At 41.0% G+C, this 144,179-nt stretch overlaps 3 protein-coding genes across 3 annotated transcripts; 1 reads left to right on the plus strand and 2 right to left on the minus strand.

The window, feature by feature from the left end:
- Positions 1 to 14,081: 14,081 nt before the first annotated feature.
- LOC114283597 (GLABRA2 expression modulator) lies at positions 14,082 to 34,904 on the minus strand. The gene is made up of 4 exons (XM_028226455.2): positions 34,189 to 34,904; positions 33,695 to 33,796; positions 30,755 to 31,026; positions 14,082 to 14,727 (listed from the first exon to the last, which is right to left on the minus strand). The coding sequence occupies exons 1-4, from the start codon at positions 34,640 to 34,642 to the stop codon at positions 14,542 to 14,544; spliced, it is 1,014 nt and encodes a 337-aa protein (XP_028082256.1). The 5' UTR covers positions 34,643 to 34,904; the 3' UTR covers positions 14,082 to 14,541.
- Positions 34,905 to 40,066: 5,162 nt separating this feature from the next.
- Positions 40,067 to 61,974, minus strand: LOC145820627 (uncharacterized). The gene is made up of 6 exons (XM_082916919.1): positions 61,534 to 61,974; positions 61,245 to 61,406; positions 60,558 to 61,151; positions 60,377 to 60,475; positions 59,961 to 60,167; positions 40,067 to 40,333 (listed from the first exon to the last, which is right to left on the minus strand). Exons 1-6 carry the CDS (start codon positions 61,972 to 61,974, stop codon positions 40,067 to 40,069), a joined length of 1,770 nt encoding a protein of 589 aa, XP_082773045.1.
- A 16,290-nt stretch (positions 61,975 to 78,264) lies between these two features.
- Positions 78,265 to 78,687, plus strand: LOC145820629 (uncharacterized). Its single transcript, XM_082916932.1, has one exon. The coding sequence runs from the start codon at positions 78,265 to 78,267 to the stop codon at positions 78,685 to 78,687; it is 423 nt and encodes a 140-aa protein (XP_082773058.1).
- The last annotated feature ends 65,492 nt before the right edge of the window (positions 78,688 to 144,179 follow it).

Genomic DNA, 144,179 nt, shown 5'->3' on the forward strand with positions numbered 1-144,179 from the left:
TGAAGTTGAAAGCAAAAAATAAAGCATATGACCCTTTATATAAATCTAAACATAAATGAACATGCATACCTAAACAAAATGATACTAACCTCGAGACGAAATTATCTGCTCGTTCTTATTAATGTCTGACTTTGAAAAATTATGTAAAAAAACAGAGCACAATGAACAACACTAATGCAGTCTTGATTCGTCGTCTTCCTCCAACACCAACACAACCCTATCACAACGAATCAACACCACAACGAGAGTAAAACTGAATCACAATCACAAGCGTGAGTCCTGGTAACTACCAAAACAGAAGGATAGACAAAAAAGAAAAGTGTATATCATTTTTCTCTTTAATATATATCAACAATAACATAAGGATATAATAGTCCAACATATAATATAAATTAGAAAAAAAAAAAAAAAAAAGATCTCATAGAATAAAAATATAAATACATGGGACTAATTAGGTTATAAATTTCTTTCATGAACTTATTGGGTTATAACACCTCTAAATGAGATTTATCAATAAAAATCCCTACTTTGGATTTTAACAATTTGTGACAAAGTATTTGAAAAATTGATTTCTAAGAAGCCAAGGTAGTTTTTTATTTATTTATTTTTACTTCTACTTTGTGATGATCAACCTTTAGTTTAAATAAAAAATAAAAAATAAAAAGTTTTGAATTCTCTCAAATTCAGCGTCTAACTGGAAAGAGTGGTTGGGCTTAATAGGCCCGTTTTGGGGTCGACCTCGATGATTAGAACCATTCACTTGTTAAGACTTATTGAGTATAATATTTATGTAAAAAATCAAGATAATCAAATATCGATAGCTATATATTTAAATTATATTTGTCTTAAAAAAATAGACGACAAATATAATTTTAAGAATAGCTATTCATTTTTTGAAATACAATTTCAAATATATAGCTCTCGATGTCTAATCATTTAAATTTTTTACATAATTGTTTTACTCAACGAATTTTAAAAAAAAAAATAAACGATTCAAATTATTAAAATCAGCCCCAAAATAAATCCACCAAACTCAAACTAAAAGTTATACCAAAGAGGCCAAAGTTGGAAAAATTATTGGTTGATCCAAGAGCACTATGTGACCATATTCCTTACCAATCACAATTCACTATGTCCCTTTATATTTTCTAATCACCTAACACAAATTTATGAGTCCATTCCTTCTAGTAATCACAATATTATTGGGATCATATGGTGCCCAACGCCAACCAATACCTTCTCCCAAAGTTGTTGCGTCTATGTATTTATATCGCTGTCTATTAAATGCCTAGCCAGTATTGTGTTTGGTCTAATGTCACTCATGCACTCCTTTGGTAGGCAACAAGCCATTTTGGTAGAGAGAGAGATAACCATGAGATGAAACGAATTGAAAAAAAAAAAAACCCATGATATGAAGAAAAAAAAAAAAAAAGGGTCACCAATTCAATTAAAAAGAATGGTGTGGGGACTAACACCATAACCTATTTTTGCAGTACATTGGATAGAAACAACTCTGGAGGTCCAGAGTCACGAGCAGACCCTCTGCAAAATTGACAATGGCATATTCAATGACACACACACACACACACAACAGAATGCAGAATCTGAATAGTTCAAAAATAAATAAATAAATAAAACTGCAGAATCTGAACAGTGATGACCCACGGAGCGTGCTACTAATTTCAATTGGGTTAATTACACTTGACAACTTGTAATTTTATTAAAATATCAATTTAGTTTTTTCACTTTCAAGTGTGAGAGTCCGTTCATTTGTTTTGATATAAAATATTTTGTCAAAAATGTTTTATTCATTTTTTATTGTTTGGTTAAACAAAAAACAAGTAAAACATTTTTGAAGAAAAATATTTTTGTATCATTTTTTCAAAAATGATTTATCTTTAAAAATTTCGTAAGTTAATTTTTATAAAGTTGACTCGCACTGACTACTTTTTTAATATATTTAGTCTTTTCAAATAAATATTTTAACTCACTAAAAAGTTATAAATGATACTTTATTGAATCAAAAATTTTCTTTTAGGCAATAAATTATCTTTGTTTCAAGTGTCAACCATGCTGAAAAATAAAATCAATTTTTTTTTTTGTGTAAAATCAATTTATAAAAAAAAAAAAAAAAACAAAACAAAAAATTGTGTAAAATATTTTATGTAAAAACCAACCAGAGCCATCAATGTTAAGAAATTCGGAGTGCATTAATTTGCTCACGAATGCGCAACAACAATAATGGCTCAATCTACTAGGAAGAAACTCTAGAGTCTGCATGTGTAATATTAGCATCCAGCGTACATTGTTTGTAACTCATACTCGTTTAAAAGTTTAAGCCTACAAATGAATAGTTCATCTAATATATATTAAGACACAATTGTGAGACTTTAACAATCAATCTCTTATATTTTAAGTCAAATTTCAATATCATCCTTCTGTTTATTTACCATTAATGAGGCTGACAGAAATTAAAGATGAAAAGACTAAAATTAGATTTTGAAGATTGTGCAAAAAGAATGATTTTAATAAAAGTGTAGGAGTATTAATAATACAAGAAAAATGTCACCTACTACTCACATAGCAAGTTCTATCAGTTTTATTAACGCCAAACTAATCGAAGATCAGATTGCAACCTAATCAAAAGTGTAAGGAATTAATTATTATAATTGAAAAAAGAGGAATCACAATAAAATTTGATGTAAAATCCACTATACGAAGTGTAATTTACCCAACCCAGTTTATTTTTTTACTGTAGAGCTGTTTATGCCCTAAATAGATTCGTGGATGTTGGTTGGGGACCATTGGGGTATCCATGGATGGTGTCTTTTTGTTTTTGTTTCGATTTTCATTTTCTCTTAAAAATATAGAAGATTTTTAGAAAAATAAAAATAAAAATAAGAATCCTTATTTTTGGAAAAGCAAAAAGGCTATTTTAAATTTTTTGAAAACTGTTAAAAAAATGATATGTTTTCAATCTTTTTACTATTTTTTTGTTGCCAAAAAAAATGGGGGAAAACTGTTGCGACTCTTTATACGATTGTTCTAAAAATAGGCTTGCAAATGCGATGTTGAATGACATACAAGCGAAACCCTCTTTAATGCCAATTGGTTTTAGGAGAGATAGTAAAACTCAATCTAACAAGTAGTGTTAGAGTCAAGTTATAATAATTTGAGCAGCAAAAGTTTCATCATGAAGAAAAAATTGTTGGACATGAGGTCGATAAAAGACAAAAGTGAAACCAAATGTAATTATTGAAAGAGTCACTTTGGTAATTAATAGGTGAATAGCAATAATGAAGCTGTAGACTAGGCTGTGAATTATGTTGAGAAAATTAAATCAATGAAATCATGCTTGGAGTACAAGGTGTAAACAGTAACTTGTGTGCTGATACAGTGGAAAATTGACTCTCATGAAGAAATACTTCACAAACAAACATGTTACTGGAATGAATGAAGAAGTTCATAAGGTCCCAGTGTAACTTTATCAAAGGTTAAACCAAAATTCAGGCTGTGCGGCACTGTAGCTTAGTATCAATAAAACCTGATCCATTATGCATGTTTACTATTGTCACAATAACGAAACACTGTTTTCTCTTTCTTTTTATTTTTATTTTTATTTTTATTTTTTCGCTACTTTTCCGAGCCGAATTGTAAACTGTTTGGGCTCATCTTGTTGAAAGCTATTCAAGTTTGAGTTTGAGTTTGAGTAAAGCTTACAGAATCAAACTTGAAACCTAACTTCACTATGTGTTTTAAGAGTTTGAACTCAAATTTGAACTTGAAAACAAAAGGCCTAAATTAAAACACTTATGTTATTAGTAAGTTTTATTAATCATACTTGTAAATTTGCACAAATAAAAACATTTAAAAAGAAATCAAAATTAATTAATAAAACATTTGCTATGTTAATAAAAAAAATAACTTGATGTATGAGTTGAGTAAGCATCTAACTGAGTCCATCTCATTATTAAACAAGTCTTAAAATTTGATTTGAACTTGTTCATTTATGATTTATTTTATATATCTATATATATATTTTGAAATTGGTGACAACTTTTATATTATTTTTCATTTTCTTGAATGTGAAATTAACTCTAAAGGTCTTTGTGATTGGTTTTGACTAATTTTTCTCTGATATATATATATATATATATATATATATATATATATATTGATGTGAGCTTTTTATTTTGACCAATAAATATATACACATAAGGATTTTTGTTTTCACCAAAAAAGGATATACAATGATGAGGGCCTCTTGTTTATCTAATGATAAATACATTTTTTCCTGTATTTAATAATTGATTTTATGAGAGTATTTATTAATTTACCATTTTTTGTTTTGATAAAAAGATAGCCTAGTATATTGATATTTGATGAGAGGTATGGTAATGATAGGATAATTAGTTTAAATATGCATAAAGTACAATTAAATGAGGAGTGTTGTTAATAGTATTTCAATAATTACTTTGGAACTCCCACTTCTTTATTTTATTATAATTTTTAAAGGAGTTTTGCAATCAAATCTCTTTCATCCTCAATGAATCTGAAGTACATACATCACTTATACTTACATACAATATAACGACTCTAACAAACTAACAACCACTACAACTAACTCCTTACTAATTCTACAAAATATCTTTTCAAAATATCTAAGCTAATAGCTGAGGTTGAAGCTGTGGTAGGAGCTATAGCTTGGAGCTGCGACTGCTACCTGAGCTAGCAGCCAAGCTAGCTGGTAGTATATCTTCAACATTCCCCTGCAAGCTAATGGAGGGAGAAACTGACATGAGCTTGTCTTTAAGATAGGAAAATCTGGAGACAGATAAATGTTTAGTAAAGATATCTGCCAGCTGATCAATGGTAGGAATGTAGTGCAATACAAGCTGTTTAGCAAGCACTCGATCTCGAACAAAATGGCAATCAACATCTATATGCTTAGATTTGGAACGGAATATAGGGTTAGAAGCCAGAGCAATAGTAGACACATTGTCACACTAGAGAAGAGGAACTGTAAAAAGGACAATGGAAAAATCCTGAAGCAACATACCAAGCCAAGCAAGCTCTGCTGCTGTATGAGCTAAAGATTTGTACTCTACTTCAGTAGAGGATCAAAAGAGGGTGGCTTGCTTTTTAGATGACCAAGAAATGAGGTTGGATCCTAAGAATACACAATACCCTGAGGTAGACTATCTGTCAACAGAATCTCCAGCCCAATTGGAATCGGAATAAGCATGAAGATCAAATGAGCTGGGGATATAGGTAAGACCATGAGAAATGGTGCCTTTAATGAACCTGAGCAACCTCTTTACACCAACATAGTGACCAACAGTGGGATTATGCATATGTTGACACAACTGATTCACAGCAAATGAGATATCAGGTCTGGTAATTGTCAAATGTTGTAAGGCTCCAACTATGCTTCTATAGACAAATGGATTGGCAAAGGGCTCATCTGAATGTGCAGGCAAACCAAGCTTGACAAAGATAGGAGATGAGCAAGCTTTGCAATCTAGCATACCAGCTTTAAGAAGAATATCTTGAGCATACTTCTTTTGAGATAGAACAGTGGTGGAACCAGAGGTATCAACTCAGATGCCAAGAAAATAAGAAACAGAACCAAGCTCCTTCATAGAAAAAACTTGATGCATCTGAGTAATAAGAGCTTGAATATGTGTATCATCATTACCAGTGATCAATATATCATCAACATAAACAAGTAAGGCAAGAAAGACAGAACCAGCCTTCTTAATAAATAAAGAAGAGTCACATTTACTGTTCTTGAATCCTTGAGACAGGAAAAAAGAGAAGAATGTGGAATACCAAGATCGTGGGGCTTGTTTAAGACCATACTAGGCCTTATGGAGTTTGCAAACAATCTAAGAAATAGAAGACAGATTAGGAGACTGATCTTCAAACCCTGGTGGTTGCAGCATGTAAACCTCCTCTTCTAAGATCCCATGAAGAAAAGCATTAGAAATATTTAATTGCTTTATAGGCTAATTGTGATGAAGAGCAAGACATAACAGAGCACGAATTGTTGGTAATTTAGCAACTGGGCTAAAAGTTTCCTAAAAATCAACCCCCTCCTGTTGGAGATAACCTTTAGCAACTAATCTGGCTTTATGCATAGCCACTGTCCCATCTGAATTGTGTTTGATTTTGAACACCCACTTGTAACCTATGGCAGTCTTGCTTTGAGAAAGAGAGACCAAAGACCAGGTGTGTTGGTTTTGCGAAGCTTGGAGCTCCTCAAGCATAGCTTGTTTCCAAATAGGGGTAAGTAAGGCTTCCTTATGAGTAGGAGGCTCAATATCAGTATATGAAGAAGATGCAGGTGTCTTAACAGTAGACAAGGCAGCTTTGGATCTAGTAACCATATGATGGTAGTTAGAAAGAGAAAGAACAGAAGAAATGAAAGAAAATGGAGCAGGTATAGGTAATTGAATAGAAATAGAGTTAATAGGAATAGAAGGCTGAGGAAGAGAAGTAAGAAAAGGTAAAGAAGACTGGGACGGAGTTGAAGAAGACTGGGACTAAGATGAAGAAGGACTAAGAGTAGCAGCAGAAGAATTAGGAGTGCTGAAAGAAGAAGAATGATGTTTAATAGAAGAAGAAGATGGAGAAGGAGAAGGAAAGGCCCAGAAAAAGGACTAAAAGAAGGTAATTGAGAGGAAGAAGGAAAAGAAGAAGAAGATAAGTGAGCAAAAGGAAAAACTTGTTCATTGAACAACACATGTCTAAAAAGGTAAATGGTGCCAATTTTGGGATCAAGGCACCTGTAACCTTTAGCAAAAGGATGATAGCCTAAGAAAACACACTCGATAGATTTATGCTGCAATTTGGTAGAAATGTAAGCTTTAAGCTAAGGGAAACACTGACAACCAAACACCTTAAGAATAGAAAAATCTGGGGTGCTTTGAAAGAGAGTTTCAAAAGGAGTTTTGTATGCCAATTTGGAAGAAGGCAGCCTATTTATAAAATAAGTGGCACAAGCAATGGCATAAAACCAGTAATGGAAAGGAACAAGGGAGTGATAAAGTAAAGCAATTGCAACTTCAGTGAGGTGTCTGTGTTTCCTTTCAGCCACACCACTCTGAGATGGTGTATAAGGACATTAGTGTTGATGAACAATACCTTGAGACACAGTAAATTGCTTCATTTTATTATTAAAAAACTCTATGCCACCATCAGTTCTAAGAATCTAAAGAGATGTAGAAAATTGTTTTTCTACATATACTTCCCTCTTGTAAGCTAATGGATACAACCATGTGAATCAACTAAAATCATCCACAAAGAGAACATAGTATTTGTAACCAGAAGTGGGAGAAAATGGACCCCAAACATCACTATGTATTAAAGCAAGAGGTTTATTAACAGTGGAAATAGACAATGAAAAAGGTAATTTGTGACTCTTGGCAACACAACAATCAACACAGTCATAAACCTGAATAGAAGCAGAATTTTTAAGATGCAAATGAGGCCTAAGATGTTTGAATTTCAAACTACTAGGATAGCCTAACCTATTATGTCATATAGTACTAACAGCAGAAGAACTAGAATGCACTTGAGATGTGAAATTGGTGTGTGTTGCTGCAGAATGAGGAGTGAGAGTAGGTAAACTGGTGTGTGTGGCTGCAAAATGAAGAATGAGAGCAGGTGAGGCAACAGTGGAAAAGAAATAGTACAAGCCATGCAGATTAGAGCCTTTGTGAAGAATTCTCTTCGTAACCTTGTCCAGTATGTTGTATAAGAATAAAGTTACCATCTCCTAAAGTAATCTGATCTGATTCTTGATAGGGCTGATAACAATTGAGTTGGCTAAGATCATTGGTCATATGATCTGTAGTTGCAGAATCCAAGAACCATGGACTTGGAGCAGATGATGAGGATGGAGACATAGAAGCATTGGAAGCAGTAACAAAAGCTCTTGATGGCGACTGTGATGGTGACTGTGAACTGAAGTTGCTTGTTTGTGAAGACTATGACTGAAATGAAGAGTATTGTGGATCCATATGATGCCAGTTGTCGAAGACAGAATGACTAGAACCTCCATAAATCTGACAGAATTGATTAGAAACTCTTGATCCTTGGCCTGGAAATCTACCACCACCAGAATCTCTGTAAGATCCTCCATATTCTCTATATCCATATCCTCTATAGGATCCTTGAGTACGACTACCTCTTTCTCTTCTAGAATAAGATCGACCACGAGTGTGATGAAAAGACTGAGCTCGTGAATTGTCAGATCCCTTAACTGTAGAAAAAGCTACAGTTGATTCTACAGATTGTTTATTCTTTGAATCTAAATGAAAAGCCTCAGAAGATAGCAAGGATGAGAGATTATCCATAGTAATAACCTCTGGTCAAGCGCGCATTGTGGTGGAAAAAACATCATACTCTAAAAGAAGACCATTCAGAGTAATGAGGACCAGATCCTCATCATCAATGATAACAAAGGCCAAAGCTAACTGACTAACTATGACCTTGATTTTGGACAGATATTCTTCCATTGTATCTGATTTCTTAGCAACACTATTCAGTTTATTTTTTAATTGATGAACACGTGAACGAAATAAAGTCGTAAATCGCTTTCGTAGAGATGCCCATATCTCTGAACAGTGATGAAATTACAGAACAGATGCACAGATCGATGGTGTAAGAGTTACAGTGATGCAACTTAACAGATGTGCATCAATCATAGTCCATTGAAGAAATTCGGGATTAGGCACTGAACTCCCTGTTGAATTAATGATTGTAGATGAAGGATATGTGATTGAGCCATCAACATAACCAAGAAGATTGGTGGCTCGAAGAACATTGGAGAGCTGAGATTGCCAGATGATGAAATTTGTTCCATCAAGCTTGACTGTAACCAAGGATGACAGATTAGAGATCAGTAAAGTCAGATTCGAAGGAAGAGAAGAAGAGAGTGATGATGTCATGGATCAGTTGCTCGATAGAGCTTCAATGGCTTTGATACCATAAAGAAGTTTTGTAATCAAATCTCTTTCATTCTCAATGAATATAAAATATATACATCACTTATACTTATATACAATATAACAACTCTAACAAGCTAACAACCACTACAACTAACTCCTAATTAATTCTACAAAATATCTTTTCAAAATATCTAAGCTGATAGCTAAGGTTGAAGCTGTGGTAAGAGCTGTAGCTTGGAGCTGCGATTGGCACATGAGCTAGCTGAGCTAGAGCCAAAGCTAGCTGGTAATGTATCTTCAACAATTTTGTCCTAATATCAAATTACAGATTTATCATCTCTACTCTCTCAAATCCTAACCCTAACTCACCCTACTCTCATTCTGACTGGCAACCTTTGCTATTATCCTTCAACTCCTATCGCCATTGCCACTACCCATACTCACCAGCCGCCAACGCTCCACTACCCACGCCACTTTTGGACTATTCTCCACCACCTCTAAGCTTTGGTGATCCTTCTAAATCCATCTCCATCCACCACTACGACTTTCATCGCCATCTCCACCCACCTCGCTTTCTCTCCCTCTCTCTTGCAAGCAAGATCTCAATCGCAACCATAGAAGGTCAGTGATGGTAGTGACACTACAAGAAAAAACACTTTTGGCGACCACCTATTTTTTTTGGTCACAAATAGTCCACTTTCTGCGACTAAAATTTAACTTTTGGCGACCACAATTTTTTGGTCGCGGAAAATCACCTTTTGGCGACCAAAAAAAAAAGTTGGTCGCGGAAAGTATACTATTGGCGACCAAAGGCATTTTTGATCGCGGAAGATCACCTTTTGGCGACCAAAAAAGAAGTTGGTCACAGAAAGTATACCCTTTGGCGACCAAAAAAAAAAGTTGGTCGCGGAAAGTATACTATTGGCGACCAAAGGCTTTTTTGGTCGTGGAAGATTATCCTTTGGCGACCAAAAAAAAAAGTTGGTCGCGGAAAGTATGCTATTGGCAACCAAAGGCTTTTTTGGTCGCGGAAGATCACTTTTTGGCGACAAAAAAAAAAAGTTGGTCGCGAAAAGTCTATTGTTGGCGACCAGAGGCTTTTTTTTGTCGCGGAAGATTACCCTTTGGCGACCAAAAAAAAAAGTTGGTCGCGGAAAGTTATGACGGGATAAATTTTTAAAAAACATGATATTACAGTAATTACATGCTATTTTTCTATTTAGGCATTAAAAGTTTTATAAAATAATATATAACCCAATTTTTATGGGTTATATATTTGTTTTGTCAAATATGAACAAGAAGTATGTTATTGGCAGAGTGGCAGAGTGGATTGGGTGCATAGTGACTCCTTGGTCAGGAGTTCAAGTCCCAGGGAGCACAAAAGAATTATTTTTTTTGGGTCAAGGCGCTGACTTTTGGCGACCAACTTATCTTTGGTCGCTAAAAGTTTATTTTTGGCTAATGTGAATTGGACTTTTCGTGACCAAAAAAGTTGGTCGCGAATGGTCACTTTTAGCGACCAAAGGCTTTTTTGGTCGCAGAAAACTATCTGTGACGAGGCTTTAGCAACCAACTCGCGACCAACATATTTTGGTCGCGAAAAGGTTTTAGCGACCAAATATGGTACTTTTCGCGACTAAACATGTTCGTCACGAAAAGTGTTTTTTCTAGTAGTGTGACCTATTTCAAATGAAGAGAAATCGAACATGAGCATGGTGGAGAAGGGCTCTAGGGTAGTCGTGTGGGTAGTGGCAACAACCAATGGCTAAGATTGGTGGAATGAGAGATTTTGGGTGAAAAAAATGAGGTAGGGAGGGTTGTTTGTTTGTTGGGGGAGGGTCTAAAATAATTATTGGGTGCTATTAGTAACACTCTTTAATGAGGTTTTTTTTTTATTCTTTCAAATTTTGTTTTTACCATTGATTGTACTTTTATGCAATATATATGTTGTATGAGGCCGTCTTTTGTGCAGGGCCTCGCCACCTCCACCCACCAATCGACTGAACTTCGACCATCCTTCCATGGCCTCTAGTGACATCTAAGCCTCTAGCCAGCGTTTAGTGACTTCTGGTATCTTCTAGTCAGTAATTTTTAGTGATTTGTTGGCACTTCGGCCATCACCCCTGATTGCCACCACTAGCCACACTTCATTGCCAATCACCTTGGACCAAAAACACTATGTTATCAAATCATCCCTAAGTAAATGAACCAAGTTTAAATGAGTACTCCGGTTGTTAATAAAATGTAGGGTGTGGCCATTGTCCAAGTTGGACTTTCACTACTTAAATATGGGAATTTGTGCATGCTCAAGCCTATAGCAAAACCCACGTCGAGTCCTAAAGAAAATGTAAGTTCCATGCCCACAAATGGGCCTCCAAATATGTAAGCAATATCGAAGCTAGTTTCTAAAAAAGACGTTAAAAATGATACAATTTAACATTTTGACATCCATTAAAAATATTGCACTAATTAAACAAAAATCCCGTCAGCCTATTATAACACTCGAGTAATTAAAATATTACAGTACTTAAGTTTTTGAAATCAAACAAAATAAAACTAAATCATCCGTGGTTCATTACTTTTTTGAATTTCTTCAACCAAGCAGTGGGCAATTGGCCATCTCTCTCAAAAAAAAAAAAAAAAATTTGTTGTTGCTAAAATAACCTATTTCATTCACCCCTCCCCCAAAAAAAAAATTGGCCATCTCAATTTTTCCAGCGTGCCGGTGGACACTCACAAATCACAAACAACTTATATACTAAATAAATTACTGGAAATTTTATTTTCAGCTCTCTTTCATCATTAGTTTTTAATAGTTTAAGGACATAAGAAAAGAAAAAAAAATTAGTTCAAGTCCTCTAAGACTTACAACATCATTTTTGAACCAAAGTACTCCAGCACTAATAGTTTGTTAGGGATCTTTGGAATGATTTTAAAATTTTAAAATTCAATAACTTTTTATTTACATATCCGTTTTTCATAAAATTTATATTTTTATAATTCTCTCATTAAGATCTATCAAATAAGATTCATAATGAATATGAAATTAAAAAAAAATAAATAAATAAATAAAATTTAACTGATCCAAGTTAGAGAAATTTCACTAAAATTTGTAATTAACTTTAAGTTTCACTGACAAAATGCTTATTTTTTCTCAAGGAAATTTTAGAATTGCTCAGAGAAATTTCTAAATTATTTATTTTCTCTCAGAGAAATTTCAAAAATTAAACAATTGAGAAGTCAGTGAAATTTCTTTGATTTTTAGTCAAAAACTCAGTAAATTTTTATTTTATTTTTTTCAAAATTTCATATTCATCATGAATCTTATTTGATAGATATCGACAAGATGATTCCAAAAAAATAAATTTTACAAGGGTAAATTACATTTTGCACCCCTATACTTGGAATCAAAATTTCACTTTGGTCCCTACACATAAAATCGTGACAGTTAAGCCCCTGTACTTTTGGTTAAATCCCACTTTGGTCCCTATGTATAAAATCGTGACAATCAACTCCTTGCACTTCTAGTCAAGTGTCAACTTGCCTCTTCTATTAATCCATTGTTTAAGTTTTTAACAAAATAAGGACAATAGAGAAAAATTATTCTTATTTCCCACCAGTATACACATTACTGTACGTGATAAACATGTGAGAGTTATATAATATATATGTGTGTGTGGGGGTGTGTGTGTTCATATGCTAAAAATTAGAACAAAGAGGTAATAAAATAGAGCTTTTGAAATAATAATAATAATAAAAAAGCAACAGAGAAATCAAAGATTTTGTTGCTGTGGAAAATAGAGTTTTATTATTTTAATTTTTGCAAAATTCTAGTTCATCTCTTTAATTGTTTACAATTTACATTTTGTTTTAGTTTAATACAATCAAGACTTGTATGATGGAGTAACAAAAGGGAGAAGTTGACACTTGACTAGAAGTGCAAGAAGTTGATTGTCACGATCTCATAAATGCATGGAGTTAACTGTCACGATTTCATATATAAGGAACAAAGTGAGATTTGACAAAAAATGTAAATGGTTGACTTTGACTGTCCCAATTTCATATGTAGAGACCAAAGTAAGATTTGGTGAAAAATGCAAGAGTGCAAAGTGTAATTTACCCATTTTACAAATATGGAGTTTCATATCAAAAGTTATTAAATTTTAAAGTTTTCAAACACATTCCAAAATAAACTTGTAAACAGTGAAGAGAGAAAGCATTATAATTTCATGATACCAATTGTTAAAAGAGCATTCTTGACATTTATGTTAAAATTTATACTTATCTTTATGAAAATTCAAATCGTAGAGACTTTGACTACCAAACAAATTGTAATTGTCCTTAAATTCTTACCAAAATATGTAAAGAGATCCCTCTCTAATTTTTCCTAAAGTATTTAGATATTTTCTAATGTATTACGTAAATAAATAATAATAAAATAAAGGTCCAGTAGGACCAGACCGGACTACAATTTCAAATTCCAGACCCAACCTATTAATGTAACTTGCTTAGAATATTAGCCAAGCCCAGCCATTTCAGATTAAGATCCCGTTTCCAACCCTTGAAAAAGTATAATTGAGCAAAGTGGCCCAATGCCCACCCGTCATAAAATGAAACACAATCTGAACACCAATTTAAATAGTATTTGGTGTACTCAAATATAATAGAAAGGAATAATCATTTCGTCAAAATGTTCATTTTTACATTTGAATAATTAAAGAAATAATAAAAAATACGTTATAAATGAAATCAATATTATTCAGCATTATTCAATCTCATTCAAGTAAACCAAATAAAGATAATTCTCTCATTGACTTCACCTACCAAACGTGGACTGGATGTATGGACAAGAGGCCTACTTCACAAGTACTTCCTAACATGCATTTTTTGATCTTCACAACAAAGAAAAAGACTTAATGACACCTCAATTCAGAAAAAACCTACCCCAGATTTAGATTTCCAAATACCAAATTGAACCATACTAATCCTCATATATCACATAAACATGCATTAAATGAGGACAGTAGCTCCATCAATCAATGTACATATACATAGCATTTATTTGTGAGCCATTCTAGCACAGCCGCGCATAGCCATCCGAAACATAAGATAAAATGACAACAATCCTTGTCAAACAATATTTCTTAGCTGCCGCAAAATCATACCCAGTTCCCAATAACACACAAGTAAAGTAGTTAAGTCACATGCAATTAGAACCATATCAAAACCTCAAACCTCAACAACTTCTACGGAAGAATAGATAGACTTGCAAATTTCAAGGGATTATAAAGGTGGGGAAAAAAGTAGTAGCCAAATGAGTTTGTAGTATGCAAAATTACAACCATGTGCTGAACGCAACTAAGATGATCTGTCATCACAAAATGTCCAAGCAATGAACTCTATCAACCACCTGTCGTTCAACCTCTATCATACTGGAAAAATTCCTCATAGAAGATATCCACTGTCCTCTAATCTTAAAGTCAGATGCTTCAAGAGAAGTACAAAATGGGTGTATAGCATATATGAGCCCTTTGTTATCAAGAAGCACATTCTTAATGTGATGAGGCTTGAAAGAGAGACACCAATATCACACAGATGCATTGCCAGCTTGCAGAAGTTCCTGTAAGCAAGTCACTGCACTGTCGTAGTTTAGGAAGCCCATATACCAAAATTCGTGGTTATCGACGGATATAACCTGGATGTATTTTTCAGCATGATTAGCTCTGCTTGATGAAGGATTAACTGCTTTAAGCTGATGTAATGGGATGACAACCTATTTCAATTAAAGAAGTAAGCAGATATAGTGTCAGTACATACAGCAGTATATCAAAAAATTTAAGTTCATTTAATAAAGAAGAGACAATGAACAGATACTAACATCTATGAAAATATCTATGCAAACACATCAATTTATGGGGATAATAATGGAAATTTTCTGTTAAATTTCATAATGGTGGTGGAAAGAATAGCAAAGAAAACTTTATTCGAAAGCATTAACTTGGAATCACGTTACTATAATGACTAATAGAATGATGAACCAAAATGTCACTGGGACCTATCATTAAGAAATGAATTGGAATTCTCATTAGCAATTGACCGACCTGGCAACCCACAATCACATGCTTCAACCTGCACTGCATTGGGGGCCAGGTTACACTTGGGTTTAAGGTGGCAATTACTCATTGTGGTTGGGGTCAAACAGTAGAAAATTGTCTTGAGAATCGATATGCTTAGTTATAAGCATTTACATAACTACTTTCAATACGAAAAATTTTAATTTAAAGAGTAGGGCTCCATTTGTTTCTATGTAAACTGTTTTACATCGAAACATAATTTTTTTATGTAAAATGATTTTGCACAATATTTTTTTTTGTAGTTATTTTCAAAATTTCGGTGTTTGGTTAACCTTGAATATGTTTTTCATAACAAAATGCTTTTGAAGCATACTGCTCTATATTTGCCAAAGAGAGAGAAAACTCTCCCAATGTCAAAAAACAAACCCAAAATCCAATGATGGTCTGCGCACAAACCATGGTTGGTACTCTTTAGAGAACTAAAAAATAAAGGGAACTACAAAAATCAAATTAGGCATGAAAGAACCAAACTCAAATCAATTGAGTATCAAAGAAAAAAATCAGATCTATGGAGAAATGCACCGTGTTTGAACAATTGATCTGAAAATCAGTTTAAAGGATCTCATGATTTGTTGTTTGATACTTCGAACAGAATACGAGTGAAATAGAGTACAACTGATCTGAAAATCAGTTTAAAGGATCTCATGATTCGTTGTTTGACACTTCAAACAAAATATGAGTGAAATAGAGTACAAACCCTGGAGTAATAGAGTTCCATTGCTCTACCCTAGCACACACCATTGGAATCTGAAAATTGCCGCTAGGTACTGATGTGCTGATGTCCTCCTTCATACAATGATGTCAGCGTGACATAGCGTTAGTACCAGACGCTATGATCAGGCAAATACATCATCTGATTCGTCTTGCCCTCCGAATAATACAGTAATATTTGTGGAATTTTTTTGAAGTCTAACAACGCGAGTTTCCATTTTCAGTATTTTGTCACTCCCCCCCTTCAATCTTCTTGTTGGGGCCTTCTTTTGTGTTTGCAATTGTTGGGTTCTATTACATGGGTGGTGCCGAATATAGGTCTCCCATTATTTGTTGATTTTTTTTTTTTTTTTTATTTTGGTTGTTGATTTTGAAGTGTCCCTATGCTTTTTTTTTTTCTTTTTTTTTTTTGCACTGTTGGCAATTAGGGCTCTTCGTCAATGTTCACAAAAGTTTGTATTTCCTTCTATCTGCTGTTGTTTGATGCTGCTTAGTTGTTTGTCCAATAGTTTATTTGTTGATGTTGTTTGATTCTGGTTGTTGATTTCGAAGTGTCCCTACGCCTTTTTTTGCACTGTCGGCAATTAGGGCTCTTTGTCTAAGTTCAAGAAAGTTTTTTATTTCCTTCTACTTGCTGTTGTTTGATGCTTCTTAGTCGTTTGTCCAAGCTACATAGTTTTTCCTTTGTTTTTGTTCTACCTTTATTGTTTTGCTATGATTGAGGTAAATCCCTCCTTACTCAAAGATGTTCATTTGCCTAAATTGATTAGCACAAAGAAATCAAATGGTTTGAATTACTTGGCTGGGGCACATGTATTTAACGTAGGAAAAAGAAACTAAAATTTATTACAGAGCTTCCTCCATAAAAACTTCTACTTGTGACGATTGGTTGAGTAAGGATTCAATTGTAATGGGATGGCTCTAGCATAGTTTGGAACCCTATATTGCGACTACCATTGAGTTTTGGGAGCCTTCTAAGCATATTTGGGATTTTCTTGCTGAATCATTTTCACATCAAAGTAACGTTTCTCAATTGTATAAGTTGTATGAGAAGATTTTTACCACTACAGTCTGGACGACCATTGTCTATTATAGTAGTAAAACAACGCCAATTAGTACACAATAATGCTCTAAAAAAATTATGAGATCAATTATTGCAGCATAGGACCTTTACTAATAATTTGGACCAACATAAATGACATTGGGAGGAGTTTATGATTGCATATTTCTTTCTAGGTTAAATTCAGACTTGTGAGGTTAAAAAGATCAAATTCTTGCTAGTGAGACTTTACCCACAGCTACTAATGCCTGTTCTTGTTTATTGTGTTCCTCATTAGAACAGAGCTCCACTATGAGTGGCTTCTCTACCTCTTCAGTAGCCTTTTCTGCTTTAGTATCCCATGGTGATTTTTGTGGTGGATACGGTAATCATGGCTCTCATAGTCATTCTCGTGGAGATGGTTCTCGTTGTAGTGGGTTTTCGTAGAGGTAGTTCTCAAGGTGGTGGTTCAGGTGCATGTGATAATAGGAAGTGTGATCATTGTGGTTCCACTAGTCATACTGATCATAGTGTTGGCTAAAGTATGGGAAGCCAGATTATGTGCATCAGGTTATCAATGAAAAGGCAATAAAGAACAAGTACATTTAAAAAATGAATGTAATTGAATTAAGAATATTGAGATAGATGAGTGGTTTTACAAGAAAAGAAAAAATAATAAATGAATGTAAAAGGAAAAGATTAGAAGTGGCATCAATTGAGCATAAAATTAATGAAAATCATCTAAGATGGTATAGACATATAAATTATACAACAGTTAATGCACTTATAAAAAGGTATAATTTGATCCACATAAAGAGTGGTAATATAAATATAGGAAGGCCAAACAGAACATGTGTGAAGTGATACTGGTTAACTTAAACATAACTTCGGATAAGACTTCTGACAATATAAATGATGTTTGAAAATAATCAAAACCCTGAAACTTCATTGTGGAAATTGGAGGGTTGAGCAAAACAACGTATTAACTAGAGGAAATGATCCATGTAGCCATGCCACACAATTGAGATAATGAATCAACAACATAGTAGCTTAAATAAACTATAAAAAAAAAATAAACAAATAAAAAATACAAGATTTGAATTGATTCAAAATGTCTTTATGTAAGTTCTCAAGTGGGTGAATGTTAAAATGGGCCAATTTTCAACATTTGTCACTTCTTCAACTTATTTTTCCTTAAGCTTCTTATCCCTGCATCACAAACTCGGATAGAACAATGGGTGACCCTTCATTCCCTTCCTGTGACACTTCCACATAGGCTGAAATTGGCAATCTTGTATTTTACATATAACTAGAACAAACAGTTTTTAAGAGGAATCACCAAATTTAGGAGTCTTTAGCCTGTGTAAAGACAAAGCTTCTAATACCCACCAAACTCCTCCCCTGGTAAGATTTTCTTATTAAGCTCGCAAATATGTTAAATTTATGGATGGTAGCTGAGACTAAGCATATGAAGTGTGATCAGGATTAGACAAAACACACAACATGCTAGGAAAGAAATAAAAAAAAAGGAAACAAATACCAGAATAGTCACTTTCTGATTCGTGGAGCACACCCTCACAACAGCCCAGCCACGAATTACTACCAAGTTCGAGTTTCACTCTACAACAACCATACTAAATGTTTTCCCCAACGCATAACAATGGAGAAACACTTGCACAACTTTGGTACACTGAGAGAATGGTATCAAGAACATTTCTATTATCAAGAAAACACCAATTAACTTGTCTTCAATTAACAAGAGTCCCAATATAAGTCGGAATTAGGTCAAAATAACATACACATGTCAAAACAGAACAAAATTGAAATGGATGCGAGGTTCAATATTGTGCTGGAACATGTAAACTGGTGAATCATGAGCGTAGCCCAAGATTACATCTGTCAAGATTGTATTTTATTTAGCTTTATTTAGTTTGAGGGTAGTTTAGTCATTATTAATATATTAGGTTTCATTATTTGTTAGACTTCTTTGTAATATTTTCATTAATTTTGATACTACAATAATTTTTTTTTTTTTTTTCCCTCCCAAAACTTTGTTAACCAAAGAAAAATCCCTAGTCGTCAGAATCGCCTTTGTTGTCTTCAGAACAATTGACTTTGTCAGGCCTCATCAAATCTCATTGGCTTCTTTCTCTATTTTGGTTAAACACTCTAGTTTGGTTAAACAACATAGAAACAGCAATCGTCATCTTCGAACTTTATCAGTCGTCGCATTCTCTCTCCATCTTCAAATCTCTCAGTATTCGCCACTTAGACCCACAACCACTTAAAATCGTTACACACCCACAATCGTTGTATTAGACCAATCTCTCTCTCTCTCTCCTCATTGCTCTGCCCTGAATTTGTTCTCTCTGGTTATTGCATTTTCCGCACATCACATCTTTGTTCATAAGTTTGTCAAAGTACTTTCTCTCTTCCATTGCTCTATTCTGAGTCTGTTCTCTCTGGTTATTGTTCTCTCTTCCATCACATCATATCCAAGAAAGGGTTTGAACCGACCAAGAATTATTGACCCAATCCACTTTCCTTTCACTGTGTTGCAACACTATTTTTTTTTTTTTTTTGTTTCTTTTATGTGCATCATTTCTGCTTGTTTGAGGTAGACTAGACCCACTTTGTTTAAGATATCTGTCTTGTGCATCATTATGCACCATTATTTGTTTGAGGTATCACTCAAGGCTAGTGGAACATGAGATTCTCTTCAAGCAATTAGTGTGAAGTTGGTAGGTGACAACTACACTTATTGTGCATATGTGATGAAAAAAAAAAAAAAATTCACAGTAAAAAGGTACGCTATTATGTTTCCAGTGATGCTCCAATACCCAACTGAAAAAAGGTTGACAATTTCAAAAACTTAATTTCTACTTGGCAAATCACTAATGTGAAGATTATCACTTGGATAAATAATTCTTTAGATCAGTTTATTGGTGTTCATTTTTCTACGTTCAGCACAATGAAGCAAATTTGGGATTGTCTGTCTTGTTTATATGTTAAATAGTATATTTCCAAGAGATATCAGTTGAGAACATGAGAATCAAGCTATTTCCCAAGGGGATAGGACCACACAAGATTTGTATTCTGTTATGACTGATTTGTGGGATCAGTTGGCTTTTACGGAGCCTAAGCCACTGAGTATAAATGAAAAAGTGATACACCTGCAGGGGAGCAGAGATTGGTAGTTTCTGATGACTCTTAGAGTGACTCTGAGGGACTTTCTAGCACTATAGTTCACTAAAATTCACTTCCTTCAGTTGATTCAGTCGTGAATGAATCATTGGCAGAAGAAATTCATCTAAAGTTTTTTTTGGGTAAGTCTCCATTTAAGGGTTGCACGAGGAAAAGCGTTACTTCCTTTAACTAGTCAAACAGGTTTGGTAGTGCCTTCCTAGTCATTAGACTAGTACACAGGGCAAACAGCCCAACCCAATCACACACCTATGGATGAGTGAAACTCTTTTCATCAAAAAGGTCAGTGGAAGGCTCATCATCCTAAACTTTGGCTCATCAGAACTCTGGGCCATAGCAGTCTTGGAAGTAGAGTGGAGATAGGTACACTGGAGAAGAGTAGTTTCAGAAGAAGGGTTGGGATAGACATGCTGCAACTGCTGCATCATCTGTGGAAGATTAGTACCGATTAGTTCCCTCGTTGACTCTTATGAGCAGTTACATCCAATGCAGAAAATTATTTCTGTCAATCCGCTTAGGCTCTATTTAATTAGCAGGATTAATAGTGATTGGATTAACAATCCATGGGATTAACGAGGATTGGTTATCCAGCTAGATTAGTGAGATAAATAGTTTCCTCTTGTCCACGTTTGTTTTGTATTATTAGGGGAGATTTGATCAAAAACCCCTCATAATAAAACTTTAATGTATTAAGGACAAGCACAAAAAGTTTTCCTTGAAAAGTCCAACGCATACCACTATTACCAAAATAACTTTAAAATAATATATAACTTTTGATCTAAAAAAAAAAATTATTACCGTCGAAATTAATGTAAACAATAACATGGAACTCTGACAATATTGTCCACAAATATATATATATATATATATATATATTTCACTTTGTCCTTATTCAATTATACACCTCCTCCTTAGGGCGTTTATGAAGCAAAATAAATTGAGCTGTCATTTTCACCAAACAAGGGTTCAATAGAGGGGTTTTGGCTAAATTTCTCTATTATTAGTTGTAGAACTAAAAAATTTGCTAATTTTGTCAGATGAAATGTTCATCTGAATCTAATTTGAATAATAATAATTGCAACCAAACAACGGAATGCAAATCCCATGGATTAGTAATCCCAATCCTACACTATAATCCGCCCAATCAAACATGCCCTTGGTGCCTTATCTATCTTTTCACCTACAAGCTTGTCTTCATCAACTCTTTCAAGTACATCTAGTTCCACTTAGTATTTGATTTTGACGCTACCCACTATATTCTACTTGTTCTCTGCCTTCCTCCGCTACTCTTATGGCTACCAATGGCGTCTCTATACCTTTGGCAAGTATTGGCTCAATTTTGAATGATTCTCCCTTTTTTATGTTTATTGTATTCCACAGTTGTCTTTGAATTTAATTTCAGTTAGTCAACATTATGATGTTGGTCATCATGTTTACTTCTTTTCCTCTAGTTGTATTGTGCAGGATCCTCTTTGCTAGAAGCTAATAGGGACAGGCCATAAGATGAGAAGGTTATATGTACTTGAGAACCTACATGTTCCGACTATGTCTCAATCTTTTGTTGATTTGTCTTCTTTTCATTTGAGCCCCAAGTCATCTGAGTTTTATTTATGGTATTCTCATCTTGGTCATATTTTTAGTTCTCGTTTCTATAGGTGTTTTAGATAGCTTAAGTAATCATAATATGTCATATAATGGATGAAAACTTACCAAGTTTACGACTTTGACTTTTAATAAAAGTTCCACTATTTTTTCTTCACCTTTTGATGTTATGCATTCTGATGATGTGTGGAGTCCTCCTCCCATTCCTTCTAAAGAAGGATCCTAGTATTGTGTTTCTTTTGATGATGACTATACTCGACACTATTTTATTTATATAATGAAAAAAAAATATGAATTTTTATGTATTTGTTGATTTTCATGCCATGATACATTTATCAATTATTAAATGCTTTCGTTGCGACTTTGGTGGGGGGGGGGGGGGGGGGGGGGAAGTCATTAATTTTCTCTATTTGTTAAAATCTGATGGTGCTTTTCAACCGTCTTCTTATGCAGAAACTCAATGGTGTGGCTGAGCGCCAGTAGAAACACATCATACATATTACATGCTACTTGCTGATTTTTGCATCTATTCTTAATTCTTTATTGGGTGAAGTGATTCTTACTATTCCAAACCAAGCCAAACCAAACCAAGCCTTAAGTCCCATCAAATGGGGTCTGCTACATGAACCTTTTTTCTCCATGCGGTCCTATCAAAGATCATTTCGTTAGTCAAATTAAGTAGATCTATATCTTTATTTACAACGCTAGCCAACGTTAATCTAAGCCTACCCCGTCCCCTAACACTCTCATCTACCGTTACAGCATTGCATCTCTTCACTACTGCCTCTGTTGGTCTCCACTTACACCATCCCGCCTTAATCCTATAGGCCACATCCGCATCAATCTCCCCTACTGTTGTGATAATTGACCCTAAATAACGAAAATGTTCACTCTTAGGCATTCTTACTATTGCTCTACTTACTAACCAAATACCGTCTAAGTTGGCTTACGGTATTTCTCCTTTTGAACGATTATGTGGCAAATCTCTTATTATTTCTCGTTGTTGCCATTTGATTATACTTGCTTTGTTCTTACCACTAGAGTAGAACGTACCAAGTTGTCTGCTCGTTCTGCTATATGTGAGTTTATTAGTTATGTTGAGGTTCAAAAGGACTACATGTTTTAAGGATCAGGTCTTCAAATGTCTCCATCTCCAGCCATATATTTTTTTCGATTATATCCCTTTCTTTTTTATCCGTTCAACTTCTAAATCTGATCTCATTTATCTTGACCCTCTTTTTTTGATGATTCATCTTGTGATTCGTATGTTTGTGACTTGTCATCTTTAGATATTCCTTCCCTGTCTCACTCTACTTCCTCTAGTATTCGTTTTGGTGCAACTCCTCCCATTATTCACACTTATTTTTGCATGAAAACAAGTGACTTGGGGTTCTGCTCCAATGACCATAGTTTGTTTGTTGAGGTAAAATCAAAACCTTAGTGAATGAATATCAATTCATTCACTTTTATATTAATTAACCTAACTTACAAGGAGAGCCCTAAGGCATGAAATCAAGAAACAGATAATTACAAATATATAAGATAATTACATATATATAAATGAATATTCTAACACTCCCCCTCAAGCTGGTGCGAAGATATCTCTCATCCCCAGCTTGTGAAGAATATCATGAAACGGGATATTCCCAACCCCCTTTGTAAGGATATCAGCAAATTGTTCACCAGACTGCAAATATGGAGTGCATATTGTGCCGCTAGTGAGTTTCTCCTTGATGAAGTGACGATCAATCTCAACATGCTTTGTCCTGTCATGTTGAACTGGATTGTGAGCTATGTTGATGGCAGCTTTATTATCACAAAATAGTCGCATGGAATCCGTTTGATCTATCCCCAGATCACTCAACAACAACTTGATCCACAAGAGCTCACACACACCTTGTGCCATGGCTCTAAACTCTGCCTCCGCACTAGATCGGGCAACCACATTCTGTTTCTTACTTCTCCAAGTAACCAGATTCCCTCCAACAAAGGTACAATACCCCGAAGTGGACCTCCTATCAGGTACTGATCCTGCCCAATCTGCATCCGTATAGGCTTCCACACTAAGATGATCGTGTTTGGAAAAATAAAGGCCCTTTCCAGGAGAAGATTTTAAGTATCTCAGAATCCTCATAACTGCCTCCAAGTGTATTGCATGAGGAGCATGCATGAACTGGCTAACTATACTAACTGCAATAGCGATATCAGGACGAGAATGGGATAAGTAAATGAGCTTACCCACTAACCACTGATAACTCCCCCTATCAACAGCTACTCCTCCAATATCATCACTCAGTTTCTGGTTAGGCTCTAGAGGAGTGTCACAGGCTTTGCTTCTAAGCATCCATGTTTCTTTCAACAGGTCAAGGACATTTTCTCTGACAGATGAAAATCCCCTCCTTGGATCTGACAACTTCAATACCCAAAAAATGCTTTAGATTTCACAAGTCTTTGATCTCAAACTCACTTGCCAAATACTTCTTTAGCAGAGGAATTTCCTCAACATCATCCCCTGTAAGCACTATGTCATCCACATACACAATGAGAGCCATCGTCTTACCGTGGGAGGAATGTTTAACAAACAGAGTATGATCAACCTGACTTTGTTTGAAACCATACGTCACCATCGCTTGAGTAAATCTCTCAAACCAAGCCATTGGAGACTGTTTGAGACCATATAGTGACTTTCGAAGTCGACATACCTTCCCCTTTGTCTGAAGATCTTCAAAACCAGGGGGAATGTCCATATACACCTCTTCTTCTAGGTCACCATAGAGAAAAGCATTCTTCACATCAAACTGGTGAAGTGACCAATCCAAATTAGCTGCAAGAGAAAGGAGTACCCTGACAGAATTCATCTTCGTAACTGGAGCAAATGTCTCTTGATAGTCCACCCCATATGTCTGAGTAAAACCCTTTGCTACAAGTCGAGCCTTATGATGCTCAACTGAACCATCTGCCTTGTGGTTTACTGTATACACGCATTTACATCCCAAAGTTCGCTTGCCCCTAGGTAACTCAGTCAATTCCCAAGTGCCATTCTTACGAAGTGCTTTCATTTCCTCAATCATAGCAAGTTTCCACTCAGAGGTAGTGAGAGCATCCTGAAAATGATTAGGTATACTCACAGAAGAAATATTGGACACAAAGGCTCTATATGAGGACAACAAATGAGAGTATGATACAAAATTAGAGATAGGATGTTGAGTGCAAGATCTCACACCCTTTCTCTTGGCAATAGGAATATCAAGATCAGTAGTATCAGGAATAGCAATATCAGTAGATTCAAGAGAAACAACAGGGTCAAAGTTACATGGACTCTTATCAGAAGTAGGAGATGGCAGTGGGTGAGCAGAAGTGGTCTCTTGTATCCAAGTAACTTTCTGTCTGTCTTTGTCTCTGATATAAACTTGCCCTTCCCTGTCCTTGGTGGCATTAAAGTCTATAGTCTCAGCAATAGGTGGTGGAGGAACAAATGATTCCACCATAGGAGTAACAGGGACAACAGGAATCTCTTCACACCAAGGCTCCCCCTGAAGGGATGACTGGGGCACCGGAGAAAACAAGAAGTAAGACTGCGACTCAAAGAATGTGACATCCATGGACACAAACCACTTACGAGAAGGAGGATGATAACACTTATATCCCTTTTGAGTAGGGGAGTAGCCGAGGAAAACACACTTGAGAGAGCGAGGGTCCAACTTATCACGAGTAGGGAAATGATTGTGAACAAAATAGACACACCCAAAGATTTTTGGAGAAATGGAAAACAGAGACGCGGACCCTAAGAGAACCTGTAGAGGAGCCTTTTTATGCAATACTAGAGTAGGAAGACGATTAATGAGATAGGCAGCGGTGAGAACGGCCTCACCCCGAGACACACCCATAGGAAAACACATGTACCGAGCCATGTCAAGAAGATGACGATTCTTGCACTCCGCCACCCCATTTTGTTGCGGGGTATTAGTGCAAGAAGTCTGATGGATAATGCCATGAGTGGAAAAATATCTCTCTAACCTCGAATCAATGTATTCACCCCCATTATCAGAATGTAAGATTTTGACAACAGGCCTAAATTGAGTACAAAGCATTTTATAAAAATTTTGAAACACAGAGAAAACCTCACTCATTTCTTTCATGAGATACACCCAAGTAGCACAGGAAAAATCATCGATAAACGTGACAAACCATCTATGGCCTTTCAATGACACAACACGAGATGGACCCCAAACATCAAAATGTATTAAAGAAAAAGGAACTACGCTTTTATTAATATGAGGAGCAAAAGAAGCTCGTGTTTGTTTGCCAAGTTGACAAGACTCGCATTAAAAGTTAGAAACATTATTTTTGGTAAAAACAGAAGGAAATAAATGTTGAAGCAGATAAAAAAAGGGATGACCAAGACGTCGATGCCACAGCCATAAATCATCCTTGGTGGTTGGAGACTGGATAGAATGATGTGCAACCTTGTCAGCCTAATCCAAGATATAGAGACCATGGTCTGCTTTACCACTGTCAATCGTCCTTCCCGTGATAAGGTCCTGAAAAAGACAATGATCAGGGAAAAAAGTCACACTATAATTCAAATCCTGCGTAATACGACTCAAGGATAAAAGATTAACAGAGAAATTCGGAACATGTAAAACTGAAGAGAGAGGAAGGGTAGGAGTGGCACGAATTAAACCTTTCCCAGAGACAGAAGAAATAGTACCCTCTGCAATGCGAACTTTGTCGTGTCCTGAAGAGGGCTTATAGTCGGAGAAAAGATCAGAAGATCCAGACATATGATCTGAGGCACCAGAATCAATAATCCATGGGACAGACTTATGGGATAGGAAAGCACTGGAAAGAGAGGCTAAGTTATCTGATCGGGCAAATGAAGAAGAGGATGCATCCGGAGGAGTGGTAGAAGATCGGCGGTCCAACAAGTGACGCAAAACATCCTCAAACTCAGAAGAAGACAGGCCAGATACCCCATCAGAGGACAAGCCAACTGGGGCTAGAGTGGAATCAAGTATGCCAACTGCACTGGACTGATGGGCTCATGGATTAAAGCCACGTCCTCTAGACTGGCTAGACCTGCCTCCGCGAGAACCAGACCGATCACCTCGACCGCCGAATAGAGCCCCATGAAGCTTCCAACAGGTCTCACGAGTATGTCATGGCTTGTGGCAGTAATCACAAAACAAAGGGTCCTTTGCAGAAGGATTAGGAGAAGCACGGGGCAGAGTGGTCCCATCCCGAGGAGGAATAGGAAGTAAGGCAGAGCGTTCTGGAGAAGCAGTTGGCATCATAGCAGAACAACGACTCTCCTCATTCTGAACGTAAGCAAAGGCTTCCTGAAGAGAAGGAAGAGTATCCATGCCAAGGACACAACTCCCAACTGGATCAAATTCCAGATTAAGACCTTCCAGAAACTTGAAGACCCTCTCCTGTGCAATAAACTTCATGTAGCCAACAGAATCAGTAGTGCAAACTGGTTTATAGTCCTGCAAGTGATCAAGACGTTTCCAGCCATTGTTAAGAAATGTGAAGTACTGAAGAACAGTCTGCTCCCCCTGTACGGAGCGCTAGATGGAACGACGCAACTCAAAGGTCTGCGAAAAATTGCCCTTGCGAGAATAGGTGGTAGCCACAGCTTCCCAAACATCCCGGGCAGTTTCCATGGACAAGTAGCTTTCACCAATATCCGGAACCATAGAATGAATAAGCCACCCCATAATCAAGGAGTTAGTAATCTCCCATTGGTCATAACCAGTATCATTGGTCCCTGGTGGTTGAACCCTTCCATCAACATAACACATCTTCCCCCTGCTCTTCAAAAAAAAGAGTTAGACTCTGCGACCAGACTAGATAATTCTGACCATTAAACAGCGATGTGGTAATTTTGAGGCTAGGATTGTAGTTTTCGGATTAAGTAGGCATAATGAGGCTCTCCACTTGAGGTGGCGGGATACGAGTGGTGGATTCACTAGTAATTTCGGCCATCTGAGTATGCTACTTATTTAAACCACAACCAGCAGAATCACAAATATGGAAGGAAGAGAACAACCAAATAATGACAATCACAGACCACTATGGGAGGATGAAAATCAAATTATTTGGGCCATCTATTGACCCAAAAATAAATTAAAAAATAATACTGAAATTAGAACATCAATCAAAACAAAAATTATTATTATTATTATTTTTTTTTAATAAGGTATCACGATCAGTATCTCAGTAGCAAACCTCACAGAGACATGCGACAAGCCACAGAGGAACGCCTGGTCCTGGGTGAAGTCCGACGGAAGGCGTCTGGTCCTGGGTGACCTCCGACTAGCTTCGTCCTAGCTTGGATAGCCTCCGACGGCTGTCGGCTGAGCCTGGAAGGCCTGCTGCTGTGTGCACAAGCCCTAGCAGAAGTCGTCTGGTCCTGGGTTACCTCCAAATGGTGTCGTCCTGGCCTCTATGGCCTCCGACGGCTGTCGGCTGAGCCTGGAAGGCCTACTGCAGCGTGCGCAAGCCCCAGATAGCTAAATGAGAGGCCGAAAAATGGTGATGGTGGATTGGCTGGAGATGGGTTTTTTCAGAGTGGTAATGGAAGGTGGCAGAAGAAGCTGGGTTTAGGGTTTGGGCTCTGATACCATGTTTGTTGAGGTAAAATCAAAACCTTAGTGAATGAATATCAATTCATTCACTTTTATATTAATTAACCTAACTTACAAGGAGAGCCCTAAGGCATGAAATCAGGAAACAGATAATTACAAATATATAAATGAATATTCTAACATAGTTCTGGTCTATTCATTTGCTCTACTTTTGTTAGACAAATTATTCTTTTGGTATATATAAATGACATGATGATGACTAGTAGGAATGATTCTGAAGATATTTCAATAACTGCAACATCAATTTGAAATGAAGGTATCTTCTCTCTAGGTCCAAATGCGTGCTTGACATTATTTAATGGGCTATGTTGACAGATACTTGGACATTCGACACTCCTCTTGAGCTCCATGTGCATTACTCATCTACTAATGGTGTTCCTTTGTTGGATCCTACTTTATATATGGTTCTTGTTACCCTACACAATATTGCCTATATGGTACATGTTGTGAGCCAGTTTGTATTGAGATGCTATTGTGTGTTTTTGTGCCATCTTCGGGCTCCTTACATCTAAGTTTGTTGTTTTCTTCCACTTTGTCTTTGGAACTTCTTGCCTTCTTTGATGCTAACTGGGCAAGAGATGCCACAAATTGTAAATCTAATACTAGTTTTTGTGTTTAGCTCTCTTATTTTTGAGAAAGTAAAAAGCAGACTATAGTTGTTCACCGAGGCTGAATATCATGTTATAGCTAATATTGTGGCAGTAATTGTTTGGTTCCACTAGCTACTTGTTGATCTTAGAGTTTCCTCTTTTGTTTCTACTCCTATACATTGTGATAATGAGAGCGCCATTCAATTTGCTCACTACTCCATCTTCCATGAGCGCACCATACATATTGAGATAATTGCCATTTTGTGTGTCAACACCTTGAGCATGGGACTTTGTTTTTGCCTTTTTCCTTCCCAACTATGCAGTTGGCTGGTTTCTTTTCTTCATGAAGTCGGGTATCATGCTACGCTTCAGCTTTCTTCCTAACAAACTCTCGCTTATTCTTAGCTTGAGGGTACTTTAGTCATTATTGCTTTATTAGGATTTCAATATTTACTATTCTTGTAATATTTTCAATAACTTTAATAATACAACATTTTTTCTCCCGACACTTTGTTAACAATATCATAGTAAAGAAACCATAAATTTATACTCTCCTATATAAAACTCAAACCCCATGAAAAATTTACACTTCTTCATCTTATCACGTTACACTCCTCATAATTCCAAACATAGACTCACCAATAAGCTTTTCATCACTTTACAACCCCACACTTTTGCTAACACACCCACCTCAACCATCACCTTCGATCATCATAGCCATTGCTTCCGACCATAGCAACCACCACTTCCTAGCCCTCCCCCACCCCCCACAACAACCTTTCCCACCCTAGAGACTACCAACCCATAGCCCCCCACCCCCTGCAGCCCTTCCCAAACCCAGTGACAGCAATCATCTCCACCCTAGTGACCACCACCACACAACCTTCCCTACCTTAGCGACCATCACCGCATGTAAGGGTAGGGTCAAAGAAGAGGGATTGGGTCATTTGCAGAGCTAAGGGGAGTAGCTGTGGTGGTTCGTGGGGTAGGGAGGGGTTGTGGTGGTTCGAGAGGAAGAGAGATAGTGGCGAGTGGGGAATGGTGTGGCGTATATTTAGGGCTAAGAGTTTAATAGGCCAAAGGTCCATTTCTGAAACTCTTGGGACCTATTGGCCAAAGCTTAAATCTTTTTGGGCCAAAATGACATTATTTGTCCAAAAAGACACCTATATGTTCAAAGCTTACTTATCTGTCTATTTATTTAAATGTCATTTGTCTATTTAAATGCGCCACTATTTGTACATGTGTCACCTATATACGCAACTATTTGTTCAAAAGTCCAACTATCTGTTCAAATATCTTACTATCTGTACATGTGTCACTTATCTATGAAACTATCTGTTCAATATCCTCTATCGGTCCACCTCGCAGCCACCGCTGACCACCGGCGTCGGCTTTCTGACGACTTTTCTGACAATGGAGACTTTTCAATGCGTGTTAGTCTCACCAAATAAGATTAATCCTTGGCCCTAATGCCTAACGCACCCCTCAACTTGGATTTACTGGCAATTTTTTCTAATAATAATAATAAAGAAACGTAGGATGTAAGAAGTTAATTATGTGGTGTAAACACAAGCTCCACATCAATTACGCTATAGATGAACAATTCCTTTCTATTTTCTTACATGAATCCTGATTTGAAGTCTCAAATATGCGATAGGGTATTTTATATGGCTATCCAAATCAAGTTGCATGTAAAGAACAAGGTACTGGTAGTTTACAGCAAATATATTATATCACAATTAAACATCAATCTTATCCATTGAAATTATATATAGACTCTCCCCACTACCACCATTTCATTTTCTATGTGCAACTTTCAGCATTAGGTAAGTTGTTCTGAATGCTAGTGAGGCTCATCCAGACATACCTTATAGTAGCTCCATTCGGTCCTGCCATCAGCTTTATAAGACAAAGGATTGTCACTGCAAAATGCAAGCTTTGCTGTTGATACATATAAAACTCCCATTACTGGTCCAGCTGACGTGGAAAGGTAGCATGCATATGAATTTTGAAGTTGCTCCTCAGGAACTGTCTCAAATGTTTGTCTAAAAATCTTCTCATAACCACCTTCGGCTAGAACCTTTGTTCCTTGTGCAATTCTTCCTAAGGCAGCATCAGCAAAACTAGGGGCTGTTTTTACTAAATTTAACACACAAAAAAAGGAAGAGATAACTTATCAGAAATAACTCCTTAGGAGCAAATAGTAACAGAAAACATCCACCAAAACAAATTGAAGAATCATCATGAGATCCCAATGTAATCATCAGACTAAAAAGAAAAATGCATAACAGAATAATCAAAACACAGCCAGAGAAGAAACATAAGAATTCTAGCAAAGTACACCCAGTTTAGTCTCCATCACAGCAGGAAACAACAGCACATTGACACATTCCTTCCAAATGGTTAAGTTCTGTAAATGTATCATACATCATGGAGGAATTAACAAGGTCTCAACCAAGGTTTCGAAAAGTGGTTGCGGTCGCTGTGACAGTTGCGGTGGCACGGTTGCGGTTGCGGTTGCGGGGTATAAAGGCCATAGCATAACGGTGGCGGTAACCAAAACCGTAATTTTTTTTATTTTTCGCACAATTTGAAGAAAACCTACCGATACGCATAATTTTTTTTTCTAGAATCACATTTATTAGGGTTTAAAATAGATTTTGATCAATTTTTGTTAATTTTTAAACCCTAATAAATGCGATTCTAGAAAAAAAATTATGCGTATCGGACAAATAACTAGCAGCTATGTTATTTGTCTGGATCCTGGCAAGTATATGTAAAGCATAACTAAATCTTAGATGACCTGACACAAATTTATAGCTAGCAGCTATGTTATATGGACTCCGGACAAATATGGGGTGTGGGTGTATGTCCAAACATCAAATCTCTCTAAACGAAAATCTTAGTATATAAGGATATGTATCCAAAACTTGGGTATGGGTACGTGGACAAGTCTTGAACCTTAAAAAATATAGTATATTGTATAACATTCCAACAAAAGATAATACTGTTTAAGAATGTACTTCAAATTAAATGGTTTTGAGGAAAAAAAAGCCCCATCCATGTGAGGCTAGAAAATTGACTTCACTATCAAATAAAAACTTCTTCTTCAACTATCATAAAAAATAGAGGATCCAAGTATCTAATTTGGATAAGGGAGTTGAACATGTCTCTCATACCTTTACCCTTGTCCAACTAAAATAAAACTGAAGCAGTCAAGTTAAGTATATAACTATGCATAATATTCTCATTTTGTACATAAAATGCTCTATGTTTGTGTGTAAACACCATTTTGCGCTACAAAAATAAAAGAGGTATTTAACATGAATCCTAGCTGTGTCGTGGTGACCTTGACCATGAAAATTAGACAAATTTGACACTTTGACACATACTTGCACCCAAGTCCATGTAACAGACCACAGTGCATTCTTGTAGATCACCCAAACTATGGATAACAACCTCAATTTGTAGACCAGTCTACGGATGAAAATATGAAGTATATTTCTAATTAATCATAAACAATTTTCAAAGTGCCTTCCCAAAATCCCAAATATAAATCCAAATTATGCATAGACTCTCTACTACTGCTTCCTTTGACTAAAATGTGTAGTTCTCCTCGTCCTTGATTCCTACTTATAGTTAAAATGGAAAACACTCAATTCAGCAAAGCCTTGATTTCAGAGAGCATGGGGGTTGACTAATTCGTTTGAAAACTAGGCTGATTTAATTCTCTTACTAGTTTTAACTAAATTAATACCATTAGCACTTAGAAAGAATGTTGGATGTGTTTTCAACTCTTTTTTTTTTTGCCAGCTTCTTTTAGGACATTAGCACCCATATTATCTTACTAGAACTTATCCCTGAACCACAATCAGTTCACATGGATCACTAAAATTAAATTTATTTTTTGCTCTATTCAGCAAGCAAAAACTTAAATTCCCATAAATAATTAATCAGCAAACTCCAACTAGAAATCATACCATGCAACAATGAGGAAGCATATACCAATGCTCTAATACACACTAAGTGGGTGTTTGGGAAGTTGCTATTTTAGTAGGCTATTTTAGTTTTTGACTATTTCAGTAAGCTAAAATTTGTGTTTGGGAAGATGATTGGATTTTTTTATAGTTGGATGTGATGTTTGTGAGAGAAAAAGTGAAATGATTATGAGTTTGATGTGACATTTTGTCTTATTAATTATTTTTGTCTTTTTGTGAATTTTAACCTAAACCAGACTAAAATTTTTCTTTGCCAAACACCCCCTAAATATGACCAGGATTGTGACAATTTCTCTGAGTAATCCTAAACCTCTTTCTTTTATGTTTTCATTTTATTTCCTATTCTCTTTAGAAAAAAGATTGGGAGCTCTAATAGCTCTAATTAGTGTGTGCATCCATGTGACGTGACGTTTTGGCCTTGGTTTTTATTTATTTATTTATTTTATTTTCCACATCATTAGTGCTCTTTTGGAGCTCCCAAATTAGAGTGATGTATCAATTCTGTTCTCTTTATTTTGACAAGTGAGTAATACCCAAACCTCTAATTGACAATTCTGCAATGTATTGCTGCAAGATACCTCTAAAACAGCATAAGCAACAATGGAGTCAGGACACTTCCAAATATATGAATTTCATCTCCAGCAATTGGAATCAATACAAAATGATATAAGTAACTAGACATCCGACATACAAAATCCATCTAGTTTCTGATATTTGCACCAAAATTCAATAGAAACCATCTTCAAGTACAACGGATTCACAAACAATAAAATAAATTAAAGGGACCAGAAAAAAATGGAAAGACTTACAGTGTTGCCAAGTGTTTCCGGCCAGATCCTCAGCCTTCTTTGTGGCTTCTCCAACCTTCTTTCCCCATCTCCCTAACACATCTCGAACCGTACTCACCGAATCTAGCACAAATTAAATAAATCAAGAAAAAAAAAAAAAAAAACCACAATTTCTCAACACCTTATTGCATTAACGATCCTCAACAGCCCACCAAGAAACGAAACAGAGAGATCCACAAAGAAAGGAGAAGAAGAGGTGTTTGAATCTCAATTCAATATTTGTGGAAACTAATAAAAAATTATTTCACAGTGAAATCTCTAATGCAAAGAAAATTGGATATAAGGTCTAAAAAACCTTAATTCAATATGAAAGTTTATAGGAAAATTGAACCTCAACTCCAATGCCCAGGATGAAATTCAAGCGATCATCGAGGGTAATTGTAGATCTCTGAGTGAGAATTCAGGTGCTATAAATACAAAAAACACAGAGAGAAAAAGAGAGAGAGAGTACTGACTCTTGAAGGAGGTTGAGTAGGAGAGCTCAGGAGAAGAGGCAGGGTAGGGATACGATCCGCCGCCGTGAGCCGCCGTGGGACCACCGGAAGGCATCGACGGAGGAGAAGGAGACTCCATCACCAATTCCTGACTCCAACGCACAGATTTCTTCGACCGAGTAGTGTGCAACGTTGCTTTACTATGATCATCATCCCCATTTTCATTACCATTTTTATTATCATTATTATCAATATTAATATTATTATAATAATTATTATTATTATTATGATCCGGCTGTTGCTGCGTATTGGCCTCTACTTTCCCGGCCTCCTCCTTCCCATTTTCTCGACCAGCAACTGCACCTGCGCCGCCCTCTCCATTCGGATCAGGTTTCGGGTCCCCAACCTGACCCGAGCTTTTACCCTCCTCCGTCTTCTTCGCCTCCGCTTTATGGTCGCCGCTGGGCTGATCCATGATCTTCACCGCTACCCGGATCTCGACTTCGGTCAGGCGGAGCGTGGGGTGGCGCGTGGGGCTTGGGCTTCCGCGTTTTTTATTTTTTATTTTTGGATTTTTGATTTTTACTGAGTGGTTGATGAATATTTTCTTTGTTTGGCTTTTGGTTTCGCTTTTGGAAATTATTACACCGTTAAAAAAGACACAAAGATCACGGCTGATGTTCCATGCGGCTTTAGGGGCCCCGTTCGCAAGAATAATGGACGCCTTGTTTGACCGGTTTGTGGCTTCCCTCCTCCCACTAAAATTTGGATAAATTACACCAATTTCCTCTACAGTTCGCCAAAAATACAATAAAATTTATAAATTACACCTTCATTTCAATTAACTATAGATAAATGAAGGAAAAATTCTACTTGCATCATAATTTTATATTTTTATATCTATTTTTTTATAAAAAATTTATCTATAAATCACATTTTGAGAAATAATAAATTATTTAGTTCTAATGATTTTTTTATAGATCAATTAGTCTATTGATTTTGAAAAAATAAATTTAATATATTATTTGAAAATTTGATTTACAATTATACCTTTATTTTTATTATGTTACCTTCTTTTTTTCTAGAAATGTAAGGTATATAATCTATGAAAATCAAATTCGAGATGAATTTTTGTATGAGAATCTTTTTTACTTGAAAAACATTTAAAATGAATACAAAAACAACTTGAAATATTAAAATTTTCAAACATTTCAAAAGGATGTGGGATTCTTCAAACATTTCAAAAGAAGAACAAAAGCTTCTTAGTAAGTTTTGTACAAATGTATAATTTTAAACTATAACACTCCAATATAACATTCAAAAAAAATTCTTAGTGTATTTTTCTCAAACATAACATTCCAATATAACACTTAAAAAAAACTCCTTAGTGTAACAATCTAATATAATGTACAAAAAAAAATTTAATGTATTTTTTCCAAATATAACACTCTAATATAATACTTTTAAAAAAAAATCCTTAGTATATTTCTTTTCAAACTTAACACTCTCAAACAGGATGTGAGATTCTTCAAACCATTCTAAAATGAGTACAAAAATTTCTTAGTAAGTTTTAGGCAAATTTATAATTTCAAATTTTAAATATTACGTTTTGAAAAGACACACTAAGGAGTTTGTAGTGCTTTTATGTGTGTTACATTAGTGTGTGTTACTTTGCAGTGTTACGTTTGGGATTACATTGATTGGAGTATTACGTTTGAGAAAAATACATTAAGGAGTTTTGTTACGTCCCAAAATTTGGACAATTAAATAATGAATAATGTTTTGTAGCTCGAAACTTTTCTCCCCGAATCCCCCGAATGCCCAAAACGACGTCGTTTTGGGCATTTTCCTTTTTTTTTTTAATTTTTTTTCTTCCATTTTGGAGTCTGAAACGCAGAGAGGAAGAGGGAGAGAAAGAGAGAAAGAGAAGAGAGGAAGAGAGAAAGAGAAGAGAGGTTCACCGATCGTCGCCCAGCCCGGTCGTCGTCGCAGCCCAGCTCCGTCGCAGCCCAGCCCGGTTTTCATCATCGCAGCCCAGCCCCACCGTCGCCTCTACCCCCTGCCTCCACCTCCGCCCCCCGCCCCCGCCTCCGCCTCCGCCTCCGCCTCCGCCCCCTCCTCTGCCTAAGCCCCCCTCTAGTTGATGTTGGCCCCTCCTTTCCTTCTTCTTTATTCTTTTTCTTTTCAAATTTGGGGGATTCGGGGGAGGACTTTTTCGAGCTACCAATCAAGATTCTTAAATAATATATTAGGACTAAATCCCAATCAATATTCTATCATCTAAATCTTAAGGATAAAACAAAATCTAAATGTTTTCGTCTTAATTTGGTTTAAGTAAAATTTCAATACTTAAAAAAAAAAATTAAAAAGGATAAAAAAAATAATAATTTAACAAAACGCCAACCAAACTATCCATCGTAAATTTATAACTATCCAATACCTCCAACATTAAAGTAGCAACAAATAGTCAAAACAACTTAAATAATGTAAAGTTAAAAAAATAAATAAACCCCCACAATGCCAAATTATCAAAATACTAAAGTCATAAAAAAATAAACAAATAAATAAACTAATATCAACCATAAACTCAAGAAAACAAAACCAATCCGAGAGACATGTCCTACAATCATAGTTATTTCTCGTCACAATCAAAGTCCCAACTAATCTTGCAAAGGAAGCTCGGTTACGCTCAAACAGAATGCACCCGAGATGCCAAAAGACAGAACGGATTAGTATACAAGTATACTGGTATAAATACAAGATTTGACACTCACGTGTCCACCAGACACAAATAAAAGTACATTTAATTCTTGTTATGGGACAAGACAAGTAGTTCCACTAGCACGAAGACGAAGGGGTAGTTTCCCGATATACAGTGGCATTTAGTTTTTTGCCCGTACACGGTTAAATATAAATTGAGTATAAAAAAAAATATGGTGGATCAGGCATGCATAAAAAGTTAGTAAGACCTACCATTCTGTAAAAAAATAAACTTAGTAAATTTAATCATAAGTAAACTACTGAACAAGTATAAAATTACACTGCTTCATACTTAAATCATTCGAATTGACCAAAAGTCAAAGAATAAAAGTTGTACAAAATCCAATTCCTAAAGGGTCACATAGAAGGATTTAGTAGAAACTGAACATGTTGAGAGAAAAACTTGATAGAAAAACCTAGACGGAAATTGATCAAAAAACTTGAAACTGAAAACGAAAAGAAACCACCCTCAGATGATTTGTTTAGGAAAAATTGAAAATACGAAAAGTGTTCAGAATAAAGTTTTTCTTCAGTTTGCGAGAAATTAATGAAAATGAGCTCGTTTTGTAAGTTAAAACAGCATCTAAAATCTGCATTACTAAAATGAATAAAAACTATTGTAACCAAGATCATCTGATTACAAGTTGGTCTTTTTAGTAAAAAGTTAAAATCCAAAAGTTGTCTAAAATTACGTATATATGCCTTTGCCCAAATTTCAGAATTTATCGAGGTCGTTTACTATTTTTCGAGATGTACAAATCAATACAATTCAAACTATACCAATAAACTCATATTTAATTGTTTGTACCTTAACTCCACCACTTCAGTCCTTTACTTCCGGCCTCTACATACATCACATGTGCCTCCTGTATACCTAGCATCACTCTGAAGCCAAACTTGCAAAATATCGTCCCAAGTTTGACCCACACTCCTAGACAGTTAACATATACGTATGCGCGTAAATCAAAACACTCGTCTACTCCTGAGAATGAGACAACAATATATATATATACAACCCCTCATCTACTCATGAGAACAAATATAACAATGTCGAGCCTAAGACATTCAAATAAATCAAATAATCCTCACTTTTTTAAAAAAATTATTATTATTTTTTTTTTACACTTTTTCTCACCAACACTCAAATAAAACAACAATTCATAGAGTTGTGGTGGAGTATATGGAATTTATCTATGGGTTCCTAATTTATTTTAATTTCATGTATCCATGAATGTGAAAATAAATATATATAAAAACTTTAAACCTTAAACCTTGTATACACAACTAACTAAAATAATTGAAATCAATTCATCATCTACATGCATGTACAATATCAAACCAATATCAAATAAATATAAATAAACAAATAAAAATAAAAAAATAAACATAAATTAAGGAATGTGAGTTTTGCACTCATAATTATTATTATTATTATTTTTGAAGATCAAAGAAATATTTTGAGAATTAATAAAGCCATCAAAATAAAACCCTAACCCTTTTATTTTTCTCTCTATCTCTCCTATCTCTCCCCAGATCTCTATTTCTCAGAACTTCCCCCATGCACAGAGCCCTCTTTCTTCTTCTTTTTTTCTTCTCTTCCTAATGACAACACCTTTAACCTAATTTACTATTATATTATATTTTATTATATAAATACAACATATATAATATGCTGTATAAGATCAATATATATATAACACCTTTATCTATATAAATATTTAGATTAATTATATATATTTAAATATCACATTAAATTATCATGTATCCGCACAATTAATAAAGTAATAATAATAATAAATAATGACTTAAGAAAAATTAAGGTCGCTATAATATACATACCTCAAAAGAATCTTGTCCTGAGATTCAATAGGAGAGAGTACTAAGCAAAAAGCTCTAGGTGCATACGTTGAACTTTCTCTTCTAATTCCCAAGTGATATCGTTTTCATCCTCGCTCTGTTGTACTTTCACCAACTTCACTTTTTTGCGCCAAAATTGCTTTACATCCCTGTCTAGAATAGTAACCGGTTGCACCACATATGTTAAATCGTCACTAATCTCCAACTCTTTTGGTGATACTACTTGGGAAGGGTCTTACACACACTTCTGCAATAAAGATACATGGAACATGTTATGAATCATAGCTAAAGCAGGTGATATGACTAATTTGTAAGCCACATTACTAATTCTCTCAGTGATCTCGTATGGTCATACAAATCTAGGTGCCAATTTTTCCTTCTTTCCGAACTGTGTGATACCCTTTATCGGCGAGACATTCAAAAACAAAAAATCTCCAACATTCAACTCAACCCCCTTGCATTTTCTATCAGCGTAACTCTTCTGACGACTCTTTGCAGTCTTAATACATTCTTGAATAATGTTCACCTTCTATGTGGTCTCTCTCACCAACTTTGGCCCTAACAACGGCATATCACCTACCTCCATCCAACAAGCAAGTGATCAACATGGCCTCCCATACAAAGCCTCAAAAGGTGTCATCCCGATACTTGAGTGATAGCTATTATTATAAGCAAACTCCACCAATGACAAGTGTTCTTCCTAACTACCACCAAGATCGAGGACACAAGCTCTCAACATATTCTCCAAGATTTGATTTACCTGCTCAGTTTGCCTATCTGTCTAAGGATGATAAGTTGTGTTTAGGTCTAACTTAGCACCCAAAGCATGCTGAAAACTCTCTCAAAACTCTGCCACAAACAACGGATGATGATCCAAAATTGTAGAAACTGGCGCGCCATGAAGTTGCACCACCTCTCGAATATGTAGCCTAGCTAGTTTATCCGCAGTTCGGTGAACACCGATAGGAATAAAATAAGCAGACTTGGTGAGTCAATCCACTATCATCCAAATAGATTCATTGCCGCGCTTAGACCGCGGCAATCCATCCATGAAGTCCATAGAGATGTACTCCCATTTCCAAGTAGGGATCTCGAGAGGCTACAAAAGTCCAAACCGTCGTTGGTGTTCTGCCTTAACCTATTGACACACATAACATCGAGAAACATATTCTCTTACGTCCTTCTTCATACCTTCCCATCAAAACGTCCTCTTCAAGTCATGATGCATCTTGGTCCCACCAGGGTGAATGGTGTATCGGGACCTATGGGCATCACCCATAATCTATTTCCTCAATTCAACAATGTTAGGTACACACAACCTGCCCTTGAATCGGAATCCCCCCTCTGAGTCCACAGACCAATCAGTAGGACAATCATCGATCAAATCCACTACAAGGTCATCGAGCTTGCTGATGAGGAACCCATTTAAATACTGCATCTGACGAACTTGACCCAGTAACGTTGGTTGCACGGTCAAACTACCAATGTATACCCTCTCGACACTCTCTATTGGTTGAGCATCATGTATCGAAACTAACTCCGAAGACTTCTATTACTGAATCATCAAAGAAACTATAATCTCATGTTGTTGAATAAGTGCATATGTGACCATATTTCCTTTCTCCAGATGGTAAAAGATCTCAAAATCATAACTGTTGATGAATTCAACCCACCTCTACTACCTCATGTTTAACTCTTTCTGAGAAAAAAAATATATTTGTGGCTCTTGTGATATGTGTATAACTTAAAGCGCTCCCCAAACAAGTAATGTCGCTATGCTTTCAAAGACAAAAACAATTGCTGCCAGCTTTAAGTCATGAGTAGGGTATCGTTTCTCATGAGGTTTTAATATCATGAGGCATAAGATACAACCTTCTGATATTGCATCAACACACATCCCAAACCAGTTCCACTCATATCAGTAAACACTACTAACTTTTCCCCATTGTACTGGTATAGTTAACACTGGAGCTGTAGTCAAATGTTGCTTTAACTCCTGAAAAGCTTTCTTACAATTATCTGTCCATAAGAACTTCACATTCTTGCAGGTCAACTTGGTCATGGGTGCTGCAATAATGGAAAGCTTCTGTATAAATCTCCTATAATAACCGGCTAGTCCTAAAAAACTCCTCATCTTTGAAGGGTTTGTGAGCTACTTCCATTCTTTAACCGTAACAACTTTCTTAAGATCTATCGTTATCCCCGTGATTGGACACAACATGTCCCAAAAATCGAACTTCTTTCTCGCAAAAGTGACACTTACTGAACTTAGCGTATAACTACTGCTCCCTCAAAGTCTGCAACATGATTTTCAAGTGTTCTATGTGCTCTTCCTCATTCTTAGAATACACTAGGATATCATCTATGAAGATAATCACAAACTTATCTAGAAACGGTTAAAAAATTATGTTCATCAAGTCCATGAAATAGGTAGGAGTATTTGTCAAACCAAAAGGCATTACAAGAAATTCGTACAACTCATACCGAGTCCAAAAAGCAGTAAGCGGTATACTTTCCCGCGACACACCTGTATGATGGTAACTGAGAGAATACAGCTGCCCCCTTCAACTAATCAAACAAGTCATCAATTCTAGGTAGCGGATATTAGTTCTTGATAGTCTCTTTTTTTAGCTCTCTTTAATCTATGCACATGCAGAGAGTGCCATCTTACTTTGAGACAAAGTGTGATGGTCCCGACCTCCATATTATTATATTATATTGTTTCAATAAGTTTAATTGCATGATTGTATGTTTAATTATGTGTTACATGCCTATTTTTGTAGTTATTTGTTATTTCATAGAATATATGTTCACTTATCGACTTAGAATCAGAAATTGAAAGCCCAAACGGCTTCGGAAACCAAAATTGACTAGCCCAATAGGCCAATTAGAATATTTAGAATTTTGTGGCAACTTTTGGCAAAATTTGATTCAGACCAAAATAATTAGAATAAACTGATTGTACTTAGTTAGAAATGAGCCTAATTAATTAACCTTAATCAACTTTTATTAGGCTAAGTTAATTACACTCTATATAAGCTTAGCACATATTTTGACCTCACTTATACAAACACATGGGCTGAGGTTTTCAGAGAGGAGGAAGCTAAGCTCAACATTTAGAGGGAGAGAGAGAGAGAGAGAGAGAGGGGAATTTGAAGGAAATTGTGGAAGATTTGAAGAATTGAGCTAGACAACACTTGAATTCACATCCTAGGAATGAAATTCCTCCTTAAATCTTGAAAATAAAACATGTAGGCCATGAATTCAAGAAGTTATGAGTCTATTTGCATGTAAGTAGAAAGGATTGACTTGATTATGGAAGAATTGAGTATAATTGCATACATGCATGCATAATCCTTCATCTTTGAGTTAAATTTTCTATGAATTCTTACATGCATGGGACTTCTACACATTTATTTGAAGAGTTCTTCATGTTCTTACACTTGTGTAGACGTCCCCGAACTCCCCGGGAGGGAAATCCCCTTTTGTTCATTTGGGCTCACTACAGTTCAGACTCAAAAGTCATAGTCCTGCATCTAATCTCGCAGAGTGCAATGCAAGATCGATGAATCACCAAAGAGTCCAAATCTGACAAATTGTTTTGAAAAACAGATTTTTAGAAAGAAGTGCCAAACATGGACTGCTTTGCCAGATACAGAGTCGCCACCTAAATATTTTATTTTGGGGAATTTAGGAAACCCTGGCTCGTTTGCCTAAGGCCACGTGTCCGTCATCACCAAAGTTGCCTCGGCTCGGGAATGTGGGTACGATTGGAGAAGGTCACTTCGTGAGCACCCCCACTCGCCCGATCAAAGATCGGTCTATACTAACCATGATATCGAGTTTTGAAAACATTATGTGCTCTTATTCCGGTTATTAGCCTAGATTTACTACGTGATACACACAGCATACAAGTATAGACTGGATCTCCTGAATTGGAACAACATATCTCATGTTTGTTTATTTTGAAAATGATTTGATGGTGCTACCCGCAAGTAGGCTAAGACGTGGATTTGCCACCCTCGGGTGGGCTTAGAAAACGTGATGGTTTGCCATTCTCAAGTGGGCTTAAAACTCACAGTCAATGCATTATTCCAATTTAGATAATCCAACCTTCACCCACAGGCATTCAGGTAGGTATATCACATAAGCACATAGCCTCATGGTAAGCATGCTATCATGGCAGTCACTCACACGCATGCAAGGATGCTAAAGCATAAACACTTACTGAGTACTCCAAGCCAAAACAGACGCTATGTTAGAAATCCATGCATGATCCTAACTATGCTGAAATGCCTAAAGCAACACATGCAGGAATGCAACTACAATAGGCTCGGCTATTCTAAAGATGGCATGTGAAGTGCTACAACTAACAAGTATTCAGCTCGGAATTGAAATATAATGCAGTTAGTATGATGCGCCGAGCCCGGTGCATGCAAAATAGATGAATGAATGCAAACATGCTATCATAAGTATGCTAATTGAAACATGCCCTAAACTAACCATCATAAGCTGGTAAATAAAATGGAGAAAGACATGGGGTTGGAAGACATACATCACACACACGCACACTTATTACAATTGTACCCTCGCTCGGAGGGTCCGAATGAATATTACACAACCAAAATAAATAACGAATTATTACACAACACTAATTACTTAACAAATGAACTAGGTAAGCAGAGTAAACTAGCATGCTATGCTACGTGCAATGAACTGCCTCAGTTCTGCTCGGAATGATGGAGGGTGTATGCATGCTCAATTTGCCTTGTCGGTAAATTCCATCGCGATGCCTTGACTCGCCTTTGTTTGCAATTGAATCCAGAAACTTGCACAAAGCTCCGAGAGGTTGAAACTCCACTCTGGGAAGCTGTGGGAGGGCCACCGACCAGCTATTGGGCTTGGAGACCACCCACCGACCAGTTTATGTGGGAAAAACCAAAAGGAGTGGTCGGCCTGCTAGAAAAGCTGGTCGGCCGACCAGTTCCTACCTCCAGTTTCTGGTTTTTCTGCAACAAAGGCAAGAGAAAGAGAAAGCAAGGTATTTGCAACACATATGTGCACGACCACCCTCCTTATCATTGCACAAGCTCTAGGGAATGTGGTCCTCGATCCTCGTGCCACCAATCACGCATCTCGATGCATGATGGCCGAGAAGTCGGATTGCACGACTCAATGTGAAATGAATGCACATATGAACGCATCAAGGCCTAAACTCCATCATGGATAATCCGGAGCGTCGACGACCGAGAATCGAGGCACGTTTCGTCACTTGGAGTACGAAATGTCCCTCGTTTCCCGTGTTTGGACTAAACCCTACTCCAAACACAATGCAATATGCATGATATGCATGAATACAATTCTAACATGCAATCCTAGATGCAATGCCACTAAATGACGTAAACATGCAAGGGATGAAAATGAAAACATGCACCTAGCATATACAATGCTAACACTACATGGCATGCATAATGCTCATGAACTAAATGCGACTAACAACCTATGGCATACTGAATGCGACTAACAACCTATGGCATACTCAATGCGACTAACAACCTAGCATACACAATGCGAGGAATGACATGGCATACACAATGCTAACAACATAACATGCACAACACATTGCAACATAGCATACATAATGCAAGGTGGACTTAAACCAATATGAGTGGACCTCAGCCACACTCAAATCAATGGCCATGTGATGGAAATGAAGCAACCGAAACACATGCAAACATGCACGATGCAAGAGATTGATCCTAAGGCATCAAATGCCACTCTACCAAAGCATGGTAAAGGATGAAACATGGCATAAAATGACACATGATATAGCTCTGAAATGGCATAAAATATGGTCTCAAAACATGCAAATATGGCACACAATGCAAGCTAGGGGGCCCGGGTACCGAAACTAGTGAAGTGCGTTACACTAGAGGTACCCAAAGCAATGCACCAAAAGCAAAACTGTAGACACCCCATTTTTGACCGACCCTAAGACTCAGACGTCACCGATTGAGCGCTGGGTGATATTGCATAATGTGCTTGTTCAGAAGATTCGGAGTTGCGGCCGTGAGCCCTACCTCCGGACTCCCGAACCCTTTTCTGTGCCTTGTCTCGGTTTGCGAACCAGACTCGGTTTTCTCTGTTTCTTTTCCTGAAGGGAGGGAGAGGTCCCGTAGACCATCTCTCAATGTCCGTAGGCCATTTCGCCCATTTCGGAGTCCGGTTCCCGGTTTTCGGAGCCGTCAGGCCGTGTGCCTCGGTTCGGGACCGCTTGACCATCTCCTATTGCTCTGATTTTTGGCATACATCTTATTTCATCCCTTTTGAGGGACACTGGGGGCTGAGAAACCCACTTCGAGGTCGAATACAATTTTCGGTGCTTAACAGCCCATTTCCGGGACCCCGAACTGCGTGTTTTGGCTCCGGAACATTCGTTTTGCAACGGTTTTCGCTCATTTTTGGCAGGTACCTCTGTTTTATCCCAAAGAAGGTCACTGAAGGGTGGGAGGCCAGCAATTGTTGCAGCAACCAGTTATCTCTCCTCCCGAGCCTCCCGGCGCCCGTTTTTCGCACTTCCGGGCTAATGTTGAATACCTTAGAGCTAACGTTGCCAACTTTCAACCACATATCTGTGATCTACACACCTGGGAGGCCACTAAAAGTTCATGGCCGGCCATTAAGGTCACCTGACCCTTTTGACCCTTTTCTTCCGGGCTAATGTTGAACCCCTTGGACCTTTTTTCTTGAACTTTGAACCACATATCTGTGATCTACACACCTGGGAGGCCACTAAAAGTTCATGGCCGGCCAGTAAGTCAACTTGACCCTTTTGACCCCCTCTTTCCGAGCCATTGTTGAACCCCTTGGGCCCACTTTCTTGAAATTTCAATTACATGGTTGTGTTGTACACACATAGGGCTACCTCCCCAATACCTGGCCGGCCAGAAAATCTGGTTGACCCTTTTGACCCCTAGCCGGCCGGCTAGGGGGTGTGGCCGGCCGGCCACCTCCGGCCAAAGTGAGCGGCCGGCCGTGCTCTCCTCACTGTGCCCTTTCCAGCTGTGGGGCAATATCCCCCAGATATTTTCTGTATCCGGGGGATATTTTGGGAGAGAGTTTTCCTCTCCATTTGACCCCCCTTTTACACCCCTTTCTTGACCATATAAACCAGCTGAGGGTCTTCTTCATAGAGGTTAGAAAAATTCATCTCCAAGGCTCAACCCTAAACTCCATTGTTATAACTCTCAAAACTTCAAAAAACCCTAACTCCTTAACCTTCATTTCTTCTACACCACCAAGCCCTACCACCACTATCTCATTTCCAGCAACAAAGAAGGGTTCTTGAAGGCCAAAGGAGCAGCAAATCCATCCAAGAAGCAACCAAAGTCTAGATCTTCAAGGGTAAGTTACACTTTTACCCTTTTGACCCTTTTTCTTAATCAATATGTAAGCCATGCATTCTTTTTGTGTTGAGCTTCGGCCTTAACTGAAAAGGGCCATATTTTGAGCTCATCTTCACTTCTCATCAAGGGCTCAACCCTGTTTGAGCCCTCCATAATACACTTGCTTCTTTGACCATCTTGTATGTCATAATTTTGCATGCTATTTTTGACCCATGAGTAATTTATTTTCGAGCATGTGGTAAACTGATTTAGGGCTTATTTTGAGCCCCTCTTCAACATTGGAGAAGGGCTCAACATTGTTTGGTGTTTCCATAGGTCACTTGTAGTTATATCCCCTATTTGGCCCTTTTTTTTTGCATAAATTAGTAGCCCTCTTTGTTTCTGTTTTTGGACCTTGGTCCGAACTGAAAGTTGTCTTATTTTGGCCTATACTTCATGTTTCATTCACACTTTTTTTCTGTTTGGTGATTATTTTATACACTTCATGTTTTAGCACCTTTTGAGCCTTATTTTGCATCATATTTTTAGCATATTTGTATATTGATTTTGAGGCTGCCATATACTGTAAATGTTCATATTTTTGGTTCATATTCAGTGTTGTAGAAGGAAATTTTTCAGTTTGGGTTTAGCTTATACCACTTGCTTCATTACCCCTATCTTGGCCCCTATTCTTGTATGCTATTTTTGCCATACCTATATTTGCTGTTTGGCCATGTTTATAACTGGAAAAGTGCTTATTTTGGGACTGTCTAGCTTCTGTCTTTGCATTGCATGTCCATGTTGTACATGTTTAGTATGGCTATAGGCCATTTCGGATGCCTAATGTTGCATTTCGGGACATTTCCTTGCATTTCATGTCATTTCGCTTCATTTCGGGACTGTTTTCCCTCATATTTTGTTGCTGAAATTCCATTAGTATGCTTGCATATCATTTCCATGTCATTTCATATCATTTTATCATTGCCTCGGTTTGCGTGCCCGTGTGCACGCATTTCGAGGCACTTCATTTTCTGCCATCGGCATCCGATGTGAGTGTGGCTGAGGCTCACTCATGTTGGTATAAGCCCATTTGTCATTTCCATGTTATTTCATCACATCTTATCATCGCCTCGGTTTGCGTGCCCGTGTGCACGCATTTCGAGGCACTTCATTTTCGTCCGTCGGCATCCGATGTGAGTGTGGCTGAGGCTCACTCATGTTGGTATAAGCCCATTTGTCATTTTCATATCATTTATCATCGCCTCAGTTTGCGTGCCCGTGTGCACGCACTTCGAGGCATCTCATCTTCATTACATCTGTCATCGCCTCGGTTTGCGTGCCCGTGTGCACGTACTTCGAGGCATCTCATTTTCCTTGTATCTGTCATCGCCTCGGTTTGCGTGCCCGTGTGCATGTACTTCGAGGCATCTCATTTTCATCATTCTGTCATCGCCTCGGTTTGCGTGCCCGTGTGCACGTACTTCGAGGCATCTCATCTTCATTATATCTGTCATCGCCTCGGTTTGCGTGCCCGCGTGCACGTACTTCGAGACACATATCATTGCCTCGGTTCGCGTGCCCGCGTGCACGTACTTCGAGACACATATCATTGCCTCGGTTTACGTGCCTGCGTGCACGCATTTCGAGACACATATCATCGTCTCGGTTTGCGTGCCCGTGTGCACGCATTTCGAGGCACCGCATTTTCATAGCATTCTGTATTTTCTCGGTTTGCGTGCCTGCGTGCACGCATTACGAGGCATCTCATTTCATAGCATTGTGTACGTTAGGATTGCATCTTAGTTGCATTTCATGCATATCATGCATATTGCATCGTGTCCGGAATAGGAGTTAGCCCGGGCACGGGAAACGAGGTACATTTCGTACTCCGAGTGACGGAATGTGTCTCAATTCCCCAGTCACCGACACTCCGGATTATCCATGATGGAGTTAGGTTTTAGCTGTAGTTTCATGTGCATTCATCCTATATTGAATTGTGCATTTCGACTCCTCGACCATCATGCCTCGGTATGCGTGATTGGTGGCACGAGGATCGAGACATGCATATATTTGTGCAAATACATTGCTATGCCCCTTTCCTGCTCTCTGTTACAGCAAAACCAGGAATCAGCAAACTTTTGGGGCTTGGCACGCATTTCAAGAACAGGTGTAAACAGAGGCTAATTGGGGCATTCCGGTGGATTTCCGCGCAAGACAGTCCGGACATGCATCATCCACCAGAAGCAAGACAGTCCCTGGCTTGCACGCCAGTTTATTTGCTTTCTAGTTAATTCATTAATTAATTAGAATTTCTGTAATATTTTGGACTGTAATATTCTTTTATTTTGGGGACTGTAATATTTGGACTGTATTATTTATTCGGACCCTCCGAGTGAGGGCATAACTGTAATAAGTGTGCGTGAGTGTGATGTATGTCTTCCAACCCCACGTCTTTCTCCCTTTTATTTATCCGCTTATGATGGTTAGATTAGGGCATATTTAAATTAGCATACAGTATGACAGCATGTTTGCATCATCCATCTGTATTGCATGCACCGGACTCGGCACATCATACTAACTGCATTGTACTTTCAATTCTAAATTGAATACATGATAGTTGTAGCATTTCATATACCATCTTAGAATAGCCGAGCCTGCTATAGTTGCATTTTGCATGTGTTGCATTAGGCATTTTTGTATACTTAGGATCATGCATGATTTCTAATTAACTTCCTTTTTTTTTGGCTTGGAGTACTCGGTAAGTTTTATGCTTTAGCATCCTTGCATGCATGTGAGTGACTGCCATGAATAGCATGCTTACCATGAGGCTAATTGCTAATGTGATATAACTGCCTGAATGCCTGTGGGTGAAGGTTGGGTTATTTGAATTGGAATAATTCATTAAATGTGTGTTTTAAGCCCACTAGATAGTGGCAAAATCATGTTTTCTAAGCCCACCTGAGGGTGGCAAATCCACGTCTTAGCCTACTTGCGAGTAGCATCATCAAACCATTTTCAAATAAACAAGCATGAAATGTTTTGTTCCAATTCGGGCGATCCAGTCTATATTTATATGCTGTGAGCATCACATAGTAATCTAGGCTAATAACCGGAATAAGAACTCACAATGTTTTCAAAAATTGATATCATGGTTAGTAGAGGCCGGTCTATGACCGGGCGAGCGGGGGTGCTCACGAAGTGACCTTCCCCAATCGTACCCAAGTTCCCGAACCGAGGCAACTTTGGTGATGACGGACACGTGGCCTTTTGGCACCGAGTCAGGGTTTCCTAAATTTCCCAAAATAAAATATTTAGGTGGCGACTCTGTATCTGGCAAAGCAGTCCATGTTTGGCACTTCTTTCAAAAATCAGTTTTCCTAAAACGATTTGCCGGATTTGGACTCTTTGGTTCAGATTTAGAACCGTGACTGCAAAAGTCGAGTCCGAGCTGTAGCGAGGCCCCCCGCGGGCTTGTTACAGTTTCTGGCGACTCTGCTGGGGATTTAGAGAACTTGACTCGAACTCATGATATCTGTTTTTGACTATACTTGTGTGATTCTTTGCATTGCATTTGCATTGGTGCGCCTAGGACACCGTGTTTGCCATCTGCTATTCCTGAACGGTTTGCCGGAGGCTTGTCTTGTCAAGGCATGACCATAAGGCTGACCGGTTGTGGGCTCTGCCAGTATGGGAACACAAACCCCGGTTTTACCGGGGCACCCCTTTTGACCATTCGACCTAGTGCATATTCGGATCCATAGTGACCATTCTAAATTAGGACAGGTTGCTTACCCGTTTATAGGTTGTTTGAAACCGCTGCGTGCATAGTGAAACCCTAGCTCCTGACAAAATAGGACAGGGAAACCCTACCCCAAACATAGGGGTGTTTTGGCTCTCACTTATCTGTTATGTGCTTTAGAGTGCGTCTCTACAGGAATGCATGTATCAGTATATGAGTTTGGGCAACAGGCCTGCGGGCATCAATTCAGTATTGTCAGTATCAGGCCTGCGGGCATCAGTTCAGCATTGTGGGTATCAGACCTGCGAGCATCAGCCAGTATTTGAGAATCAGTTATCTGCGGGTATCAGATTCAGTGTTAGGGGACAGTGATACAGGGATAATAACCAGTGTTTGAGGACAGTATGTTGTTCAGCTTTTTGACTGTCTGCCCGACTGCGTGTCATGCATTTTATTTTAAGCTGTTGTGCTGTCCATTTATCTGTTTATTTATTTCCTTTTCGCTTTATTTATCTTTTGCTAGGGTCAGTTTTAGCACGATTGCTTCCGACCCAACAGGCATTCCCCAAGCACCTTGGACGCGAGGTCGTCGACTCCACCGATCTGAGGATCTAATCGACGGACAGCCAGTGTTCCATTCTCTACCCCCTGTTACAAGAAGGAAGCAAAGGAAGCGCAGTACATCTGAATTGAGAGCACCAGAACAGTGGTATCCCCCACCAGTGGACAGTTGGACTGAGATCCCCCTTGAGACAAATCTGTCAGTAGTTTAGACAAATCAAGACAGTATGACGGCACCAACAGGAATTGAGGAGATGATGCGCCAAATGCAAGAAACTATGCAGGCCATGCAGCAAGATGCCGTTCGCCGGGATGAACTCGCTAAGCAACAGTCTGAAATTATGACCCATCAGGCTGAGCTGATTACCAGACTGCAACAGCAGAATGGGGCATCTGCTTCGCAACAAGTCCCTCCCCCGGCAAGGCCCCCATTACCTGAGAAGGCTCCTGCCATTCATGACGTTCCTCCGAACACCCAGAATACCGTACCAACCATCCAGACTCTGCAAGAGGACACAAGTCTTCCAACGGGGCCAACTCCACCCCCGATTCCACCACAACTGTCCAAGGTCCATACACCCAACCACCCGGACTCTCCATCCGAGCTCGAGGTTGATCAAACAGCTCTGAAATTGAGCAAACTGGAGAAGCTTTTCAAAAAATCCCAAGGGGCTAAGGCTATGCCGGATATCGGAGATGGATATACCGAGGAGGCCGTGACGCTCCCCGATAGATTCAAAATGCCACAAATAGACCGTTTTGACGGGACTGGTGACCCCATGGTTCATATCCGACTGTTTGCGGATGTCTTGCGGCCAATGGGCCTCACACGACAACAGAAGCTCTCATTATTCGGCCGAACCCTGTCGGGTGTGGCCTCCCATTGGTACGCAAGATTATCGGATGAGGTAAAGAAGAACTGGGATGAGATGGCCGAGGCCTTTGTCACACAATATTCCTATAATACTCAGATCGAGATCACAACTCGTGATCTTGAAACGACGAGGCAAGAGCCTAAGGAATCTTTCTCGGACTTTGTGGTCCGATGGAGGGCAAAGGCATCGACGATGGCTTTAAGGCCCACTGACAGAGATCAAATCCGGATGATTGTGCGCAATCTCCACCCCAAGTTAATGCAAAGGATGATTGTGGTCCCCTTTCCTACTTTTGCAGATTTGCATGATATGGGGGTCCAAATTGAAGACGCTATGAGACAAGGTCTGTTTGACCAGGACAGAGAGCAACCGAGGAGGACGTTCAATCGTGGCAACAATGCGGGCCCGAGTGGCGCTGCTAATACAAGAGCCTCGGAAGTTGGTATGGTCACCACCACTCCCCCTCCTCCTCCAAGGCCCACAACTGCCACACCCTTCTCCGGCGCGTCCGGAAGCAATACACGAACCGATAGATTCCAACCTCGGGGCCAAAGAGCATTTACCCAATTATACATGCCCCTGTCCAAGGTTCTCGGAATACTGATCAGGAAAAACCATTTGAAACCCCTGGAACCCAAGCCATTACCAAATCCACTCCCTCCCTTCTTTGACTCATCGAAATACTGCGCTTATCACCAACAACACGGTCACGACACCGACCGTTGTTTCAGATTACGTCATGAGGTCCAGGATCTTATTGACAAACAGGTGATCGCACCCCCAGACAAACCCAATGTCACAACCAACCCTCTCCCACCACATAACCAACCTCCCCCTCCCAACAGAATTAATTTCATCCAGACTGGGGTCGTGTCTTACGATCCTAGCATCTATATTACGCCCACCCACCTACCCAAGCCGGAGGTGCTCCTCCCCGCTTGCACTGACCTTTTGTGCATGGTGGACGTCTCCAAAACCCAATCGGAGCCGGTGGTGGTGACCATCGAAGACAAGGCAGGGCAGATTTTAGGAAAGAATGAGTCTGTTAAATCTGGGACTGGGCATAATTTTGCTGAGGGAGCTTATGATCCGAGCAGGCACATCCTATCAACGAGCCGAAGTGGGCTAATTGTAGAATTTCCCGAGACAGGAGAATTGTGCATGATCCGAGAGGATAGATCTAGGCTATGGGCAGATGAGCCGACAACCATAGAAGAGGACTTTGCTAACTTGCAATTTCGCGATGATCAGGAGTTGGAGGACGCGTCCATTAACTGGAATGATTATGAGGGATCAGAGGAGGCCACTGGATGGCTTGAACATCAACCGGATGCAGTGGGGGAAGCCCAACCAGAACAGAGCCCGGCAGGGGCAGAAACATCACTTGTGGCCGGAACGGCCGAAAATCAAGTTGTACCGCCGGAGAGCGCCGGTGTTAAGAATTCCGCTCAGGACATGGGCATTACGGATGTGGGAACTGTTGAACAAACAACTGTACTGACGCAGTTGGAACAAGGAAAGTTTGAGGAAGCTGAGAGAGCCAGAAAGGCGAAGGGCCCTGAGGGGACCGAAAGTGCTGTGTACACAAAGACAGACAATGCTGCGAGCATTTGGACAGAGAGCACTGAAAGTGCGAATAGACTGGAGCCGGACAGATGTCTGTTGGCTGCCAGCGGAATGTGGTGGGAAGATGACGATTTATGTCTTGCCCACACCGATGAAGACTGGGGAAATGGCGAACCAGATGATACTTGGTATCTTGACGAAGTGGACCACATGACAAGAAGTGGGCGGTACTTCAAGCCCCCACACCTAGACCAACCCGAAGCATCTGGGAAAGACAGAGAAGCGGAGAGACAGAAGGAGAAGCAGATTGAGGATGAAGCTGTGCTGAAACAGTTAAAGAAAATACAGGCAGACATCTCCATTTGGGGACTGCTAATGGCATCACGAGTGCACAGAGAAGCTGTCCTATCTGCCATGGACAAGTCGAAACTTTCCATAGACACCACGCCTGAACAGCTGGTTGGGCTAGTTTTTCCGGGAGGAGGTTCCCCGGCATTAACTTTTTCAGACAAAGAGCTACCGCCTGAGGGCGCAAACCATAACAAGCCCCTCTACATCTCCGTGGAATGTAGAGATAAGTGGATACCGGTGGTACTTGTTGATACCGGGTCTGCGATTAATGTCTGCCCAACCAGAACGGCATATGCAATCGGGTTAAAACCCGCTGACTTCATCCCAACCACCCAAGTGATCAGGGCATATGACAATACCAGCAGAGAAGTGATGGGGACTGTTAAAATTCAAACTAAGGTTGGTCCAGGACAACACAGCATCGAATTTCATATCCTGGACGTTCCCGCAACCTTTAACTTACTATTGGGGCGACCGTGGTTGCACCAGGTCAAAGCAGTCTCTTCCACCCTACATCAAATGCTGAAATACCCTCACGGGAAAGGGGTAGCGATCGTTTTTGGGAATTCATCAATCCATCCGCCGCCGGAAGTGTCTACACCCGTCTTAGAAATCGAGCACGGCATGGAGGATGTATTTTTGTCGGGGTTCACTTTGGCCGAGGCTCAAGTGGTGCAGAATATCATGGCTGCGAATGAGGGCATGTATGTCAGTGCACAATCTATCTACCTCATGAACAAGCTAAAACATACCCCTGGAATGGGATTAGGGAGAAGTGGCCGGAAAGGCGTCTCAGTGTTGGCCGAGGTACCACACAATCCTCACACCTTTGGACTGGGTTATCTGCCCACCAAAGAGGACTGGTTGAGGAAAGGAAAAGAAATGGCCGGAAGAGCCAAGGCAAAGAGGGCTGGGAAGCCATTTGACTTAATACATAGGCCCATCTGGGGTACCCTAAACGGACGTTTCGTCCGGGAGGGGGAAGATTTTCCATTCTGCGGCTTCCCGGAGCCATGGCAAAACGCAAAGGGGGAGCGCGTGCCTGGTTTTGAAATCTTCTTCGACATACAATTATCTGGGGATGACGTTGCCAAAGCGCAGACAGACCCACCAACTGAGGTTGAGCAATGCGAAACAGTGGATCCTGAGAGCACAGAGCTTGAAATGGGGGCAGCACTAGCGAGTCTACTATCAGATCCTCCGATCAGCCAAGAGTGCTTGGGGGATAACTCTTCGGTTTCTGTGATTGGAGATGAAATAGCTGCGGGCTTTCCAGCGCCGATCTTGGATGCATCTATCGCACCTTCTCTCATCTGGCAATATGAAGAAGGCTTTTTATCTAGCAGTTCCGGGTCAGGTAGTGAGCCGGAATCTGATTCTACCGAATCTTTTGCGTCGGAATCAGATTCCAGCTCGACTGAGTCTGAGTCCGGTATTCCTGGGGGTGATAACCCGGATACCACAGTCCTGTCTAGGTCGTCTTTTTCATTTTCTTTTGAGTCTGTTGTAACAGAGGAATCTGACGGCTTGGAAGTATTTAATGAGAATGATGTGGATGTGGTTTCCGAGTATTTTTCTGTGCCTTTGATTTATTGCTTAAATCAGGATTTTCAAAATTTTGATGAAAACAGCGAGGAAGAAATTCCCCCAGTTTTGCAACGATTAATTGATCAAGAGCAGGAAAGATTTGTTAAACCATTAATGGATGAAATCACTACTGTAAATGTTGGTACTGAGAAGGACCCGCGGCTGGTCCAGATCGGGTCCACGTTGTCTTCAGAGGAGCGCGAGCGCTTAGTCGCTTTATTAAAAGATTTTAAAGATGTTTTTGCGTGGTCCTATGAAGACATGCCTGGAATCGATCCTGAGATTGTACAGCACCGGATCCCTCTTGATCCAGAGGCCCGCCCTGTCAAACAGAAGCTCAGAAGGATTCGCCCGGACTGGGCCCTCAAGATTAAGGAAGAGGTCACCAAACAAATTGACGCAGGGTTCCTGCTGGTATCTGAATATCCAACTTGGTTGGCCAACATAGTTCCGGTGCCAAAGAAGGATGGCAGAATTCGGGTCTGTGTAGACTTCAGAGATTTGAACAAAGCCAGTCCGAAGGACGACTTCCCCTTGCCGCACATCGACGAATTGGTAGATTTCACGGCAGGACACGCCTTGCTTTCGTTTATGGATGGTTTCTCAGGCTATAACCAGATAGTGATGGCACCCGAAGACCGGGAGAAGACTGCGTTCACTACCCCGTGGGGTACATATTGTTATAGAGTGATGCCATTCGGGTTGAAGAATGCTGGAGCTACGTATCAACGGGCAGCGACTACAATATTGCATGATATGATCCATAAGGAGGTCGAGGTGTACGTGGACGACATGATTGTCAAGTCCAAAGATAGAGAGGGCCACTACACCGCCTTACAAAAATTCTTTCAACGGATCAAAGAGTTTCGGCTGCGACTGAATCCCCAGAAATGCACGTTTGGTGTTACAGCAGGGAAGATGTTAGGGTTTCTGATCACACAAAGGGGCATCGAGGTCGACCCTTCCAAAATCAAGGCCATCTTAGAAATGCCACCACCAAAGACTGAAAAGGAGGTGCGAGGCTTTCTGGGTAAAGTGCAATTCATAAGACGGTTTATTTCTAAATTAACCTTGACTTGTGAACCACTTTTTGGTCTCCTGAAGAAAGGAAAGAAATTCCAATGGGACGGCCGATGTCAAGTAGCTTTTGAGCAGATCAAAGAATATCTACAGAACCCACCCGTGTTGTCACCGCCAGAACCTGGGAGACCGTTGATACTGTACCTTTCGGTAACTGAGACTACCATGGGCTGCATGCTCGCGCAGGAGTCAGAAGACAAAGTGGAAAGGGCCATATACTATCTGAGCAAAAAGATGCTGGATTACGAGACCCGCTATACACCGCTGGAGAAGGCTTGTTTGGCCTTGGTATGGGCAACCAGGAAGCTGCGGCACTACCTGTTAGCCCACTCTGTAATGTTGGTTTCGCGTTTGGACCCCATCAAATATCTTTTCGAGAAACCAGCACTTACAGGTAGGCTAGCTCGTTGGCTGCTGTTGCTCTCCGAATTTGATTTGAAGTATGTGACGCGCAAGTCAGTAAAAGGCAGAGCGGTAGCGGAGTTCCTTGCCGACCACCCGGTTGAGGGGGATGAAGCGGTTGAGTATCTATTCCCAGATGAAGCCATTCTGCACGTCGAAGATGAAACTTGGACAATGTACTTTGACGGAGCGTCAAACCAGTATGGGTATGGGATAGGGGTGTTGCTGATAGCGCCTGATGATTCCCGTATCCCTCTAGCATTCAAACTCCGGTTCAAGGTTTCCAACAATGAAGCAGAGTATGAAGCATGTATTGCTGGCCTAGAAGCAGCCCTAGAACTAGGGGCGAGACGAGTGGACGTCATTGGGGACTCGAACCTCGTTGTGTCTCAAGCAAAAGGAGATTGGAAGGTCAAAGAGGAAAGGATGATAACCTACCACCAAACCTTGGATCTGTTAATTCCTCGGTTTGAGAAGCTAAATTTCACCCACCTCGTAAGAGAGAACAACAGGTTTGCAGATTCACTAGCAACTCTATCTTCTATGATAGACATCCCGTCCGGAGTCCGGATGCGTCCAGTCATTATTGATCAGAAGTTTGCGCCAGCGTACGAGTCGATTTCCGCCATAGATGAGGTTCAAGACGGCAACCCCTGGTACTACGACATCTGGAACTTCTTGGAAAAGGAGATATATCCACTAGGGGCAAATGCCAAGGATAAGAGGGCTGTCAGAAGAATGGCTGCTCAGTTCGTTATCTGCGGGGGAAAGCTGTACAAAAGGGGTCATCTGGGAATGCATAAGCTCTGTGTAGAAGCTGAAGAGTCAAAACGCCTGATGGAAGCCATCCATGGGGGGGAGTGCGGTGCACACATGAATGGAGTAATGCTGGCCAGAAAGATCCTCAGGCAGGGCTACTACTGGTCAACCATGGAGGAGGATTGTATTAGCTTTGTTCGGCGATGCCACAAATGTCAAATTCATGCAAATCGCATGAACATCCCGCCGTCAAAACTTTACAACATGACTTCGCCGTGGCCTTTTTCGGTCTGGGGAATTGATGTGATCGGAGCTGTTACCCCGAAGGGGTCCAACGGGCATGAGTTTATCCTGGTAGCGATAGATTATTTCACAAAGTGGGTCGAGGCCCAATCATACGCGGTGTTGAAGGCGTCGCATGTCGCAAAGTTCATCAGGAACAACATCATCTGTCGCTACGGGGTGCCAAATGAGATAATTTCAGATAATGGTTCCCACTTCAAGAAAGAAGTAATAGACTTGTTGGAAAAATACAATGTGGCTTTTCATAAGTCATCTACATACAGGCCGCAGACCAACGGAGCAGTTGAGGCCGCCAACAAGAATATCAAGCATATACTACAGAAGATGGTGGAAACCTATCGAGATTGGCCAGACAAGCTGCCATTTGCTCTGTGGGGCTACAGGACTTCAATCAGAACTTCTACTGGAGCGACTCCATATTCATTGGTCTATGGAATGGAGGCTGTTCTACCCATTGAGATTGAGGTCCCATCATTACGAGTATTGGCTGAATGCCAAATAGCCGAAGCAGATTGGCAGCAAAGCAGATTCGAAGAACTCATGCTCTTTGATGAAAGAAGACTGAAAGCGCTGTACCACATCCAAGGTTATCAACGCAGAATTGCCCGGGCTTTCAACAAGAAGGTTAAGTCCAGGAATCTGAAAGAAGGAGATTTGGTGCTCAAGGACAACCGAGCTCCCATCCACGACCCAAGGGGCAAGTTCAAACCTAATTGGACTGGTCCTTACATCATCAAAGCTATCTGGTCAGGTGGGGCTGTGGTTCTGATGGATCTAGATGGCTTGGAGTTCTCACAACCGATCAATATGGACAAGTTGAAGAAATACTATCCTTGAGAGGCTCGCTAGGCCGAAAACCCGAAAGGGCGACCTAGGCAAGATTCAGAGCACAAAAAAATTAGAAAATATAAAAACTGAGCTCGCAAGGTTGAAAACCCGCAAAGGGCGGCCTTGGCAAAAGTTAGAGCGCAAAAGGAGAGTGAAAATACTCGAGTGAACCTTAGCCTGAACTACGTAAGACTTGATTCCCATCTTTGGGATACGTAGGCAGCTTCGTCTTGAAGTTCAGTCATAAACTTTTCCCCGATCAACTTTGTCCATTTCGATCATCTCAGTCATCTTTATCTATCAGCATTTACCATGATCTCCGGTACAGTGCTTTTCAAACTAGGGGCAACTTTCCGTTGCTTTGGACTGCCACATTGTTCTTCAGACTAGGGGCAACTTTCCAGTTGCAGGGATCTGAGGTTGTGTATCTCGGTGACAGATTTTCGGCATGTCCAGTTCTGATCCACATCGAAAATAGTTTTGAAAAGTTTTAATAAAAGTTGACTTTGTTCAAATCAATCTTTTTACGACTTAGACCATTTTTGGATCAAAAGTGGAAAATTTTCAGTACCATAACTTTCAATTTCATCGATTTCAAAATAGAGTTCTCTTGCTCTTGCATTACAATCGAGGTTGCTTATTTTAGTACAGTCATAAAGAAAACTTGAAAATGCTAAATAAGCAATAAATTTGGGGCATAGTTGAATCAAGTATCTCTGTGTCCCCTTCCAGAGCTGGACGGAGCATCTGATGCCAAGCTGGGCCCAAATTGTACCTCCTCTTTGAGCCAATCCACGCATTCATCTGACAAAGTGCAACTGAAGGTTGAAGCAGGGGGCCAGAAGCTCTCTAGTCCTCCATGCCGTGGCATATCTCTGGCTGGCCAGCCATTCACCTTTTGCAAAAATGGCCGGCCAGCTCCCCGGGATGGCTAGCAATGCTGCAGTGTGTCTCCTCGGCCCTGTTTTACTCTTCGAAGGAGAACTCCAAGCATTTCCATGCAACGGGAAACTCAAAGGCCTTCATCCCGGATGCGTTCCGATGCCCAGATCGTCAGAAGTACACTTTGTTGTTGTTGGGTTTTGCTTATCGAGTTGTTGCATTTTGCTTATCGAGTTGTTTGTCGAGCGGACGTGTTTTGTGTTTTGAGTCATTGCTCTCTGTTTAAGCAATTTTTGTTAAAGTCTTGTTTATTTGCGTTGTTGCATTTTGCTTATCGAGTTGTAAACTTGCTAAAGATTCTGTTATACCTTAGTAAGTTGAGTTGTTTAGTTTGTTGCGTCGGTTCACTACCTGATTTGGTGATTACACAACGTACATTTCCTTTCAAATTCTTTTTTTGTGCGAAATAAATGATGCGATACGATACTAAAAGTTCAAAATACAAACACCTTTTCAAAAGCTATTTCATTTCATCATGCTTTACAACGAACAAAAGGTACAGGTTTTACAAAAACAAAACTGCCTAACAATGTGCAAAGTGCTACAAACTACTAGTAAAAAGAAAAATAAAGCATGGAAATAACAACATCAAAATCCTCGGGAACGGGAACGAGAAGCCCGCCTGGTCCTCTTTTGTGGAACAACCTCCACACCATCATCAGAGTCGGAGCTGTCGTCCTCAGGATCCTCCTCAGCCTCGCCTCTGTTCCCCGAGCCAAAACCGGAGCCTCCCTCCTCGACAGATGTCTCGAACTGACGGTCGGTAGCCTCCTCCTCCTCCTCCTCATCAGACTCCACCTCCACAACATGAGCCCTGCGTCTGCGGACAGGCCCCCCTCGAGCTCCTTGAAATGGCCTAGATGGCCCGGCTCCTCGGGAAGGCCGAGATGACCCCTCCCCCTGATAAGGCCCGGATGGCCCAGCTCCCTGATAAGGCCCAGATGGCCCAGCTCCCCAATGAGGCCCAGGTGGCCTGGTCTGTGGCTGACCGGACCATGAAGGCATCTGAAAACAAAGAGTTCAATTCAAATACATCAATCCGAATATATACATCAGATGCAGATACAAGCAAAAGCTACGTAAAGTGGGTGCATGTAAATACAGTGTACAAGTGAGGTGTGTGTCAGATGTGCTCTACACAAGTAGTCTATCGATGCAGTAGAAATCAGCATGTCATCAGAAGTATGATAAATGCCAAAAAAACTGAAGGGTACCTGAATGCCCGCAACAGACAACTGTGCCTCCCTGCGTAGGACCATGCCCTCGAGTGTGGCCACCAGCTCAACCATCTCCTCCATGTACCCTCGCGATGGCTGCAAAAATGAGTTCATAATCATCAGTGAACAAATGAGTATCTAAACATCTGAAATGATGAATGACGAAAGTGGAGCATACCGGCGGTGAGTCCGGATCAATGGCATATCGATCACTGGGCATCGGAGGCTCTAGTGGAATTGGAATCGGAGAGCTAGTCCCATACTGCCACGCCATCAACTCAGTAGGCATATCTGGCCATCCCAGATGAGGATGAATCGACGGGTTCGGAGGAAACGGTCTACTCCCACCTCTAGATGCGCCAGCCCTACTAGAAGAAGGGATGTCTGTAGCTCGAGCCTGAGCCTGATCCGAGGATGACGTACCGGCAGGTCTCATCATCGGAATACGAGCTTCTGTCAATGGAGGCATCAAATATATGTGACGATAGGTGGCGTAGTCCCCCTCCGCAACATATAACAAAGCATCACTGCCCAGCATGGCGCCGACTACCTCTGAGTAAGAGAGCCTGTCAGCGGTCCGCATACTAGCTGGAGGTACCGCGGGAACATCCTGAGAAAGATACCCCCGTACCTGGCACAGAAAGCGCTCCCCCAGGAACCAAACTCTGCCGACTGGCCCTTCGAGCAGGACCCTATACCGGGAGATGCCTGATGCTCCGGTATACTGAAGTAGGAGATCATCACCCAAGGGTGCCCAAGGCTGCCAAGTAATCTGCGGATGATAAATGTATAAACCAATCAGAGAATGAGAATATACAGAGCAAGTCAAAGATGAAAATGAAAAGAACTGAAAGTTCTGAAGTACCTCTGAGTGTCGCACAGTGTCGAAGTACTGTCGCAGGCGAACCAGGGTCTCTCGAGGCCTCGCCCGGTGCGGGCCCTCAAATATCAATGAATATGGGGTCACGGGAATCCCCACCACCTCCAGCACTGGGGCTAACGATGGGAAGTATACATAAGCCCATAACTGAGAGAAGCAGTGCAGAATATAAGTACAAAATGCTGAGAGCAAAATACAGACTGTAAAAGTGCGCTGTGTATGCGATGTACAAGTAATGAGAAGCAGAAATGTAAATCAAGGGGACAGAAAGTACCTCCCAGGCTCTCCAGTAGCCGCCAAGCAAATCGCCCCGCCCGCGGGAGGTCGCGCTCATGTAAAAGTAGAGGGTAGCCAGGCCAGCGCCACCCCAATCATATCTACTGACCTGTGATAGGTCGACTAGAGCGCTCAACAGATATAGCCCAATGGTGTTCCCTCTGTCGGCGAACAGGGTAGTCCCGAAGAGGAACATCAGGAAGCCACGAGCATACTGCTCTGTCTCCTCAGGAGTCTCGGGCACCATCTCAGCCCGCCGGAAATGGGAGGAGAACCAAGTATATCTGACTCTCCCTGAAACCCTATCAACAGGTGGGCGAGCCCCCAACAAATACATCCAGGCAGCCTCCCACTCGCCCATATCCTCGTCATAGGGGATGGCCCAACCTCCGACATCAAGGCCGGTCAATACAGCAAAGTCAAAAGGGGTCATGGTCATGTCCTCGGTGGCAGAGAAATGAAAGGAATTGGTGGTGTCCCACCATCTCTCTACCAAAGCTGCCATCAAGGTCCTCCTAGCAGGACAGCGTGACAACCCGGCGCAGAAGGGGCCAAACCCTGCCAAGTCTACTAAGTCTCTAACGCCCTCCGGGAGCTCAGCATACCAATCTCGTGCCATGGTGGAGCCATACCCTCGCACACTGCGGGAACCACCCTACATTCAGAATGAATACGTGTGTCAATAATGAAATGAATGGGCTGTGTGCCAATGAAATGAATGGGCTGTGTGCCAATGATAATGAAATGGGCTGTGTGCCAATAAGATGAAATGGGCTGTGTGCCGATGAAGTAAAATAAGCTACATGCAAATCACTATCTACCTGGGCTGCGTGTTCAGAGAATTTTTGAATTTTGGGCTGCGTGTTCAACTTTCAGTTAACTTGTGGGCTGCGTGTTCACTATCTACCTGGGCTGCGTGTTCAGAGAATTTTTGAATTTTGGGCTGCGTGTTCAACTTTCAGTATAATTGTGGGCTGCGTGTTCACTATCTACCTGGGCTGCGTGTTCAGAAAATTTTTGAATTTTGGGCTGCGTGTTCAACTTTCAGTATAATTGTGGGCTGCGTGTTCACTATCTACCTGGGCTGCGTGTTCAGAAAATTTTGAAATTTGGGCTGCGTGTTCACTATCTACCTGGGCTGCGTGTTCAGAAAATTTTGAAATTTGGGCTGCGTGTTCAACTTTCAGTTAATTTGTGGGCTGCGTGTTCACTATCTACCTGGGCTGCGTGTTCAGAAAATTTTGAAATTTGGGCTGCGTGTTCAACTTTCAGTTAACTTGTGGGCTGCGTGTTCACTATCTACCTGGGCTGCGTGTTCAGAAAATTTTTGAATTTTGGGCTGCGTGTTCAACTTTCAGTATAATTGTGGGCTGCGTGTTCACTATCTACCTGGGCTGCGTGTTCAGAAAATTTTGAAATTTGGGCTGCGTGTTCAACTTTCAGTTAATTTGTGGGCTGCGTGTTCACTATCTACCTAGGCTGCGTGTTCAGAAAATTTTTGAAATTTGGGCTGCGTGTTCAACTTTCAGTTAACTTGTGGGCTGCGTGTTCACTATCTACCTGGGCTGCGTGTTCAGAAAATTTGAAATTTGGGCTGCGTGTTCAACTTTCAGTTAAACTGTGGGCTGCGTGTTCACTATCTATCTGGGCTGCGTATTCAGAAAATTTAAAATGTGGGCTGTGTGTTCACTTTCGAATTCGGGCTGTGTGTTCGACAAATCAGTGTTTGAGCTGTGTGTTCTAATGTGGGCTGTGTGTTCGCAATTAATTAATGAACCGAGTGTTCAGAAATTTGAATGTTGAAACTACATGTTCAAAGATGTAAGCAAAGTACTATGTCACAAGCTAAATGTTTAAGCATGGCAAGGGTGCGAAATGTAAAAAAACGGAAGATGAGGTAAATACCTCTCGGGCCTCGTGAGAGAGATGCTGCTCCGGCTCTCTGAGAAGCAGATCCGCAGGTGCTCTCTCGTCGAAACTGGTAAAATGACGGAAAACGGCACGAGGGAGGACGTGCACTGCCGGACGGTACCTCTCGGGCACGAAAGGTCGGGTCCTCGGAGGTAGAGTCATGGGATCGAAGTCATCTCCGGCACCTGGGAAACCCCCACCGTGAGAAGAAATACCCGCCATTTTCAAGAATCTGCAAAAGGGGAGCAAAAATGAACAAAATGCGCAAAAATTGGAAAAAGTCAACAAAAGTCAACTCTCGGGAAATAAAAAGTCAACAAAAGTCAACTCCCGAGAAAATATTCTAAATATTAAGATGAACTTACCTCAAGTGGTGGAAATGCAAAAAGAAGCTTCAAAACCGGAATTTAGTCGCTCCAAAGTGTTTAAAACTAAGTGTTTTTACGAAAACAATTTGCGCGAGGTGTTGGAAAACGCGCGTAAAACTCAAAACTGGAGAGAAAAGTGTTGAAAGAGACAAGAAATGAAATGGGGTTCGGCTGCTATTTATAGGCTTCAAGCCTTGGATGAAAGGCATGCAAAAAGGAGGCAAAAAGACCGAAATACCCTCGGGAAAAGGGCATGGCCGGCCGGCCCCTGTTTCTAGCTGGCCAGCCATCTGCTTTTTGCAGAAATGGCCGGCCAGCCATTAGCTTTTGTGGAAACCGGTTGGACACCCCCCCTTGGGAAGATAAGTGGCCGGCCATGCTCCCCACATGCTCACCTAGCTCTCTGCAAATTTTGAGGAAGATCGGAGTTCCCGGGACCTGAAAAAGTTCAAGAAAAGTACATTTCCGGTCGCGAAATTGCTCCGTCGAGACTTCGGTTTCAAGTTCTGACATGTGTCTCATCATCATTCATCAAAATCAAAGTGTATCCTTTTTGAATGAGTTGTAACCTTTCAAGGAAGCAGATCGGAGGCCATGATCGAGTCACCTTCGCCGAAACACGCGTTTCCGTACTCATTGTTTCACGACGAATGAACACCCTGATTCATACTCGTTTTTGTACTTTCATGCACATATCTTGCATTCTCACGGGCATACTCACATTGTCATGTACATTTCTTGTTATTTGTATACCTTTGTGTTGGAGCATGCGTTGTCGCGCATGTTCCACTCTTGCATTGCGATGCATACACTCACCGACGCCGCGTGTGTCGAAACTTTCGGAATCGCGTTAAATATTTGTTGTTAGCATATTGTACTTGTTGCAATTTCTCTCTTTTGCAGGCACGATATTGTATGTACGGTTCAATTGAGGCTGGTGCGACCAGACGAATCGCACAGGTATCGTATCTTCTCCGTGTGAGACGTGGCGGGGATTGAATAATCCTCCGCATTCTTAACTGCATGAAATGTAGTTGTTGCTTTGCATCCTTGCTTAAAACTGTTGCATCTATTTACGAATACTTGCTTCATTACAGCTTGCTGCATTTGCGATCATTGGGTTACCTTCGGTTTCTTGTATATCATTTGCATTTTGCCCCCTGCCTGCGAGCATGCCTGCGGGCACATTTCTGTTTATCTTGTATGTTTGTCTAAGTCTTCGGCCTTGTAAAAAATGGGTCGTCTCTGGGCTTTGACATTCACTCCCGTCACTTGTGACTTCCGAGTTCTGTCAAAGAGGGGCAACTGTAGACACCCCATTTTTGACCGACCCTAAGACTCAGACGTCACCGATTGAGCGCTGGGTGATATTGCATAATGTGCTTGTTCAGAAGATTCGGAGTTGCGGCCGTGAGCCCTACCTCCGGACTCCTGAACCCTTTTCTGTGCCTTGTCTCGGTTTGCGAACCAGACTCGGTTTTCTCTGTTTCTTTTCCTGAAGGGAGGGAGAGGTCCCGTAGACCATCTCTCAATGTCCGTAGGCCATTTCGCCCATTTCGGAGTCCGGTTCCCGGTTTTCGGAGCCGTCAGGCCGTGTGCCTCGGTTCGGGACCGCTTGACCATCTCCTATTGCTCTGATTTTTGGCATACATCTTATTTCATCCCTTTTGAGGGACACTGGGGGCTGAGAAACCCACTTCGAGGTCGAATACAATTTTCGGTGCTTAACAGCCCTTTTCCGGGACCCCGAACTGCGTGTTTTGGCTCCGGAACATTCGTTTTGCAACGGTTTTCGCTCATTTTTGGCAGGTACCTCTGTTTTATCCCAAAGAAGGTCACTGAAGGGTGGGAGGCCAGCAATTGTTGCAGCAACCAGTTGTCTCTCCTCCCGAGCCTCCCGGCGCCCGTTTTTCGCACTTCCGGGCTAATGTTGAATACCTTAGAGCTAACGTTGCCAACTTTCAACCACATATCTGTGATCTACACACCTGGGAGGCCACTAAAAGTTCATGGCCGGCCATTAAGGTCACCTGACCCTTTTGACCCTTTTCTTCCGGGCTAATGTTGAACCCCTTGGACCTTTTTTCTTGAACTTTGAACCACATATCTGTGATCTACACACCTGGGAGGCCACTAAAAGTTCATGGCCGGCCAGTAAGTCAACTTGACCCTTTTGACCCCCTCTTTCCGAGCCATTGTTGAACCCCTTGGGCCCACTTTCTTGGAATTTCAATTACATGGTTGTGTTGTACACACATAGGGCTACCTCCCCAATACCTGGCCGGCCAGAAAATCTGGTTGACCCTTTTGACCCCTAGCCGGCCGGCTAGGGGGTGTGGCCGGCCGGCCACCTCCGGCCAAAGTGAGCGGCCGGCCGTGCTCTCCTCACTGTGCCCTTTCCAGCTGTGGGGCAATATCCCCCAGATATTTTCTGTATCCGGGGGATATTTTGGGAAAGAGTTTTCCTCTCCATTTGACCCCCCTTTTACACCCCTTTCTTGACCATATAAACCAGCTGAGGGTCTTCTTCATAGAGGTTAGAAAAATTCATCTCCAAGGCTCAACCCTAAACTCCATTGTTATAACTCTCAAAACTTCAAAAAACCCTAACTCCTTAACCTTCATTTCTTCTACACCACCAAGCCCTACCACCACTATCTCATTTCCAGCAACAAAGAAGGGTTCTTGAAGGCCAAAGGAGCAGCAAATCCATCCAAGAAGCAACCAAAGTCTAGATCTTCAAGGGTAAGTTACACTTTTACCCTTTTGACCCTTTTTCTTAATCAATATGTAAGCCATGCATGCTTTTTGTGTTGAGCTTCGGCCTTAACTGAAAAGGGCCATATTTTGAGCTCATCTTCACTTCTCATCAAGGGCTCAACCCTGTTTGAGCCCTCCATAATACACTTGCTTCTTTGACCATCTTGTATGTCATAATTTTGCATGCTATTTTTGACCCATGAGTAATTTATTTTCGAGCATGTGGTAAACTGATTTAGGGCTTATTTTGAGCCCCTCTTCAACATTGGAGAAGGGCTCAACATTGTTTGGTGTTTCCATAGGTCACTTGTAGTTATATCCCCTATTTGGCCCTTTTTTTTGCATAAATTAGTAGCCCTCTTTGTTTCTGTTTTTGGACCTTGGTCCGAACTGAAAGTTGTCTTATTTTGGCCTATACTTCATGTTTCATTCACACTTTTTTTCTTTTTGGTGATTATTTTATACACTTCATGTTTTAGCACCTTTTGAGCCTTATTTTGCATCATATTTTTAGCATATTTGTATATTGATTTTGAGGCTGCCATATACTGTAAATGTTCATATTTTTGGTTCATATTCAGTGTTGTAGAAGGAAATTTTTCAGTTTGGGTTTAGCTTATACCACTTGCTTCATTACCCCTATCTTGGCCCCTATTCTTGTATGCTATTTTTGCCATACCTATATTTGCTGTTTGGCCATGTTTATAACTGGAAAAGTGCTTATTTTGGGACTGTCTAGCTTCTGTCTTTGCATTGCATGTCCATGTTGTACATGTTTAGTATGGCTATAGGCCATTTCGGATGCCTAATGTTGCATTTCGGGACATTTCCTTGCATTTCATGTCATTTCGCTTCATTTCGGGACTGTTTTCCCTCATATTTTGTTGCTCAAATTCCATTAGTATGCTTGCATATCATTTCCATGTCATTTCATATCATTTTATCATTGCCTCGGTTTGCGTGCCCGTGTGCACGCATTTCGAGGCACTTCATTTTCTGCCATCGGCATCCGATGTGAGTGTGGCTGAGGCTCACTCATGTTGGTATAAGCCCATTTGTCATTTCCATGTTATTTCATCACATCTTATCATCGCCTCGGTTTGCGTGCCCGTGTGCACGCATTTCGAGGCACTTCATTTTCGTCCGTCGGCATCCGATGTGAGTGTGGCTGAGGCTCACTCATGTTGGTATAAGCCCATTTGTCATTTTCATATCATTTATCATCGCCTCGGTTTGCGTGCCCGTGTGCACGCACTTCGAGGCATCTCATCTTCATTACATCTGTCATCGCCTCGGTTTGCGTGCCCGTGTGCACGTACTTCGAGGCATCTCATTTTCCTTGTATCTGTCATCGCCTCGGTTTGCGTGCCCGTGTGCATGTACTTCGAGGCATCTCATTTTCATCATTCTGTCATCGCCTCGGTTTGCGTGCCCGTGTGCACGTACTTCGAGGCATCTCATCTTCATTATATCTGTCATCGCCTCGGTTTGCGTGCCCGCGTGCACGTACTTCGAGACACATATCATTGCCTCGGTTCGCGTGCCCGCGTGCACGTACTTCGAGACACATATCATTGCCTCGGTTTGCGTGCCCGCGTGCACGCATTTCGAGACACATATCATCGTCTCGGTTTGCGTGCCCGTGTGCACGCATTTCGAGGCACCGCATTTTCATAGCATTCTGTATTTTCTCGGTTTGCGTGCCTGCGTGCACGCATTACGAGGCATCTCATTTCATAGCATTGTGTACGTCAGGATTGCATCTTAGTTGCATTTCATGCATATCATGCATATTGCATCGTGTCCGGAATAGGAGTTAGCCCGGGCACGGGAAACGAGGTACATTTCGTACTCCGAGTGACGGAATGTGTCTCAATTCCCCAGTCACCGACACTCCGGATTATCCATGATGGAGTTAGGTTTTAGCTGTAGTTTCATGTGCATTCATCTTATATTGAATTGTGCATTTCGACTCCTCGACCATCATGCCTCGGTATGCGTGATTGGTGGCACGAGGATCGAGACATGCATATATTTGTGCAAATACATTGCTATGCCCCTTTCCTGCTCTCTGTTACAGCAAAACCAGGAATCAGCAAACTTTTGGGGCTTGGCACGCATTTCAAGAACAGGTGTAAACAGAGGCTAATTGGGGCATTCCGGTGGATTTCCGCGCAAGACAGTCCGGACATGCATCATCCACCAGAAGCAAGACAGTCCCTGGCTTGCACGCCAGTTTATTTGCTTTCTAGTTAATTCATTAATTAATTAGAATTTCTGTAATATTTTGGACTGTAATATTCTTTTATTTTGGGGACTGTAATATTTGGACTGTATTATTTATTCGGACCCTCCGAGTGAGGGCATAACTGTAATAAGTGTGCGTGAGTGTGATGTATGTCTTCCAACCCCACGTCTTTCTCCCTTTTATTTATCCGCTTATGATGGTTAGATTAGGGCATATTTAAATTAGCATACAGTATGACAGCATGTTTGCATCATCCATCTGTATTGCATGCACCGGACTCGGCACATCATACTAACTGCATTGTACTTTCAATTCTAAATTGAATACATGATAGTTGTAGCATTTCATATACCATCTTAGAATAGCCGAGCCTGCTATAGTTGCATTTTGCATGTGTTGCATTAGGCATTTTTGTATACTTAGGATCATGCATGATTTCTAATTAACTTCCTTTTTTTTTGGCTTGGAGTACTCGGTAAGTTTTATGCTTTAGCATCCTTGCATGCATGTGAGTGACTGCCATGAATAGCATGCTTACCATGAGGCTAATTGCTAATGTGATATAACTGCCTGAATGCCTGTGGGTGAAGGTTGGGTTATTTGAATTGGAATAATTCATTAAATGTGTGTTTTAAGCCCACTAGATAGTGGCAAAATCATGTTTTCTAAGCCCACCTGAGGGTGGCAAATCCACGTCTTAGCCTACTTGCGAGTAGCATCATCAAACCATTTTCAAATAAACAAGCATGAAATGTTTTGTTCCAATTCGGGCGATCCAGTCTATATTTATATGCTGTGAGCATCACATAGTAATCTAGGCTAATAACCGGAATAAGAACTCACAATGTTTTCAAAAATTGATATCATGGTTAGTAGAGGCCGGTCTATGACCGGGCGAGCGGGGGTGCTCACGAAGTGACCTTCCCCAATCGTACCCAAGTTCCCGAACCGAGGCAACTTTGGTGATGACGGACACGTGGCCTTTTGGCACCGAGTCAGGGTTTCCTAAATTTCCCAAAATAAAATATTTAGGTGGCGACTCTGTATCTGGCAAAGCAGTCCATGTTTGGCACTTCTTTCAAAAATCAGTTTTCCTAAAACGATTTGCCGGATTTGGACTCTTTGGTTCAGATTTAGAACCGTGACTGCAAAAGTCGAGTCCGAGCTGTAGCGAGGCCCCCCGCGGGCTTGTTACAAAAACCAACCCCAAACAGATCCTAGGTAGGTCTGAAATAGTGGAGAAATGGTCTAAAATGATGGCTCGGAATGCAACGAAATGGAGCTCACTCAATGGTCCGAAAACAAGGCATACAAGTGCGACTCTCAAACACATTTAAAGAGTACAAAACATGGCAATATGACATTCAAACAAGCTCTGAAATATGATGTATAATGAGCCCAAAACATGAACACACCTCAGTATATGCATGGAATGAACCTCGAAACTCAAAGTTAAGCATGGGTATTGAACTACAAGCATGAAAAACCAACATTATTCAACCATGAGACCCAAAAACAGAGCTAGGGCAGTCCAAAATAAGCACAATATCAGTTTAAGGCATGGCCAAAAAGTGTTAAAATCAAGGGTCAACAAAGCATGCAAAGAAAGCTAGTGAACCATGAGTTACATTACAACTATATGGAGCATATGAAGGCTCACCAAACCAGCCAAAAATAGAAGTATTCCATGCCAAAATATGCCCAAATAACCACTGAAACTCAGTCAATGCATGCAAGAATGACGGGCTCCTTTGAAAGGCCAATAAGGGGGTTGTTCTACACATGCATGATGGACACACACAATGGCAAAACCACCTCTGGAAAGAGGTTTTGAGGGTCCTAAGAGCCATTAAAAAGAGCCTGAAAGGGGTCTAGGAAACATGCAAATAAAGGTTCCTTTGAAAGGCCTTGAATGGGGTTGTTCTACACATGCATCAAAGACACAAATATGGCCAAAAGGGCTCTGGACAAAGTCAAGGCAGACCTTGAAACTCACAAATAATAGCTTAAAACAAGACTTCTCAACATGAAAAATGGAGCTCTTTTGGAAGGCCAACAAAGCTAGTAAAGAGAACAAGGGGTGAGAGGGTCACCCCTCTCTGATTTTAGGGCTCAAAAACACATCTAAGCCACTAAAAATCCACTGGATTTTAGTGGCTAAAAGGCTAAACCAAGGCCAACATAAATGCTCTAATGCATAGCTCAAAACATGAGGAAATGAAGCATGCAAAGGGGAAGATGACCCCAAACAAAAAAAGTATGTTAAACAAATATGTTTATAATCTAAAAAAAAAACTTTTTCCAGTTTATGTCAAGGTCCAAAAATTCTTTCAAGTATGGCTAAGAAATGAAGCAAAATAATGCAAAAAAAAGGAAAAATAGAGGCTTACCCTTGTAGAGCCGACCCTCAGCAACTTCTGGACCAAGGTAATGAGCCTTCAACCTCTGAAAATCAGTTCCAAGGTGCGTGGATGGATGGTGGAGGTGTTGTGTTAGGAGGTGTAGTGCAAATGGCCAAGAATAATGGAGTTTTGGAGCTTGGAAGAGAGAGATATGGAGGGAAGTGTATGTATGCTCTGATCAAAAGATTCAACCCTAGCAATGGAAGAGGAGGCCTCCATTTATAGAGAAGAGAGGCCAAAGCTTCTCTAAGAAGCTTCAAACCAAGTTCAAAGATCCTCCATATATGGAGGATCACTTTTAAGGCTTCCAGCTGGCACAACTGGCTTACACTCAATGAGACCAAAAAGCAGGAAGCAGGCCGACCAGTTAAGGTGGTCAGTTGGCCACTCCCCCTGGTTGGCTGACTAGTGGTCAAAAGGGTCAAGTTGAAAAGGTGGTCGGCCATACCAGATTGGTGGCCTCTCAGGTGAGTACAACAAAGCTATATGGTGGGAGACCAAAAATTGTGGCCAAAGAGAGAGGAAAACCAGCTTTCTAGCAAGGTTCAAAAGGGTCAGGAAGAAAAGATGGTCGGCCTACCCATATTGGTGGCCTCCCAGATGAGTACAGCACAATGGTGGTATGGGAGACCAGAAATTATGGCCCAAAAATGAGGGAGACCAGTTTCCCGACAAGAAAATTGGCTGGAGGAGAGAGAAAAGTGGTCTCCAAGGAGAAAGCTGGTTTCCAAGAAGCAAAGGTGGTCTCCCACCCTTGCACCACCTTCCTAACAATGAAACTAGGGTCCATGCCAAAAATGAACCCTAACCGATGCAAAACAAGGGTTCGGGGGTCAAAACCCGCAGCTGGGGGGCCCAAAAACTGACTGTTAAGCACCGGAAGTGGCGTGTGACCACGAAGGTGGTCTCTCGGGCCACAGTGTCCCTCAAAAGAGAGGAAACAAGGTGTGTGCCAAAAATCGGAGCAAACGGAGGTAGTTAAGCGGTCCCGAATCGAGGCACACGGCCGACGGTTCCGAAAATCAGAAACTGGTCTCCAAAAGGGAAAAATGGCCTACGGCCACGAAACGTAGCCTACGGCCATTGAGAGATGGTCTACGAGACCTCTCCCTCCCTTCAGGAAGAGAAAACAAAGAAAATAGGACCTGGTTCGCAAACCGAGGCAAAGCATAAAAGTGCCCCGAAGTCCGAAGGTAAGGCTCGCGGCCGAGACTCTGAAACCTCAGAATGAGCACAATATGCACTATCACCGAGCGCTCAATTTGTGACATCTGAGTCTTAAGGTCGGTCAAAAATGGGGTGTCTACAACTTGTCATGCCACTTGATCAAGTCTTGAAAGGATTTAAAAAGAAATGAGGGCAATACATGTCATGCATGGTTCCAACTTCATGATTTAAGTTTGATTTTGAGAATTAGGTCTACGATTTTGAGCAATTGGTTTCAAATTGACTACATTTCTAAGTTTTAAAATGTTTTTCCATGTTTTTGTATAAAAAATACAAGTTTTGGACCTTTGTATATCAAATTTGAACTGCAAATACAGTTCTGGAAATTCCAAAATTCGGCTTGTTCGATCGAGCGAAAAAAGTGTCGCTCGAGCATAAAAATTGAGCTCCTAGAAGTTTTACAAAATTTTACAGACCGCTCGAGTGACCAAAGTGGCACTCGAACGAGGACCCCTTTTACTCAGTCTTCCGCTCGAGCGACCGTCGAGCGAAAATTTCATGCAACTTGTACTTTTGCAAAGTTTACAGACCGCTTGAGCGACTACCCTTATTATTAAATGTCCGCTCGAGCGAAAGATGTTGCGCTTAAGCGGAGACCCTGTTTTCAACAAAGTTTGACTAACTCTTTTAAGTGCATAATTGCATCCTCATGTTATTTCAAGTATTCTTAGGCACCAATTGAGCTCACATAAACATGGAATGAGTTAGAAGCACATGAGGAATATTTAATTAAAGAAGCATGGTTATCGAATGGTACTCCAATTGCATCTTGGTTATGTGTTTTGTATAGGTGGACATTCGAGGCCTAGTGACAACGTAACCCTCTGTGAGTAATAACTCTATAAAGATATGTTCGAGTTATATTTATTTTTGAAAATGTTGTTGTTATCAAAATTGATATATGAATGATTGAATGGCTTATTGAAACAAATGGTTTATTAAAACATCAGGATGATTTATCAAACCTATTATTGTTCATTGAATGGTTTCTTGAAACTTTAGTTTCTTATGAATGAATGAAGTTCTGTTTTGAAATTGTACTCATGGCATCCTTTAGTGAGGCCCTTGCCTGGGAGAAACAATACCAAGGCCCATTGTTTAATAGGCCCTCACCTGGGGGATATAATACCATGGCCTATTGCTTAATAGGCCCTTGCTTGGGGGAAATAAATGCCATGGCCCATTGGCACACGCCCGGGGGAAACAATACCGTGGCCCATTAACTGAAATACAGAGATCTCGGCAGTTAGACCTTAATGGTCACATTGGATAAGATATATTGATTGACCCATTGCGGTCCCATTGATTGACCTTTGAGGTCTCATTGTTACTGATACATTGTTACTCTATTAGATGTTCCACGTAAATTGAGTGTGTAATACTATTGAGATAACATGGATTATTGAGAATTGTATTGAAATCGAAATTGTATTGAAAACCCTATCGAACAATGGTTTTGTTATTGCAAAGGATTGATATGATGGCTAATCTAATTGATATTTGTATTGGTGTGGAACTTCATTCATATAACCTCTTTATTCTATTATTACTCATTGGACATTAGCTCATTATTTATGTGTATATATATGTAGGTGAGCAAATTGAGCATCAAGGATAGAGATCGCCTCGGAGTCACCACGTGGTCAGCCTTTTGTGGAGCTCCCAAGATAGAGCCAACTTGGACTCGTGACGATCCAAGCAAAGTCTAAACCCCATTTTTTCGTTATGAACTCTTAGTTGATTTTTTGGTATAGGGGTTTTTGTGTATGTAAGACTTGACAAGTTCAAAATTGTGGGTTGAATGTTTGTTTTTATTTAAAACGTTTGTGGTGTATGCACTTACTTATAGAATAGTTGTACAGTTTTGATTCAAAGTTTCTTTCATATATGTATGGCTCAATGGATAAATTTTTTTATGTTATGATATACTATTAAATAGATTTTGTTTATAGAGGCCATTGGTAATCTATGATTACTGGCCGGTTATAATGCTAAACCTATAGAGGCGGTTTGGGTCGTGACTGAGTGGTATCAGAGCACGAGTTATATCTCATTCACTTGTCCATTGAGCTATAGAGAGTCTAGTGGAGACTTCAAGATTGCATTCGTGTGTATTTTAATGCTAAAGTGAGACAATTTGTACAATTACATATTTGAAATACTTCCCGCAATCTTTTATGAGAAATACTTCCCGCAATGTGTATGGGACAGAAAAGTGTCTGAATTTATGGAACTCAAGTAGGAAAACAAATCAGTTGCTGAATATGAGGTTTAGTTTACAGAGTTAGCCCACTTCGCACCCCACATGGTAGATACGGACTACAAGAAAGCTAGACAATTTGAGGGAGGTTTGCGTGGCCCAATCCAAGACAGAGTCAATGTACTTAATTTACCAACATATGTGGATGTGTTTGATAGGGCACTAATAGCAGGGGGAAATATGGCTAACCGTAAACAAAATTTTGAATGGAAGGACAAAAGACATAATTTTAATAAGGGGACACCATCAACAAATAAGAAGTTGAAGTCTGGGAATTCTAGTAATTCGGGGTCAACCCAAAATGGCAACTCAGTACCTACTTGCAGCATTTGTGGAAAGAAGCATAGAGGTGTTTGCCATTGCATTACGGGGGCTTGTTACTAGTGTGGAAACATAGGGATATGGCAAAAGATTATACACAGTCATGTTTGGGTAGTAATCGAGGTGCCACAAGCTTGATTGGATCAGTTCCCACAACAAGACCAGCTGTAACACTGTCTACCACAAGAAATGAACAAAGGCAAGGAAGAGTTTTTGCATTAGTACTGGGGGACACTCAAAATACTGAGGCAGTAGTGTCAGGTACAATCTCCATTTGTGGTAAATGCTTATGCTTTAATTGATTCAAGGTCTACACATTCATTTGTTTCTATAGTTTTTGCTGAAACTTTGAATAGACCTATGGAAACATTGAGTTATATATTATGTGTTGCATCACCTACGGGGGGATCTATGTTATGCTAAACTGTACATGCTACGTGTGAATTATTTCTTGGGAATGCTATTCTGTATGCTGATTTAATACCTTTAGACATGAGACATTTTGATGTTGTTTTGGGTATGGATTGGCTAGCTAAATACCATGCGACCATAGATTGTGCTTTAAAACGAGTAATATTCCGACCTCCTAAACAAGATGAATTTTATTTTGAGGGAAAGGGGGTAGTTCCACCACCATACCTTATATCTACTATGAAAGCCCAAAAACTAATGAGTAAAGGTTGTCAAGGGTATTTGTGTAGTGTAATAGCCGAACCGACCATGGGCATTACTTTAGACAATATACCAGTGGTGAGAGATTTTCTCGATGTGTTACCGGATGAATTACCTAGACAACTTGTTGATAGAGAGATTGAATTTACAATTGATGTAATACTGGGTACATAACCAATTTCTAAAACTCCCTACTATATGTCCACCATTGAAATAAAAGAACTGAAAGCTTAGTTGTAGGAATTGCTTGATAAGGGATTTATTTGTCTGACGCCGGTTTTTTTTTGTAAAGAAGAAAGATGGGACCCTCAGACTATGTATCGATTACCGAGAACTCAATAAGGTAATAGTGAAGAATAAATATCCATTGCCATGTATTGATGATCTATTTGATCAGTTGCAGGGGGCCCAGGTATTTTCAAAAATTAACTTGAGATCGGACTATCATCATTTGAAAGTTAGGGCTGCAGATATTGAAAAGACTGCTTTGCAAACTAGGTATGGACATTATGAGTTTTTAGTTATGCCTTTGGAGTCACTAATGCACCCGTAGCATTCATGGATTTGTTGAACATGGTTTTCAAACCTTTCTTAGATGATTTTTTCGTTGTTTTCATTGATGACATTTTGATTTATTCGAAAAGTAAGGATGAGCATGAACAACATTTGAGAATGACTCTTCAAACACTTAGAGAAAAGCAACTGTATGGGAAATTGAAGAAGTGAGAGTTTTGGTTTGATGAAATAACATTTTTGGGGCATGTTATTAACAAAAATGGTATCTTAGTTGACCCTTAGAAAATCGAAGCGATTGTTGATTGGCCTACTCCGACCAATGTAATAGAAGTTCGTAGTTTTAGGGGATTGGCTAGTTATTATCGGATGTTTGTTAAAGACTTCTCAAAGATTACAGTGCCATTGACTCAATTTATTCGAAAGGGAGAACCATTTGAATGGACCGACCAAAGAGAATCTGCATTTCAAGAACTAAAGACAAGATTGACCACAACTCTAATCCTCACTATATCCACAGGTACAGAAGGATTTATGATTTATAGTGATGTATCTTATAAAGGTTTGGATTATGTCTTAATGCAGAATGGTAGGGTGATTGCTTATGCCTCTTGACAACTGAGACCACATGAGAAAAACTATCCAACGCATGACCTAGAACTTGCCGCAGTTGTGTTTGCACTGAAAATATGACGTCACTACTTGTATGGAATCAAATGTGGAGTGTACATCGATCATAAAAGCTTGAAGTACTTTTTCATCCAAAAAGAATTGAACATGCGACAAAGACGCTAGCTTAAATTGATCAAGGACTATGATTTACAGATTCACTACCTTCCGAGCAAAGCCAACACTGTGGTAGATGCACTCAGTAGAAAGAATATGGGGAATCTAGCTTGTTTGCTCACAGATCAGAAAGAATTGCTGCTAGAGTTTGAACAACTTGAAATTGAAGTGATACCTTTTGAACAAGATAGCTTGATAGCTGTAATGTCTGCACAGCCTACAATTATTGAAAAAATCAAACAAAAGCAAATGAATGATGAGTTTTTGAAGAAGATTTGTGATGAATTTGACACCAAGCCTAAACCAGGGTTCACATTTGAGGCTTCCATGTTGAGATTTCAAGGGAGATTAAGTATTCCTAATAATGCCGACTTAAAAAGGAAAATTTTAGAGGAAGCTTACAAATCAATGTTTGTTATGTATCCAAAAAGCACTAAAATGTACCAAGATTTGAAGCTAGTATATTGGTGGCCTAACATGAAAAGAGAAATTGCCGACTTCAATTCCAAGCACTTGCAATGTTGGCAAGTGAAAGCAGAGCATCAGAAACCGGCAAGCATGCTTCAGTCTCTTTCTATCCTGGAATGGAAATGGGAGCATATCACCATGGACTTCGTTGTTGGCCTACCTCGAACACCTAGAGGTATGGATTCTATTTGGGTTATAGTTGATAGACTAATTAAGTCTGCTCATTTTCTTGCTGTAAAGACTTCTTTTACTACATATAGACTTGTTACTATCTACATTTACGAGATTATTCGACTATATGGAGTTCCCGTGTCTATTATATCAGATGGGGATCCTAAATTTGTTTCTAGATTTTGGCATAGTCTACAGGATGCAATGGGGACAAAATTGAGGTTTAGTACAACATTTCATCGACAAATTGATGGACAAACCGAGAGGACTATTCATACCTTAGAAGACATGCTTCGTATGCGTGTTTTGGACTTTCAGGGCAGTTGCAAAAAGTATTTGCCATTGGCCAAGTTTGCTTATAACAATAGTTTTCACGCTAGCATTGGTATGGCACCATATGAGACACTATATGGCAGAAAGTGTAGATCGCCAATTTGTTGGACAAAGGTTGGTGACAGGGTTATTTATGGTACTGAACTTGTGCAAGAAACAACTGAAAAAGATCAAAATCATTCAGCAAAGGCTTATGACTGCATAGAATCGACAGAAAAGTTATGCGAACTAGCGAAGAAGAGACTTAGAATATGAAGCGGGGGATCATGTATTTATCCAAGTAACATCGATGAAAAGACATATGAGATTTGGAAAGAAGGAAAAACTGACTCCTCGCTATATTGGACCATTTCAGATTCTTGAAAGGTTAGGTCTTGTTGCTTACTATATTTCCTTGCCACCGGGAATGGAACAAATGCATAATGTCTTCCATATATCCATGCTTCGTGAGTATCTTAGAGATCCGTTCCATATGATTGATCACCATCGGATTGCTTTAGACGAAAATATGATTTATAAAGAATGGCCCATGCAGATCATTGATCAGCAAGTGAAGCAATTGCGAAACAAAACTATCTCTATGGTGAAGGTCAAGTGGAAAGAACATTATGGGAAAGAGGTCACTTGGGAAAAAGAGGATGAGATGCGACATCGATATCTGCATTTCTTTTCGTTTGAAGGCAACTTAAGTTTGGAGGACCAAACTTTCTAAGGGGGAGAGACTGTGATGGCCCCGACCTCCGTACTATTATATTATATTGTTTCAATAAGTTTAATTGCATGATTGTGTGATTAATTATGTGTTACATGCTTAATTTTGTAGTTATCTGTTATTTCATGGAATATATGTTCACTTATTGACTTAGAATCAGAAATTGAAAGCCCAAACGGCTTCGGAAACCAAAATTGACTAGTCTAATAGGCCAATTAGAATATTTAGAATTTTGTGGCAACTTTTGGCAAAATTTGATTCAGACCAAAATAATTAGAATAAACTGATTGTACTTAGTTAGAAATGAGCCTAATTAATTAACCTTAATCAACTTTTATTAGGCCAAGTTAATTACACTCTATATAAGCTTAGCACATGTTTTGAACTCACTTATACAAACACATGGGCTGAGGTTTTTAGAGAGGAGGAAGCTAAGCTCAACATTTAGAGAGAGAAAGAAAGGGGAATTTGAAGGAAATTGTGGAAGATTTGAAGAATTGAGCTAGACAACACTTGAATTCACATCCTAGGTATGGAATTCCTTCTTAAATCTTGAAAATAAAACATGTAGGCCATGAATTCAAGAAGTTATGAGTCTATTTGCATGTAAGTAGAAAGGATTGACTTGATTATGGAAGAATTGAGTATAATTGCATACATGCATGCATAATCCTTCATCTTTGAGTTAAATTTTCTATGAATTCTTACATGCATGGGTCTTCTACACATTTATTTGAAGAGTTCTTCATGTTCTTACAGTTGTCATGCCATTTGATCAAGTCTTGAAAGGAGTTGTAAAGAAATGAGGGCAATACATGTCATGCATGGTTCCAACTTCATGATTTAAGTTTGATTTTGAGAATTGGGTCCATGATTTTGAGCAATTGGTTTCAATGTTGACTACATTTCTAAGTTCTAAAATGTTTTTCCATGTTTTTGTACCAAAAATACAAATTTTGAACCTTTGTGTATCAAATTTGAACTGCAAACACAATTCTGGAAATTCTAGAATTTGGCCTATCTGCTCGAGCGAAGAAAGTGTCATTCGAGCGTAAAAATCGAGCTCCTAAAAGTTTTACAGAATTTTATAGACCACTCAAGCAACCAAAGTGGCGCTCAAGCGAGAACCCTTTTTACTCAGTCTTCCGCTCGAGCGACTATCGAGCGGAAATTTCATACAACCAGTACTTTTGCAAAGTTTACAGACCGCTCAAGCGATAGAAGTTGCGCTCGAGCGACTACCCTTATTATTGAATGTCCGCTCGAGCAAAGGATGCTGCGTTCGAGCAGAGACCCTATTTTCAGCAAAGTTTGACTAACTCTTTTAAGTGCATACTTGCATCCTCATGTTATTTCAAGTATTCGTAGGCACCAATTGAGCTCACATAAACATGGAATGAGTTAAATGCACATGAGGAAAATTTAATTAAAGCAGCATCATTATCAAATGGTACTCCAATTTCATTTTGGTTATGTGTTTTGTATAGGTGGACATTCGAGGCCTAATGACAATGTAACCCACTGTGAGTAATAACTCTATAAAGATATGTTCAAATTATATTTATTTTTGAAAATGTTGTTGTTATCAAAATTGAAATATGAATAATTGAATGGCTTATTGAAACGAATGGTTTGTTGAAACGTCATGATGATTTATCAAACCTATTATTGTTCATCGAATGGTTTCTTGAAACTTTAGTTTCTTATAAACGAATGAAGTTTTGTTTTGAAATTGTACTCGTGGCATCCTTTAGTGAAGCCCTTGCCTAGGGGAAACAATACCACGACCCATTGTTTAATGGGCCCTCACCTGGAGGATATAATACCATAGCCCATTGCTTAATAGGCCCTTGCATGGGGGGAAATAAATACCATGGCCCATTGGCCCTCGCCCGAGGGAAACAATACCGTAGCCCATTGGATAATTGAAATACAGAGATCTCTGCAGTTAGATCTTAACGGTCACATTGGATAAGATATATTGATTAACCCATTGCGGTCCCATTGATTGAGCCTTGAGGTCCCATTGCTATTGATACATAGTTACTCTATTGGATGTTCCACGTAAATTGTCATTGAGTGTGTAATAACATGGATTATTGAGACTTGTATTGAAATCGAAATTGTATTGAAAATGCTATCGAACAGTGGTTCTGTTATTGCAAAGGATTGATATGGTGGCTAATCTAATTGATATTTGTACTGGTGTGGAACTTCATTCATATAACCTCTTTATTCTGTTATTACTTATTGGGCATTAGCTCACTATTTATGTGTATATCTATGTAGGTGAGGAAGAGTGATAGAGATCGCCTCAGAGTCACCCCGTGGTCAACCTTTTGTGGAGCTCCCAAGATGGAGCCAACTTGGACTCATGAGGATCCAAGCAAAGTCTAAACCCCCCCCTTTGTTATGAACTCTTAGTTGATTTTTGGTATAAGGGTTTTTGTGTATGTAAGACTTGACAAGTTCAAAATTGTGGGCTGAATGTTAGTTTTTGTTTGATGCGTTTGTGGTGTATGCACTTACTTATAGAATAGTTGTGCAGTTTTGATTCAAAGTTTCTTTCATATACGCACGGCGATAATTTTTTTTTATGTTATGATATAATTCCGCTAAGCCTCATACTTTATATTAAAGATATTTTGTTTATAGAGTCCGTAGGTAATCTATGATTACTAGCCGGTTATGACACTAAACCTATAAGGACGAGTTTGGGTCATGACACAAAGATCACGGGTGCTCCCCACGGGGAGTTACTTGAATGTATGAACCCTTTCTGAAGCATCTCTTCCAGTTGCTTCTTCATCTCCACAAGCTCTTTAGGCACCATTTTGTATGCCGCCTTAGAAATCGGTGTAGTTCCCAACACTAAGTCAATGCAAAATTCTACTACCCATCGAGGTAGGAGTTCAGGTATCTCCTGAAATACATCCTCAAACTCATGTACCACATCTACTTCACTAATATCTTGCTTAGGGGTTTCTACCGAGCACAGAAAACTCATCATCACCGACTCTCCTCCATCGCTATAAGTGTGGGTAAGCCATGGCATACCAAGAATATCTACATTCACAATCCGTCCAGAGATATACTTTTTGTTCGGCAATAGGTTACTGAATAAATATTTTTTGTTCGGTAGTGGGTTATTGGATATGTATTTTTTATTTGACGATGTGATTCCGGGTTATTTGATTTTGTTTAGTTCTAATGCACCAAACAAAAGTTGAACAGTCCCCTTGAAAAAAGAAATGAAAACATAAAAAATAAAGAAAAAAAAAACACTTACCATTTCAATTTTTTGCTAGTTGTTCATGACCCTTTTTTTCATTTATTGCTTTCTTTTATGATCAAAACCCTATGATTCTAACTTATTGAAAGTAGATGTATAGTAGAGAAAGAGAAATGAGAAAGAAATAAAAGTAGGCATTGAAGTGCAATGTGTGTAAAAAGATAATCAAATTTATTTAATTTTTATCTTTTATCCTTAAAGGTAATTTCACACATGGGTAAAATTAAAAATTATATACATATATGTATATATCAAATGAAAGGTGTAAAGAGGTAAATGCGTTGTGTAAGTAGAATTTTAACAAAACATAGTATGAAGTTATATTTTGTCCTTATAATTTGGTTGTGTTTTAGTTAATGCAATGGCCTTGTTGAATTTGTTTTTGAGAAAAAGAATTAAAAAAAATTTCTTTCAAAAAATGGAAACTAATTTGATAAAAATAAATATCAAAAAATATTTTTAAATTTTTAAAAATTATTTTTAGTCTCCCAAAAGATAAGATTATGTAAAAATGACAAGTGTTTTTTTTTCTTTCACCAATTAATTTTTAATTTTGTTAAAAAAAATTAAAATAAGTTTCTAAAAACCAAATCAATATTATTTTGTCTATTTTTCTGCTCAACTTTAACCTAAAGTAATTTTTAATCATCTATTTTATCTTCTTTTGTACTTGACTATTACGTACAACTTATCAATTTCTATTATCTCTTTACTAGCAGTTGCGATGTTGTGAAGTATTATGTATTTATTGCATGTTTAAAAAGGTTCTGTTTAAGTGTGCAACCTCCTTAAGGTTGCACACCATATGCACTCTAAGTATTAACCCTTGGATTAGAAAGAAATGATCAGGACCATTGAATTATTTAATTGTGGAAAATGGAAACCTAGGCAACCGGTTAACCCTTTCGACTTTCTTTTTTCCCTCAGCAACTCTCTTTTTCTTCTCTCGTTTTTTTTCTATTCTTCTTTGTTGCTCTCGCCATTTGTGTAACGTCACTGTGTAACACTTGATTTCCAGCAACAACTACCAACCTATGTTGGGTTCCATTGTTGAATATCTACACTACCCTCGATTTCCAGTGACAAGATAATAAGCATTCTCTCCAACCAGATATCAGGTATGGAGCTCTGTCTCTCTCTGTCTATCTCTCTCTCTCTCTATATATATTTGCCTTCTTCACTTCAGTGATTCTCCCTAAACCCTAAACCCTCATCCTAACTTCAAGCCCTCTACGATTCCCTAAACCCAAAACCCCTCCATCTGCTATAATAACGTCTATCCCTCTCTCAATCGATTTCTGGACTAATTAGTTTTTTATTGGGAGGATATAAAATAGAAGGTAAATTTTGGCCTGATTTCTAGACTAAGGAAATAGATGTTAGTAAAAGTTTTTCGTTGAAAAAAAAAAGAAGGTAAAAATTGGACTAACTAGTTAAATTACAAAATTGATAAAATTTTGTGAATCTCTTATCATAATCTTAAATCAATCCAAATATGGGATAGAATACACAATTTTAATAGCATAGTTTTAATACTGTCTATTGCATGGTTTATTGAATTGTTCATCTTTTAAAAGATTAGATGAAATGAATCAAAGATCTTGAGCAACCAACTTCTAGTTAAGTGTTAGTTGTAAATTATGCTTCCTGGTTATTTCTAGCTTCGATTCACATTTTCACTGTTAAGTGTTAAGAACTTAAACTTGTGAAGTCTTGTAAATCATGGGTTTGATAGTTTTGATTTTTTTTTTAATTTTTTTATGTCAATTGTTAGGAACATCCTTCTATCTATGTTCTAATTCAACAAATTTATTGAACAATTTTGGAGGAGCTTACAACCATATTTAGACTAGAAGCCTTAACAGCACTCAATCTTTCCATGGAGCAAACTAATTTAAACAATGAATTAAATCCTGATATGGCATACAAAAATTTAGGAAACTAATGTGTCCCCATTCTAATTATTTCTTTTCCCTTGTAAGTATATGTAGACGTCCCCGAACGCCCCGGCAGGGTGAGTCCTGTTCTGTTCATTTGGGATCACTACAGCTCGGACTCGATTTGTGTCACGGTTCTTAATCTTGAACCAAACAGTCCAAATCTGGCAAATCGTTTTGAGAAATAGATTTTTGGAAAGAAGTTCCAAACATGGACTGCTTTGCCAGATATAGAGTCGCCACCTAAATATTTTTTTTATGGGGGAATTTAGGAAACCCTGACTCGGTGCCGAAGGCCACATGTCCGTCATCACCGGAGTTTCTCGGCTCGGGAGCTAGGGTACGATTGGGGAAGGTCAGCTATGAGCACCCCCTCTCGCCCGATCCGAAGATCGGCCTCTACTAACCGTGATATCCGTTTTTGAAAACATTATGTGTTCTTATTCCAATTGTTAGCCTAGAATTACTATGTTATGCGCACAGCAAAATAAGTATAGACTAGATCGCCAAATTTGGAAAGAAACATTGCATATCCGTTTGTTTTGGAAAATGTTTTGGAATTTGCTACTCGCAAGTAGGCTAAAATGCGGATTTCAACGAGTTTTTCCAACTCAAACAATCCAACCTTCACCCACAGGCATTCAAACAGTTTATCTCATATAAGCACTTAGCCACATGGTAAGCATACTATCATGGCAACATTCACACGCATGCAATATGCTAAAGCGAAAATACTTACATCGTACTCCGTGCCAAAACAATAAACTAGTTAGCAAACATGCATGTCCTAGTTCATGTTAAAATGACTAATGCAACACAAGCAAAATGTGATTAGGATAGGCTCGGCTAATCTACGATGACATGTGAAATGCTACAACTAACACGTATTCAATTTGGAAATTGAAATACAGATGCAGTTAGAATGATGCGCCGAGCTCGGTGCATGTAAGACAAATGAATGAATGCACGCATATATTGCATGAGGTATGCTAATTTAAACGTGCCCTAATACTAACCATCAAAGTAGGTAAATAAAAGGGAAGAAAGAAGTGGGGATTGGAAGACATACACACCACTCACACACACTTATTACAGATTTGCCCTCGCCCGGAGGGACCAAATAAATAATACAAATTAATTAACTACGCAAGCTAATTAAATATTACAAATTGCCTAATTAGCTAACAAACTAACTAAGCTAGGAAAAACAGTAAACCGCCTCGGGAAGAGAGCCCAATGCAATGTGTGCTCGGGTCTTGCTCGGAAGTGCACCACCATGCATAGGTTGCCTCTGTTTTCCTTGCCTTGCTTCTCTGAAAAATTCCAAAGTTCTGGGACAGGTTCCTTGCACACTGCAGAATACCATCGGCAGGGGGAAATTCCCACCGGCAGTGTATAACTTCCATCGGCTGATGATTGAGTCATCGGCCATTCACCAATGGCCGGTCGGCACTGAATTCTGCCGGTCGGCAGAAACTTCCTGCAGAAGACAGTTTTGACAGCAACAGAGGACAGACAGCATATGGCATGGGATTTCAGGCACATGTAAGCATGGTCATGTTCCCCATCACGTGTTGAACTCAGGGAGGCATGGCCCTCGATCCTCGAGCCATCAATGGTGCATGATAGCCCAAGAAATCAAGCTTGCCACTTGATGTAAAAATGCATGCAATCACAAAAATGAGGACCAAGACCCTATCTGTCACACCCCAAATCCGGGTATGACCGGCCGTGGCCCACAGGGACTCAGCCCAAGGCACACGTAAGCCTAACCACTAATCCAAAATCACATTGAGCAACTATACAAAAGTCTAGTAATAAATAACCAAACTCAATCCAATGACATACCACAAGTGAAAACAAGTCATAACCAACTTCCTAAAAATATATATATACTAAATGGGACACAAACCGCCCACAAAATAAAATAATTCTAAATAAAACTCAACCACAATGTATGCACAAAACTCGACAAAGCAACCTAAAACAAATTAAATAATGCCCTAGAGGTCCATGCAATTGAGTCCTCGCTACGCCATGAGTCCACTCTAAGTTCTTCTAACACCTGGAAATGGTAAACAACTAAGTCAGCTGATAGCTCAGTGAGTAGCAACATGGATAGTAAATACAATTTTGAAAACAGGGTTCAATTCCAAAATAAGATATATATCACAGAAACTAGATTGGCATACAGTTTGGTAAATACAATCTGTTTCAAAAAGAAGGTTCCACAGTTCAACACTTAAAATACTCATGTCTCGCAAGAACATGATAAACAACATTTTAAACTTAAAACAGATTATAATATGAACACCAATAATTTTCTGGGTACCAATAAAAACAAATAATCTGCCACACATTTCTCAGGCTATAAGCCCCGTTGGATCCAATACCGAACTAAGAGTCATCCTCAGGGTGGCACCTGGGCCTTTTCTCAAAGACGATCCGATTGAAGGTCACTTAGTTGTTTTTAAAGGTCTTTTCCTTACAATCGTTGAGCACTAGAGTCATCACGGTCCAACCCGGATCTGTTCCCTAGTGGCCAGAGTCACCACACACAGTGGAATAATTTCCCTGGACTAAATACACACATGGTCCCAATAATCAATATACATCAGTTTCGCAAAACATGGCAGTTCATCATTATAAACATGAGACCAAAACAAATAGTTTACAGTATGCCAAGTTCACACATGTTTCAGAAATAATTTGATTCCATTGATAATATAATAATTTATCAAAACAGTTTAATCATGAAACAACAATTTAATTTTCCAATAGTTCAGGGTAGGGAAACATTTATAAAAATACGTAGCATGAAACTACTCACCTGAAAACGAAATAATATAATCCTCGAATAGAGTGTAAAGGTCCAACTAGTGCCCTGAACCAATATGAAAACTACACGTCACTACTAATTTAAAAATACTAAAGAATATGAACTAAGTAACCCCAAACTAAAGCGCACTAACACGGCTCAACCCAACCCACCGTTACTCTTAAATATTACCTAAGTTCATGTTCTTCAAGGTCTAAAATCACCCATGACATAGGTTCTGATCGAAACTTCACTAAAAATAACTTTAAGATAAAACAGAGTTTTAAACAAGTTTTCGCAATTTATTCGCTAACTTTGAAAATTACAAAACCCACTCCACGCTATTCGAAAAATTCCAATAACCTCCAGATATGATCTAATATATCCTAAGTTTCAAACCCAATTGGTTTCACTTGATTTGCTTATCAAAATAATTTTCTACAATTTATTATATCCAAACATGTTGTTTTCTGCAGCACTTTAAAGAAATTGACGGTTCTCTTAATATACACGAGCAATCAATGCAACGCCAAAAACGTACGAAACTAGACTCGTAACCGGTTCTAATGACACTAATTTGATAATTTTTGGATTTATACCCAAGAGAACAACAATCCCGAATTTACTGTTTCGGACTGGTTTCCTGGACAGATTTGAATACCTCAATTCATATGGATTTTGACTCCCAAACATTATGAAAAAATTCAGCTATGCAATTCAATATGTAATTGATCTACTGTTAAAATTTCAGTTCAAAATTCATCCGTTTGATATGGTTTCTTGATTTTTAAAGTTTGCGATTCTGTGCAGAATTTTTGAACTAAGAATTACACTCATTCTTTATACATCAATTTAACTCCTCAGATTTCTTAACAGCATATATATATATATACACAAAATACATACACCTACAATCTCTCCATCAATGAATTAAATAAAAATATTATTAAGATAAAGAACAAAGAAAGAAGAGAAGAAAACCTAGGAGGCCCCACAGCACAACACACCCAAAGCTCTCCTTCTTGGCTACAACAATAATCTTGATGATTGAAAAACCCCTCTCTTTCCTTCATAAACCCACGGCTGCTAGGGCTGCTAGAGTTGTGGAAAACAATTATAACAAGAGTTAGGGTTTGTGTTTATTTTATTTTATACTAGTGGTGGGCACACTTAGGTCAAATAGATAGATAAATATACAAAATACATATATAAGTTACATGCAATTCAAATGGTAAGAGCCTAACTTATTAATTTTGTAGTCTAGAGTTCAAGTCACACCCTCTTCTCTATTTTTTTTTTAATAATAAATCTTGCTTCTCAATCAATGACTTTCACCATAAATTTATTTTAGGTTTAAAATTAATTAAAAGATCCTCCAATAATATTTAATTTGCACTTAAAGATTCATAATAAAATATTTGAGATTTGTAAAATTATTATTTAATTATTTACTTAATTTTTATATTCGGGTTCTCACACTATCATACCGAAGTCAAGGGCCCCGGTGACCGAGAGTCAAGGCACATTACATCACTTATAGTATGAATGCTCCTTGACCCTCACACTTGGTTTGACACCCCAAACCGAGTAATGCAATGCATGTTATGCAAATAATGACTCAAAGGTACAACATGAGATTGGAAATGCAAGGCATGCCAAATGCCATGCAACTTAATATGGCAAGTATGCAATGCTAGGCATGCAAGATGCAAATGTAATGCAAACATGGATAATTTAAGCAATAGGATCAACATATTACAACACTTAATGAAGCAATTATGCAATGGACATGAGACAAGCATGCAAAGGGGCCTTAAAGTATAGAAGTGCAGACCTTGATCCACCCCAAAATAGTGGCCAAGAGTGCCCGAAAAGATGGACAAATACTCATGCCAACAAGCAAGCCAATGGTCCTAAGATTAAGGCACAAAAAGGGGCAATTTACTTCCACCAACATGACCACTTATGGCATGAATTAGGAAGCAAAAACAGAAACTTAGCAAGCAAAAATAGACCCCAAAACCTACTAACATGGCAGCTAAAGTGGCTCCAAAGAGACGTATGCACCGAAGCTCATTTCTAGGCATAAGAGGGCACACCCTCAAGGCATGAAAGAGGTCACACATGCACACATATAAACTTGATTTATGGACTGAAATATGGTCCTAAATGATGCCAAATCATGAGGATGGTCATAGCTACGCATGCTAGAGGTCAATATGCTCAAAGCTTACAAGCCAAAACACAAAGAGATGACACCAAATAAGGCAAGCATGACTGAAATAGATGGCCAACAGACCTTAAACATGGTAAAATAATGCCAACACCTTCATGGAACTAAGCCAACACATGTAAGAATCATGGCCTAAACACAAGGTGCATTTCTAGGCCAAATAGAGGAATGTAAAGCAAGTATGTTAAGCATGCAAAAGGGCACAAATCCGACCAAAAATAGAGATTACATGTGACCTAAAAACAACCAAAAACCTCTGAAAAAGGGCCAAAACTAGTCAAGCATGCATGTTACCCTTTAAGTCAAAGTGCAAAGAAATAAGACAATGAAGGGAGAGGGGTGTCCCTCCCCTATGCAAGACTTCAAACCACCTTCCTCACCACTGAAAATTCACTGGTTTTCAGTGGTGAGAAGACCAAAACACTTAAGCAAACAAGGCCTTACCAAGGAGGCAACAAAAAGGCCAAATAAGGCCTAAGAGGGTGAGTTTGAACTCAAACCACAAAAGACCCTTAATGAAAGTTCTTAAGCATGAAAATATAAGCCTTTTTTATGTTATACACAAAAACTAAATCAGCAAGAAAGATAGGTAAAAGACTAGTGCAAGTTTGGGGAAACTAAAGCAAAGTGCTCACCTTTGAAGCACACCTCAAGAACAACCAATGCAGCCCCCTTCTTTTGATCAAAAACAGCCCAAAAAACTCAAGAATCAACCCTCAAAGTCCTCAATCTCGGAGCAAGGTGTAATGGTGTGTGTATTAGTGCAAAAGTAAGGTAAAAATACACTTTTAGGCCAAGAAACACACACAAGGGAGGAGAGAGAGAGAAATATAAAGAGAGGGTGTATCTATATGTATAAGCTCTAGTTTTGCCTTCAAAGTTTCTAACCTAGAATAAGGAGAAGACCTCTCCTCTTATAGAAGTCCCTCTTGCAAAGCTTACACAACAAGCTTGCTTAGGGGGAAATCCCTCCACACACGTGTATGGAGGGAAGCAGAGTTGGTGCCAGCTATCACAGCTGGCACAAAATATCTACATAAAGTAGATGAACAGTGGTCGGCTACTCAAAATTGCCATTTTGACAAAAAGGAGTGCCGACCGGCAACAAATAGTGCCGACCGGCAAAATATATTACCGACGGAGACAAAAACCAGCCGGTGGCCTCTGGCCATGGCCGGTGGTGTGTGGGGATGCCTCACAAGGCATTCCCTGTCCCTCCAAGGCAAAACACAAGTGTTTGGTGCAAAACCAGACACTAAACGGTCGAGTTCAGAGATCCTGAGGCAAGACGCGTAGCCGAGACCTTCGGGAACTCCAAACGAACACAAACATGGGTGGTCACCGGGTGTTCAAACGGTGACGCCCAAGTCTTGAGGACGGTCAAAAATGGGGTGTCTACAGTTGCCCCTCTTTGACAGAACTCGAAAGTCATAACAATGACGGGAGTGAATGTCAAAGCCCAGAGACGTCCCATTTTTGACAAGGCCGAAGACTTAGACAAACATGCTAGACAAACAAGGTATGCGCCCGAAGGTAGGGGCAAAATGCAAGACAATGCACGAAGCCGAGCATAACTTATGATCATGCAAAGAAAAGCTGTAATGAAGCATACATGCGACAACTTTAAGCTAGCATACACCAAACTACACTACAATGCAGAAATGATGTAAGAGAATTATGTAATTCTCGATACGTCTCACTCGAAGGATACAATACCTGTGCGGCCCGTCTGGTTGCACCAACCTCAAATGAACCGTACATACAATATCGTGCCTGCAAAGAAAACAACTTAACAGGTACGACATCGTTAACGACATGCATAATAGTGTACTCGAAATGCATGACAACGCAAAGCAAGTGGGGAGCATAACAATGCTGTGAAGGTACAGATGTGTAAGTGGAGCATGCGGTCTACGCAGGCAATGAATTTGATCATAAGCATGCGGTCTACGCAAGCAATGAAATTGGGCATAAGAATGCGGTCTACGCAAGTAGAATATGCGGTCTACACAAGTAACGAAATTGAACAATCATGCGATCTACGCAAGCAAAACATGCGGTCTACGCAGGTAATGGAATTGAACAATTATGCGGTCTACGCAAGCAAAACATGCGGTCTACGCAGGTAATGAAATTGAACAATCATGCGGTCTACGCAAGCAAAACATGCGGTCTACGCAGGTAATGAAATTGAACAATCATGCGGTCTACGCAAGCAAAACATGCGGTCTACGCAGGTAATCAATTTGAACAATTATGCGGTCTACGCAAGCAAAACATGCGGTCTACGCAGGTAATGAAATTTGAACAATTATGCGGTCTACGCAAGCAAAGCATGCGGTCTACGCAGGTAATGAAATTGAACAATCATGCGGTCTACGCAAGCAAAACATGCGGTCTACGCAGGTAATGAAATTTGAACAATTATGCTTTCTACGCAAGCAAAACATTCGGTCTATGTAGGTAATGAATTTGAACAATCATGCGGTCTACGCAGGTAATGAAATTGAACAATCATGAGGTCTACGCAAGCAAAACATGCGGTCTACGCAGGTAATGAAATTGAACAATCATGCGGTCTACGCAAGTAATGAAATTGAATAAACATGCGGTCTATGCGGGTAATGTAATTAACATGCGGTCTACGCAAGCAAAGAAAGTGATTACAAACATGCGGTCTATGTAGGTAATGTAATTAATATGCGGTCTACGCAAGTAATAAAAGTGATTACAAACATGCGGTCTACGCAGGTAATGTAATTAACATGCGGTCTACGCAAGCAAAGAAAGTGATTACAAACATGCGGTCTACGCAGGTAATGTAATTAATATGCGGTCTACGCAAGTAATGAAAGTGATTACAAACATGCGGTCTACGCAGGTAATGTAATTAACATGCGGTCTACGCAAGTAATGAAATTGATTACAAACATGCGGTCTACGCAAGTAATGTAATTAATATGCGGTCTACGCAAGTAATGAAATTACAAACATGCGGTCTAGGCAAGTAATGTAATTAATATGCGGTATACGCAAGTAATGTATTTAACAGAAACTTGAACATATGTGAGTGAGAACATATCATTCATAATGCAGGGATGTAAAACACTGTAACACAGCGTAATTGAAGCGATTTGTGGGAATCCTCAAGACATGAAAAGGATACGGGAAGGAACGTCCTTCGTACGTATCGAGCATCATTCACAAAAGTTGTGGCCTGAGGTCAACTCGAAGGTCCACGTTTCAAAAGTGCGCTTCCCCGCATGGTCTCAAGTAATGAAGGTGCCAAACCATGTGGTTGACCCGAACAAAGGCATGGAAGGTGCGTTGACCGCAAGGCGAGTTTTGCTGGTATCCATTTCGACACTTTGCTACCCTGTCATTCTATGTTTTACTTTCCTTTTTACTGGTAGTTTGAGCACATTGCACTGCCTCGGGCAGGTTTTATTCTTTCTCAAAATTACACATTTTGCAAAGCACGCGACGGGAATGAAACAACCATTTTGTTCAAAAGATGTTGTATTTGTAAACTTTCTATGCATCGCATCGCAAGGTATCACACCATAATGTGAACGAAATTGAACTTATTTTGAACACCGAGTATTCGCATCGTAATAATCAGGTAGTGAACCGATTTACAACTCGATAAGCAAAACAAAGGCATGGTATAACCAAACAAGTGTGAATACAACTCGATAAACAAAAACTCAAAGAGAGTGAAATACAACTCGATAAACAATGTACAATAACTCGATAAGTAGACAGGTGTGACTCCGCAAGAATCGATCACCGTGGGAGGGATTGGAGGTGGTGGAGTTCCCCAATCCCTAGCATAAACAGCTCAGGGGACCAGGGGGAAGCCCATCGGCCAGGGGTAGAGGCCATCGGCCGCAAGGAATGGCTATCGGCCAGAAATTTGTTCGGTCGGCAAAAGGTAATGGCCGGTCGGCATAATATTTGGCCGGCCGGCTATAAATGAGGAAATCACCAGAATGTTGACACCTGTCCTCCACCCAACCTTATCTCCTACAAAAGACCCCAGCTTCGTAGTTTTTCTCAATTCCACACTGATTTGCTCTAATGGAAGAGTTTCTTGCTCAAAATCTCACAGCTTGGATTGCTAGTTTGGATGGCTCGGAAAAGTTGAATTTTCGGGGTTTCGGCATAAATGCACTATTCACTCTGGGTTGTACCCCGTTGCACCTCCCGTTTCTTCATGCTGCGGCAAGGTTTTAGAATCCGGTGACGCATGTCTTTAGCTTTGCTAGGCAAGAGATATGTCCTACCTTTGAAGATTTCCGAGCCTTAATGGAGTCCGAGCGCGACGAGGAGCTCCTGTCCCAACTTAATTTTGGCCATGCCCAATCCCTAGGGCGAATGTGTCGACTCAGCATGCGTGACGCTCGGTCTCTGATTTGTGACGGGATGCTGGACATTCCGAGTTTGATCGATCGGTTTTCTGATGCTGGTGATCGCAACAACCATCATTGGCAAGGCTTCCGGCGACATGCCCTCTGTTTGTGCATGCTATCCCATTTTCTATTCATCTCAGGCTCTGGAGGGTCTAGTGTTCGGCTGATTGAGGTTGCCCAAGGCTTGAAGGAGGGCAAGAGCTGCATTGCCATGACTCTAGCTGAGACGTTAATGGGCTTAGACGCCTTTTATCGTCATGAGCCGACCAGATTAGCAGGGAGTCCACTACTACTACAGGTAATGTTTCCCACCCAATCTTGCATATGTATTTGCTCATATCACTCGGCCCTCAAGCTCGATCTTTTCTCACAAAACCCTATTCTCACTTTTCTCTCCTCATACATCTCTCTATTCTTTGCTCTCTCATTTTTTCATCCCTCCCCAGGTATGGTTGATGGACAAACTGCAGGTTGTGGACTCTTGCCCAGCATATTCAGCTCGCGGCTATTTCTTCCGGCACCGTCTAGTCAATGCCCTGGATGAGGGATGGTGGTTCGCTTGGATGTGCCGCTTGTCCGCAGACCGTATTGCTTGGCGGTGCCCTTGGCTGAGCCTTCCGGCAATGAGTTATAATATGCCCCGGCAGACTGGGATTCAATTGGTTGGTCTCACTCACTGTGTATTCTACTTCCTATTTCGGATTCGACGCCAATTTGGCCATGATCAGACTTGTCCGCCAGAGGGGATAGAATATTTCGCTGCATTCTTAGCCCGAGGCGCACAGCTTGCTTGGCAGGCCACCGCGTGGAGGATGAGAGAACTCCTGGCCCCCGCTCCTACTTTCAGTTGCACTTTGTCTGACGAGTGCGTGGATTGGCTCAACGAAGAAGCACAGATTGGGCCCAGCTTAGCGTCAGAAGTTTCGACCAGCTCTGGAAGGGGGCGCAGGAGCACCTGACTTGACTATGCCCCAGATTTATTGCTTTATTAGTACTTTCAAGTTTTCTTTATGAATGTAATAAAAAGCAACTTCGATTGTATGTAAGAGCAGGAGAACTCTGTTTTGAAATCAATGAAATTGAAGGTTGTGGTACTTGAAAATTTTCCGCTTTGGTCCAAAAATGGTCAAAATTGTAAAAAGATTATTTGAACAAAGTCGACTTTTATTAAAACTTCTCAAAATCATTTTCGATGTGGATCAGAACTGGACACGCCTGAGATCTGTCACTAAGATGCACAATCCCAGATCCCTGCAACTGGAAAGTTGCCCCTAGTCTGAAGAGCACCGCAGCACTGCACAGCAACGAAAAGTTGCCCCTGGTTTGAAGAACACTGCACCGGAGATCATAACCGAACCCTCGAATGCTGAATAGACAAAGATGGCCGAGATGATTGAATGGACAAAGTTGATCGGGGAAGTGTTATGGCTGAACTTCAGAATGAAGCTGCCTACGTATCCCATAGATGGGAATCAAGCCTTACGTAGTTCAGGCTTAGGTTCGCTCGAGTATTTTCACTCTTCTTTTGCGCTCTAACTTTTGCCAAAGCCGCCCTTTGCGGGTTTTCAGCCTTGCGAGCTCAGTTTTTATATTTTCTAATTTTTTTGTGCCCTAACTTTTGCCTAGGTCGCCCTTTCGGGTTTTCGGCCTAGCGAGCCTCTCAAGGGTAATATTTCTTCAACTTGTCCATGTTGATCGGTTGGGAGAACTCCAGGCCATCTAGGTCCATCAGAACCACAGCTCCACCTGACCAGATAGCTTTGATGATGTAGGGACCGGTCCAATTGGGTCTGAACTTGCCCCTTGGGTCGTGGATGGGAGCTTGGTTGTCCTTGAGCACCAAATCCCCTTCCTTTAGATTTCTGGACTTAACCTTCTTGTTGAAAGCCCGGGCAATTCTGCGCTGATAACTTTGAACGTGGTACAGTGCTTTCAGTCTTCTCTCGTCAAAGAGCATGAGTTCCTCAAACCTGCTCTGCTGCCAATCTGCTTCGGCCATTTGACACTCAGCCAATACCCGTAAGGACGGAACCTCAATTTCGATAGGTAGAACGGCCTCCATCCCATAAACCAATGAATAAGGAGTCGCTTCGGTAGAAGTTCTAATTGAAGTCTTGTAGCCCCACAGAGCAAACGACAACTTATCTGGCCAATCCCAGTAGGTTTCTACCATCTTTCGCAGTATATGCTTGATGTTCTTGTTGGCGGCCTCAACTTCTCCGTTGGTTTGCGGCCGGTATGTGGATGACTTATGAAAAGCCACGTTATATTTCTCCGACAAGTCAATCACTTCCTTCTTAAAGTGGGATCCATTATCCAAAATAATCTCGTTTGGCACCCCGTAGCGACAGATGATGTTGTTTCTGATGAACTTTGCGACATGCGACGCCTTCAACACCGCGTATGATTGGGCCTCGACCCACTTCGTGAAATAATCTATCGCTACCAGGATGAACTCATGCCCGTTTGATCCCTACGGGGTAACAGCTCCGATCACATCGATTTCCCAAACTGAAAATGGCCATGGGGACGTCATGTTGTACAGCTTTGACGGTGGGATGTTCATGCGGTTTGCATGGATCTGGCATTGGTGGCATCGCCGAACAAAGCCGATACAATCCTCTTCCATGGTAGACCAGTAGTAACCCTGTCTGAGGATCTTTTTGGCCAGCATTACTCCATTCATGTGTGCACCGCACTCTCCTCCATGGATGACCTCCATCAGGCACTTCGATTCCTCAGCTTCTACGCAGAGCTTATGCATTCCCAGATGACCTCTCTTATACAGCTTACCCCCGCAGATGATGAACTGAACAGCCATTCTTCTGATTGCCCTTTTATCCTTGGCATTTACCCCTGGCGGATACACCTCATTTTCCAAGAAGTTCCAAATGTCGTAATACCAGGGGTTGTCGTCTTGAGCCTCATCTATGGCGGAAATTGACTCGTACGCTGGCGCAAATTTCTGGTCAATAATGACTGGACGCATCCAGACTCTGGACGGGATGTCTATCATGGAAGATAGAGTTGCTAGTGAATCTGCGAACCTGTTGTTCTCTCTTACTAGGTGGGTGAAATTTAGCTTCTCAAATCGAGGAATTAACAAATCCAAGGTTTGGTGGTAAATTATCATTCTTTCCTCTTTGACTTTCCAGTCTCCTTTTGCTTGAGATACAACAAGGTTCGAGTCCCCAATAACGTCCAACCGTCTTGCCCCTAGTTCTAGGGCTGCTTCTAGGCCAGCAATACATGCCTCATACTCTGCTTCATTATTCGAGACTTTGAACTGGAGCTTGAATGCTAAAGGGATACGGGAATCGTCCGGCGCTATCAGCAACACTCCTATCCCATACCCGTATTGGTTCGATGCTCCGTCAAAGTACATCGTCCAAGTTTCATCTTCGATGTGCAGAATGGCTTCATCTGGGAACAGGTACTCAACCTCTTCATCCCCTTCAACCGGGTGGTCGGCAAGGAACTCCGCTACTGCTCTTCCTTTTACTGACTTGCGTGTTACATACTTCAGATCAAATTCAGAAAGCAACAGCAGCCAACAAGCTAGCCTACCCGTAAGTGCCGGTTTCTCGAAGAGATATTTGATGGGATCCAAGTGTGAAACCAACATTACGGAGTGAGCTAACAGGTAGTGCCGCAGCTTCCTGGTAGCCCATATCAAGGCCAAGCAAGCCTTCTCCAGCGGAGTGTAGTGGGTCTCGTAATCCAGCATCTTCTTGCTCAGATAGTAGATGGCCCTTTCCACTTTGTCCTCTGACTCTTGTGCAAGCATGCAGCCCATGGTGGTCTCAGTTACTGAAAGGTACAATATCAACGGTCTCCCTGGTTCTGGCGGTGACAACACGGGTGGGTTCTGCAAATATTCTTTGATCTGTTCAAAAGCTGCTTGACATCGGCCGTCCCATTGGAATTTCTTTCCTTTCTTCAAGAGACCAAAAAGTGGTTCACAAGTCAAGGTTAATTTCGAGATAAATCGTCTTATGAATTGCACTTTACCTAGAAAGCCTCGCACCTCCTTTTTAGTCATTGGTGGTGGCATTTCCAAGATGGCCTTGATTTTGGAAGGGTCGACCTCGATGCCCCTTTGTGTAATCAGAAACCCTAGCATTTTCCCTGCTGTAACACCGAATGTACACTTCTGGGGCTTCAACCGCAGCCGAAACTCTCTGATCCTTTGAAAAAACTTTTGTAAGGCGGTGTAGTGGCCCTCTCTTTCTTTGGACTTGACAATCATGTCGTCCACGTACACCTCGACCTCTTTATGGATCATATCATGCAATATCGTGGTTGCTGCCCGTTGATAAGTAGCTCCAGCGTTCTTCAGCCCAAATGGCATCACTCTGTAGCAATATGTACCCCACGGGGTAGTGAATGTAGTCTTCTCCTAGTCTTCGGGTGCCATTACTATCTGATTATAGCCTGAGAAGCCATCTATAAACGAAAGCAAGGCGTGTCCTGCCGTGAAATCTACCAATTCATCAATGTGCAGCAAGGGAAAGTCGTCCTTCGGACTGGCCCTGTTCAAATCTCTGAAGTCTACACATACCCGAATTCTGCCATCCTTCTTCGGCATTGGAACAATGTTGGCCAACCAAGTCGGATATTCGGATACCAGCAGGAAGCCTGCATCGATTTGCTTGGTGACCTCTTCCTTGATCTTAATGGCCCAATCAGGGCGGATCCTTCTGAGTTTCTGCTTGACAGGTCGGGCCTCGGGATCAAGAGGGATCCGGTGCTGTACAATCTCAAGATCGATTCCAGGCATGTCTTCGTAGGACCACGCGAAAACATCTTTGAAATCTTTTAATAAAGCGACTAAGCGCTCGCGTTCCTTCGAAGACAACGTGGACCCGATCTGGACCAGCCGCGGGTCCTCCTCAGTACCAACGTTCACAGTAGTGATTTCATCCATTAAGGGTTTAACAAATCTTTCCTGCTCTTGATCAATTAGTCGTTGCAAAACCGGAGGAATTTCTTCCTCGTCGTTTTCATCAAAATTTTGAAAATCCTGATTTAAGCAATAAATCAAAGGCACAGAAAAATACTCAGAAACCATATCCACATCATTCTCATTAGATACTTCCAAGCCGTCCGATTCTTCTGTTACAACAGACTCAAAAGAGAAAGAAAATGACGACCTAGACAGGACTGTGGCATCTGGGTTATCACCCCCAGGAATACCGGACTCAGACTCAGTCGAGCTGGAACCTGATTCCGACTCACAGGACTCGGTGGAATCAGATTCCGGCTCACTACCTGACCCGGTGCTGCTGGACAAAAATCCTTCTTCATATTGCCAGACGAGAGAGGGTGCGATGGATGCATCCAAAATAGTTGCCGGTAGGCTCGCAGCCGTTTCGTTCTCGATCACGCATACCGAGGAGCTATCCCCCAAGCACTTTCGATCGGAGGGTCTGAAAGCAGACATGCCAGTGCTACCCCCATTTCATTTTCAGCGTCCTCAGACTGCACTTCCTTACTTTGCTCAGCCTCAACCGATAGATCTGTTTGCCCTTCGGCGATGTCATTCTCAGGTAGCTGCAGGTCGAAGAAAATCTCAAAACCCGGCACGCGCTTCTTCTCCGCATTTAGCCATGGTTCTGGGAAGCCACAAAACGGAAAGTCCTCCCCCTCCCGGACGAAGCGTCCGTTTAGGGTACCCTGAATGGGCCTATGCATCAACTCGAAAGGCTTCCCAGCCTTCTTTGCTTTGGCTCTTTCGGCCATTTCCTTTCCTTTCCTTTCCTTATCCAGTCCTCTTTGGTGGGTAGATAACCCAATCCAAAGGTATGAGGGTTGTGTGGCACTTCGGCCAATGCTGCGACGCCCTTCCGGCCGCTCTTGCCCAATCCCATCCCGGGGATGTGTTGGAGCTTGTTCATGAGATAGACTGCTTGAGCACTGACATATACCCCTTCACTAGCAGCCATGATGTCCTGTACAACCCGAGCCTCAGCCAAGGTAAAACCCGATATGAACACATCTTCCATACCGTGCTCAATTTCTAGAACAGGCGTAGATACTTCTGGCGGCGGATGAATCGATGAATTTCCAAAAACGATGGCTACTCCCTTCCCATAGGGGTATTTCACCACCTGATGTAGGGTGGAGGAGACTGCCTTTACCTGATGCAACCACGGCCGCCCGAAAAGTAAGTTGAAAGTTGTAGGAACTTCCAAGACATGGAAATCTATCTCATGCTGTCCTGGCCCAACCTTTGTTTGAATTTTAACTGTTCCCATTACTTCCCGGCTTGTGTTGTCATACGCCCGAATCACCTGGGCCATTGGCACAAAATCCGCGATTTTCAAACCGATCGCATAGGCTGTCCTTGCCGGGCAGACGTTGATGGCGGGCCCTGTGTCGACAAGCACCACGGGTATCCATTTATCTCTGCACTCCATAGAGATGTAGAGTGGCTTGTTATGGTTCGCACCCTCAGGTGGTAGTTCTTTGCCAGAAAAGGTTAACATCGGGGTAGTCCCTCCCGAAAAAACTAGGCCCACCAGCTATTCAGGCGTGGTGTCTATAGAAAGCTTGGCTTTATCCATGGCTGAAAGGACAGCCTGTCTATGTACTCGAGAAGCCATAAGCAGCCCCCAGATGGAGATGTCTGCTTGTATCTTCTTCAATTGTCTCAATACGGCCTCATCCTCGAGTTGCTTTTCCTTTTGCTTCTCTGCCTCCTTATCTTTTCCAGACGCCTCCAGTTGATCTAGGTGTGGAGGCTTGAAGTACCGTCCACTCCTAGTCATGTGATCGATTTCGCCGATATACCAGGTATCATCTGGTTGGTTACCTCCCCAATCCTCGTCCGTGTGGGCAAGACATAGATCATCGTCTTCCCACCACATTCCATCTGCAACTGACAGGCACTTGTCCGGTTCTGGCACGACTGTTCCGATACTTGCAGTACCTTCTATTCCTATGCTCGCGGCATTCTCCATTTCTGTACTTGCGGCGGTCTCAACCCCCACATGGGCTTTTGCCTTCCTGATTCTCTTGGAATCTTCGAATCTTTCCTGTTCTGACTGTGTCAATGCAGTGGACTGTTCAATAATCCCTGTACTCAAAATGCTCCAATCCCGAGCGAAACTCTTGACACCGGCGCTCTCCGGCGATGTACTCTGTTCTTCGACCCTCCCGGCTGTTACTAACATTCCTGCCTCTGCCGGGCCTTGTTCTGACTGAAACTCTTCTACCACATCTGGCTGATCGTCCAACCATCCCGTGGCCTCTGTCGATTCCTCATAATCGAACCAGTTGACGGCTGAGTCTTCTGGATCTTGGTTACTGTAAAACTGGAACTTGGCAAGATCCTCTTCCACAGCTGTCAAATCATCTGTTCCCTGTCCTGGACTGTCCCTTTGGATTGCACACAGCTCTCCTCCTGCTGGAAATTCCACATCTGGTCTATTCTGGCTCATTGGTGAAATGTAGTCACTCGGACTATAAGCATTCCCAACATCACTCCCAGACTCCACAGACTCTGGCTCGACAACCTCCTTCTCCTTTGGAGTCTTCTCTCTTCTGCTCTTGATGGTCACCACCACTGGCTTGGGTTGGGTTATGGAGACATCCATCATGCACAAATCGGTGCAATCAGGATGGAAGACCTCTGGCTTAGGCAGGTATGAGGGTGTGATATAGATACTAGGATCGTAGGACACGACCCCAGTATGGATGAAATTGATTCTTTTGGGTGGTGGAGCTTGGTTATGTGTGGGGAGAGGATTTGTAGTAACATTGGGTTTCTCAGGAGGTAAAATCACCCTGTTATCAATGAGATCTTGAATCTCATGACGTAATCGAAAGCACAGATCGGTGTCGTGACCGTGCTGCTGGTGAAATGCACAATACTTGGCTGGATTGTGGGCAGCGGGGAGTCTTTCCGGTAAGGGCCGCGGCTCTAGGGGCTTCAGATGCCCTTTTCTGATCAAAACCCCCAAAGCTTTGGACAGGGGCATATAAAGCGGAGCGAAGGTTCTGGTATTTTTGGGAGGGTATTTGGCTGTTTGTGGGTTGCTTCCGGACGCACCGGAGAATGGTGTGGCTGCCATGGTTCTCGGGGAAGGGTTAGTGGTGACCATACTCACTTCGGAGGTCCTGGTAGTTGTAGTGCCACTCGGGCCTGCATTAGTATTACGATTGAAAGTTCTGCGGGGTTGCTCTCGGTCATTATCAATCAAGCCTTGTTTTAAGGCATCCTCGATCTGCACCCCCATTTCATGCAGATCAGAAAAGGTAGGGAAGGGGAGTACAATCATCTTTTGCATTAGCTTCGGCTGAAGATTGCGCACAATCATCCGAATCTGGTCTTTGTCCGTGGGTCTTAAGGTCATCATCGAAGCCTTAGCCCGCCATCTGGTTACGAATTCTGAGAAGCTCTCCTTGGGTTCTTGCCTCGTTGTCTCGAGATCCCGGGTCGTGATCTCGATTTGTGTATTGTATGAGTACTGCAGGATGAAGGCCTCAGCCATCTCGTCCCAACTTCTCTTGACGTCATCCTCCAATTTGGCATACCATGTGGCCGCTACACCCGACAGGGTCCGGCCAAATAAAGACAGCTTCTGCAGTCTAGTGAGGCCCATTGGCCTTAGGACGTCTGAAAATAATCGCAGGTGCACCATGGGATCCCTGGATCCGTCAAAATGATCAATTTGTGGCATTTTAAACCGATCTGGTAGCGTCACGGCTGCGTCAGTGTATCCGTCTCCAATGTCCGGAATGGACTTCACACCTTGAGATTTCTTGAACAGCTTTTCAAGCTTGCGCATTTTTAATGCCACGGGGTCCACCTCGGACTCGAAGGGAGAATCCGATTGATTGATAGGAGTGGGTGCCTTGGATAGTTGAGGCAGAATTGGGGGTGGAGCCGGCCCAGTTGGGATGTCTGTATCTTCTTGGACATTCCAGGCATTTGGCGTCTTTTCGGGTATCGGAACCCTTAGTGGGGGAGGGACTTGCTGTGAAGCAGATGCTCCAGTTTGCTGCTGCAATCTTACGATTAACTCCGCTTGCTCATTCATAACTGTGGCTTGTTGTTTGGCGAATTCTTCCTGTCGGGCAGCATCCTGCTGCATCACTTTCATGCTTTCTTGGAGTTGGCGCACCATCTCTTCTAAACTAGCCATGCTGTTCTGTTCTGACTGAATTGTCGGTATATGTTCCCTTTCTGTGCGTGAAACAGGATTCTGATCCCTACTGTACACTGGTGGGGTAGATAAGGCCCTCTGTACTGACTGTTGAACTAATGCCCTCTGCCTAGTTGTCCTCCGTCTGGTAACCGGGGGTAAAGAGTGGTACACTGGTTGTCCGTCTACCAGATCCTCAGATCGATGGAGCCGACGACCTCTAATCCAGAGTGCTTGGGAAATATCTACCGGGTTGGAAGCAATGATGCTAAACTACCTAGCAAAAAGATAAATAAAGCAGTAAATAAACAAACAATCGGACAGCACAACAGCGTAAAATAAACGCACAGTTGGGTATCCATAATACACAGTTGGTAAGCCGAACACACTGTTCCTCGACACTGATCACTGTTTCCCAAAACCACTGTTCCCAATACTGAACCTGATATCCGCAGACAACTGATTCTCATAAACTGATACTGATGCCCTCAGGTCTAATACTCAATCTTGCAAACTGATATGCATGTTCCTGTAGAGCGACACTCTAAAAGCACATAGCAAGTAAAGAGAGCCAAAACACCCCTATGTTGGGGTAGGGTTTCCCTGTCCTATTTTGTCAGGAGCTAGGGTTTCACTATGCACGCGGCAGTTTTCAAACAACCTAACATCGGGTAAGCAACCTGTCCTAACTTGGAATGGTCACTATGGATTTCAATATGCACTAGGTCGAATGGTCGAAAAGGGTGCCCCGGTAAAACCGGGGTTTGTGTTCCCATACTGTCAGAGCCCATAACCGGTCAGCCTTATGGTCATGCCTTGACAAGACAAGCCTCCGGTAAACCGTTCAGGAATGGCAGATGGCAAACACGGTGTCCTAGGCGCACTAATGCACATGCAATGCAAAGAGACACATAAATGAGATCAAAACAGAATATCACGAGTTCGAGCCAAGCCCTCTAATCCCCAGCGGAGTCGCCAGAAACTGTAGACGTCCCCGAACGCCCTGGGAGGGTGAGTCCCGTTCTGTTCATTTGGGGTCACTACAGCTCGGACTCGATTTGTGTCACGGTTCTTAATCTTGAACCAAAGAGTCCAAATCTGGCAAATCGTTTTGAGAAACAGATTTTTGGAAAGAAGTGCCAAACATGGACTGCTTTGCCAGATACAGAGTCGCCACCTAAATATTTTTTTATGGGGGAATTTAGGAAACCCTGACTCGGTGCCGAAGGCCACATGTCCGTCATCACCGGAGTTTCTCGGCTCGGGAGCTAGGGTACGATTGGGGAAGGTCAGCTATGAGCACCCCCTCTCGCCCGATCCGAAGATCGGCTTCTACTAACCGTGATATCCGTTTTTGAAAACATTATGTGTTCTTATTCCAATTGTTAGCCTAGAATTACTATGTTATGCGCACAGCAAAACAAGTATAGACTAGATCGCCAAATTTGGAAAGAAACATTGCATATCCGTTTGTTTTGGAAAATGTTTTGGAATTTGCTACTCGCAAGTAGGCTAAAATGCGGATTTCAACGAGTTTTTCCAACTCAAACAATCCAACCTTCACCCACAGGCATTCAAACAGTTTATCTCATATAAGCACTTAGCCACATGGTAAGCATACTATCATGGCAACATTCACACGCATGCAATATGCTAAAGCGAAAATACTTACATCGTACTCCGTGCCAAAACAATAAACTAGTTAGCAAACATGCATGTCCTAGTTCATGTTAAAATGACTAATGCAACACAAGCAAAATGTGATTAGGATAGGCTCGGCTAATCTACGATGACATGTGAAATGCTACAACTAACACGTATTCAATTTGGAAATTGAAATACAGATGCAGTTAGAATGATGCGCCGAGCCCGGTGCATGTAAGACAAATGAATGAATGCACGCATGTATTGCATGAGGTATGCTAATTTAAACGTGCCCTAATACTAACCATCAAAGTAGGTAAATAAAAGGGAAGAAAGAAGTGGGGATTGGAAGACATACACACCACTCACACACACTTATTACAGATTTGCCCTCGCCCGGAGGGACCAAATAAATAATACAAATTAATTAACTACGCAAGCTAATTAAATATTACAAATTGCCTAATTAGCTAACAAACTAACTAAGCTAGGAAAAACAGTAAACCGCCTCGGGAAGAGAGCCCAATGCAATGTGTGCTCGGGTCTTGCTCGGAAGTGCACCACCATGCATAGGTTGCCTCTGTTTTCCTTGCCTTGCTTCTCTGAAAAATTCCAAAGTTCTGGGACAGGTTCCTTACACACTGCAGAATACCATCGGCAGGGGGAAATTCCCACCGGCAGTGTATAACTTCCATCGGCTGATGATTGAGTCATTGGCCATTCACCAATGGCCGGTCGGCACTGAATTCTGCCGGTCGGCAGAAACTTCCTGTAGAGGACAGTTTTGACAGCAACAGAGGACAGACAACATACGGCATGGGATTTCAGGCACATGTAAGCATGGTCATGTTCCCCATCACGTGTTGAACTCAGGGAGGCATGGCCCTCGATCCTCGAGCCATCAATGGTGCATGATAGCCCAAGAAATCAAGCTTGCCACTTGATGTAAAAATGCATGCGATCACACAAATGAGGACCAAGACCCTATCATACCGAAGTCAAGGGCCCCGGTGACCGAGAGTCAAGGCACATTACATCACTTATAGTATGAATGCTCCTTGACCCTCACACTTGGTTTGACACCCCAAACCGAGTAATGCAATGCATGTTATGCAAACAATGACTCAAAGGTACAACATGAGATTGGAAATGCAAGGCATGCCAAATGCCATGCAACTTAATATGGCAAGTATGCAATGCTAGGCATGCAAGATGCAAATGCAATGCAAACATGGATAATTTAAGCAATAGGATCAACATATTACAACACTTAATGAAGAAATTATGCAATGGACATGAGAAAAGCATGCAAAGGGGCCTTAAACCATGGAAGTGCAGACCTTGATCCACCCCAAAATAGTGGCCAAGAGTGCTCGAAAAGATGGACAAATACTCATGCCAACAAGCAAGCCAATGGTCCTAAGATTAAGGCACAAAAAGGGGCAATTTACTTCCACCAACATGACCACTCATGGCATGAATTAGGCAAGCAAAAACAGAAACTTAGCAAGCAAAAATAGACCCCAAAACCTACTAACATGGCAGCTAAGGTGGCTCCAAAGAGACGTATGCACCGAAGCTCATTTCTAGGCATAAGAGGGCACACCCTCAAGGCATGAAAGAGGTCACACATGCACACATATAAACTTGATTTATGGACTGAAATATGGTCCTAAATGATGCCAAATCACGAGGATGGTCATAGCTACGCATGCTAGAGGTCAATATGCTCAAAGCTTACAAGCCAAAACACAAAGAGATGACACCAAACAAGGCAAGCATGACTGAAATAGATGGCCAACAGACCTTAAACATGGTAAAATAATGCCAACACCTTCATGGAACTAAGCCAACACATGTAAGAATCATGGCCTAAACACAAGGTGCATTTCTAGGCCAAATAGAGTAATGTAAAGCAAGTATGTTAAGCATGCAAAAGGGCACAAATCCGACCAAAAATTGAGATTACATGTGACCTAAAAACAACCAAAAACCTCTGAAAAAGGGCCAAAACTAGTCAAGCATGCATGTTACCATTTAAGCCAAAGTGCAAGGAAATAAGACAATGAAGGGAGAGGGGTGTCCCTCCCCTATGCAAGACTTCAAACCACCTTCCTCACCACTGAAAGTCCACTGGTTTTCAGTGGTGAGAAGACCAAAACACTTAAGCAAACAAGGCCTTACCAAGGAGGCAACAAAAAGGCCAAATAAGGCCTAAGAGGGTGAGTTTGAACTCAAACCACAAAAGACCCTTAATGAAAGTTCTTAAGCATGAAAATATAAGCCTTTTTTATGTTATACACAAAAACTAAATCAGCAAGAAAGATAGGTAAAAGACTAGTGCAAGTTTAGGGAAACTAAAGCAAAGTGCTCACCCTTGAAGCACACCTCGAGAACAACCAATGTAGCCCCCTTCTTTTGATCAAAAACAGCCCAAAAAACTCAAGAATCAACCCTCAAAGTCCTCAATCTCGGAGCAAGGTGTAATGGTGTGTGTATTAGTGCAAAAGTAAGGTAAAAACACACTTTTAGGCCAAGAAACACACACAAGGGAGGAGAGAGAGAGAAATATAGAGAGAGGGTGTATCTATATGTATAAGCTCTGGTTTTGCCTTCAAAGTTTCTAACCTAGAATAAGGAGAAGACCTCTCCTCTTATAGAAGTCCCTCTTGCAAAGCTTACACAACAAGCTTGCTTAGGGGGAAATCCCTCTATACACGTGTATGGAGGGAAGCAGAGTTGGTGCCAGCTATCACTGCTGGCACAAAATATCTACATAAAGTAGATGAATAGTGGTCGGCTACTCAAAATTGCCATTTTGAAAAAAAGGACTGCCGACCGGCAACAAATAGTGCCGACCGGCAAAATATATTGCCGACGGAGACAAAAACCAGCCGGTGGCCTCTGGCCATGGCCGGTGGTGTGTGGGGATGCCTCACAAGGCATTCCCTGCCCCTCCAAGGCAAAACACAAGTGTTTGGTGCAAAACCAGACACTAAACGGTCGAGTTCGGAGATCCTGAGGCAAGGCGCGTAGCCGAGACCTCCGGGAACTCCAAACGAACATAAACATGGGTGATCACCGGGTGTTCAAACGGTGACGCCCAAGTCTTGAGGACGGTCAAAAATGGGGTGTCTACAGTATAATTTACCAATTTTAATTTTGTTACTCTCTCTCTCTCTCTATATATATATATATATATAAAATAGCTCTTAACATGTTTATGTTTGTGTACATGTGTCTTTTGCTTCTTTTTCATTTGTTGAGAACTGATTATGTAAGTTTATTTTCTTATTAAAGTAAACACATGTTTGTGCTTTATTTTGGTTGTTTTTTCCATGATCTTAACTTTTTCATAATGCAAAAATCATCCATATTGTGATAAGTTTGGAAGAAATAATAGAGGAATCTAGAAATGAAACCGAAAAACAGGAGCAAACATGTGCCCCTATGCTAAATGTATTAGGGCACTAATTTAATATTTAAAAAAAAATTTAAGTTAACATGGGAATTGGCGTTATTATTGCATTATTTATGATGTGCATGATATGTGGGCTTAACTTGTGATTTGAGAGAGCTGACACTGGCATCCAACTTTGTAAATTATTGATCTGAAGTTTTTTTCATTTTCTATAGCTTGCATAGGGACATTTGTTTATGTTTCTCATTTTTCCATTTGTTACTATGTTTTTGCATGATATAGTGCTTTTGGTCCATGGTGCTTTTAGGTTTTTGCTGACTATAATATTCCCCTTTTGTAGTCATAGGATTAGACGAAAACTATCTGTAAATTTGATATCAGTATTATACAACATTCTATGTTTTTTAATTGGTCAATTTGAGAACCATTTCTAATTTTGAGGCCACTAGTGTGTAATATTGTTTGTTTTAGTGTTTTTCTTTAGGTCACTTGTGAAATTATATGAGTTTAATGCAAATAGGATAGTGTTTAAATAATTGCAATGGACATTCTTAGCTGTTCTCTAAGGTTTAAGGCCCCATAAGATCACATTGTGAATTCTTTCACTCCTTAGTTGCACTTGGTTGGGCCAAAGTTTCAGCCTGCCTTCCACCGAATATAAAAAACTTTGTAGTTTCTTAACTTGCTGACGTACTAGCAAAGATAGTTAGTGTTTGTGTCATATCTTCAAATTTGAGAGGGGGTTTTCTTGTTTTTGCTTAAATTATAGGCATTGAGGTGATGTAGCTAGAAAATGAAACAAAAGATGTGGGTTTCATTGACCAAACTGTCCAAGTTATTAACATTTTCCGTTTCTTCTTAAGATGGTAATTGTTACAATTTTTATGCTCAAGAAGTTGTCATTTTGAGCAGTCGGTTGTCCTAGTTAACAATCTCATTATGTATAGTTGGTTATATGCACCTTTTTAATTTTATTTTATTTTATTCTATGATTAAAGACTTGGGATGTTTTTGATGAGGCTTAAGAAACTTGTACATCCTACATGAACCTGTCAAAAGCACTTTGAGGCACTTTGACCAATTATAAAACTCAAAAAGACTTTTGTACCAAATTTCCAGCACGTTGCCTACACAACCGTCCTCTTTCAAGGTAATATCTCTTAGAGTATTTTGAACCACACTTTAAAAATTTTGCATCACCTAGCCTCCTTTGTTATCTTTATTTTGATATAAGATGGGTTAAATTTAATGGAGAATTGCCTATTTATTTTACTCGGATAGATTCTAACCCATTGTCATTGTTTTCTTTTTTTGGCTATAAAATATCTTTTGAAACACAATGAATTCATGCAAGATCAACGGGGTTAGAAACTAGACTCAAATATATTGTTGGAAAGTGTCATAATTTTTCAATGAGGCAATTTGGAGAAAATGAATTTCAAAGTCAACACCTCAAATATGTTTTTGTCCAAAAATGACAATGTGTGCATTTTAAAGTCAAACCTATAGTTATTCAAAATTTGAGATGTCAATTTGTCCCTATCTGAATTTGCAGCTGCCTATGAAGCACGGGTGTGGGTATGGATACGGGTACGGGTACGCCGATACGACAAATTCTTAAAAAATTAAGGTACGGGTACGACTGGGGTATGTCAATTTTTTTTTTAATTTAAAAAAATTTATAGCTAAATATCCAACATACAAATCAAAGTTTCAATATCAAAACTAAAAGAAGAACAGCTTGTCTAAAAAATTACATAATTCTTTCTTGGGTGTTGGAAATAAATTACTTGATGATTTTGAAGTTGAAAGAATAATAATAAAGGCTACAACAAATTCTAGTAGCTGCACACAAAAAAAAAAAAATTCACCTCATCGTACCCATGTCATAACCACGATGTATCCAAACATATTTCCTGTACCCAGCATGTATTCGACATACCCGTACTGCCGTATCGGTACGCGCCGCACCCGCACCCGCACCCACACCCGCACCCGGTACTTGTATGACATCATTTTTAGAGTACCCGTGCTTATAAACAACTGCTAAATTCATTACTTTCTTACAATAGAACCTCAAACTAGCTTGGGATGAATTTCATCATAGAAAATTAAAACCATTTTGAAGAATGTTTCCTATACCAGGATGGTTTATCATCGAGAAAAATTGCAAAGTCAAATATAGTTGAAGCAATAAGCTTGACTGTTAGCCTTGTGCTATTTTGCTGCCTCTCCAATTTAGCTAGGCATTGAGCTAGATATCTTGTCGAAGACAAACTTAGATGGAACTAGTTTCTTGATTAATTTTGTGAATGTAGAGCAAAGAGTTTCATAATTCTTTCTTTACTAATAAATTAGGTCCTAAATATTGTATTCTAGTCACCCATTTTGTGTTTGAAGTGTGAATTTTGTATAATACACTTTCACAGATATATAGATCTAGAGAATCTATTTACGTAAATATCTATACTTACCATTTATGTACGCGACTCTTCTTATTAATGTATGATGTATCGAGGGAATTGTCTCTATTAATGATGTGAATGAAACTATTTGTATTGAAGGTTAGACTTAGCAAAATCCTTTTTGAAGTTGTATTATTTGTTTTCTTGGTGGTTTTTCATGATTTCCAATGACTCATGGTTATCATATAGGCACAATATCAATGTTATTGGAATTTATTTGTTAAATTTGAAATCATTTGTTGATTGGTTTTTTGATATATGAACTCATTTTCTCCTCCTCTTGTAGTGTGTGGGTCTACTGCAACTGAAAAGGAACGCCAGTTTTGGAAATGATAGCAACATTTGAGAAGGCACCTGGAAAGGTATAAAATTATCGAAACTTGTATTTTAAATTTTCTTACTTCGTCAAATCATACAAATGAAACTTCTTGTTGCTGGAACTTTGTGTTTTGGACAACCTATATTTTGGTTCTCCTATTCATTTGATGTGAGTTTTCTCTACTTATTCTTGATCCCAATCCAACTTGTACTTGAGTTCCTTTAAATTGCTTTTTGAATTGAGCTTTGCAAATATGTAGGAATTGCTTTTTGTATAATGTCATGAATTGAACTGGAAGTAAGTGTTGATACTTATTTTTTAATTGTGCTTCTTATGCATAATTCATGAGGTTCTCTTTAGTGAACATTTCACTTGGGTTTTAGCGGGCTTGTAGCAAAATTCTAATTCTTTGTTAGAGTTCAACGTAGCTAATGTTACGACAACCCTTTGAAGTTGAACTATGTTGTTAGGTCCCTTAGTTTTGTCAATCCCACGAACAAACATTGTTTATAGAGTTATAAGTTTCCTGGTTGTTTTGTCTTGCTCGCTCGAGAAAAGAAGTCCTAGCTCGAGCGAATAAGTTGTGCTCCCAGAAGTTTTCTTTGTCTGTAAATATTCTAGGAAGGAAGATTGTGAAGGACGCTGCTTAAGGAAGACACACGTAATTAGTTCCTCGCTCGAGGGAAGAGAGCGAGAGAGTCTTCACTCGAGCTACCTTCACGGCCCCTGTTTTCTATATATACTTGTTTTAGTCCGTTTTAGGGCTAATGCTTCCAGATCTGTTTTGAGGGCTCTAGGGTTTTCTTCTAGGGCTATTTTTATTAGTTTTCCTTTGATGTTTGCTTGAGTATTAAACTCACGTGGTTTGACAATTCACATCAAGGGGCTGTTTAAGTGATCATCTTCAAGAGTGTTATTCTTTGGTGGAATCTGGAGATTCAAGCGTGGAGTGTTTGAAGGTGTTCAAAGTTATGCACAGTTGTTGAGTCGACGTGGATGTTGTGGAATCAACATCAATGTAATCAATTCTGAGACGAAGGTTGTCTTGGAAGAAATACAAATCGTTGATGACAAATTGATAGAGTTTGGGTAATTTATTTGGTTGTTTTGTATTCCTTCTTTCGTTCATAGTGGATTGATTTGTGGCATTTCGCCCGTGATTTTTTTAATCACAATTGGAGGTGCTCCAATTGTGGTTTTTCCACATAAAAATTGTTTGTGTCGATTTATTGTTTTTGAAATAGCAATTTAAATCACTTTTGTACGTGCTTGATGATTTAGATTGATAGTTTTAATTGTTTGGGAACTGGTACAATTAATCTTGAGCCGAATCATGAATCACTTAGGTTTTTCAATTGGTATTAGAGTAGGTCACTCTTTGTTTTTATCAAAACTATAGGTGTGTGATTTTGTGTGATTGGTGATATGGATTCAATTCGTGAAGGTAACTCGACCCATAGACCTTTGTTACTTGATGGTACAAACTATTCTTATTGGAAAGCTAGTATGAGAGTATTTTTAAAATCTATCAATGAGAAAGTTTGGCACTGTGTGATCTATGGGTGGAGTAAACCTGTTGTCACCATTGATTGTGTTGATGTTCCCAAATCTCTTGATAAATGGGACGCATTCAATTATCAAAATTCGAGTTGGAACAATAAGGCTCTCAATTCCCTCTTTTGCTCCATCACACCTGAAGAGTTTCGTTGTATTTACACTTGTGAGATAGCAAAAGAGGCTTGGGATATTCTAGAAACTATTCATGGGGGTACTGCTTTTGTTAAAAGGTCAAAACTTCAACATCTCACCTTATCTTTTAAAACTCTTTTTATGCGTGATGATGAGATGTTTGATGATTTTTATGCTAAACTCAGTGACATCATGAATTCCTGTTTCACACTCGATGAAAAAATCCCTAAAGCTAAGGTTGTTGGAAACATTTTGAGGTCTTTACCCGAGAGGTTCCAATCAAAAGTTACAACTATTGAAGAGGCTCAGGATGTTGATACCCTCAAGCTTGATCAATTGGTTGGAAATTTCCAAACTTATGAAACCCACCAGATTTCTAACAAAAAAACAAAAAGATAGTGTGGCTTTTACTAGGGCTCATGAGATTGCTAAGACCCCTGAGATTGAGTTTGATCTGAAATTTGAAATGATGGCTATGTTTACCAAACAGTTCAAAAAAAATAAAATAAAGAAAAAGAAGTCTAATTTCAAGGATTCTTGTTCAAAAGATAAGGGTAATGAAAAAGCCAAAACTTTTCTACCAAAAATTGCTCCAAAAACTGAAAAAAAGACTGTGAAGGGGCAAGGTGTCAAGTGTTACGAATGTCAACGGTTTGGTCATATTGCTCTTGAATGTCCATTGAAAAATAACCAGAAGAAAGTCTATACAGTGACTTGGGATGATGAAAGCAGGTTAGAGCAAGAACCCGAAAAAATCGAATCCGGTGAAGACAGAGATAGTACCTACATGGCATTCTAGTCTACTGTCACTCATTCATCTCTAAAGTCAGTTGAGTTTGCTCTTGGTCAAAATTTGCACTGTGCTTCTACCTTTGATGGAAGTAATTACTTGTTCTGGAATATCATAATGAGGATGTTTCTGAGAGCTCACAACCTTGAGGGCTGGCAAGCCATTGAAGAGGATGTTGAAAACCCTAACAATCTGAGCAATCACAGAGTTCTCACTACCATCCGTGAAGCAATTTCTGATGAAGAATATCAACAGATTGCTCACTACACAAAGGCCAAAGATGCATGGGCATTTTGAGTTAATTCCATGAAAAATGAGAGTCATCGTCACCACCATCCACCAACTTTCATGCCTTGGTTGCTTGACTGGATGTGGTTAAGGAGAAAGATGAGCAAAAAGAAGATAAAGATGATGAAACCTCGGAAGATAATGATGAGATCGATAGTGATGATCTACAACAAGCCTATGAAAAGCTTTATAATGAATCTTTGAACTTGTCCAAAATCAATGACAAATTGACTTGCAAGCTCAAAGCATGTGAAAGCAAGAATGTCAAGCTGAAAGGAGAGATTGCAACAGCAAAGCAAAATGTCATTAAGATCTCTAATGATAGGCAAGACCTATGTGGTAAACTTCTAGCTTGTGAGACCGAATGGAATGAACTTTTGAAAATATATGCCACATATGACGAGAAGATTGAAAACCTTGAGATGTCATAAGCTGCATTGGAAGAGATGGTTGGTCAGAAAGATGAAGAACTCAGAGATGCTAGAGCCACAATTGCTATGTGGAACAAAGGGTCAAAGACATTAGAAGACATCCTCGAGTCTCAACAAATGAGGTGTGACAAAAGTGGGCTAGGCTATGGTAATGCGACAGTTTAGAAGTGATAGGCCTCTAAATCACATAACATCAAGACTCAAACAAAGGGAAAGTTGAAGTGTAACAGGGTGATGCCCCTCTTTATCTGCCTAACGGGGGTAAGATCAACAAAAGGGAAGTAAAACCTATTTTGTTTGTCATCATTGTGGTAAGTATGGCCACATTTGTCCTTATTGTTTTGAGTTGTTTGGTAAGGTGTCTCAAAAGGGTAGAAATTCTAATACTTTTTAGGTTATGAGACAACCTTACATGTCTAGGTAGAACACCAAAATTCATGAGGGTGTTCACCACGCTAAGACATTTACCAAGAATGCCAGTCCTGATTTTGCTAAGACTAAAAAGATATAGGTGAGAAAGGGTGACTTGACTTGTTTTGTTGTTCACACTGCTCTGAAAGCACGTGATTCACACATGTGGTATCTTGATAGTGAGTGCTCTTGTCACATGTCTGGTGACAAATCCTACTTCACTTCTTTTGAAAAATATGAAGGAGGAATTATTACTTTTGGAGATGGTGGAACTTCTAGAGTCATTGGTAAGAGTGTGGCTGGTCTTCCCAAGCTCGAAATGCATTTCTTGTAGATGGTCTTAAAGCAAATCTTTTGAGCATTAGTCAAATGTGTGATTCCTACCATGAAGTATTATTTTCAAAAATAAATGTGAAATTTTAGATAAGAAGGGAAATACTGTCATGCATGGGGTTCACACATTTGATAATTGCTATGGGATTGTTAGCATTAATGATCTCACTTGCCACTTAGCCATCATAAGTAATATTGATCTGTGGCATCAAAGATTAGGTCACATGAATTTCAAAGAGCTAACTAAGATAGCCAACAAAGAGCTGGTGAGAGGAGTAACTAAAATGGGTAAGAATGTGAACCATGTGTGTGGACCATGTCAACTTGGAAAGCAAACCCGTGCCCCTCATAAAAAGGTGAACAGTTTTACAACCAAACATCCTCTTGAACTGGTTCATATGGATCTCACGGGACCCACTCGCATTGAAAGCATTGGAGGTAAACGATACATTTTTTTTAATCGTTGATGATTATAATCGTTTTTCGCAGGTAAATTTTTTAAGAGAAAAATCTGATACGTTTGATGCTTTCCAGCCCTTAGTCCTTAAAATCCAAAATAAACAAGGTGTTTCTATTGGGCGTATCATAAGAATCCGAACTGATCATGGTCGTGAGTTTGAAAATAGTTTGTTTTTAGATTTTTGTGATATGCATGGACTTAAGTATGAATTTTCTGCACCGATTACTTCACAACAAAATGGAGTTGTTGAGAGGAAGAACGGGGTTGTCCAAGAGATGGCTAGAGTCATGCTCCTTAGTAAGAAAGTTCCTCCAAAATTTTGGGCTGAAGCCTTATATATCGCTGTTTATGTTGTGAATCGTGTGTATTTAAGGCCTGACACTTTACAAACTCCATATGAATTGTGGAAGGCATTAAAACCTAGTGTAAAATACTTCAAAACTTTTGGGAGTAAATGTAACATTTTCAAAGATAGAGAGCCTTTGGGAAAATTTGACTCTTGAAGTGATGAAGGTATTTTTCTAGGGTTTTCAACCACAAGTAGAGCTTTTCGTGTCTATAATTTGCGAACTTTGTCTTTAATGGAATCGATCAATGTGGTTATAGATGACATAGGTTCTCCCACTTCAGCGATAAATGAGGAAGAAAATGGTGAGTCTCCAATCCTGGATTTTGAACCACAAAGTCAAGGAGAAGTAGAGGTCCAAGCTCAAGAAGGTGAGCCAACACCAACTTCTAAGGTAAGTTCTAGTCCAAAGAGTTCACAAAGAGACACCACTTCTGATGCTCCTGTCACTACAAGTCCAGAGTTCAAACCATCAACAAGGGTAAAACTGAATTATCCGACTCAATAGGTGATTGGAAGTGTCTCAGATCAAATGAAAACTCGAAGATGAATTCGGGAAGAGGTATCACATATGTGTTATGTTTCATTAATTGAACCTAAGAATATAAAGGAGGCCTTACTAGATGATAGTTGGGTCAATGCTATGTATGAAGAGTTAGGTCAATTTGAACGTAACAAAGTTTGGACTCTTGTTCCCAGACCTAGAGACATGAATGTAATAGGTACTAAGTGGATATTTAAAAATAAATCTGATGAGAATGGTACTATGGTTAGAAATAAAGCTAGGTTGGTTGCTCAAGGCTATACACAAGTAGAGGGTGTTGATTATGATGAGACGTTTGCCCCTGTTGCACGTCTCGAATCTATTTGTATTTTACTCAGTGTTGCATGTTTTCTTGGGTTCAAATTATTCCAAATGGATGTGAAAAATGCCTTTCTGAATGGGTACTTGAAAGAAGAGGTGTATGTTGAGTAACCAAAAGGGTTTGAGGACCCAAAATGTTCGCATCATGTCTGCGAGTTAGACAAGGCATTATATGGGTTGAAACAAGTCACTCGAGCTTGGTATGATAGACTTACTACCCTTCTGCTTGATAATGATTTTCAAAGGGATAGTGTGGACAAGACCTTATTTGTGAAACATACTAAGTCTCATATATTTGTTGCTCAGATTTTTGTTGATGATATTATGTTTGGATCCACTGCTGATTTTCTTGTAAAATACTTCTCGGATTGCATGAAACATGAGTTTGAAATGAGCATGACGGGGGAGTTGTCTTACTTCTTGGGCCTTCAAATTAAATAGTCTCCTTCGGGTATGTTTGTTTCTCAGACTAAGTATGCCAAAAACCTTGTGTCAAAGTTCGCTCTAAGGTCGGCCAAACATGCTTGTACTCCCATGAGCACTAGTCTTCACCTTTCCAAAGATTCATCTGGTACTGATGTTGATCCTACCCTTTATAGGGGTAGGATAGGGAGTCTTCTTTACCTCACAGCCAGTCAACCTGATATTACATTTAGTGTAGGTGTCTGTGCCTGTTACCAAGCCAGTCCTAAAGAGTCTCATCTTCTTGAGGTCAAACGCATCATTAAGTATGTTAATGGGACACTGGGGTATGTGATTTGGTTTTTTACCGACACTACAGCCGAAATTACTGGTTTTTCTAATGCCAACTGGGTAGGGTGTGCTAATGATAGGAAGAGTACATCTGGGGGGTGTTTTTACCTTGGGAATAATCTGGTTGCATGGCATAGCAAAAAGCAAAATGCTATTTCTGTCTCGACCACTGAGGCCGAGTACATTGCTGTACGGAGTTGTTGTGCACAAATGTTGTGGATGAAGCAAATGTTTTGTGATTATGGTATAGACCAGGACACTGTCACCCTTTTATGTGATAACACAAGTGACATTAACATTTCTAAAAATCTGGTTTAACACTCTCGCACCAAACACATTAACATTCGTTATCATTTCATTCGAGAGTTAGTGGAAGGGAGCCTTATTGTTCTTGAACATGTACCCACTGAGCATCAAAAGGCTGATACTTTTACAAAACCCCTTGATCTTCTTAGGTTTGAGTTCCTTAGAAAGACCTTGGGTGTTGTGCTAAGTCACTAGGGTGTGACCTATTACTTGAGTGGGTGAGAGTGATTGGCTTTATGTGTGCTTGGATGCTATAATCTCAATATCATTGATTCCTGTCATCTCTGCATTTAGACTTATATGAACACCTCTCATGCAGCTTGCAAGATTTCATTCTTCTTTGATCATAGCTCATGTTGAATGCTGATGCTCATTGACTTCATGATCTCATTATGTACACATCTTTGAGATATACTGTTACAGGGGTTTCCGCACAAGTGATCAAAGTTCTCTATGGACCTCTAACAGTGTCTCTTTTACATTTTTAGAGGAATTGACCTATACTTGCATATCATGGGTGATGTTGAGTCTCTTAACCATCTACCATCGTTTTTTCACTTCCAAGGTTCCTCCCTCATTGATGTTCGGGTATTAGGAAAAAGCTACCTCAAAGGCACCAACCAGGCCATTTTCATTAATTCCATGCTTCTCTGGTTTGGTCTCCATACTCTTGAGCGTGCATGCCACCAGTGAGTGCCCACAAGAAAGAAAAGTCAAAAAAAAAAAAAAAAGGACTCATTGGTTGAGGGGGAGCCTTCGAGTTTACTCAACAAATACCCTTTGATTCCTAGTGGTTTGACTTTTCTTAGTGATGTTTAGTTACTCTTGCCGGAGGTCCAGCCATCCGATCACTACGAGGATTAACTCTAGCTCTGTGGCTTCTGAAGGATTTCACACACACATTCATTATGTGAGCTCTCATGGTTATTGTGAGAACCCAAATATACAAATCAAGTAAATAATTAAATAATAATATTACAATCTCAAATATTTTGGTAGTGAATCCTAAAGTGCAAATTAAATATTTGGAAGGTCTTTTAATTAATTTTTAAACCTAAAATAAATTGATGGTGAAAGTCTTTAATTTAGAGGCAAGATTTATTATTTAAAAATAAATAAATAAATAAATAAATTTAAGTGCCAAATTAGTAAGCATATTTTGATCTAATAATATTTATATTTTAATGGAGATAGAAATTAAAATAATATAAAGATATAGAAAATTAGAGCCTTTTGGTTAGATACATATATATATAAGGATAACAAAAACCCTAACTCCTGTTATAATTGTTTTCCACAACACTAGCAGCCCTAGCAGCCGTGGGTTATGAAGGAAAGTGAGGGATGATTCAACCATCAAGATTATTGTTGTAGCCAAGAAGGAGAGCTTTGTATGGGTTATGCCTTGTGTCCTCTTAGGTTTTCTTCTCTTCTTTCTTTGTTCTTTATCCTTATTCTATTGTTATATAATTCATTGATGGAGAGGTTGTAGGTGTAGGTATTTTGTGTATTATATATATATATATATTGTTAAGAAATCTGAGGAGTTAAATTCATGTATAAAGAATGGTGTAATTTTTAGTCCAAAAATTCTGCACATAATCACAAACGTTAAAAATCAAGAAACCATATCAAAAGAATGAATTTTGAACTGAAATTTTTACAACAGATTAATTACATATTGAATTGCATGTCTGATTTTTTTTCATAATTTTTGGGAGTCAAAATACATATAAACTGATGCGTTCAAATCTGTCCAGAAAACTGGTTTAAACAGTAAATTCGGGAGTGTTGTTCTCTTTGGGTATAAATCCAAAAATTATCAAATCAGCGTCATTAGAACCGGTTACGAGTCTAGTTTCTTAAATTTTTGGCCTTGTGTTGATTGCTCATGTATACTAAGAGAACCATTAATTTCTTTAAAGTGCTACAGAAAACAACCTGTTTAGATATAATTAATTGTAGATAATTATTTTGATAAGCAAATCAAGTGAAACCATTTGGGTTTGAAACTTAGGATATATTAGTTGATATCTAGAGGGTTTTAGAATTTTTTGAACAACGTGGAGTGGGTTTTTAATTTTCAAAGTTAGCGAATAGATTGAGAAAACTAGTTTAAAACTCTGTTTTATCTTAAAGTTACTTTTAATTTTCAATTTGAACCCATGTCTTGGGTGATTTTAGACCTTGAAGAACATGAACTTAGGTAATATTTAAGAGTAACGGTGAGTTGGGTTGAGCCGTGTTAATGCACTTCAGTTTGAGGTTACATAGTTTCTATTCTTTAGTATTTTTAAATTAGTAGTGACGTGTAGTTTTCATACTTGGTTCAGGGCACTAGTCGGACTTTCTTACTCTATTCGAGGATTATATTATTTCGTTTTCAGGTGAGTAGTTTCATGCTACATATTTTTATAAATGTTTCCTACCCTGAACTGTTGGAAAATTAAATTGTTGTTTCAGGACTAAACTGTTTTGATAGATTAATATATTATCTCTGGAGAAGTGGTTTGGAAATACTCCTCTGATCCTGGGGGACGCTCGTGATCCTCAGCTAGTCACTTGAAAAGGAATGAACACTCCAGTCGGGGGTGTCGAAATTAGTACTCTGACGGGCAAGTTAGTCTCTACTCTCTAGATTACTTGTATTTTAAGTTAAGCGTAATGGTTCTCACATACCTTTCTCTGACTAATGATCCTGTATTTATATTATTCTCTTTGGGCCTTAGGGCCAGGCCCATCCTCGATCCTTTACATGTGCTTATACTCGGCATTTGTTCCACTGGTTGGAATGTCGATTATTTTATTTGGCTCTTCAATTGACTAGGATCAATGGAAAATAAAGGTTATGTCCCAGACTAGACTCGTCCATTCATCCCTATTGATCCAATGAAATTCGGCTTCTATAATTGCCCCCTAAACACCCCACTAGCATCAGCTAGTCGGCGTGTTTGGCTTCGAGCCTGGAAAGTCAAAAATTCGGCGGTTAATCCTCTTCCCAATGCGTGTCAGAACGTGCACACGTTTTTTGGTCATTATAACGATTTCCTGACCCTTCGTACACTGCCTCCATTTAATGTGATTTAAAATTGTCTCTTCGAATGTATGTTTTGAATACTCAAAAATATTTGGTTCACCTTTTAGTGCAACTCCTTCATGTCGCGACTTTTGCAACTCCTTGTTTCTCGTTTTCCCCTTCGTCTCCTCTAAGTTTTCTTCTCCTTCACTTTCGATCCCACTTCCTTGTTTGCTTTTAGTTTTCCATAATCCTTGGGCTGGCTAGAATGCCAAAACATCAGGAGCTCCTTTCAGCGGATCGAATCTCCGGCTTTCGACACCATTTTTCCATCCCCGATGACGTCCATCTGTCACTTTTGGCAGACAGCACCACTGATATGGAGAGGGATGATGAGAGCACAATCGTTTTTCCTCTCCTATCAATTACTGAGGGCAGAGTCCGCTTTACCCTTCACCCATTTTTGGGGGCCATTCTTCGATACTGGGGTCTAATCCCTTCCTAGCCCAACATGAATTGTTTTCGCATCATAATGGGGATTATAGAGCTAAACCGGCGTCTTAGGATTAATTTAGGTATACCCGCCGTTCGACATTGTTATGTTCTAGCCAAATCTACTGGCCAGCTAGGACGCTACTTTCTTAGAGCCAAGGATACCGATTATCACTTAGTGACTACGCTTGCCACCTCTGGCAAGCGTGTCGATGACGTGATGGTCGTTGTCCGAGGCAATTAGGAATTTGGCAAGGGTGAAGATCGCCTAGACCCCGTGCTAAGGCGAACCAGGTGGCCAATTAGATCCCTTTTGTTTATATTATTTCTATATCTGTATTCCACTCTATATACATATAATTGCTTTATTTTATACAGGTAGTGACTTGAAGAGAGTGTTGGTTTCAAACGACGACGCTATGCTTACAGAAATTAAAACCGCGCTACAGTTCGTCGGCCGTCCAAACCTTCAAAAATAAGGGAGGGCGGCCCACATTCTCCTATGGTACGAGCCGACTTACACGACATTTTCGGCGACAGACAACATTCCAATCTCGAGAGGCGATAACCATCTTACAGCCCTTATCTTTCCCAGCTTCAAAAACTTAAGACAGATTGGTTTAGAAACATCCGATTCGGAACACGTAGAAGAACAAGCGGCTGAACCAATTGCCGAGGACCCGAACTAGTTGGTAGCGGAGGTTGATGAAGCTCTTAAATTGGCCTCTGAAGAAGCCGGACTCAACTCGTCCGACCCTTCGTCCACCTCAGGTCTAGGGGACGTCTCCTTCAAAGATATTTTTACAAACTTAGAAGATCTTCCCGGCGCTTATTCTAAGGGTATGGCTGGGGAAATTCTTACATAATTGGCACGAAAGAAAAACGCTGAATGGATGGCCGCCCGTCGAAGAGCTGAGGCCGTCTGTTCTGGACCTGCCCTGACTGAATCTTTCGAACTTATTATTGTAGAAAAAATGGCTCAAATTGATATGGCTGAGATGGAGAAGGAAGCCGAACGGCCGATTCCAGAAGAACGGTCGATTCCAGAAGATCGGGGAGAGAAACGTACCACCGAGAACAAGGCCTACTTTGAGGAGTACCCAGGTGATAAACGGCCACGCTTAGAGGAGTCGGATGTGGTTTCTCCTTTTGTTGTTCAACCAAAGATAAAAAAACATGCCGATCTCCTCTGAGGCGTCAGCCTTAAAAGATCCAGCTGTGGCGTTGAGCTTGGCAGCTGACAAGGCAACCTTTCGGGCGGAGCTTGATTTGGTAGCAATAGCATTAGCTGCCCAGTCGGCCATTCTGGTATGTGACTTGATCCTAACTCCTTGTTTTGGTTTGGTTTGGTTTGCAGACGGTATTTCTTGGTATGTGATGATCCCAACTCCTTGTTTTGCAGGCGGTTAGAAGGATAGCTGAAATGGGCCGCTGCCAGCATGATGCCATTGAAAGAATTGGCCGTTTGAAGTCGGAAGTCGAGGATGAGAGGAGCAGGGCCGAGTTCGAGGCAGCGAGAGTGACAATGGAAAGTGCACGGGCCAAAGTTGAGAAGGAAAGGGCGCGAATTGCTGACTAGCTCAGATCGGAAGCCGAGGAGAGGGCAAATGCGAGCGAGGAATCGCTCAAGTTGGCCAAGGAGGCGCTTGCCAAGCTAGAGGCCGAATTGGAAGAGTCGAAGGCGGTGAAGGAAAAAGCTGACTCCGAGGTTTCCGGAGCGTTCGAGGCTAGGAAGAGCACCGCTCTTGAAAACTATGTCGAAGAAGTCCCCAAATTCGAGAATTGGGGATTCAAACATGGCTAGCTCAAAGCCCTTGCTGCCGCTGGAGTGACATTGGCCATGCCGATTCCATACGAGCAAGTAGACGTTGAGCCGCTTGAGTCTGATCTCGAGGATTGATTTGGGAGTCACTTTAGTTTTGTTAGGTATTTTCAATGTATGTTCTTGTAAACATGTTTTGTTTTCTTAGTAGACATTTATTTACTTGGGGTGATCTTCATGTATAAAATGATGACTATCTGTATTCACTTTTTGAATGAAAATTTCCCTTGCCTTGCATTATTTCCTGTATTTAATTGTTGTTATCAATGATGATTACTGTTTTGTTTTTGCTATTTTGGGTAAAACTACCGCTGCCTGCTGCGCGGTAGATAAACGTTCGTGTATATTTGCCGATTAGATATCTAAGGGTTAATAAATGTGATCAGATTAATAAATGTGATCTTGCCGAATATTATTAGTTCATGGAGTGGCTGCAGCATAAATCGATCGGCATCGGGCTTAGGTATTTGGCCGATTAGATTAATAAATCTACCCTTGCCCCAGCCAATGTATGAACTTGAAAGCCGAATATCATTAGTTCATGGGATGACAGGCACGTGATCTTTTCGGCCAGTCTTTTTGGCCGTTGAAATTCACGAACATGCCCTTGCCGAATATCTTTATTAATCAACAACGTCGAATATCTCTATTAGATCGAAATGAATTAACAATGCCGAATATCGAAATGAATCAACAATGCTGAATATCGGTGGTTGCTGGAGTGCGTGCATTGATGAGGTCGTCTCGGGAGTGGGGTGCACTCCTGAGTGATTAAAAAGGGGGTGCAACACGAGAGGGTGAGAGATTCCATCTGAGTTTTATAAAGCGACTCGATTCTGATCGTCCTTCGTGGCCAAAAAAGTGTGAATGTCAACCAGACTTTTCTTTAATAGTAAGGGAGAGGGCAGGATGCTAGTGGAGCTGGACTCATCGATGAATCGAGGTGGTGAGCCTCCTTGTATGGGAGGTAGGGCATCTGCAGAACACGAGAGGCGTCACTCTCCGCGTCGACGAAGCAGGTCACCAAGGAAGGAGAAGCGCTAGCGGAGGAGCTCCCCTCGTTTGCGAAGTGAGGCAAGTGGACCACTATGCCCATTGAGCTTTTCTGTTTTTGTTAGAAACAGACCGATGACAGAGGCAGATTCCATCATCCGGGACCTGAACGTGGCGGTCGAGTTTGCACGACAGATTTTTCCGCCAGAAGTCCAGCAGTTGATGGTTGGTCGACCTGACTTCGAGGTATTTTGAGAGGGCGTTCATGGGGCGATAAAAGGGCTATACACTGCCTATGAAATCGGCATGCGCCTTCGTGCTATGCGACGAGAAATAGAGAAGAAGGATGAACGCATTCGAAACTTGGAAGTTCGTGCGGAAATAGCTGAGCGCGAGCTAAGGAAGGTCAAGGCCGCTCAGACACAACCAGTTGGACAGGCTAACCCAGTTGTGGAAGAAAGGGTGACCCAACGGCTTATTAATGGTGCAATTATTGATCGTGATACGGCCAACATGTTTGCGATAGAGTCCGCGAAGGGGAGGGCTTATGAAAAAGGCTTCCATGAAGGCCGGAAAGTAGGGATAGAGAAGACCAGGGAAAAGCTCGCAGATGAAGTTTGCTGATGTGAAAATCATGGATTTAAGCACGGTTGGATCAAGGCATTTCAAGGCGCAGAGTGTAGACACCCCATTTTTGACCGTCCTCGGGACTTGGTTGTGCTTGCAGGTACACCCAATAACTAGTTCGACTGCTCGCCGAGTACTCGACTGTCGCGGCGGAACGTCACCGGTTCGAGCTTCCCGGACCTTGTATCTTTTCTGCCCCATTTTTGGACCTTGGCTAGGTCCTTTCAGAGTGACCCTTTTGGTGCACTGCCGGCCATGGCATGGAACTGCCGTCCATTGATTTGCTCCTGCCGGCCACTGGTGAAGCCCTGCCGGCCATCAGTGAGCCACTGCCGGCCATTGATGATGGCCGGCACCCCCCTGTCTTAGCTGGTTTTCCTCCAGATCTTTTGAGCTAGCTGGTTTTTTGTTTGCTCCCCTCCATACACCTGTATGGAGGGATGAAGCCCTTGTAAAGCTTCTTGAAGAAGCTTTGGTTTTACATTCCTCTATATAAGCAAGAGGGCTCCCTCTTTGCCAGAGGTTCTGAGTTTTGGAGAGCAAAAACTCCCTTTCTCTCTATATTGTTTATATTTTGTGCTTAGAAATTGGATTTCCTTGCACTTTTACACTACAACACCTAGATATACACCACCACCATTGAACCACCCTTCCTGGGAGTCTTCTTGAGGTCTGAAAGCAAGCGTCCACCCCCTGAAATTTCTGGTTTCGAAGAGGGTCTTCAAGGGTGAGCATTTCCCCCATTTTTGCACTTTTTTGCATATTGATTTAGGCTTTGCTTGTAACTGGAAAAAGTCTTGTTTTTAAGTGCTTTTTAAGTTTGGTTAAGGTCATTTTGCTGTTTGGGGTGTGTAGCCCGCTTGCATGCTTTGTTTGGCTTTGTTTTAAGCCATATCTTGAGGCCTCCGAGCTAGACTTGGTTTGGCCTTCCTACCACTGAAATCCAGTGGGATTTTGGTGGTAGAGGTGTGGTTTTGAGGTCCTAAATCAGAGGGGGTAGTCCCCTCTCTTTATGTCCCTCTTTACTTGCATTTTTGGCCTTCCAAAGGACCATCCTTCTATGTATTTTTGAGGCTTGGTTCAGGCCTATTTTTGTGACTTTTAGGACCTGCCTTGGCCCATCCATGGCTAGTTTGGTCATATTTTGCATGCATATAGTATGTGTAGTGTAACTCCATCCATAGCTTATCAAAGTAGCATGTGTGCTTAGTTTGTGTTGAGTCCATTTCAGTGGGTTTTTGTTGATGTTTTACCATGCCATGAACCTGTTTTGGGTTGGTTTTGTTACTCCATGCTTGCATGATATACTTGTAATGTAAATCTCCTAAACTAGCTTCATATGCTCCATGCCATGCCATGTCATTTTAGCTTGTTTGGTTTACATTCCAGCATGTATTTGGTCATCATTGGGCATGTTATGACCCTATCCATAGTTGGTTTAATCATCCTTTGCATGCTCCATATAGGTGTAGAACAAATCATGTTACTAGCCCTTTGTGCATGATGTTTTGACTCATCATACTAGCATATTTTGGCTTTGCTCAAACTTGATTTTATGCTTATTTTGAAGTGTTCTAGGACTGTTTTGGGCTGCCATGGCCATATCACTCATGCTTTGTATAGCTATAGTGTAAATGCTTAGGCTAGTTTTGGGTTTTGAGGCCTCTATCATGCCATACATGTGATGTTTGCATGCCTTGCCCTCATTCCACATACTATTTCAGTCCATGAAATATTGTTGTTCGCTCGCATTTGACAAGCCTTGAATGCTTTGTATAGCTTGTGCTTTATGCTTCAAGAATGAATTTTTGCGCATGCCGCTTAGCCTAAGCCTTTGCTCATCATTTCAGTACATTTTGGGTCCTAATATACCATGATGTAACTCTATTTTTGGTTGTCCAAGTCATGCCATGATTGGTTCTCATAGGTGTAATGCATTGCCTCTTTTGTAGCCTTTCATGTCCTATGCTTTAGCATTGTATGCTAGCTTGCTTTGGCTTACTTCCATGCATGTTTTAGTCTCATATCAGTATGTACTAGGACTATTTTGGGTTGTCCTTGTCATATCCTTCATGCTTCGTATAGCTGTAGTGTAATTGGCCTTGCAAGCTTCGTGTTTTGGTGATTCGCGCATGCTATCCTTGAGCTATTTAAATGATTTGGCATCATTTATCATCTCATTTCAGTGCATATAGTGTTGTTACGCTTGCACATTTGTCACTTCTTAGGCATTTTTGAGAGTTGCCCTTTTAGGCCCCTTTGATGAACCTTTCGTATTTCGCATGCTTGAGTGTGTTGTATGGCTTAATTCATCGCTTTGGCTACTGATTTGGACCTAGTTGAGAGCCGTCCATCTTTGGTGTAAGCCCATCTTACCATGTTGTCACATGCTTGTTTCATTTTGTATGTTGTCGCATACTTGTTTAAGCTTTGCATACCTTGCATGCTCACATGTTCATGTTGCATTTTGTCATGTTGTCCAAGGTCATCACCTCATATCATCCTTATATGCTTGTTACATGTTGGTTTAGTTGCATGTTTGTACATTTAGGTCATGTTGCATGTTTGCCATGCTTATGTGTTGCATTGCTTGGATTAAGTGTTAATCTGAGCACGAGGAACGAGGGGCGTTTCATACTTGAAGTGATGGAACGTGTCTCAATTCTCGGTCGCCGAAGCTCTTGATGATTCATGATAGAGTTCTAGGCTTTACTTGCTTTATTTGTGCATTCATTTTCATATTGATTGGCATAAGTTGGATCTTTGGCCATCATGCATCGGGATACACGATTGATGGTCGTGGATCCGACTAGGCCTCTTCCTTGATGTCTTGAAGTGATTTGGAGTGCCACGGTGCGTACATATCCTTAGGAAACCCTCCATTTTCTCTATTTTGTGCTTCGTTGCAGTTTGGTGTCACATCACACCAGCGGCCGGCAGCCTGTCACTGATGGCCGGCAGTGTGCCACCCTTGGTCGGCAATGGACCACCTTTGGCCGGCAGTGATCCTTCCATGGCCGGCAGGCCACTGGTGAACTCCCCAGCAGTGTTTTGGTAAGGTCCAGCAACAAGCGCTGGAAAACACCCTGCAAACAGAGCCTTTAAAGAGCAACCGGAAGGCGTTTCGAGGCGAAGAACTGAAGCGAGCATGCATGCCTCCCTTATTCAAACAGAGCTGGAATAGCACCGTTTACTGCTTTCTCTATCTGCTTGTTGTCATTCATTAATTAGCTAATTGATTCGTTAATTAATTAAGTTGTGTAATAATTAGTTGTAGCTAGTTATTCAATTTGGTTCTGTAATAATTAATTAGCTTGTGAGTTAGTTAATTAGGTGGCTTGTATTATTTATTCGGTCCCTCAGAGTGAGGGCAAATTTGTAATAAGTGTGGGTGCGTGTGTGCATGTCTTCCAACCCCATTTCTTTCTCCCTTTTATTTAACCACTTATAATGGTTAGATTTAGGGCATATTTCAATTAGCATACCTTACGCTATGCATGCGTGCATTCATTCATCTGTATTGCATGCACCAGGCTCGGCGTATCATACTAACTGCATAGTATTTCAAATCTAACTTGAATACGTGTTATCTGTTGCATTTCACATGACGTCCTAGGATTAGCCGAGCCTATTCTAGACTGCATTCTGTATGCGATACATTAGGCACTTAACATGGACTTGGATCATACATGATTGCTAATGAGTTCTCTGTTTTGGCGCGGAGTACGATGTAAGTATTTATGCTTTAGCATCTCGCATGAATGTGATTGTTAACATGACAGCATGCTTACCATGTGGCTATATGCTTATGTGATAAACTGCCTAAATGCCTGTGAGTGAAGGTTGGATTACTTGAATTGGGATAATTCATTGAAATCTGCATTTTAGCCTACTTGCGAGTAGCAAACTTCAAACATTTCCAAACAAACGGATATGCAATGTTTTGTTCTAATTCAGGCGATCCAGTCTATACTTGTATGCTGTGTGCAGCACATAGTAAATCTAGGCTAATAACTGGAATAAGAACACATAATGTTTTCAAAACTCGATATCATGGTTAGTAGAGCCCGATCTTTGATCGGGCGAGCGGGGGTGCTCACGAAGTGACCTTCCCCAATCGTACCCAAGTTCCCGAGCCAAGGCAACTTTGGTGATGACGGACACGTGGCCTTAGGCAACAAGTCAGGGTTTCCTAAATTTCCCCCAAAATAAAATATTTAGGTGGCGACTCTGTATCTGGCAAAGCAGTCCATGTTTGGCACTTCTTTCAAAAAAAATCTGTTTTCAAAAACGATTTGCCGGATTTGGACTCTTTGACGATTCATCGGTCTTGCATTGTACTCTGCGAGATTAGATACAAGACCGTGACTTTGAGTCCTGAACTGTAGTGAGCCTCAAATGAACAAAACAGGGGATTTCCTCCCGGGACGTTCCGGGACGTCTACACAGAGGCTCTCCGAGCAGCGGGCGTTGATTCGGCGTTGCCGCTATACCAACGTGAACACTTTCCCTTTTCCGTCTTCGAAGTCGAGAAGAGTGACGACGAGGGAGACGTTGGATAAAAATAGACATTCTAATCCTCAAACGCAGATTGCATGCAAAATTATGTAATTATTGGCTAATCGAATAAAATGTTTTATTTCAAATGCTTGTGTTTCATTTTGAATTATTACATGCTTAATTAGGCATCTCATTTCGAATGTTTGCAGGTTTTGATTTGTTTATGCAGTTGTGCCGGCCCAAGTTAACTAAGCATTTCATTTTGAATGTTTATATGCTTTCATGTGTAAACGGTTTTTGCCGGCTCAACTTAGCGGAGCATTCCATTTTAAATGTATGCTTTAACCTTCATCGTGAAGGGCGCCCCGAATCCGGAGTCTTATTCGGTCTATAACTGTCATGCACAAAGGGCGCTCCGAATCCGGAGGCATAATCGGACCAAAGGCGTCATGCGCCGATGGGGCTCTGAATCCGGAGAATTTATTTGGCCAATCGTGATATCCACGAAGGACGCTCCGAATTCGGAGGCTTAAGCGGCCCAAAAGCGTCATGCCCTGATGGGACTCCGAAGCTGTAGACTTTATTTGGCCAATCGCGATATCCACGAAGGGCACTCCGAACCTAGAGGCTTTTATCGTCCCAAAAGCGTCACGTGCCGATGAGGCTCCAAATCTGGAGACTTTATTTGACCAATCGTGATATCCACGAAGGGCGCTCCGAATCCGGAAGCTTTTATTGTCCCAAAAGCATCACGCGCCGATAGGGCTCTGAATCCAGAGACTTTATTTGGCCAATTGTGATATCCACGAAGGGCGCTCCAAATCCGGAGGCTTAATCAGCCCAATAGCGTCATGCGCCGATGGGGCTTCGAATTTGGAGACTTTATTTGGCCAATCGTGATATCCACGAAGGGCGCTCCGAATCCGGAGGCTTTTATCCTCCCAAAAGTGTCACGCGCCGATGGGGCTCTGAATCCGGAAACTTTATTTGGCCAATCGTGATATCCATGAAGGGCGCATTGAATCCGGAGGCTTAATCGGCCCAAAAGCGTCATGCGCCGATATGTCTTCGAATCCGGAGACTTTATTTGGCCAATCGTGATATCCACTAAGGGTGCTCCGAATCCGGAGGCTTAATCGGCCTAAAAGCGTCACGCACCGATGGGTCTCCGAATCCAGAGACTTTTTTTGGCCAATTGTGATATCCACGAAGGGCGCTTCGAATATGGAGGCTTTTATCGTCCCAAAAGCGTCACGCGCCGATGGGGCTCCGAATTCGGAGACTTTATTTGGCCAATCATGATATCCACGAAGGGCGCTCCGAATCCCGAGGCTTAATCGGTCCAAAAACGTCATGCGTCGATGGGGCTCCGAATCCAGAGACTTTATTTGGCCAATCATGATATCCACGAAGGGCGCTCCGAATTCGGAGGCTTTTATTGTCCCAAAATCGTCACACGCCGATGGGGCTCCAAATCTAGAGACTTTTATCGGAACACTTTTGAACTAAATTTTGAAGTGAGTAAACAGGAATCTTTGCATTACAAAAGTGGGATGTGTACATGGTGAACCATTTAAAACTAGTATCATTCCCCACAGGTTGGGTTCAATGATAGAATTTACGCAAGTGCGTTGAATTCCAAGGCCGTGGTAGACTCCTTCCAGACATGTCTTTGAGCCGATATGCCCCTACTCCTGCGATCGAATCGACCTGATAGGGATCATCCCAGTTAGGACCCAATTTTCCATCAGCTGATTTCCTGGCAGCTGGAAGTACTTTCTTCAGGACCAACTCTCTTGGTGTGTAGCGGCGTAGCTGAACACGTTGATTGTACGACTTAGCAAGCTGTTGCTGGTATCGTGCCATGGACGCAAGGGCACGGTCCCTTTCGTTCTTCGATCAGAATCAAATCCAATGCCAGCATCATGTCGTTTTGGCTCATATCAAAAACTTGCGATTTCAGGGTTGGGTGGCCGATCTCTAGGGGTATAATCGCCTGGGTTCCAAAGCATAAAGCAAACAACCGTTTCCCCAGTGGATCGCCTCAGTGTAGTTCGATGAGCCCACAATACGCTCGGCAATTCTTCGACTAATTTGCGTTTAGCTTTCTCCAGCCCCTTTTTGATGCCGTCCAAGATGGATTTGTTAGAGGCTTCGGCTTGACCATTGCTTTGTGGGTAAGCCGGCGTGGAAAAGTAAGGCCGGATACCATACTTGCTGCATAGCTCTCGGTAGACGCCACAATCAAACTGGGTGCCGTTGTCTGAGATAAGTGCTCTTGGAATGCCGAATCGTGTTATGATATTTCTCCATACAAAGCGCTTAACATCAGCATCTCGAATGTCCGTTAATGCCTCTACTTCGACCCATTTTGTGAAGTAATCTGTCGCGATGATCAAGTATCGCTTGTTCCCTGGGGCCCTCGGCAATGGTCCAACGATATCAAGTCCCCACTGGGCGAACGGCCAGGGACTGGTGATAGAGCGTAACTCTTCAGCAGGCAGATGGGTTAACGGGGAGAACTTCTGGCACTGTTCACATTTTTTCACATAACATTCAGCATCAGTTCTCATTGTCGGCCAATAATACCCATGTGTTATAGCTCAATGGGCCAAAGAGTGCCTGCCAGAATGGGCACCACAACTGCCTTCATGTATTTCAGTCAGAAGCTCTTCGACTTTCTCCGGATGTACCCATTCCAGGTATGGACCAGAAAGGGATTTTTTATAAACCTTTCCTTGTGGATACAAGTAGTATCGCAGGGCTTTGTTTCGTAGCTTGTGCGTGTAGACGCGCCCGAACGTCCCGAGAAAATCCTGTTTTGTTCATTGGGCTTACTACAGTTCAGACTCAAATGTCACGGTTCTTAATATGATCTCGTAAAGTGCAATGCGAGGCCGATAAATCACCAAAGAGTCCAAATCTGGCAAATCATTTTGAAAAATTGATTTTTAGAAAGAAGTGCCAAACATGGACTGCTTTACCAGATACAGAGTCGCCACCTAAATATTTTATTTTGGGGGAATTTAGGAAATCCTAACTCGTGCCTAAGGCCACGTGTCCGTCATCACCAAAGTTACCTCGGCTCTGGAACTTGGGTACAATTAGGGAAGGTCATGCAATGAGCACCCCCGCTCGCCTGATCAAAGATCAGCCACTACTAAACATGATATCTTGTTTTTGAAAACATATGTGCTCTTATTCCTATTTATTAGCCTAGAATTGCTACGTGATGTGCACAGCATACAAGTATAGACTAGATCGTCTAAGTTGGAACAAAACATCTCATGTTTATTTTTGAAAGCAGTTTGCGACTCGCAGGTAGGCTAAAATGCGGATTTTGCTACCCTCAAGTGGGCTTAGAAAATATGGTGATTTGCCACTCTCAAGTGGGCTTAAAACTTGCAATCGATGAATTGTTCCAATTTAAATAATCCAACCTTCACCCACAGGCATTCAGGCAGGTATATCACATAAGCAGTTAGCCTCATGGCAAGCATGCTATCATGGCAGTCACTCACACACATGCAAGGATTCTAAAGCATAAACACTCACTGAGTACTCCAAGCTAAAACAGAAACTAGTTAGTAATCAATGCATGATCCTAGTTCATGTTAAGATGGCTAATGCAACACATGCAAAATGCAACTAAGATAGGCTTGGCTATTCTAAGATGGCATATGAGATGCTACAGATAACATATATTCAACTCAGAATTGAAATACAATACAGTTAGTATGATGCGCCGAGCCCGGTGCATGCAAGACAGATGAATGAATGCAAACATGCGAAGCATAAAGATGCTAATTGAAACATGCCCTAAAACTAACCATCGTAAGCAAGTAAATAAAAGGGAGAAAGACGTGGGGTTAGAAGACATGCAGCACACACACGCACACTTATTACAACAGCTGGCCCTCTCGACGGAGGGTCCGAATAAATAATACAACACCAACTAGCTAATCTAAGCTAATATGATTAAGCTAGTTATTACACAACCAAAATGAATAATAAATTACAGCTAATTATTACACAACTCTAATTAATTAACAAACTAACTAAGTAAGCAATTAAACTAGCATGCAAACTACATGAATGTGGACTGCCTCAGCTTTGCCTTGAATGATAAAGGATGCATGCATGCTCGAGTTGCCTTGTCGGGAAATCCATCGCGATGCCCCAGCTTGCCTTTGTTTGCAATTAATTTCAGAAATTTGCACAAAGCTCCAGAGAGATAAAACTCCACCCTGGGAAACTGTGGGAAGGCTGCCGACTAGCTTATGGGTATGAGAGACCACCTGCCGACCACCTTTTGTGGTGGAAACCAAAGAAGGTGGTCGGCCTGCCAGAAAACTTGGTCGGCCGACCAGTTTCTTCTCCTGGATTTTGTTTTTCTGCAACAAAGGGAAAGAGAGAGGCACGACAAGGTATTTGTAACACATGTGTGCATGACCACTCTCCCCGTCATTGCATAAGCTCTAGGGAGTGTAGTCCTCGACCCTCGGGCCACCAATCACGCATTTCGATGCATGATGGCCGAGGAGCCGAATTGCACGACTTAATGTGAAATGAATGCACATAGTAACACCTAAAGCCAACAACTCCATCATGGGTAGTCAAGAATGTCCGCGACCGAGAATTGAGGCACGTTTCATCACTTCAAGTATGAAACGTCCCTCGCTTCCTGTGTTTGGGGCTAACTCCTATCCCAAACACAATGCAACAAACATGGCGTGCTCAATGCAACTCCAAGTACACAACCTAAAATGCAATGCAACTAAGTCATGCAAACATGCAAGGGATAACATGTAAGCATGCAACTAGCATACACAATGCTATGAACTAACAATGGCATAGTCAATGCACGTGGTACTTAGCATACACAATGCACCTAAGAACTAGCATACACAATGAGATGAACAAGGCATGCACAATGCAATGATCAATCATGCGATAATGTGGCATACTCAATGCTATGGAACACAATGGCATACTCAATGCAAAAATGGACTTAAACCAAAATGAATGGGCCTTAGCCACACCCAAATCAGTGGCCAAACATGATGAAAACAAGACTCATGCTAGTATACACAATGCATGGACCTAAGCCCAAGGCACAAAAACACAACTTTGCACATGCATTGAAAGGACTAAACATGGAGTACAATGGCATATATTCTAGCTCTGAAATGGCATATAACATGACTCCAAAATGACTCCGAATCATGCAAACAACTCACACAACGCATGTTGAATGGCTCAAGCATTGAAACTAGTGAAGTGCATTACACTATAGGCATGCAAAGCGATGCTCAAATGATGAAACCAACCCCAAACAGACCCTATGCAGGCCCAAAATAGTAGCAAAATGGGTTGGGATGATGGCTTGAAAGGCATAAAAGTGAAGCTCATGCAATGGCTCGCAAGTAGGGCATAAATGCACAACTCTAAAGAGCACTTAAAGCATGGAAAATATGGAAGTGTAGCACCCCTATAAGCTCTGAAATATCATGCCCAATGATGCTAAAACATGTAAATAGCTCAAGTTAAGCATGCAAGGGACCTCCAAACTCAAAGTTAGTCAATGCTATTACACAACAAGTATGCATGGCTAGCATTTTTCGACCAAGAGGCCTCAAGACAGAGCTAAGGCAGCCTAAAATATGAATAAAATCAGTTTGAAATGTGGCCAAAATATGCTAGAATAGAGGGCCAAAACAACATGCATTGTGAGCTAGTGAACATGAGTTACACTACAAGCATATGAAGCATGTGAAGGACTACCAAACCAAGCAAAAACAAAGTCATGGCATGCCGAATGATGGCCAAAAACCCACTGAAACAAGACCAATACATGCAAGAATGACATGCTCCTTTGATAAGCCATGAAAGGGATTACTCTACACATGCAAGAAGCAAGAAAAAGGGGACCAAACCAGCCATGGTCAAAGCCTGGACATGTCCTAGAAGTCACCAAAAAGTGCGTGAACTAGGCCTCAAAATGGTATAAACATATGCTCCTTTGGTAGGCCAAAAATGCTAGTAAACAAGACAACAAGAGAGAGGGTCACCCCTCTTTGATCTAGGCCCTCAAAGCCACATTCTCACCACTGAAAATCCATTGGATTTCAGTGGTAGGAAGGCCAAGCAAAGACTAGCTCGAATGCCTTATGGCATGGCACAAAACAAGGCTAAATAGAGCATGTAAGAGGGTAGATGACCCTCAACACCAAAAGAACCTCAAACAAGCGTGAAAAACACTTAAAAAAAAATCTTTTTTTAGTTGACAACAAAGCTCAAATAAGCATGCAAATGAGGCTAAGAGAAGGATCAAAACAATGCTTAAAAAGAGGGAAAAGGAGTTACCCTTGAAGCTCAGCAAAACTAGCAACTTTTCTGAACCAAAACCCAACTTTTGAGACCTCTCTAAACCCTCCAGCAACTCAATAACAATGGTAGAGGTGTATGGTTGTGAGGTGGTGTGCAAAAGGCCAAGAACAAAGCACTTTCTAAGCCTAAAATATAGAGACAAAGAGAGAGATATAAGCTTTGCCTTAGAGCAATTTTTCAACCTGGTATAAGGAGGGGGAGGGCCTCTCTTATAGACAAACAAGGCCAAAGCTTCTTCAAGAAGCTAAAACAAGGCTCAAGATCCTCCATACACGTGTATGGAGGATACAGTCTGTGCCTTCCAGTTGCCACCCACTCAAACAGACAAAACAGGAGGGAGCTGGCCGACCAGAAAAGGTGGTCGGCTGACTAGGGCAAGTGGTCTCCCAGATAAAAACTGGTCGGTGGCTTCATTTGGTGGTCTCCACTTTGAAAGTAAGCTAGTGGTGTGGTGGGAGACCAGCAAATGTGGCCCAAAGACCAAGAAAACCAACTTCCCGACAAGAAAACCAACTGGCGGGGAGAAAGTGGTCTACAAGGAGAAAAGGTGGTCTCCCACCCTTGTACCACCTCCCAAACAAGGAAAACAAGGTTCATGCCAAAAAAGAACCAATGCGGATGCAAACGAGAGCTCAGGGGGGCAAAGCGCGCGGCCGGGTGTCCTGAAAACTGGCTGTCGAGCGCCAAAAGTGGCGTACGGCCACAAAAGTGGTCTCCCGGACCACAGTGTCCCTCTAGACAGAGGAAACAAGGTGTGTTCTAAAAACCATGCCAAACGGAGAATGTTAAGCGGTCCCGAACCGAGGCGCGTGGCCGACGGCTCTGAAAACTGAAAACTAGTCTCCAAACGGGAACAGTGGCCTACGACCACGAAAAGTAGTCTACGACCAATGAGAGATGGTCTACATGACCTCTCCCTCCCTCCGGGAAGAGAAACAGAGTTCAGTCCTGAGACCGAACCGAAGCGCAAAAGAGTTCAGAGGCCCGGAGGCAAGGCTCTCAGCCAAAACTCCGAAACCTCTAAACGAGCACAACATGCACCATCACCGAGCACTCAATCGATGACGTCTGAGTCTTAAGGTAGGTCAAAAATGGGGTGTCTACAGTTGCCCCTCTTTGATAGAACTCAAAAGTCATAAGTGACAGGAGCGAATGTCAAAACCTAGAGACGACCCATTTTTGACAAGGCCGAAGACTTAGACAAACAGGCAAGATAACAAAGAAATGTACCCTCAGGCAGGGGCAAAATGCAAATAACATACACAGAGCCGAACATAACTTATGATCATGCAAAAAAAGCTGTAACGACGTAAATATACACAATAAATGCAACGATTTAAGCAGGTGAATATATAACAAACTATATTTCATGCAAAAAGGATATAAGAGAATGACACAATTCTTGTCACGTCTCACACGGAGAATATAATATCGTCTGGTTCGTCTGGTCGCACCAGCTTCAAATGAACCGTACATACAATATCGTGCTTGTAAAAGAAAGAAACTCAACAGGTACAATATTCGTTAGAGATATGCATGGAAATGTAAATGAAAAGTGCGTGACAACGCAAGTGAAGTGTGGGTGCATGACAATGCAACCTAAGTGTGACGCATAACAATACCGGAAGGGGTGCACCACGATGCAACCTAAGTGTGATGCATAACAATGCGAGAAGGGGTGCATGATAATGCAACCTAAGTGTGACGCATAACAATGCGATAAGGGGTGCATGACAATGCAACCTAAGTGTGACGCATAACAATGCGAGGAGGGGTGCATGACAATGTGACCTAAGTGTGACGCATAACAATGCGAGAAGGGGTGCATGACAATGCGACCTAAGTGTGACGCATAACAATGCGAGAAGGGTGCTACTTCAATTGTATGCTCGAAACATAATGCCGAATAAGGAAATACAAGCCTTAACGCGAGCGATTTAACAGAAACCTCCGATTTACTTCCCGGAGGGGTCACAAAGTATTAGAAAAAGATCCTCGTTCTTGACGAGTAACGATGAGCCACATGTCGAAGACTTGAATTGAAGTTCCCGCGGAGACATCTTACGCCGAAAAGTGCACTTTTCATGTATTTTCTCGAGAGCCGAGGACTCCAATCATCACCAAAATACACAGGGAAAACCAAGGGACCTTGGAGACCAACCAGGGAGGATAGCCGACCACCTAGGATAGCCACCGACCAGCTTTTGCTCACAAGGTGGTCGGCCAGCCAGAAAAACTGGTCGGCCGACTAGTTTACTAAACTTAGGGCAGTTTGGTCCTTTCAGGTTCGGATCTTTAAGTACTCAACTCCAAAACACTTTTCCTCACACACCCATTGCCAAATCACCTTCTCTTGCTCCCTAGACCATTTTTCCCCTCAGATCTGCGCTTTATACGCGTTTTCCAACGCCCCACGCGAAGTTGTTTCGCAAAAACTTTCAGTTCTCTTCACTTTGAACCGATTAAATTTGATTTCGAAGCTTCTTTCTCCATTTTCACCACTTGCGGTATGTTTGTCTCGAAGTTTGGCACATTTTCTTGGGAGTTGACTTTTGTTGACTTTTTCCTTTCTTGAGAGTTGACTTTTGTTAACGTTTTGCAATTTTGGCTCATTTTGCTCATTTTTGCAGATTTCTCTAGATGGCGGATCATTTCCATCACGGGGGAGGTTCTCCACATGCCGGGGGCGAGCCAGACGTCATGTCATTGGCTCCGAGGATTTAGCCTTTTGACCTCGAGAGGTACAACCCTTCAGAGCATGTCTTACCTCCTACGATGTTTTATCACTTGACTGACCTCGAGCGGCGAGCACCCATGGACCTACTGCTACGGGAGCCAGAGTCTCATTTATCCCACCAGGCGCGAGAGGTACATACTTCCTTTTATGTTTTCTGCAATGTATTCCGCATTTCCTGCACATTTCATGCCTTTGCAATGTATTTTATCTGCTTGTTCTGAACACATTCATATGCACAGTGCTTCTGCTTATTCTGGCACATGGCTCACAAATAGCACAATATTGCTTTGGCACACAGTTCACATCACAATATTCTGTTAATCTGGCATACAGCTCACTCTGAACACACGGTTCATCCTGACCACATGGTTTATCTTGGACACGAAACACATTTTTGGGCACACAGCTCATTCTTTGGGCACGCAGCTCATTTTCAGGCACACAACACATTTTCGGGCACACAACTCATTTTTCGGGCACACGGCTCACTTTTCGGGCACACAACTCATTCCTGGGCACACAGCTCGTTTTCAGGCACACAGTAGATTTTTAAGCACACAACTCACTTTTCTGTTTGAACACACAGCTCACACATTTCATTTACACACAACTCTTTTCCAGGCACACAGCTCATTTTCAGGCGCACAGCGCATTTTCGGGCACACAGCGCATTTTCGGGCACACAGCTCTTTTCGCGGCACACAGCTCATTTTCAGGCACACAGTGCATTTTTGGGCACACAACTCTTTTCTGTTTGAACACACAGCTCACACATTTCATTTGCAGACAGCTCTTTTCCGGGCACACAACTCATTTTCAGGCGCACAGCTCGTTCTTTGGGCACGCAGCTCACTTCTCGGGCACATAGCTCGTTTTTCGGGCACACAACTCGTTCTTTGGGCACGCAGCTTACTTCTCGGGCACACAGCTCACTTTTCATTTCTGAACACACAGCCGATTCACTTCATTTGCATGCAGCTCGTACTGAACACTCAGTCCGTAACACAGTGTCTAATTTGATTTGCACACAGCTCATACTGAACACGCAGTCCATAACACAGTATCTGATTTGATTTGCACACAGCTCATACTGAACATGCACTCCATATATTTACTTCATTTCTGAACACACAGTTCATCTACTTCATTTGCACGCAGCTCATACATTTCATTCTGAAGCTGAATACATCTATTCATTCTGAATACAGGTATCTTCCTGTTCCACGCGGGGCTATGGGTCAATCCTTGCTAGGGAGTGGTATGCGGAGCTCCCAGATACCGTTCACCATATCGTGGACGAGGTGGGATTTGGACCTTTCTACGCGGGGCTATCACGTTACCCGACAAGTAGGACCCTCATGGGGGCGCTCATGGAGAGGTGGTGGGACACCACCAACTCGTTTCACTTCTCAGCTACTGGGGACATGACGATGACCCCATTTGACTTCGCCATGTTGACTGGCCTTCATGTAGCCGGCCGACTGGTCCCCTATGACGCAGATATGGGCGAGTGGGAGGCGGCTTGGAGTTATCTACTTGGAGTCCGCCCGTCGATCGACAGATCATCGGGTAGAGTCAGGTACACCTGACTGTCGAGGAGATAGAGCAGTATGCCCAGGGGTTTTTGATGTTCCTCCTCGTGACCACTTTGTTCTCCAACAGGGGGAACACAGTTGGACTTTATCTGCTCAGTTCTTTAGTAGACCTATCCCAGGTCAGCCAGTATGATTGGGGCGGCATCGGCCTCGCTACCCTTTACTATTATATGAGTGCGACCTCCCGTGGGCGGGGGAACATAGTCGGTGGCTACTGGAGAGCCTGGGAGGTACTTTCTGTCCTCTTGATTTACACTCCTGCTTTTCATTATTTGTACACTGCACACACGACACACTTTTTATTCTATACTCTACATTCTGCACTCAGCATTCTGTATTTTTCGTATATTCTGTATTCACATTATGCACTTAGCACTCTGTATTTTGTATACATTCTGTATTCTGATGGCCATTGTTCTGTTTTTCACAGCTATAGGTTTATGCATACTTCCCGACATTGGCCCCAGAGCTCGAGGTGGAGGCACCTCTTGAGATTCCATACTCCTGCAGATTCGAGGGTCGGTGCTGGCCGAGGAATCGGGAGACCCTGCCCTTCCTTCGGCAGCTCTTTGATATTGTGAGGGCGACCGAGGTAATCTAGAACTCTCGGTTCTTCGGCAGTGCTTTGGTTCATCTTGCATATTTATGACATCTAATTATTTTGTGTACTTGTTATCCGCAGATCACTTGGGAGCCCTGGATACCTTTGGGAGGAGGTACCCGTTTCCGATTCCCTGGGGCGTGGGCTTCTTCTCGATACCAGATTTTATTTGAGGGGCCAGTTGGCAGGGCCTGGTTTCTGGGGGATCACTTCATGCGTCAGACGATGGGAAACCCTGATCAGGGTATCTCCTCAGCACCTCCAGATGACATGTGATCCACTGAGGAACTCACTCCCCGAGACGTCAAGGAGCTTATGTTGGGTATAGATGCAGTTCTATTGCTGGAGGAGGGAGATTACACGACCTATCACCATACATACTTGATGCCTCCGTTGTCAGATGTTTGTGTCCCCAGGAGGAGGGCTGCTGACGTGCCTTCCTCGAGTCGCACCCGAGCTAGAGACATTCCTTCGACCAGCGGAGTCGGCACATCGAGGGGTGGGGCTAGAGAGATCCCCTCGACTTATCAGTATACTGGGTGGCCGGATCTTCCAACTGAGCTGACAGGCTGGCATTATGGGACATCCTACCTGATTCCATTGGAGCCTCTATTGCCTGATCATCGATACGTCAGTGACCCTGACTCGCCACCGGTATGCTTTTCAGTTTTGATTTATCACTCAGATATTTAGACATTCCTTCATTCACTGATGACTTGCACTTACATCTGCAGCCTCCCAGAGAGTATTGCGAGGGGTTACTCGGAGTGGTGGCCCAATTCGAGAGCATGGTCTTGCGGAGAGAGACGCAATTGTTCATCCCCGGCATCTCGGTACTTTTTGATTTCCTTGTATTTATCATACTTCTTATGACATACTGAAATTGAACATTCCATTACTTTGGTTGACTGCATGTGTAGAGCACATCAGACACACAACATTCACATACTATATCTGCAAGCATGCACCCTACGCAGCATTCCCTCAGTTACATTTGATGTACATACTTTGGCTGATGTATTCAAATTGCCCTCTCTCTTTTTTTTTTTGTTTTTTTTGTTTTCAGATGCCACCGATAGAGGCTGGGCCATCCAGTCCTTCTCGAGGAGCTGGGAGAGGGGACTCGACTCGCTGTCGAGGTAGGCGTAGAGCGCCTATCAGGGATGATAAGGAGTCTAATGAGGATGAGGAGTCTGCACGTCCTTAGTCGGAGACATCCGCATTTAGGGAGGAGGATTCTGGCTCCGGTTCTGAGAGTGGAGGTGATGATGGGGAGGGTTCCAGGGATGACAGCTCCAATTTGGATGATGGTACTGGTGAAGGTGGTGCAGAGGCTGCTTAGGCGAAGAGGATGAAGAGAGCCTCCCGATCTTGAGCCCGAGAGCACTGATGCAGATGTTCCTGCTTTATTTTCCTTTTCTACTAGTAGTTGTAGCACATTGTACAGTGTTAGGCAGTTTCATTTTCTTTAAAACTTTGTGCCCTTGTCGTAAAATGTTGTAACAAAAGGATCATGATGGAATGAAATAGCTTTTTGTTCAAAAAGTGTTGTATTTTGTTTTCTTAGCATCGCATTGCATCATTTTGCACAAAAATGAGATTGAATGAAAATCGAGCATTGTATATTGCCAAGTCAGGTAATGAACCGACGCAGCAAACTAAACAACTTAACTTACTAAGAAACAACAAAACCTTAGTAAGTTTACAACTCGAAAAACAAATCCCGACAATGTTGATTAAACAAAGAGTAATAACTCGATGCACAAAACTCAACAACTCGATAAGAAAACTTAACAACTCGATAAACAAACTTAACAACAACTCGATAAATAAAGAACAACAACTCGATAAGCAACTGCATTTCGGACAAACCGGGCGACAGAATGCATCCGAAACAGAGGAAAACTCGGACCTTCAACACTCCCAACACATGGAAAGGCTAGGAGCTCTCTTCTAGAATCCAGGAAAAGACCAAAAACTAGCTTTCCTCCATGGCCGACCATCAAAAGTGACTGGCCGACTAGTTTCTTGCCTTGGAGACCAGTTGTGTGGTCGGCCGACTAGAAAATCTGGCTGGCTGACTAGAAAAGGTGGTCGGCCGACAGTTGGCTTGGCGACCTCCAGATTTTTGACACGTGTCTTCCGAACAGTGCCTTATCCTCCATAAAGGTTCCAGCTTCGTAGTTTTCTCATTCCATCTCAGTTTTACATCAAAATGGAGGCATTACTCATCCAAAATCTTACAGCTTGGATTGCTACCTTGGACGGCTCGGAAAAGTTGAACTTTCGAGGCTTCGGCGTAAATGCACTATTCACGTTGAGTCGCATTCCGCTGCATCTTCCATTTCTCCATGCCGCGGCAAGGTTTTGGAATCCGGTAACACATGTCTTTAGTTTTGGCGGGCAAGAGATATGTCCTACCTTCGAAGACTTCCAAGCTTTGATGGAATCCGAGCTCAACGAAGAAATCTTGCCCCAGCTTCGCTTTGGCCACGCACAAGCCTTAGGGCATATGTGTGGGCTCACTATGCACGATACTCGGTCTTTGATCCGCGATGGGGAATTGGACATCCTCAGCTTGATTCATCGTTTTTCCGATGCCGGTGACCGCGGTGATCACCACTGGCAAGGTTTTCGGCATCATGCCCTTTGTTTGTGCATGCTATCTCACTTTTTGCTTGCCTCAGGCTTCAGCGGGTCTAGCATTCGTCTGATCGAAGTTGCCCAAGGCTTGAAAGAGGGCAAGAGCTGCATTGCCATGACATTGGCCGAGACGTTGATGGGCTTGGATGCTTTCCATCGCCGGGAAACGACCAGATTCGTGGGGAGTCCACTACTACTGTAGGTAATGCTTCCGACCCTGTCTCACATATATATTGCTCACATCACTCGGTCCTGAGGCTCGATTTTTCTCTGAAAACCCCTTTCTCACTTTTCTCTCTTCGTACATCTCTCTATTATTTAATCTCTCATTTTTCATCCCTTCCCAGGTGTGGTTGATGGACAAGTTGCAGGTTGTCGACTCTTGCCCAGCATACTCAGCCCGTGGCTACTTCTTCCGGCGACGTCTAGTCGATGCCCTTGATGAGGGATGGTGGTTCGACTGGATGTGCAGTTTGTCCGGAGACTGTGTTGCTTGGCGTTGTCCTTGGCTCGATTTACTGGCAATGAGCTACAGCATGTCCCGGCAGATTAGGATTCAATTGATTGGCCTGACACACTGCGTGTTTTACTTTCCTTTCCGGTTCCAGCGCTAGTTCGGCCATGATCAGATTTGCCCGACAGAGGGGATAGAGTACCCAACTGCATTTCCGGTCTGAGGTGCACAGCTAGCTCGGTATGCCACGGCATGGAGGACGAGAAAGCTTCTGGCCCCCGCTCCCACTTTCAGTTGCACCCTCTCTGATGAGTGCATAGATTGGCTTAATGAAGAGGCATAGATAGGGCCCAGCTTGGCATCAGAGGTTTCGACCAGCTCTGGGAGGGGACGCAGGAACACCTGACTATGCCCCGAATTTATTTGCTTTAATCAGAACTTTCAAGTTTTCTTTATGAATGTAATGAAAAGCAACTTCAATTTGTATGCAAGAGCAGGAGAACTCTGTATTGAAATCAATAAAATTGAAAGTTATGGGTACTGAAAATTTCCCGTTTGGTCCAAAAATGGTCTAAGTTGTAAAAGATTAATTTGAGCAAAATCAACTTTTATTAAAACTTTTCAAAACCATTTTCGATATGGATCAGAACTGGACACGCTTGAGATCTGTCACTGAGATGCACAACCCCGGATCCCAGCAACTGGAAAGTTGCCCCTAGTCTGAATGGCACTGCACCAGAGATCACCACCGAGCTTTTGAATACTGAATAGACAAAGATGACCAAGGCGATCACATGGACAAAGTTGATCGGGGAAGTGTTTATGGCTGGACTTTAGAATGAAGTTGCCTACGTATCCCAAAAATGGGAATCAAGCCTTACGTTGTTCGGCCCAGGTTCACTCGCGTATTAACCCTCACCTTTTATGCTCTAACTTTTGCCAAGGCCGCCCTTTGCGGATTTTTAACCTTGCGAGCTCAATTTTTATAATTTCAAATTTTATGTGCTCTAACTTTTATCTAGGTCGCCCTTTCGGGTTTTTGGCCTATCGAGCCTCTCAGGGGTAATATTTCTTCAACTTGTCCATGTTGATCGGCTGTGAGAACTCTAGGCCATCTAGGTCCATCAGAACGTTAGCTTCACCCGACCAAATAGACTTAATGATGTAGGGACCAGTCCAATTGGGTCTGAACTTGCCCCTAGGGTCATGGATGGGGGCTCGGTTGTCTTTGAGTACCAAATCTCTTTCCTTCAAATTTCT

The sequence above is a fragment of the Camellia sinensis genome, chromosome 1 (assembly GCF_055761805.1).
Source record: "Camellia sinensis isolate YWXY chromosome 1, ASM5576180v1, whole genome shotgun sequence".
Classification (NCBI taxonomy): Eukaryota; Viridiplantae; Streptophyta; class Magnoliopsida; order Ericales; family Theaceae; genus Camellia; species Camellia sinensis.

Excerpts from the sequence above, each read along its gene's own strand:
- LOC114283597 (XM_028226455.2), bottom strand. The coding sequence starts at position 34,642 with ATGGATCAGCCCAGCGGCGACCATAAAGCGGAGGCGAAGAAGACGGAG. Across the intron at positions 31,027-33,694 it reads CGGAAACACTTGGCAACACT|TAAAAACAGCCCCTAGTTTT; the intron begins GTAAGTCTTTCC and ends TGTTAAATTTAG. Across the intron at positions 14,728-30,754 it reads CCGAATGGAGCTACTATAAG|GTTGTCATCCCATTACATCA; the intron begins GTATGTCTGGAT and ends TAATTGAAATAG.
- LOC145820627 (XM_082916919.1), bottom strand. The coding sequence starts at position 61,974 with ATGACCATGACCCCTTTTGACTTTGCTGTATTGACCGGCCTTGATGTC. Across the intron at positions 61,152-61,244 it reads ACACTGTGCGACACTCAGAG|ATTACTTGGCAGCCTTGGGC; the intron begins GTACTTCAGAAC and ends TATCATCCGCAG. Across the intron at positions 40,334-59,960 it reads GCAGGGCTCATGTTGTGGAG|AAGTCTTCGGAGTTAGTTTC; the intron begins GTGGAGTCTGAT and ends ATTCAGTAATAG.
- LOC145820629 (XM_082916932.1), top strand. The coding sequence starts at position 78,265 with ATGAAAAGACATATGAGATTTGGAAAGAAGGAAAAACTGACTCCTCGC.